This window comes from Macaca fascicularis, chromosome 8 (genome assembly GCF_037993035.2).
Source record: "Macaca fascicularis isolate 582-1 chromosome 8, T2T-MFA8v1.1".
Taxonomy (NCBI): Eukaryota; Metazoa; Chordata; class Mammalia; order Primates; family Cercopithecidae; genus Macaca; species Macaca fascicularis.
In genome coordinates this window covers 140,215,737-140,359,915 of record NC_088382.1, presented here as the reverse complement: position 1 = coordinate 140,359,915, position 144,179 = coordinate 140,215,737, and the positions used below count along the sequence as shown (strand labels likewise).

The window sequence follows — 144,179 nt, the reverse complement described above, 5'->3', positions numbered from 1 at the left end:
TGTAAGAATACTTACTGCATGATTATTTATGATAGTGGCAGTACACTGGAAACTACTTCAATATTCATCAATAGGGAATTGGTTGAAGAACTATGATGGTCATGCTATGAAATATTATGTAGCTATTAAAACTAAAGAGATATATATTTATTGAACTAGAAGAATGCACATATGTTATTAAGTGAAAAGTATTAAGTTATAATGTGTAAAATATCATCTCACTTTTCATTTTAAAAAAGCAAAACTACATATACAAATATATAAATACATACACACAGGAAGAAATGTATGTGTATATATGTAAATATATGAAAGGGTACCTTTATACACAAAAACTATTAGCATTGGTTAGTACGAAGAAAAGGGATTGGGAGAAGATAGGAAAAACTCTTAACTTTTTATATATCTTTCACACTTTGACTTGTTACAGTGGTCATGTATTATTTTTATAATGTAAAAATATAATAAAGTTTTTTAAATTAAGCACAAAGCATTCAAATCCTAGAATATCAATATATTAAATATTATCAATACCATTATCTTTAAATTGAGATCAATCATTACTTTAATCATTCACTAGTTCATCTAATAGGCATTGCATCCAGTCAATCTATATTTAGTAATGTCTGACATACCAGGCACTGTGCTACATTCTAGTATACAGCACAGAACAAAACAGACACAGACACTGCCTGCATGGAACCTATGGTCTACACAGTGGAGAAGATATTAAACAAGTAAAGCGGATATAAAATTGTGACTAGAGCAATGAAAGAAAAATAAGGAACACTGTGAAAGTGGCCAAGGAAAGCCATTCTGAAGAGAATACATGAAAGATGAGAAGACGTAAAACATGAAGATTTGGAAGATGGAAAAAATTGGGAAGTTTTACATCTTCCCAGAGATTGGGATCTTCCCCCTGAACAAGGGAAGGTGGAATGAGATGAGGTCAGAGAGAAGGACTAGATACTGCAGAGCTATCTATGCCATGGGAAGGAGATTGGATTTTGTTGTAAAGTACACAGAAAAAATCAACACAGAGGGCTACCATGATGATATTTCTGTTATAGGGCAAATGCTGTATACACACCAGTGATCAAGACATTTAAACAAGTAAATATGGTGTGGGGCCATGACAGAGATCTATAGAAGCAGAGTGAGGAATAACTACCTCTGCCTGGAAGGATCTGGAAAGGATCCCCAGAAGATATAGCACTTGATATGGATTTCAAAGAATGATTAACAGTTCGCCAGGCTGAGGCCAAGATGGGTGGAGATGGGAACCATGTAGAAAATGTAGACAGACAAAAGTGTTCATAGATGTAGATGCTTAAGAAAGAAAAACTTCAGAGGGAAATGAACCAGCATTTCCATGTAGCTCGAGAATAAGGCACATGGCCAGAGGGAGACAGGGGTGGATGAAGGACAGTGCACAGATCTGGGGGACCTTTGTAGATCATCCTACTTTTTGGAATTTATTCAACAGGACACATGATTTTTCAAAACAGAAATGTGTAATAATCACTTCTAATAACCATACTACATTCCAATTCATCACCCTAGGAACCTTCAATTGTTCCATAGAAAGTTAAGACATCATCATAATTTTTGCTCTCATATGGTAAATGCATGTTTAATGCTAAGAGAAACTGTCAGTTTTTCAGAGTATTTATACCATTTTTAACTCCACCAGCAAAGTATGAGAGTTCCATTCACCTCACTCTCTCACCAACACTTGATACCGTCAGCCTGTGTAGTTTTAGTCTTTCTTTTGGGGTGGAGACTGTTTTAGGTTGTTCTTGCATTGCTGTAAAGAAATACCTGAGGCTGGGTAATTTATAAGAAAATAGGTTTAAGCCATTCCTGTTCTACAGGCTGCACAGGAAGCATAAGCACATCTGCTTCTAGTGAAGCCTCAGGATGCTTCCAATAATGTTGGAAGGCAAGGAGGACCAGACATGTCACATGGCAGGAGCAGGTGCAAGGGAGAGAGTTGCAGGAAAGGTGCCACACACTTTTAAACAATCAGATCTCATGAGAACTCACTCACTATCACAATGACAGCACCAAGGCATGAGGGATTCACCCCTATGACCCAAACACCTCCCACTAAGCCCTACCTCCAACACTGGGAATTACATTTCAATATGAGATTTGGGGTGACAAATATTCAAACTGTGTCATAGAGGTATCTCAGTATTATCAACATTGAGCATCTTTTCATATGTTTATTGCCCATTGTGATATCTTCTTTTGTAAGTGCCTGTTCAAGACTTTTGCCCATTTTTAATTGAAATGTCATCTCTTTATTATTGATTTGTAGGAGTTCTTAATAAATTCTGGATTCATTTGTTTCACATCTAGTCTAATTCCAGGCAGAGAAATAGAAAGAAAATGAATCTTGACAGAAAATGAAGAAGGAAAAGAGAATATGTATAGATTATCTAGTATATGTCAACCAAGTTGCTAGGTAGGCTTAATTCGTCACTTAATTTTGTCCTCCCAGCAGCCCTTGTAAATTGGTTTCATTGATCCTATTGGATAAATGAGGAAACTGAATCTCAGAGGGGTTAAGAGACTGAGCCAGGGTCATTCAGCTAGGATGCAGCAGAATTTGAGCTGACTGAAATCCATATCCTGACCCCTCTGAAGTTAAAAGCATGCCTGTCCAGATGGGCCTCAGCTCCCTCAAGATCCTGGGGTTGACAAGGTTAATGTGACTTCTTTGAACCGCTCCCTAAATAAATCCATTTACTTCCCAGTCCTGGCTCTAACTGGAGGGTATTAATCTGCTAATGGTCCTTTCCGCTGAGACATATGTTCACCATCTTTTAACAGGGACCACATCTCTGTGAGTACTAGCTTTCAAGGAGCTGCAGATCAATGCCTGTTACTTCATCTGCAAATTCTCTACCGTGCAAAGGTTGCCTCGAATAGATAAGCTGGACCCTATCTTGCCATTAGCAGTAATAGGTGTCTGACAATTGCATCCATGAGGGAGTCAGTAGGTCTTGACAAAAACATGTGCCTCATAAATGCTATGTGAAAGCTAGAAAGAAAGTTTCCCTCTAGATGTAACTGGCATTGGGATTTCACAAACACAGAGACTCTTAGAGGAGAAAGGTACCTCAGAGAATCTAATCCAATCCCTTCATGTCACAGATGGAGAACTGATGACAAAGTCATTTTCTTAAGACACAAATCTGACAATGTCATTCCCATACTTAATGCCTCCTCATCAGCTACAGGATAATAATAACAACAATAACAACAACACTATTTCATCCAATGCTATCTGCCATCAATTATAAGTTGTATCATCATTTTTGTTTACCACTAAGGAAAGAAAAGATACCTGCCAATTAAACCATGACACATAGCCCAGGAAGACATATGAATTGTTCACACAAGCATCTTGTTGCTTTGAATTTTTTTCATCTATTTTAAAGAATTTAACAATCTCTGTTGCCATCAGTTGCAATGCTTTGCGTTCAACAGGCAATCCTTTTGCATGCACCCCATTAATAAAATGTTAATACAGCATCATCTCTTACAGGTGTCTCCCTTCTTAAAGCCTGTAAAAACACTTGGGTTTGCTTTGCAAGAAAATATAGAATTACTGTTATCCCACCAATGAATATTTGCTTCACTAATTTCAAATATACTTTCTACCACTCTGTTTTGATGCCTTTCTATAGATACAATAATTTTTTATTTAATACCAAATTATAGTGTATTATTTTTAAGATATTTTAAGTGGCAACTAAATTAAACATCTGTCATATCAACAATACTTACCATGTTATTGAAGTCAGAACAACATGGATAGCTACACCCAAGTTCACACGTGCATGGGCAATGTCACATCTGCTGCGTACTTGGCAGCAATCGTAAAGTATTACACACCATAAGTCACATCTAAAGGTCAGGTAGGTTATACTACAGAAGAAGAAAAATGTGCATCTTAGAATCAATGAAGTAAAATGATAAAAGCCCAGCACTAATTGAGCATTTACTATAGGCCAGTCATTTCTGAAGTATTTTTCAAGTCTAATGAATTTAAATTTTAGGGAAGGGACAAGATGGCTGACTAGACATAGCCAGGACATGCCTCTCCCACCAAGAGAAACCAAAATATTGACTAAACCATCACACTTCAAACTGATCTTTTGAAAAAAATGCTGAAAGCCAATAGAGAGGTGACGCAAACACTGAGGTTGAAGAGGGAGGAATCTGAGAGGCCTGCAGAGAGTTGCCAAGTATCAGGATCAGTTCTTGATCCAGAACAGGTCCTAAGGAAGGGGTGAGTGAAAGAACTCCAGGGCACCACAATCCTGCCATGGACTTCTGGGACCCTAGCTACAAGAGATCCCATGACCCCCACAGTCATGTGAATTGGCAGGGGGAATTGCCCAGAGAGTAGGCAGAGGTAGAGCTTGAACCTATGTGAAGCCTAGGAGCCTCTGCTTCTGGGACAGCTGAGGCAAAATGCAACCACAGATGCCCATTCCCAAATCTCTCTATCTTGCTCTGAGGGAGTCTATCCCCTGCTGACTGCCAGGCCAGGAGAGAGCAGGGCTACCCATCCTGTGGCACTGGGTCACACCTGATCTGCTTGCCCTCTTGTCCTTCAGTCGCTCCCAAGGCCCCTGCCTGGCCACTTGTGCAAGAAGGTGCCTACAGCACAGCCTCTACTGCCCCGACTGAGTGTTTTGCCATCTACCTGGAAGCAAGATGAACCCCAGAACAGCCAGGGGCCCAGGTACAAAGCTGTGGGTGTTAACCACAGTGTTAACCCCTCAGCATTCGAGCACACTGCCCAGGAGTAGTAAGATGAGATCTGTGGCCTGAGATCGAGTTCCCACTCTCAGAACACTGAGAAGAGTGAGATGTGGGTTCATGTGCTGGCATAGGAGATGGCTGTCCCTCTCTCCACAAGACCAGTCTGGGAAGGGGTATCCTGTTGGCCAGCTGCAGCTTCTACCTGAGGGAGTCCCATGGCCTGCAACACCTGGAGTAGCCCAGCAACCTGGGTGCAGACGGTTTGGGACAAAACTAGCTGATCAGGCCTGCCCCTGGGGAAGTCACCTGAGGAAGACTGTCAGGGGAACATAAGATGGGTGGTCCCACAACTGTCTTCTGGGTAAAAAGCCCCAGACCAGGGGTACCATACCAGTTGACATGGTTTGGATTTATGTCCCCACACAAATCTCATGTTGAATTGTAATCCTCAATGTTAGAAGAGAGGCCTGCTGGGATTTGACTGGATCATGGGGTAGACTTCCCCCTTGCTATTCTTGTGATAGTAGGTTCTCATGAGATCTGATTTTTTTAAGTATGTAGCACCTCTCCCTTCTCTCTCTTCCTCCTGCTCCAGCCATGTAAGTTGTGCCTGCTTCCGCTTCACCTTCTGCCATGATCATAAGTTTCCCAAGGCCTCCCCAGCCATGCTTCCTGTACAGCCTGTGGAACTGTGAGCCAGTTAACCTCTTTCCTTTATAAATTACCCAGTCTCAAGTATTTCTTTATAGCAGTGTGAAAATGGACTACTACACCAGTTATGCACCCATGGCACCATTGCTCTGCCCAGAAATCCTCTGCCCTTGACCCACTGCATCAGCAGATCATCCGCAGACATACCCTACAACCTGCTCTGACTCTGCCAAGCTCAGGGAACCAGAAGGTCCCAGAGAGCTGTGGGTCCCCTGGTGACCTAACCTTTGGCTTCGGCTGCCCCTAAGAGGAGGTGAAGTGCAGCCCAACTGGGACCTCCTTAGGGCTAAGGAAACATGGACACAGCACCAACGATTGGAGAGGATCCCCGAGGCCTAGGAATGGACTTTGTGAGGGAGTCATCTTCCCCTGCCACCACCACTACCATCTCCCTCTCCCCAGAGCACTGCTGTGTACACAGTGAAATAAAGAGGCACATGACTGAGTAAAAGCCTATCTGCTGGCTTTTATTGTCAAGTGCCATCTACTGGATCTCAGTTTGAATTACACCACCAAACAAAAACAAATTCCTTCACCATGTATCATCTGTGAAACAATGTAGAAAACCAGCCACAACTAAGGAATCCGAACAGAGCCTGGGCCCTCTGAAAACACCCAGAAATAAAGTCAATTGACTATACACAACATATACCACAGTCAAACCCTCAAAAGAAAAAAGAACATAAGAACAAAAAGTCCCCTTCAAATGACAGCAACTTCAAAAAGAAACACCAGCCTTCTCAGATAAGAAGAAATCAGTGCAAGACCTCCAGCAATTCAAAAAGTCAGAGTGTTTTCTTATCTCCAAATGGCCAGACTAAGTCTCCAGCAATATATCCTAACCAGATTGAAATATCTGAAATGACAGACCTAGAATTCAGAATCTGGATAGTAAAGAAGCTCAACAAAATTCAACAGAAAGTTGAAACCCAATCCAAGGAAGCCAGAAAAACAATCCAAGAGTTAAAAGATATCATAGTCACTTTTCAAAATAAACAAACTGAACTTCTAGAACAGGAGAATTCACTACAGGAATTTCAATATATAGGTGGTAGCCTTAACAACAGTCTAAACTAAGCTGAGGAAAGAATTTGAGAGCCCAAAGACTGGACCTTCAGATGAATCCAACTAGACAAAAAAAATAAAGATTTTTTTAAAAAAATAAGCAAAACCTTCAAGAAATATGAAACTATGTAAAGAGACTGAACCCATGACTCATTGCAGGTTTGGTTCTTGAAAGAGGAGAGAGAGTAAGCCACTTGGAAAACATATTTGAGGATACAGTCCATGATGATTCCCCCAATCTTAATAGAGAGGTCAACATGCAAAGTTAAGAAAGTTGGAGAACCCCTGTGAGATACTATACAAGATGATCATCCATCTTCAAGACATGTAATCATTAGACTTTCCAAAGTAAGTGTGAAAGGAAATCTTAAAGGCAGCTAGAGAAAAGGGTCAGATCTCTTACAAAAGAAGCCCCATCAGGCCAACAGCATACTTCTCAGCAGAAATCTTACAAGCCAGAAGAGACTGGGGGCCTATTTTCAGCATGCTTAAAGAAAAGAAACAATATCATATCCCACCTAACTCAGTTTCACAAGTGAAGAATAAATAAAATCTTTTCCAGATAAGCAAACACTAAGGGAATTCATTACCACTAGACCAGCCTTACAAGAAATATTTAGGGGAGTTCTAAACATGGAAACAAAAAAACAATACGTTCTACCACAAAAACACTCTTAAGTACATAGCCCACAGACCCTACAAAGTAACCACACAATTGAGATTACAAAGCTACCAGCTAACAACACCACGAAAGGATCAGAGCCTCACATATCAGTATTAACCCTAAATGTAAACAGTCTAAACACCCCACTCAAAAGACAAAGAGTGGCATGTTCTAGTGAAAAAAAAGAGACCCAATCATGTGCTGCCTTCAAAAGACCCATCTCCCACATAGCAACACCCATAGGCTTAACATAGAGAGATGGGAAAAGATCTATGATGCAAATGGAAAACAAAAAAGAACAGAGGTAGATATTCTTATATCAGATAAAATAGACTTTAAACCAACAACAGTTTAAAAAAAAAAGGACAAAGAAGACCATTAAATAATGATAAAGGGATCAATTTAACAAGAAAACTTAACTATCCTAAATATATACGCACTCAACATTGGAGCACTCAGATTCATAAAACAAGCACTTCTAGACCTATAAAAAGACTTAGACAACCATACAATAATAGTGAGGGACTTCATCACTCCATTAACAATGTTAGACAGATCATCAAGGCAGAAAATTAACAAAGAAATCCTGGACTTAAATTCAACACTTGACCAATTTGGACCTAATAGACATCTACAGAACACTCTTCTCAACAACTACAGAATATATATTATTCTCATCTGCACACAAAACAAACTCTAAGGAAGCCTCTACAGACCCATTTTATAGATGAGGAGCTACACCCCAGAGAAACTGACAAACTTTCCCAAGGTCACATGACTAGCAAATAGAAGTAGTCAGCAAACCCAGGCAGTATTGCTCTAGAGATCTTCTAACCCTATGCTATATTGACACTCTAAATCTAAATTTCATATTATTCTAATTCAAGGACCTATGTATTTGGGTCTTGTTTGTTCTTTGCATATCCATCTCACATAGCTCCCGTCTTTAAACTTTGTGTTTCAGTGGTGCTTTTACACTCTACACTGCCTCACCCTTTCTTGCCTTTCCTCTCTCTGGATTCCTGCCCTCTTGTTGCTTCCTCTGGTCAAACTTCCTTCATCTTTCAAGACTTAACTCTGATGTCACCTCCCCCAAGAAGCTTGCTATGCTAGCTCCTTCCAAAATATGGGTTAGGTACCTGCTCTGTGCTTCTGTGATACTTGAATTTCCCTCTATAGGAACATTAATCACATTGTGTTTTCATCATCCATTCACAGGACTGATAGTCAAAATGCACTGGTTCAGAGTTCTGGCAAGCAACTTCACCAATTAGACAGACATATACGCTGGTGGGTCAGGGCCTGTGGCTGCAAATCATTCAATGGTGTTGACAGCACCACCACATTTACTTATCTGTCTCTCCTAACTAATGAACACTCTTCACATCCTCATGACGGAGCCCTACATCTGGAACATATTAGGCACTCACTAATTGAATTCTGAAGTGAATTCAATTGAAATTTGCTCATGATCATACAGCAAACAACCACAGAACGAGTCTGTTCACTTAGTCTTGGATGTTCAGAGTACAGACTTTGGATGATCCATCCTACCCCCATTAGAGAAATCCAGCACACAGACAGGCAGAAAGGTAGGAAGAGCAATGTCTGTGAGAAATAAGAAACAAGCCATGGAGAGGAGACCAGGAGAGGCACCAGAGCCCTCTGCTCATTCAGTGAATGTCAGAGCCAAGAAAACCCTTAAGAGATTTGATCTGTCAATTCTAGAAGAGAAGAAATCAAGGCCCAGAAGAGGTGGTTCCTGGCCCAAGGCCTCTGGCCAGTAGAGGCAGAGCTGGGACAAAAACAGAAGTTTTGGTCGCCCATCCACTCCACCCACAGGGCAAGAGCACTGGCTATTGAGCCCTTCAAATTCAAAGGCAAGAATTGTAGCAAGTGGGTTCCTATAAGTAGACCAGAAATTATAAAAAGACCACTTTCCTCTTGGAAGCCTTGTTCTTCCGCCAGGAATTTACTTGCCACATTTAGGAACAAGACAGATGAATCAGAGTTAAAAATGAGTTTAAGAAGTGTATATAAGAAAAATGTTGAAGGACTTTCTGAGGATAAATTCATCAGTTAATAATCACAAAAATCCTGACAGAAATCAGCCATCCTCGTCATGAAAGACAGGTGATGAACCTAAGCCAAAAAGTGGAACATTGTGACTGGGCCTAGCATCAAATGCAATCAAAACTTTCAGGCAGCTAATGTTCACCCCAAAGCATCAATGAGCTTCATAGCACCTAGATTTGTAATCAATTTCCCACCAAAATAATGGAATGATTATGGACCTAGAAGATAATAAGTCCTGAAGGGCAGGAGGAGGAAAGGAGGGTATGAAAACAAGATGCTAACATTACTGAGCCCCTGCTTTTTTGTTTAATCCCCACAGTGGTTCTACAGCTATTATGCCCATTTCACAGATAAGGCAACTGGGACTCTCAGAGGTGAACTGTCTTGCCCAAGGTCTCAGGTCAGGTCAGCAGTAGTGTCAGTCAGGGATTGGTCAGGCAAACAGAAAACAGTCTAGATGTTTTAAGCTGCAAAAGATTAGGCATGTTAATCCTAATTAGGCATTAGGATCTTGCAGTGTTCCCCCTTCCTGCAATTTTCCCCCTTGTGAGATTGTCTCCAAGCTCAAATGTGATAATGCTTGTAAAATCATATCAAACTTTGAAGCTACTTAAGTTTTTTTAGTAGATTGTTAGATTTTCAGGTTTTCCCCCATGTATATGAGTTCAGAAATTAGTAATATCTGAACAGATACTGTACATACATCAATAAAGAATTATCCATAAACTCTTTCCAGTTAACTTGAGTATAGATCAACTTTCCTGGTAATAAGTAGTCCTACTACTATTAAATTTAAAAATCGAAGTATGTAGCTATTTACTCCTTTTAATTCTTTTGAAAAGCAATACAGAGATGCTTCTTATCATCCCATGGAAACCTTTAACTTTTCTTACTTGGAGACTGTTGGAAGGACCCAAGAAGTGCATGTTGGGGGAGTAGGGGGACAAATCTGCCCATCACTAACTTTCAGGTTTATCTCTGCAGCTAGGTTATAAGGATTGCCTCCCAAAGATGAGGATAATTCAGAAAGACATTGCAAATGCTGTACCTCCTCCAAAGCCCCAAATAGATAATGATTGTTAGGTAAATAGAGAAGCTGCTGCGAAGAATCTCACATTTACCAAAACTACACATCTGGCCCTGCTGCCAGTTGGGGGGAAAAATAAAGCTTCTACTTCCCTTCTTCCATCTATGTCTCAGGCAAGTGCATTTCATTAGAAGAGCCTTACCATATCAGGAACCATCCTGGCAGGTGAGTAAAGGAAATATAGTTCCCAGTCTTCCAACCCCTGCAGTGCAGGGGAGAGCATCAAAGGGGTGAGCCTGGTGCTAGAGCTCACAGATAATATCCAGAAAAAAAGTTCAGCTAAAAACCAAACTCAGGTCTGTCTGGTTCCAAAACTTCTACTGTCTCCACTAGCTCTTCTTCTAACTTGAGGAGGATCTCTAAGAAGACAAGTAAGAAAATTAAAGGTTTCCATGGGTTGATAAATAGCATCTCTGTATTGCTTTTCAAAAGAATTAAAAGGAGTAAATAGCTACATACTTCAATTTTTAAATTTAATAGTAGTGGGACTACTTATTACCAGGAAAGTTGATCTATACTCAAGTTAACTGAAAAGAGTTTATGGATAATTCTTTATTGATGTATGTATAGTATCTGTTCAGATATCACTAATTTCTGAACTCATACATGGGGGAAAAACTGAAAATCTAACAATCTACTAAAAAAAAATAGCTTCAAAGTTTGATATGATTTTACAAGCATTATCACATTTGAACTTCAAGACAACCTCACAAGGGGAAAACTGCATATTACTCCCGTTCCATGTCACAGGAGAAATGAAGCGTGAAGTTAAGTCTTCTAACACACTGAGTTATGCCACTTGACACCACCCTAACATCAGGGTCTCTCAACTCTCATCCCAGCCCTGCTACGACCTTGCTGTGTGACCTTGGATCAACGTGTCACCTTTCTGGAACATTAACGCTGACAGCTTTATTTACCTGATAGAATTGTGAGGAGCATTCATGTCAACACATTCATGAAACATCTATCCTGGCTATGTGCTGAATTAAATTCAATTATGCCTATGAGGAATAAACTTGGATAAAGTTAAAAGAGCTATATAAGTGCAAACAATTAGCATATCAATTTTCTTTTTTGGTATTTGTCTCTTTCTAATAAAAGCCAAAAGTATAGGAAATTTTGGCTTAGTATTCCAGCCTATTTAACTGAATAGAAACTTACAATAGAAAAGACAAAACTTGAGCAGATAGGTCTTGCCTCACCCACTTTTCCTCCCAACTTTTCCAGGGTCAGTGGTGGTTTTCATGCAATGTGGAATTTAATGAAATACTGCTATATGTGTGTGTGTGTGTGTGTATATATATATGTACACACACATATATACACATACCTATATATATACACACACATACATATATACACATATATACATATACATATATAGCCATGTATTTTGCAACTGTCAGATTGATCTCTACAACTAGATTTCAGACATCTTGAGGGCATAGACCCATGAAGGACAATTAGTTTTGTCTTGAACGCCAAAGCTCATTAATTGGATGACATCACTGCTCCAAAAGTGGTCCAAAAACCAGCAGTACTGGTGCTACCTGGAAACTTATCAGAAATGTAGAAAATAAGACCCAACTCCAGATCTGCTTACTCGGAATCTGCACTTTGACATAATGCCCAGATAAGTCATATGCCCATTAAAATGTGCAAGTGCTGACCTTGAGAATGGTGATAAGAAAGATTCTGAGGCTCTCAGCTGCAAAGAGCACTTCAATAGTTGTGTGATATTTTTTCGTGGCAAAAGGGAACAAGAAGCAATAAGTGTATTAACCTTGACAGAGACCAAATCTTATATTTCTATATTTCCCACATGCCCAAACACAATTCCGGGCAGAATTTAAGTACAGTAGATTCATGACACTCATATAATGAACTCAGTGCTTTACTTACAATCAAATTTAAAGGTATCATTAAACCATACAGACATCACAAAGGCAATGACCTCCTCCATAGCATGCTCCATAGTATAACTGTAATGGAGTTGCTGTGGAACTGACAGAGACAGAAAGTATATTAGGGGTTACCAGGAGCTGGGAAGCAAGGGGGGAATTCTTGCTTCATAATTACAGAGTTTCTATTTGGGTTAACAAAAAGGGTTTTGACATAGATGGTGGTAACAGTCGAACAACATTGTGAATATAAGTAACGCCACCAAATTGCATAGTTTAAAATGGTTTAAATGGCAAATTGTATAATATATATTTTTACCACTATAAAAAATGAATTTAAGAAAGGGAGAGCTGCTATAGGTCAGGAACACTGGGCATGAGATGGTGTGAGGCTGGGATCCTTAGGCCAGTAACCAGCAAGGCTCAAATCCTGCCTTCCACCCATTTCTGTGAGGTCCCTCAGGGGAAGGGGCACAAAACTGATAAACAAGGCAAAAGAGCATGTATTACCAGCTAACTGGTTACTCAATATTCACAAAAGGTGTGAAAATGTCATAAGTCTTCTAAGGGAAGTGAGAGGTGACAGCTTGGAGGGGAATCAGGTGCCTGGAGATTGGCAGAGGCTGGGAAAGAGTGAAAGCCCTGATCTGACAGAGAGTTCGGGGCCGTCCCAAATGGGCGATAGAACAGGACTGAGGAAGGGCAAAACATGCCTGGACTTGCCAAAAGGTTGGAGAAGTTACAAAATGGGGCAATTTCACCAAAGGGCTTTATGATCATGATATGGAATTACAATCTTTTGAGGGGACACGGTCTTACTCTGTCACCCAGGCTGCAGCACAGTGGCACAATCATGGCTCACTGCAGCTGCAACCTCCCCGGTTGATATGGTTTGGATTTGTGCTCCCACCCAAATCTCATGTCAAATTGTAATCCCCAATGTTGGAAAGGGGGCCTGGAGGGAGGTGACTGGATCATGGAGGCAGATATCCCCCTTGCTGTTCTCACAATGGCGAGTGAGTTCTCATGAGATCTGGTTGTTTCAAAGTGTGTAGCATCTCCCTCTTCTTCCTCTTCCTCCTTCCCTGGCTATGTGAAGGTGTGCCTACTTCCCCTTCACCTTCCACCATGATTGTAAGTTTCCCAAGGCCTCCCCAGCCATGCTTCCTGTGCAGCCTGCAGAACAATGAGCCAATTAAGCCTCTTTTCTTTATAAATTACCCAGTTTCAGATATATCTTTATAGCAATGTGAGAATGGACTAATATACAGGCTCAAGTAATCCTCCCATCTCAGCCTCCTGAGTAGCTGGGACTACAGGTGCATGCCACCACACACAGCTAATTTTAATTTTTTTAAGAGAGAGGGTCTCACTATGTTGCCTAGGCTGGTCTCAAACTCCTGGGTTCAAGTAATCCTCCCACCTCAGCCTCCCAAAGTGCTGGAATTACAGGAATGAGCCACCACACCTAGCCTTATAATATTTTTTTAAGAGACAGGGTCTTACTCTGCCACCCAGGCTGGAGTACAGTGGTACAAACATGGCTCACTGTACCCTTGAATTCCTGGGCTCAAGCAATCCTCCTGCCTCAGCCTCCTGAGTAGCTGTTTGACCATGATAAATCCCCACACATTAGCACTAGTATAAAGGTTATCTGTTTATTTACCCTTCAGCAGAATAGAGACCTTAGTCAAGCCATGACAGCCAGTGAGTGGCACACCTGAACCAACCTCTTGGCTCCTGAATGCTATCCCTTTCCCTCTACCGTTCTGAGCCAAGCACTATGGCCAAGGATTTCTGTCTGTCACAAATTATTCACGAGAGTCTCTGCCCTCCTTTGTCCTGGTATGTCTCATAAGAAGCAACAACTAACAGTTTGAAACCATCAATATAAGACTTTAATCGATTTAAAGAGTGGGGCCTGTACCCCAGCCAACCACTTCTCTAGTCCTTTGAAGTCCAGCAGTTGTTATGGCCAAAGACCAGAGGACCAGAGAAAAACAATTAGCAAATGCATGAATGTGGGCTCTGTTTATTCTTTTTTTGTGAGGGATAATCATGTGTTAGTTGAAGTGAGATCTCATGAATCAATTACGTGTTGGCTGAGCACAACCACTGCTAAATTCATAAGTTATAGTTGAAATATGTGTGGAAATTCAAATGTGTTATCATTTACTACAGAGACTATTATTTCATACCAAAAAAATCACCAGCTTCTTCAACAATAAATATGAATTTTATAAATAGGGTAACCAACTGTCCCAGTTTGCCCACCAGGACAGCTCTCCAGTGTGAGAGGTTCTCTGGACATGAGATTTTCAACACTAAAACTAAGAAAGTCCTGAACTTCTACCTCCAGAATTCCAAAGCAGAGAAGCAGACAGTTTGAGGGCTTTGCTGCACATCCATGATACCCTGGTCACCTCCTAACATGGGGCAGTCACACAGGCTAGGTTGGTGATTAGCACGGTTAAGGCAGAAAAACAACCTAAAGTGCCTTCCTGAGGTCGGTCAGCCCCTTCCTACCCACAGCATGGGAAGGACCCAGAAGCCTATGCCTTCCTGGTGAGGCGGGTGGAAGGTAACTGCACTGAGAACCCCAGCCAACCTCACAAAGCCATGTCAGGAAGCAAAGTGGCAGAGTCACAGGGAGCACAGGGGAAGGCAGGATAGAGGGCATGCAACATGTGAGGAGACAGAGGCAGAGACAGGGAGAAAGAGAGAAACAGAGAGACAGAGAAAGAGGAAGAGGACAGATCCCAGATTCACCAGCTGTGTCTCAAGGTCATCTGGGCAAGTAACCTGAAAACCATTCCAAACCATCCAGAGATCAGCAGAGTAAACCTTCAGCCCCAGATTCCAGGCCTCCTTTCCCACAGCCACAAAGGTACCTAAGGCCCCTTCCCAGCCAGATGCCACCTTAGGGAGGAAAGGGGATGAATGCTGAATGACTAAGCATTTGCCAAGATGAATTGCATGAAAGTAAAAAATCGTCTAAATCAGAAGAGACTGAGATATAATTTACCGGCAAATAAAATTCTTTCTGCCCCACCCCATCCTCCTGTCTTCCTCCCAACCCTCTATCTGATGTGATACGGGCTCATAATGATTCATCAATTATTGAAAATATGAACAAATTGAAAAAGAGGGGGAGTTACCTAAAGGTAGACTATTTCATTACTTATTGGATATGATTTGAAAATAAAGGCACAGAACAGGCACATTTTAAGTGAGAAAGACTTTGCTAAGACCTCATCGCATCACTCAAGAAGCTAGGTTGTGTCGCAGCGAGCAATAACCCCAAAATTTCGGCAGCTCGGGACCACAAGCATTTATTTTCTACTCTCGCCACATATGTCTTGTGGGTTGGTGGGTTGATGCTCCCTGAAATCCTTCGGGACCCAGGCTAATGGAACCACCACCATCTGGAACTTTGCCAGTTGCTATGCAAAGGCAAAACAGCTCAGAAGGTCTCAAATCTGCAATTCAGTGCTTTGGCCCGGAGTGATACTAACTACTTCTACTCACAACTCATTGGCTGGGGCTAACCCCACTGCCCCACCCAACCACAAGGGGGCCAGAAACTTAATACTACCATGTGCCAGAAAATATTTGACCAATAGCATTAATGATTGCCCAAAAAGAAAAGCAAGACTTTATTAATTCCTCATATCATGCTGTTTCAACATCACATCATTCAAAGTCAAACTGGCTGCCTGTATAAGCTGATTAACTGGCTAAAAGTTTAAACAGCAACAGACAGTAAATTAAAACATTAGCCACATTGTTAGACTAACTTCTCTGAGGCCAGATCAGAATCCATGTCACATTTGTCTCTTTAATCTGCAGCGCATAGTGTTTATTAATTAATATTCTTTAAGAAATATCAAATCCAGCCCAAACTGGTTTGTGCGAAAAGGAAATTGATTGGCTCATGTAGCTAAACAAATTTGGGTTTCAGGCTAGGCTGTATCCAGGGCTCAAACGATGTGATTGAGACAGTTTCTCTTTGTGTTTTTCAGCTCTGCTTTCTTTGCAGAGCCTCTATTCACAGGCAGGCTCTCCTCTTGGGGTCCCGAGATGTCTTCCATTAGCTCCTGGAGCTTTGTGGTTGGCGGCGGGAGAAAAGGCTGCTTCCTGATAGTTCAAAGAAAAGTCCCCTAACTGAGTCATGTGCCCATTCTTGAATGCATTACAGGAGCCAGGGGAATGGATTATTTGAGATGGTGTATATCAGTCAGGGCTCACTCCCAGAGATGAGAGTCAGGAAAAACGGATAAATTTGCTGAATACTTAGCATATGCCAAGTAGTGCCCTAATAACTCTACAGAGTCCCTTGATCCTGACATCAATCTTATGAGCCACCTTTTGTCATCATCTCCATTTCATAACAGAGGAATGAGAACGGCTGAGCAAGGTCAAGTCAGGTGCTTTTGTTTACACAGTGGTAAGTGGTGGAGCTGAGATTCTAACCTATGCGTTCTGACTGGGGAGCCCACACATGTAACTACGATTCAAACTGGCCCTGTGCCCATCACACCCAAACTCCTTCACTGGGACACATGTGGTATAGTGGGAAGCAGGGAATTGCTGCTGGAAAGACAACCAGATCGTGTCCACCATAATGTTCAAAGAAAAAAATAATTTTAAAGTTACAGACACAATGAAATCTGCACTATACTAAAATTATATACAATAATTTTTCTTATGCAAAACTGTATAATTTTCATTAACATTCTGATTACCTAAACATAGAATCAACTATTTACACTGTTTCTCTAGACACGCTGTGCAGATTTTTTTTTAGTTGGGGCATTCTTTCAGTCATTTTTTTAAAAAGCAACTGTCGCATGAATCTATGAACAGCCCTCTCCACTTCCACAAGGCCTTCCTTCATCTTCCCCTCTGGCTTCTGGCTCCTAAATCTCCAGGGTTGTGTCTACAAACCACTTGAGGTGCATTTTCTCCTCACTGGTCTCTTTAGAGAACAGGAAAACTCCTTCCAGAAGCCCCTCCCCTGATAAACATTCTCCTTGTATTTATTTGGCCAAGACAAGTCATCTATCATCCCTTAATCAGTTATTCTCAAAGGGGAATGGAATTCACATAATTGGCTAGATTAAGCAGGACTCATTTTCTAAGCTGTGCACTGAGACCTCCTCTTCTAAGCCTGCTGCCAATATCCAAATCAAATTATCTACTATTAAGTAAGGTAGAAGGGGACAATGGCTGTGGGTAAGGACGCATGTCTACCACTGCCTCACACCACAGCTGCTGCTACAGAGACCCCAAGAAAATAAGGCCGCCCCACCAAGGGCATTATCCCTTTTCTCTGATAACAGTGACTGAAGCTGCTTCCTGAGGACTTCTGCCACCACTGGACACCTCTGTTACCCTCTTTCACCACCTCTAGTCATCAGTTTTCCCTGCAGAAGCCCTCAGCCACTACACTTAAACCTCTGCACCCCTAGAGGTGCCAGAGCTTCTCCAATCAGCTAGCACAAATTGCTGGTTCATCTTATTCCTGGCTTTGTGATGATGTATTAACTTAAGATTCTATGACTAGAAACTCTAATGATCCACATTTTATAAGAGAGGAAACCAAGGCTGTGGAAAGTTAAGCGAATTATCCAGGATCATGCAGCTAAAACATGCCAACACTTGAATTCAAAGCCAAGATAACTGAACTCTGGATTCTGACTCTTAACTATCACCTGTCCTACCAGGATCATTTATAGGGATGCAGAAGACATAATCCTTTTGCATTACTCTGGATGTGAGCAACACAGCAGCTCACCTACCCTATGAGTTTAATGAAAACTATTTTTCCCTTTTTTAAACTTACACTGCATTTCTCCCCCTACCACTCCCTCAAGGCTCCTCAGACACAAGGCAATGAAGGCAGGCAAAGACCATACCCTAGAAATAGACCCTAGACACAGGGCCATATTGATTTTGAAGTGGGCCCACCCATCCATTATCTAGAGCTTTTTTAAGAGACGGAGATTCTTGTCAGTTTCTTCTTCCCATTCAGTTTCTGCTTCCATTAGACTGAGTTCTCCTCCAGGAGGCTTCTCAGCCTCTCATACAAATAGACTTGCAATGCCCCCACCACCCCCACCCCTGTCAGTCTGATCTGCCCAAATGTGTTTGAATTCCCCACAGTAGACACTGCCTAGGCTCCCTTTATTCTATTTCTTATTATTATTCTGCTTGATAATAGTAACACAAACACCTTACATTATTGGTTTTCTAAAACACTATATAAATTACATCATATCCAGATAGAAAAGAAAAAGCCGCATAAAAACATTCTGGATGTTACTTCTGTGATTTTCCTAATCTGGGCACAAGAATCTTGACCAAAACTTCCAGGGAGGGTCTATGCAGTCCATTAGTCAGAAAGGATCTGTAACCTGAAATTTTATTAGTAACCCAGATAACAATTGGATGCTAAGAGATTTATGTGTAATTAGCTAAAATCCCCTTTCTATAGTCTCCGGAAGTCCAGAGCCCTCTTCATAGTTTCTGTGTCTTTCCAGAGTTTCCTCTCCTGACTCCCTTTAGTCCGTGCCTACATCTGCATTTGCTATCACTTTTCTGGATCATGTCACTCAAATTCAACCTCTTATCCTGTTTTCATAAAATATATACTTCCAGTAGACATTTGAGAGTTCACTTAAATTATATTAAATGTTAATAATTTTTAAATAAACTTAAATAAAAAATGAATACATTTAATATTAACTTCAATAATGAATTAAATATTATTTAAATCTACTGAATATTTGTGGCTCATGTGACAAGATAGATTCAGAGTACACTGCTATATTAAGCTACTTGGGCTGCCAGAACAATATACCACAGGATGGGTGACATAAACAATAGAAATGAATTTCTCATAGTTCTACATGCTGGTGCCAACTCAAGGTACCAGCTGGTTCAGTTCCTGGTGAGGGCTCTTTCCTGGCTTGCAGACGGCCCCCTTCTTGCTATGTCCTTTTATGGTCTTTCCTCTGAACATGTGCAGGGAAAGACAGAGAGAAATCTTTCCCTCTCGCCGCCTTCTTTTTATAAAGCCACCAGTTCCATCAGATCGAGACCCCATCCATATGACCTCATTTAACCTTAATTACCTTCCTAGCACCCTATCTCCAAAGAGTCACATTGGGGTTCAGGGCTTCAACATGTGAATTTTGGGGATATAAAATTCAGTCCATAGCAATCACCTTCCACTATATCAGTCATGCTTTTCTGCCTTTTCTTGTTTTATCTGTTTTCTCTCCCCTCTCCCCCGCCACTCTAGTTGTACATGGAAGTACATATCCTGCATCCTCTGTTGTATAAAGCAGTCCTCCCAGTCTACAGCTCCAGTTCCCAAATCTCCAAATTCAAATCAATGAATATGTTCAATAAAATTAAGGGCTCCTCTAAGTGCATTTATAGAGAATATAAATGTTCCTTATGTAGACAAGAGAAGAATTTGGAGAATATGTTAAAGACGACTCATTTAGTCTGCCTCTCCATAGCTTCCATTGATTGGTTCTAATTTGATCTTCTAGAATGTATTAGTTAGCCCTGGTACAATACTGCATTTTTTTAATGCCAAAATTTCAGGGGTCTACAAGAATAAAATATTTTCCTCCCTTGCAGGTCTACAAGTCAGCTGTACCAGTTCAAGCAGCTGCTTTGGGCTGTAGTCAAGTTCAGGTCTGTTCCATGCAGCTCTCATTCTGGGGCAAGCTGCCACCTGGGCCTTGCTCTTCTCTCGGAAAATGCAAGAAGTCAAGCCAAACCGCACAGGCCTCTGCTTGCATTATGTCCACTCACACGCCACTAACCAAAGCCAGTCACCTGGCCAAGTCCATCAATGCAAAAGGGAAATGTACTCCTCTCTCAACCCCAGGGAGAGGGATGGGAAGATCATGGCTAGAGAGAGGCGTAAAGGAAGAGTTTATGGGCATAGAGCACAGTCAGCCATATGGATTAACATGGAATGAAGCAATACTTTCTGTCTATACTGTGTCCCTAGACATTTGAGAGCAAATCCAAAAATCTGTTCCACATTCAATGATTCAGATAAGTGTCCCTGCATTACAGACTCCTCCCTCATCTGAAAGGCTGGCAGTAGAGTCTCCAGAAAGGTGTGTCTGGAGTATGCCATGATGTGAGAAGGATTGGAAAGCATGGATATATGGAACCCTAGCTTCTCAGACATAGAAGTGCCTTGGATCAGTGTGTCCTTCTCACATCCTAGAACACTGGAGTAGACAGGTGGAGCTGCTCATGGCCAAAGGCATTGTGTCCAGGGAGTACTGCCACCACAGCATTTTCCTGGCTGCCCCTCAAGTTCAGAGATCAATGTCTCAGCACACTTGGAACTCATCACAGCTACTAGTAGGGAAGCTCTGCTTCAGAGACCTTCACCTTGACACTCTGAAGCTAGAGGACCCTTAATAGCATCTCTGACAGGTGGTCCTCTACCCTCAATGTATCCCCCTCTCAGGGAAGGATGCTCACCTCTCCCAAGGAAGCCCAGACAGTTTTGCACATCTCTAACTGATCTGTCCCATTCCTTCATTCACCAGACATACTATTTTATACCTAATACACCAGCCTATGTCATAGATTCTGGGATACAGAGAAGCGTCAGTCATGGCTTTTCCCTCAACAAGGACTTGTGGTAGTGAGAGAGACACAGCACACTCCAGTTGTTGTAATATGAAGAGTAAGTGCTATGTGAGTCAAAGAAGCACCCCAAAAAGCATAATCTAAGGTATTCGAATTTATTACTTAATTTATTACTTAAATTGAGCTGAAGTTTTTCTTTTTTTTCTTTTTCTTTTTTTTTTTTTTTTTTGAGATGGAGTCTCACCCTGTCACCCAGGCTGGAGTGCAATGGCCCAGTCTTGGTTCACTGTAACCTCTGCCTCCTGGGTTCAAGCGATTCTCCTGCCTCAGCCTCCCAAGTAGCTGGGATTACAGGCACAGATCACCACCCCCTGCTAATTTTTTGTATCTTTGATAGAGACAGGGTTTCACCAGGTTGGCCTCATGATCTGCCTGCCTTGACGTATTTCTTTATGTACCTTCTACCAGTTTGCCCTAGTGCCCCACCCCTTTAGGAAGCCAACCGAATTTCTCTTCTAAAGAGCATCTTACCTGATATCTGAATTTACTGATCACTTATTTGCCCCTATGTCTCCAAAGGGTAAAAGATTTGAGGTGAATCTAAATTTTCCAGACAGTTGACTGTATCTATAGAAGGTCATCAGGAGCAGTAGAAAGAGCATGGGCTTTGGGGTCAGATGCTTCCAGGTGTGATTGTCCCAAACCTTAGCCCTCTTGCAAGTCAATTTCTCAGAGCCTCCAGTTTCCAATCTGTGAAATGAGACCATAGCATCTTGTAGAGCCATAGTGGGGATTAGATGAGCTGGTGCGTGACTCACAAAGTTACTGGCACGGCACAAGCATTACAAAAATGATACGGCGCTTCCCCTCTTTGCAATTCCCAGGCAAGCATGTTTGGCTTTCAGTAACCTACTTTTGCTCAAAAGCTGGTTATCATTTCACTTCACCACCAGGTGGCAGTATCTGAGGCCACTGGGATTTCCTTCCAGCAGCTAAAGCAATAATGGAAAAACAACACAATATTAAAACACAGCTAGTAAGTGATAACTGGCTTCCAAACCACAGCTCCAACATAATAAATATTTTCTCATCAAGCAGAACCTGCCAGCAGTATTTGATTTGCTTTGTAGCTGGGTGTTACATGATAAAGTGACTGAGCAGCCTGCTAATTCCAGAGCCGCGGTCTCAGTGAGGAGGAGAGAAATGATTTATGGAGAAAGCAAAAAGCAATAGTAGGAATCATGCCAGGCATGGTGGCTTATGCCTGTAATCTCAGCACTTTGGGAGGCCGGGGCGGGAGGATTACTTAAACTCAGGAGTTTGAGATCAGCCTGGGTAATATAGTGAGACCTTGTCTCTATACCAAAAAAAAAAAAAAAAAAAAAAAAAAAAGGGTCTAAATAAAAAGGAAGAATTTTAAAAAGCAATGGTAGGAATCAAGAAGAAACTGTAATGGTTTCAAAAATTAAAATAAAAGATTCTTAATTTTAAGCCACAACCTATAATAATGAGAATCAGAAATCTAATACCTCGTGTTTGGGAACCAACCTGAATAGAGCTATGTTTTTTCATGGATAGAATCAGATATGCTGCAGATTGTATCATTTGTGTAAGTCGACAAGGGTATACCTTACCAAGTGTCTCCCGTGTGTCAGGCCCAGGATTAAAAACATGATGGTACAATATGAAAAGAATCTTAGCATAAGATTGTCCAGGACACTATGGAAGGATCCAGCGATGATCACGAAGGCTTCTCCAGAGAGATGACATTTTAGCTGAGCACAGAGGGAGGGGACCTGCCCTGGTGAGTGGATGCTGGTAGGACACAGGAAGGGGGCCCTTGGAGAGGTGCCCAGAGAGGCAGAAAGATGATCCAGGTGGAGTGAGCAGACACCCAAAGGTGTAAATGATCTCATCTAAATAACAACATCCAGCTCAGAAGACAGGAGGAAATGATGGGAAAGGGGCCAGAAAACTAAGTAAAGGCATAGTTACCAAGAGGTATGAACAATATAGGTAATAGAAATTATAAACACCAAAGACTTTCAACAAACTGGAAACCTAGTCAGATGGTGTGATGACAATGATAATGACCCAGCAGTGTATCAATAGCTTAAAAGACATTGCGTTTTATAATTCTCAAAATGACTCATCACAGGGGAATAATTACTTCCATTTTATAGATGAGAGCTGGAAGTTTATGTGTGTGTCCCAGTTGATAAACAAAGCACCTTGCAGTTAGGAGTCAAACCAGGTTGCCTGACTTCAAAGCAGGTATTTCCAAAACTGGCATATAATAGAGTGGAAAAGTTAGTATCTAGGAAGGTTAACATGGTTTTATTTTGTTTTATATAGTGGTCCTCATATTTCCTTGTACCCCATGTTCCTTTCCCTGCAGTAGGTGGAACATTCAGTGTTCCTTGGCTTAAGGAAGAAATGACCTAGAGAAATGCGGCCAGAACAGAAGATACGATTTTGGGTTTTCCATTTTTAAAGCCCAAACTCTCAAAACAAGAGAGTTAGAAGAAAGTGTAGTGAGGATGGACTATTATGCTTTGGGTTTTCTGAGACCACAAGAGGCTTGCCTTGGCCAGGTTAAAGACAGAGAAGAAATAAAGAGATGTGGATCCCATCACCAACCCAGCCAGGATTCCAGGGAGGGGGTGAGCCCCCCAAATAGGTTTAGAGAACTCAAGAGAAGGCAGAGTCTGTGGAGCCGCAAGCCTGTACCCAAGCCCAAGCTCAGAATGGCGTGGGACCAGAAGAGGTGCCTGTATGGTTGATCTAGATATGCCTTATGGCAGCCTCACAGGGCCCCCCATGCCTCAATCTGTTGTGAGAACAGCAGAATTAGACCAGAAATGGTGTTTGATTTATACTATAATGGGTCAGGGAATGGTAGAATGTTCTCCCATCCAGTGGGTCAAAGGAGGACTGACTAATGGTCAGACACGAGAGAGGACAGAGCAATGGACAAATGACTGAGGCTCTGCAGGGAATGTCAGCCTGCAGCCACGACACCACCAGGCTCCAGGTGCCCCCTCCACAAAACTCCCAGAGCTTAGATGCATCCCCAGAGAGCAGCACCCAAGTGGACTGAAACTATCTTTCCTGTACTTAAACCTAGCAGCGGCTTGAAATCAAAACTAGAGTCCCTTGTAGGAAAAAAAAAAAAAAAAAAAAAAAAAGGTTACGTTTCTGGTTGCACCTGAGGTCTTGGACCTAGATTCATTTCTGCAGTGCTATGAATCTAGGAGCCTACACATGTGAGCAGAGTGGTGGTCTCCCGGGGGGGCTTCCGCAGAAACTCCTAACAAGCACTGCGTGGTGCCACGTGAACATCTTTCTCGGTTGCTCTGTGAAGCAGATGGTTCCGCTGTGGGTGATACCCAGTGGTAACACTCCTTATTTAGTCTGCCAGGTCCCTGAGAGTGTTCATTTCTGTTTGCTCAGAAGTGGTTTACAGTGGCTTCTCTGGTTGCAACATCCAGACCTAGGGGCCTTGCAACCCCTGTGGATTGCTGCGTTCAGAGTCAGGAAGGGTGGAGGCAGCTTCTCTTAGGAGGACTCTGGGTGTTTCAGAGAGCCTTGAGCCAGGGGTCGGGAAGCCTAGGTCCCCATCTGGTCCCTGCCATAATTAGTTGCAGGGACCTTGGCCAAGTGAGTCAACCTCTCTTTGCTTCGATTTCCTGTCTTAAAATAGAAGATATCATTTCTTCGCTGCTTAGTCATGGGAGTAAAGTGAGAAAAAAATGAGGTCAGGAGTGGAAAAGTTGGAATAAGGACCAGAGAGCAGCTTCACACAGTCCCAGTACCCTTCCCCATCTTTCTTCTCACCTTCTGCCATCATAGATTGCAAGGTGCATCTTGCTTTTTGGACTATGAGCTCACCTCAGCTGTGGGAGAACATAAGAAGACATAGTCCTTACCCTAAAGAGCTCTCCAGCTTACAAATCACCTCCACAAAACCCTCCTAGGGCTTCCCATTATTCTCACAGCAAGTTCCAACTCCCCTCCAGGGTCTACACTGTGCCCCACAGGACTTGACTCTGTGCCTTTTTCTAACTGTTCTGTGGTGGGCAGGCCTATGCAAGCCTACCGTCAAGGGAGCTGAGAGGCCGAGGAGAAGCTAACAAATCCAGTTCCTCAGAGGAAATATCTACTAAGGACTTAATCTACAGAACTGAAGCCTTGGAGGGCCGCAAAATGGTGGATACTTGCACCCGTCCTCCAGAAAGTATTCTTTATATAGCAAGACTTTAGGGTAAAACGTGCAGCTGGTCACATCTTCAGATTTTCTTGCCATAACTCGTGACCACTGGGGAGCTTAGATAAGCATCTTTATGAAGGGTTATCTATGCTACTGGCATTGTTTAAAGAGCTTAATGCACAACACCTTGGTGCATGGGAGTCAACCGTCAGCGATCACAGTGGTTTCTCTTCAAGATGGCGTCACTCCTACCATGCAATAGGCAGTTTCCTGCACCAAACTCATCACCTGTGAGGCCACTTTGCCCACTGGGCTCCCCCACACCGGCATCCTTCCTGCTGTCAAATGCTCCAAGTCTGCTCCTGCTTTAAAGCCTTCGTGTTTGCTGTTCCCTCTGGCCAGGACATTCTTCCCCCAGATCTTTCCCTCACTTTCTTCGGGTCTCTGAGCAACATCATCTCCTCAGAAAGACATTCCCTGGCCAAAAATTGTACCTGCTCTATGATCTACTTTTCTTTTATCCTGCTTTTGTTATTTTGCATGCCTCTTAAATATATAACTTCAGAGCATATAATCTGTCGTCTTGTCTATTCGTAACTCAGTAAGGGCAAAAATTGTCTGTTTCATTCATCTATATATCTTCAGCACTTAGAACACTGTGTATGTATGTGCTGCCACTGCTAACATGGACTGTTCTAAGGTTTAAATAAGATGTTGTGTGTATGTCCAATGCTTAGCACTGGGCTGCTGTATTAGTTTCCTGTGGCTGCTGTAACAAATTACAAATTACCACAAACTTGGTTTTAAACAACAGAAATGTGTTTTCTTACAGTTCTAGAAGTCTGAAATCTATATCACTGGGCCAAAATGGAGGTGTCTGCAGGGCTGTGCTCCCTCCAGAGGCTCCAGGGGAGACTTCATCCCTGGCCTCTTTTGGCTTCTGGTGGCAGCCAGCATTCCTTGGCTTGTGGCCACATTTCTTCAATTTTCAAGGCCAGCGTCTTCAAACCTTGCTCTCTGCCTTTATGATCATAGTACCTTCCCCTCTGTGTGTAAAATTTCCCTCTGCCTCCCTCTTGTAAAGATATATGTGACTGCACTTAGCATTCACCCAAATTATCAAAGATAATCTCCCCATCTCAACATCTTAAACTTAATCACATCTGCCAAGATCCTTTTTGCCCCCATATAAGGTAAAACTAACTCACAGGTTCCAGGAACTAAGACATGGACATCTTTTGGGGCTAGCTAGCTAACCTAGCTGGGCAAACAGTAAGGTTTCAAAAAATTTCACCTGATCATATTACAAATTTTCCTGAGCTAGACCTATTGATTGATTGAGATTGATTGATACAAAGTCTCACTGTGTCACCCAAGCTGGAGTGCAGTGGTGGGATCTCGGCTCACTACGACCTCTGCCTCCTGGGTTCAAGTGATTCTCATGCTTCAGCCTCCTGAGTAGCTGGAATTACAGCCGCATTCCACTGGCTCATTTTTTTTTTTTATTTTTAGCAAAAACAGGTTTTCACTGTGTTGGCCAGGCTGGTCTCAAACTCCTGGCCTCAAATGATCCACCAGCCTCGGCCTCCCAAAATGCTGGGATGACAGGCATGAGCCACCACCCCTGACCCAGCTAGGCCATTTTAAAGCTCTGGAATCTAGATGAGATTTAGTATTAAAGAGCATAGGCAACAGTGCATTGTATGTATTGTTACCTCTAAAAAATTAATAAAATGATTATGTGTCTTATTAATATATCTTAAAAATCAAAGAAATATTGTGTTATTGTTGAGGAATTGTACCTATTATATCTTAGGGAGAAAGTGACCAAGATATATCCTTCTCCCACCCTACATACACCCTACACACACACACACACACACACACACACACACACACACACACACAGTCACATACCCACAGACATTAAGTTGGTTGCAAGGTCACAGAAAAAATTAGTACATGGCAGAAATGTTTAAAGAAGGGTTGAGCCTAAGGAGTTTCTGGAATTTGTCCTCATTGGTTGGCAGATCAGCTAACCAGAGCTCAAGGAACATAGGTTCTAAAGTCTAAAGATTGGAGCAGAACAATCCTCTCCTTTGGAAATTGAGATTTAAACAACAGCAAAGAGAAGAATTAAGAACTCATCAATCAATATTTATCTCTGATAGAAGGATGTGACCAAAATGGAACCTGAGCCAGCAAAGATCAGCAGGGGACAGAACTGCCCCTTGCTTGTTTTCTCAGTGAGACCTCTACCACACTCTCCACTCCAGCAAGTCACGAGTAGCTAGCTACCAGTGCCAAAAGGACCCCCATTCTACTCCCCTGCTTGGCAAACAACAGCTCATCTTTCAGTTTTCAGCTTTAACATTGATCATATCCGTATCTGATCATCCTGTCTACCTTCCACTCACCCACCCACACACACACTTACACTCCACCCTTTCCACCTCCTGTATTTGAAACTCAGGCTTTACAAATCAACCCCTCCAGGCTGCAGGATGACTTTTTAAGTATAAACATTATTTTTAATAGAAAAATCATAATTGCATTACATTTGTGGAGTACAATGTGATGTTTTGATATGGATGTACAATGTAGAATGATCAAACCTGAGAGTAAATTTCAAATGTATCACCACAAAAATATTAAGTGAAATGGATATTCAGAATGACTTTGAATTTCAGAAAACATTGCGCAAATTTCTCTGACTCATTGACTGCCGTTGTCCCTTTACCCTAGTCCTCCTTTTACTTCCTCAGTTTTGTTAAAGGATAATGGACAAATAACATTGTGTAAGTTTAAGGTATATACCACAATGATTTGATATATATTGTGAAATGACTACCACAGTCAAGTAGTTAACACATCTATCACATCCTATCGTTACTGTTGTTTTAGTTGTTGTTTCTGTTGTTTTGTTTTGTTTTGTTTGGGACAGAGTCTCCCACTGTCGCCCGGGCTGGAGTGCAGTTGCATGATCTCAGCTCACTGCCTCCACCTCCCAGGTTCAAGCGATTCTCCTGCCTCACCCTCCCAAGCAGCTGGGATTACAGCACCCACACCACACCCAGCTAATTTTTTGTATTTTTAGTAGAGATGGGGTTTCACTATGTTGGCCAGGCTGGTCTTGAACGCCTGACCTCGTGATTCACCCACCTCAGCCTCCCAAAGTGCTGGGATTACAGGCGTTAGCCACTCACCTGGCCAGTCACTGTTTTTTGTTTGTTTGTTTTTGGTTCCATTTTATGATAAGAACATTTAAGATCTGCTTACAGCTTTCTGGTGGGATTTAAATACTTTGAAGGCAAGTTGGAAAAGAGTAATGGCAACTGATAGGCTGCCAGGTGTCTCAGAAAAGTCAGACTTCCTCAGTTTCCCTCTCTGCTCTGTAACCAGCTCTGTATATCACATTCATTCACATGGCTTCCAACTTCTCCCCTATAGAAATAAAAGGCTTTAACTATAGGATCCCTAAATATCCTTCTAGTTCTAACAATTCCTCGATACTCTGAGCACATCCAACTCTTTAGCTTCTTGACTTCCAGTGTATACTCATCCCTCCATGACACTTAGGACTTATCAAATCTGAAGTCAACTGTACATTCTATATAATCAAGACCTAAATAGAAAGACAGGCAAGTCATTGAGGGGGAAGTACTGCCCTACTTTACTCAATAATCTCCGGGTGGTATTACTTGTCAAAGCATGTGACCAGAGGCCATTTCTGTAGGCTAGCAATATTTCTTTGCCTCGGGGTTCAATGGAACAAAAGAATTTTCCTTAGGTTAACTAAGTTAGGGAAGGATTTGGATTCTAGACAGTTCTTACACACACACACACACACACACACACACACACACACACACACGGATTCATTTGAAAGACTTTCCTATTGTTTTTGGAAGCCCTAAAACATTAAGCATATGCTCAATTTTTTTAATAGTCTCATGAAAATGAGTCAGTGTATAGTGTGTTTTAAACTGGGTTTTACCTTCCTATGGGCTCGTAGCTCTTGAAGTTGGTTAAAACCTACCTCCTAGGAGTTGAGTAACTTGAAAAACTGTGATATTGATTTCTAAAAACCAGAAGCCTGAGTTTCATGATCCCGAGGCTGTTCTAGTCCTGACTTACTCAGATGACCTTAGCACCCACTTCCTAAGCACAGTAGGAATTGCTTCATATCAGTTAATTAATTGCTTCATAACAGTTAATGCTCTCTCTGTGCTAGGTGCCACGCCAAAACTCAGTGGCTTCAAACAACAACAACAATTTGCTTTTGAATATGTAGTATGGAGCACGGTTCAGCAGAAATACTCATCTCTGTTCCGTTTGGTATCAGCTGGAACAGCTTGAAGGCTGGGGCTGGAATCTTCTGAAAGCTCTTTTTCTCACTTGTCTCCTGGACTGGAAAGCCTCAAACAGCTAGGGACTCCTCCCACGTCCCTTCATCTTTCTATGTGGTTTCTCTTCATGCTGTCTCTTACTTGTGGCTTCAGGACTTCCTACAGGTGATCTCAGCGCTACTGAGGTAGAAGGTGTGTGTCCCAAGACGGAGTCCCAGGCAGAAGTTGTATTGCCTTTTATGACTTAGCCTCAAAAGCCGCACAGTCAGTTCTGTCACAGTCTGTTGGTGAAGAAGTCCCATATGTCCAGTAAAGTTCAAGGGACGGAAACATGGACCTCACCTTTCAATGGAGGAGTGTCAAATTCACATCATAGGACAAGCACATGGCATGGTATATGTAGGTGCTGGCATCTTTGAAAAATACAACCTGACACACCTTAAACCTATCAGATAGATATTAATGCCCCTAATTACAGATGAAGAGAATGAGCCTAACAAATATGAAGTGGCTTATCCCTTAACCATATGATGGATAAATGTCAGGGCTGGAACTTAGGGGGAGAGGGGCCTGGAGGATAGGGAGTTGGGGAGTAGAGATGAGAAGACCCCCAGTCATCTGGGGTTGCTGCAAGAGAATGAGGCAGAAGAGGCAGTACACAGAAGCAGGGGCTCAGCTTGTGTCCCAGCATGAGAGTAAGATCTGTGAAGACAGGGACTACCTTGTTTACCTTTTTATACTAGCAGGGTGTAACACACACAGAGTGGTAACGTAGGAAAAGCATAGGTGTGGGAGTTTGTACAACGTTGAGGCTGTGTGATCTTGGTCAAGACTTAACCTCTCTGAGCTTCAATTTCCTTATCTGTTGAACAGGGAGACTAGTACTCTTATAACAAGGTTTTTTAAAGGTTTTATAAAGAATCCGAGATGCTAGTTAGTGTGTAAAGTTCTTGCTATATAGTAGAAAATGTACATGGTCATTACCATTATTATGCAGATATTTACAAAATTGAAATAAATAAGTTTTGGGAGTTGATATTTTTGTTAATATTTGGTCAGGCTCAGGTGCAAGTTATGCTGTGACCTCTAATATTTGAGTTGATAGGGAGAAGAACAGAACTGGATCTGAGAAGAAATGGCAGAAGGGAGCTAGTTTGCTAGTTCAGGATAGTTGAAGTAAATGGACATTGGAATCAGATGACTCTATTTGAGCTTGGTCAAATTGCTTACTCCTCCAAAGCATCAGTTTCCTTATCTGTAAAAATTAGATAATGGTATTGTATATAAATTGGTGTATAAGTGCAATAATCAATAACAAAACACCTAGCAAACTGCCTGCCATATAGTAAAATTTCAGTGACTATGAGTCCTTCCCCCCACCCATTTACCCCTTTACCTTAATATCTGAAGAACAGTGGTTTACTCATAATTATATTAACTCTTCACGTTCAATTCAGTTGTTGAGTTGAATTTACACCATCCATCCCCATGGACTGATTGGGGTCATACAACCATGTGTTTTAAAAAGTATTTATCGAGCACCAATTACGTTCCCATCACGGTGCTGGCTCCCAATATACATCTGACAAACCGAAACATGGTGCATTGCCCTCGAGGAGCTTACAGTGTGGAAGGGAAGACCTTGGCAGGGACTGTCAGGGAGGACTTGCTGAATTACGGGATAGAAATAAACCTTTCATTTGCTCCTTGTCATCTCTGCTAAAGTCTGCTCTTACATGTTAACCTCATCGTCTCTGTGAACATGGACTCATGCATGTGAAGGCATTTCTCGTCCAGGTCAGAGCTCCGGATGGTTATAGGCAACAAGCATTGTCTCTCTTCCCGGCCTCCCCTGGACCCCTTGGCCTTGCAGGACAGACACCTGGAGGCAGGGCCAGCTGAAAGGAGAACGGTGACATAGATTGAGACCTGCTGCCAGGCCTCCTGCCTCCTCCTGCTTTTCCCAACTTCTTTCTGGTACTCTTCTCTCTGCTACCTCCCACTTTGTGGGACAAATACTCCTGGGTTTTCACTTCCTCCCCATACCAAAAGCCTGCTCTCCATCAGACATATGTTCGCCCTTTCACACGTGGGTTCCTCTGATCAGCATAACAGTTCTGCAGGTTCTGTTTCATTATCCCCTCTTCACATTAGGCTCAGAGAGATTAGGTGTCTTAAGAGGTTAAGCAAGTGAGTGGTAAAGCTGGATTTAAAAGCAGGCTGCCTGATTCCAAGTTCACCTTGGTATTAATTCAGTTCTGTTCAACATGCATTTAACACACAACTGCCTTAAGCCAAGCACTGGCAAAATAGCAAAGAACAAGGTATGGTTGCTGTTCCCCAAAGGCACACAGACTACTGGGGATGTCAGGCATACCAGGAGAAATGTCAAATTCTTGCTTCGGTGCCTGGCACATAGAAAGCTCTCAGTGGAGGTCAGCTCTTGTTCCTATGAATATAAGTACCAATGTAAAGGGAAGGGAACAATGCCGAGGAGCACAGACAAATGACAGGCAGCCCAGTCTTGGATGCATCACATGAGTTCTGCATCCTGAGCTACTTGCACTTTAAGCCTTATTGTGTTTAGTGTAGAGCATCATTCTGGAGAGACCCCAGGAAAGACTGGAAGAGCTCCGGGAGAATGTCCAAAGGATGAGAGGACTTGAGCTCTATCACAGGAGGATTCCTGAGAGAACTAGGGATGTGTATGCTGAGGTAGAGAAGATTGAGCATCAACTAAGAATTTCGTTTGCCTGCTTATAAAAATGACCAGAAATAATACTATTTTATTTTCAAAAACATATTTTGTTTTTTAAATCTCAATGGAAAAAGCCTGAAATTGCGCATAGCTGCTCCGGACATTAGAAACTCAGGTTCCTTCTATCTTTCTGCTCTGTCAAACTTAGCACTGGCTTCTATCCTCAAGGCTGCCTCATATGGCTGCTGTAGTTACAGCTATCACTTCTCCATTCTAGTCAGAAAACGGAAAGAAACCAGGAGGGGTGAAGGGAAGGGGAAAGGATCAGCTATCAGCCCCTTTTGAGGCATTTTCTTGGAACTCTTACCCAACAGCTTTTGTTTACATCTCTTTGGCCAGAATTTAAATTGACCCAGATAGCTAGGGAGATTGGGAGATGTGTTCTTTAATTAGGAGCATCAAACTCCCGAATAAAATTTGAGAACTGTTTTTAAGGTGAAAGATAGAATAGATATTGGCTAGGCAACCAGGAGACCCTGCTGCTGGAACATAGTGTCCATCTCTACCTACTTACAAGGGCTGTCCAGAAGAAGAAGGATAAGTACGTTCCATAGAAGGACAGAATTAAGGGACAAGTTTCAGCTCAATTCAAGGAAGAGTTCACCAAACCATGGACTATGGCTGCCTCATGCAATAGAGAGAATTCTCCTTTAGAGAGGGGAGTATGGATAAGTGTATGGGAGTGCTGTGGCAAGGATTTGGAACATCAAGAATAGAATTGGGCTTGAGGAATGTTAAAATTCTCTTTCTAGTTAGGAAATGGAAGGTTTTTCCCTTGTTAAAAGAGTTTCAGGCATCCTCCAGCTAGAAGATGTATTTCGGGAGAGTAGAGACATCCTTCCAAAGAGCCTCAAGGTCCGATATACGCAATTATAGACTAGGCTCATGAGTCTGAGCAACAGGCACGCCAGGTGAATACTGTGTGTGTTTTTAAAGTTACATTTAAATTTTAATGGTATGAAATTTGTGGAAAAGTTAGGAAATTCCAACAAGGGAAAATTTTGAAAATTAAAACCATCAAAATCCCTTTGGTAGGCGTCTGACAGCTCTAACAGAAAGAGAATGATCTTTGGAGTTAAATACTCCTCAGCTCAGCTCCAACTTCCACCTCCTACCAGTTCACCATGCATGGAGAAGTTATTTAACTTCTCTGAGCCTTGTTTTCCTTGTCTGTAAAAACATAATAATTGTAACTACCTTCATGAGTCATTGTGACAATTAAGTTTTTAAATGCATTTAATAGGCATAACACATATATATTTAATACATAATACATCATCAAAAATGTCTCCTCTCTTCTTTCCCACTATCTATCCAAACCACTATGAATATTTAGGAGTATTTTGTTACATGGGTTTAATGCCATTGAAAGATAATTTTGTATTCTGTATTTTACTTAGCATATGTCATATCATTTTTGTTTTAACAGACTGCTTATAAACAATTTTCACGGCTGTGTAATGCTCTAGCTAATAGATATATCATAACTAATTGGATGTTGGGAATTAATGTATTTCTCCTATATTTATATATAGAAAGGAACATTTTGTGAATAAGATCCTTTCTTCATTTTGGATCATTCCTTTAGAATACATTTTCAGAAGAGAAATCATTCTACCAAAGAGTAAAAATAATTTAAAGCCTTTGATACATATTGCCAAATTCTTTTCCAATATTTCATTTTTATGTATGAGCTGGATTTATAATTAAGTTTTTTTGTCTGTGATTCTTTTTAAATTGTGGGCCTCCTGAGGACAAAGCTGTATTTTTTCATCTTATAACTCTAGCCCCTATGACAGTGCCTGACCATAGGGTACATTTTAATAAATATTTACTTAATGAATAAAAATGATCATGCCTATTCACATTTTCATTGGCACAAGAATGCCTGGTTCATTACCTCCTCATCATTATAACTGAATATACTGAGATGGGAGTGGGGGTGGATCCAGAGGACAAATTCCTAAAGAGATGTCTTTCATGACCTTTCTAGAAATTTCTGGGCTATCCCAGAACTTATAAAGGCCGACAGAACACAAGTTTGTGACTTCTTGTTTAATCCTAACTTGTATGCACAACTAGCAAAGGCACATATTTAAAACTAGTCTTTGGATCTTAACAAAAGCAGTGAGCTTTCTGAAAAATGTTTATGTGTCTCTATTGCTGTGTGATAAACCGTCCCAAAACTTAGTGAGTTTAAACAATTTATTTAGTTTATGATTCTACAAGTGAATAAATTTTTTTGAGACAGGGTCTCACTCTGTCCCCTCGGCTGGAGTACAATGGCGTGATCAGGGCTCACCACAGCCTTGACCTCCTGGGTACAAGTGATCCTCCCACCTCAGCCTTTTTAGTAGCTGGGACTACAGGTGTGCTCCACCACACCCAGCTAATTTTTGCATTTTTAGTAGAGACGAGGTTTCACCATGTTTGTTGCCCAGGCTGGTCTCAAGCTCCTGCACTCAAGCGATCTGCCTGCCTTGGCCTCCCAAAATGCCGGGATTATAGGCGTGAACCACCGTACCCAGCCAAGTCAACAATATTTAACATGGGTTCAGTCAGGCAATTCATCTGATCTTGATCAAGCTTACTCATGTATCTGCAGATGCAGACAGCTACCAGGTCAGCTCCTGGCTCAGCGGGCGGCTGGCTAACTGAAGATGGCTTGTCACCCTCCAGCAGGCTAGCCCAAGCTTGCTTACGTGGAATCTGGAAGGGTTCTAAAAATATGGTGGAAACATGCATGGTCTCTAGAGGCCTGAGCTCAGAATTGGCACACTATCACTTCTGTTGCATTCTGTCAGCCAAACCATGTCACAAGGCCAGCCCAAATTTAAGGGCAAAGGGGTAAGATTCCACCTTTTAGATAGAGGAGCTACGAAGCCATGTTGCATGGGGTGTGAATACAGAAAAGGAAGGAATAAAGAATTTAGCCCTTTCGCGATTGACCACAGTGCCAGTGACCACTTAGCAGAATGAATCTACTAAGTGGAATTACTTAATCTTGTCCATTTTAAACCTGAAGATGATTTATCCTCAATTATGTATGTAGTACCTCAGAGATTTAAAAGATTTAAAATGGTGTTACCTTGGCTAACGTTTTGTGTGCCAGCACATTAGGCAGATTGGCTGGCAAAGGGTTCCCTCTTCAATTTTTAGACGGAAGATGAGTCTCGAGGAAGTTTACCCGATAAGGAAGCAGACAGAGTCAATCATTCACTCCCTAACCATCTCCTGCTTTGTATCTTAATAACAAAGGAAGTTTCTTATCTCCTTACTTTCAATAATAAAAGCCGCAATGTCTTTCATTTCTAAACCACATTGCATTATTCAGAAATAAGTTGTAAGGGTTGAGGTGGGGGTAAAATTAGAACAGAAGGTGTCATGAGTCCATTTTCACCTGCCCAAGTTTTGGCAATACTGTTTCAAGTCAGGCTCTGAGGCGACACTAATAGCCTGAATCTGTGCTGAGACCTCACAGAATCCTCTAACACGCTCTACTGCATTCACCGTTACTTGTCACCTACGAGAGCTGATTTCAGGAGGCAGAAAGGAGACAGTTCTACATCCCACCTGCCAAACCCTGCTTGTGTGAAATTCCCTTAATGGAACACCAAGCCATTCCTTCCACAGTAAGAAAAATCTGTTTGAAAGTGTAAACCCTCAGGACATCAATTATTATTATAACAATTGTATAGTACATTATAGAATTAAATACAGACAGGCAGGCCCGGCATGATGGCTCACACCTGTAATCCCAGCACTTTGGGAGGCTGAGACAGGAGGATTGCTTGAGGCCAGGAGTTCAAGAGCAGCCTGGTCAACACAGTGAGACCCCATCTCTACAAAAAATTTAAAAATTAGTAGGGTGTGGTTGCACATGCCTGAGGTCCCAGCTACTCAGGAAGCTGAGGCAGGAGGATCTCTTTAGCCCAGGAGGTTGTAGCTGCAGTGTGCAGTGATCACACCAGCGCATTCCACTTTGGGCAACAGAGTGAGACGCTGTCTCAAAAAAAAATAATAATAAATAATTTAAAAAATAAATACAGACATGCATTGCTTAGCGATGGGAATATGTTCTGAGAAATGTGTCGTTAGGTGATTTCATCATTGTGTAGACATTATAGAATGTACTTATACAATCCTAGATGGTAGAGTCTACTACATACCTAGGCTATATGGTATAGACTATTGCTTATAGGCAACAAACCTGTAGAGCATGTTACTGTTCCAAATACCATAGGCAACTGTAACACAATGGTATGTGTGTATCTAAACTTATCTAATATAGAAAAGTTACACTGAAAATATAGTATTATAATCTTATGGGGCCATCATCATATATGCAGTCCCTCATTGACAGAAATGTCATTATGCAGCTTATGACTGTATGTATATAATATAAATTCACATAAATAATATGTATCTTATATAACATATAATATGTATATCTTTTCTATAACATTATATACAGTATTATACAATTACAAAACATAATTCTATAATATAATAACTTTTTTAATAGACAAAATGTGTGAAGCCCTGGACTTCAGGCAAAGAAGGACAACAATCCTTAAGAGATGGGAAACGAATGAGGAGAGGCCTACAATTGCCCCAGTTTCTGTTTTGCAAGTTTCCAAGTCATGGAGAGGGTTTTGTGTTTGATTATCAATGTCTGTCCTGGACTCAGAGAGGGTCAGTAACAGCCCTGAACCACATATTCCCCATTCCTGCATGACTGTTAAAATCTTTGGCCTTTCTGCACTCTATTCTCCTACCTTCTCCAGAGTCTAAAATTTTATCATTCTCTACCAGATAGAGAAAAATGTCACAGCAAAAACACAGAAATTCTAAGTTACTGGATTTCTCACTTTCTATTAACCTTACTTTATCTTGGACAATACATAAAATGTTTTACATACACTGTATTAATTGCACCTCATGATTGTCCAATACAGCAGTTAGCAACTCCAAATAACAGAAAACCCTATTCAAAATGACTTAAACACTAAAGGGGCTTATTTTCTCTGATATCAAAATATCTGCAATGAGGCACCTTCACAATTTGTTAATTCCATTTCTCAAAAACATCATCCAGGATCTGAGATCTTCCCATCTTTCTCTTCTGCTGGTCAACTTTGTACCTCATGGTTCAAGCTGGATGCCACATGTCCAGACACTACATGTGGACACCACAATGTCCCCCAGTGCAGCCACTGTTCTTCTGGCCTTTTCAAGATCTGTATGGCTAGGAAGTAGCAGAGCACCCTCTCTAATCCACATCTCCTGACTCTGAAGCCAGCGCTGATTTTACTGTTCTAAGCAGACTGTCTGTCAGATGATCCTTCCCTGGTTACAGTTAATGACCAAGGCGATTTGTTGACTCATTTTCAGCAGGGAATTTAAAAGAGTAATTACCAGGTTTGGCTTCTCTCAAAGAGGAAGTTTAAATTTAGCTTTTACCTGAAGTTCTTCGCTGTGACTTTGGAGCAAATCTATTCAACATCACATAGAAAACACTAATTGTATTGCATAGTTTGGATACAAACTAATTACGTTATTGCTGCTGCAAATGCTAGAACACACCTAATTACAGGGTTTGAGGAATACATACTTTGTCTATGACTATGACAGCCCAGAATGGCTGGGCAGGGTTTTGAGCTCACTGCCCCTGGCAAAGGAGATATCATCATCCTTGTTCAAGCTAGTAATTTATTCTGATGACAAAGTTGTGTTCTTGTGCCCTGTTATAATGTAAAACAAGCAAAAAAAAAAAAAAAAAGAAAAAGAAATTAAATGTCTATTAGGACCCAAGTGCTATAGCCAGCACTTGAGAGATTATATTGTTGATATATCATAGTGGTCAAGAACACAGGCCCTGGCACCTCACTGGCATTGGCTGGGTTTGAATCCTAGCTCTGCTCCTTATTAATAATTGTGTGATCTTCCTCAAATTGTTTAACTTCTCTAGGGCTCACTTTCCTCATCTGTGAAATGGGGATACTGATGACAGCATTATCTATCTGACAGAGTGTGTGAAGCACTTAAAACTATCTGTACCATATAGTAAGTGCTAAGTATTATTATTTCACCTTGTTACCTCATTTATTTGAATGTTTCTAAAAACCCTGTAGAATGGATGAAATTTGGAGACCAGAGGTGTTTTGAGGGTGATAGGAGACGATGTGTAAAATACTCAATTAATGGTTGCAAAAACCCATCCCCCATGAGGAGACAGAGGCCAAGGGAGTAAGTGACTTACCAGGTTACCCCAACTGGCACTGGCCCTGCTGCTCCACAGAAACTCTTCCCTAGACACACTTTTCTTCCTCCCATTGCCTCTGGTCCAAGCTTATCACTCTTGTCCCCTTGGTGCCTGCAAATGGTGGCCCACTACACGGAGAATCAAGTCCAGTCTCTGGGCAATTTACACAGGATCTCTCTGTGGTATCGCTCTAACCTCATCTCCCGTTCTTCCTCCCCTCGATCACTCTAGTCCAGAGCATGGGGCCTTCTTTTTCTTCTCCCCTCATGGTCAAGTTTATTCCCATCTTGGAACTTTTGCCTGAGCTCATACATAACTCCCTCCTATTATTCAGAACTTGGATACTTGTCATTCTTCCCAGATCCCTTCCCTGGTCACACACCCCCAAAGTAGCCATTGGCCACTAGCTACTGGATCACTTTAATTCCCTGTCTAACGTATTATCTGATCACTCCCTTGTCATATTTCCTCATGTGAGACTCATGAGAACAGGGACCTTCTCTGGTTATGTCCCAAGACGCCAGAATGGTCCTTGGTATATTGCAGGTATTCCACAAATATTAGTTGAATGGATGAATAGGATGTGAGTCTATCCTTTGCTTCCAACTCTAGTGCTTATTCTCCTACAAGTCATTTGCAGGGTTGCTGCTAATATGGGTAGCTCCATCATGAGAATTTGAGAAAAGTACCCCCTCTGAATAGATGAATTGTAAAAAGATGCCATTTCGGAGTAGTGTTGCAGGAAGTCAGCGACCCCAAATGGAAGGACTGACTGGAGCCACGGCAGAGGAACATAAATTGTGAAGATTTCATGGACATTTATCAGTTCTCAAATAATACTTTTATAATTTCTTATCCCTGTCTTTACCTTAATCTCTTAATCCTGTTATCTTCGTAAACTGAGGATGTACGTCACCTCAGGACCACTGTGATAATTGTGTTAAATGTACAAATTGATTATAAAACATGTGTGTTTGAACAATATGAAATCAGTGCACCCTGAAAAAGAACAGAATAACAGCTATTTTTAGGGAACAAGGGAAGACAAACATAAGGTCTGACTGCCTGTGGGGTCGTGCAAAAAAAAGCCATATTTTTGTCCTTGCAGAGAGCCTATAAATGGACGTGCAAGTAGGGAAAATATCGCTAAATTCTTTTAATAGCAAGGAATATTAATATTAATACCCTGGGAAAGGAGTGCATTCCTCAGGGGAGGTCTATAAATGGCCACTCTGGGAGTGTCTGTCTTAGGTGGTTGAGATAAGGACTGAGATACGCCCTGGTCTCCTGCAGTACCCTCAGGCTTACCAGGGTGGGTAAAAAACAAAAAAAACTCAGCCCTGGTAAATTTGTCGTCAGACTGGTTCTCTGCTCTCCAACCCTGTTTTCTGTTGTTTAAGATGTTTATCAAGACAATACACGCACCACTGAACATAGACCCTTATCAGTAGTTCTCCTTTTTGCCCTTTAAAGCATGTGATCTACTCCCTGTTCTTACCTCCCCTCCCCTTTTGAAACTCTTAATAAAAAACTTGCTGGTTTGAGGCTTAGGTGGACATCACAGTCCTACCAATATGTGATGTCACCCCCAGCTGCCCAGCTGTAAAATTCCTCTCTTTGTACTCTTTCTCTTTATTTCTCAGCCGGCCAACACTTACGGAAAATAGAAAGAACCTATGTGGAAATATTGGGGGTGGGTTCCCCCGATAGAGTAGACCAGGTAGAAAATGGCCCTCATACTCTGTGGATCATGTAGAAAAAGGTGCCCATCTCTTGGACTGATACAGCCTTGCTCAACATCACATGACCTGACCAGTGCCCACATGTAGTGTACAACCAGTGCAGGGAGGTGGGGGAGTGTGTTTGTGTGCCACATGTATGTGCATGGCATGTGTGCACACATCATTTTGAAAATGTCCCCAGTTGCTAAATGTTTAGACATTACCAAGTTTAAAGGCACAAAACATGTCAGAACGTCAGAAGCCATCATGCATTCTCTCTCTTACATATGAGGCCAGATGATAAGGAACTGATAGTGACATAGGTTTATTCTGTGCTATGGTTCAGACCACATCTAAAATATTTAGTCAGCTCGGAGCACCCCATTTGAAAAGTAATAAAATGAAACACTTCTAAGTGAAGGCCCCCTAGAAGTGAAGGACACCCTGAACCATGTCTGATGAGAGTAGTTGAAGCCTGGAGATGTTTAGCTTAGAAAAGTCCCAGGAAGACCTGACAGCCATCTGCAAAACCTTAAGTGCTAACACAAAAAGGATACACTTCACTTATTTATTCACCAACTCTCTTTTCAAATATCTGTGATGTGTTCTCCATGTTGGAGTTACAGCAGCAAACAAAATGAAACATAAAAAATCCCTGCCCTTGCAGCAACTACATCCTACATTCACTAGTTATAGGAGACACGGAGCAAACAAGCAAATACAATGCAATAGAATACAGCATCAAGTTCAGGCTCTGTGCAATTTGCAAATTTATTATCTAATAATAAAATATTGGATAGTGACAAGTGCTATGAAAAAAGCAAGTGGCTGGGGACAGGAGTCAGAGGAAGCAGGTAGTTTAGTTGAGTGATCAGAGAAGAGCCTCCAACAACAGAGAAGGGACCCAGATGAGGAGAAAGAACTGAGTTTTATTCTGGTGAAAAGCCATGTCAGGCAGATAGAACAGCAAGTGCAAAGGCCTAAGGCAAGAACGAGCTTGGCACACTCATGGAAAAAAACAAAAGGACAGTGCAGCTGAGACTTAGTGATGGTGGACCAAAGGTAGGGGGTATTGTTCCTAAGGCTGGCAGTGGTTAGATCCCATATAGCCTGGAAGATCACTGTAAAGAGTTTGGATTTTTTTCTAATTTTTTTAAGCAGAAGAGAGATATGATCCAATTTACATCTCTAAAGATGACTTTGGTTGCTGAGGGAGAATGGATTATAGAGCAGCAAGAGTTCTCTGTGTTCCATGAATAGAACTAAGATCAAGGGAGAGAACCACAGGAGACAGACTTTAGCCCAAGACAAGTGCTTTCCAAATGAAAGAGCTCATTTAAAGGTGGTGAGTGTCCTCTACTAGAGATATCCAAGAGAAGGCTAATGTTTCTTTCCGGGAGGAGGCCATGATGGTTAATTTTATGCGTCAACTTTACTGGGCCACAGGGAGCCCAGATATTTGACTAAATATTATTCTGTGGGTATCTGTTAAAGTGTTTCTGATGAGATTCATATTTCAATCAGCAGATGGAGAAAAGAAGATTACCCTTCCCAATGTGGGTCACCCAGTCAACTGAAGGCCAGACCAGAACTTACATCGTCGGCTCTCTGGAGTCTCCAGCTTGCCAGCTGCTAATCTTGGGACTTCTCCATATCAAGTGAGTCAATTCCTTGTAATAAATCTCTTCATTTATTACACACATGCACTTATATACACATATATCCTATTGGGTCTGTTTTTCTGAGAAAACAACAAATCCAGTAACACAGAGAGGAATGTTGCAATGAGATTTCTGGCATCAGAAGAGATCTTGACCTAAAACCCCTACAGAACCCTTCCAGTTCTGAAGGAGAGGATACAGCCCAAAACTCTGGACTTTATGGTGACTTTATTTCCCCATAGTTCTGAAATGTGTCCTCAAGTGTTTTTTTTTTTCTTTCTTTCTTTCTTTCCTATTTATTTCTTAAGTAAAAGAATAGCAATACATGAATATGGTAAAATATTCAACCATATAGTTTTAAATGTAAAAGCAAAGACCTCCCACCAACTCCTTTTACCCATAGGTAACTACTATTGACAATTTCTTATGTATCCTTCTAGAAAACTTACATGCTTGTGTCAACATATATACATGCATAGATCTTTTCATTTATACAAATAGGATTACACTCTACACACTGTTTCATGCCTTGCCTTTTTCACTTATTAATATGTAAGATGCTTTTTTTTTTTTGAGACAGACTCTCACTCTGTCGCCCAGGCTAGAGTGTAGTGGCACAATCTCAGCTCACTGCAAGCTCCACCTCCCAGGTTCATGCCAGTCTCATTCTCCTGCCTCAGCCTCCCAAGTAGCTGGGACTACAGGCACCCACTACCACGCCTGGTTACTTTTTTGTATTTTTAATAGAGACAGTGTTTCACCGTGTTAACCAGGATGGTCTCGATCTCCTGACCTCGTGATCTGCCCACCTCGGCGTCCCAAAGTGCTGGGATTACAGACGTGAGCTACCACACCTGGCCCTTTTTTTTTCTTCTTCTTCTTTTTTAAGCTTTCTGTCCTTGAATTGTTTCAAAACACTGGACAGAGGGCTTCCTATCTTAAGAGTGTCACACCAAGATAGGTTATTTTTCTTCAACTTATTTTAAGTTCAGGGGTATATGTGCAGGATGCACAGGTTTGTTACACAGGTAAATGTGTGCCATGGTGTTTTGCCACACATATCATCCCATCACCTAGATATTAAGCCCAGCATCCATTAGCTATTTTTCCTGATGCTCTCCCTCCCCCAACACCCCTCATTACCAACAGGCCCCAGTGTGTGTTATTCCCCCTTGTGTGTCCACATGTTCACATCATTCAGCTCCCACTTGTAAGTGAGAACATGAGGTGTTTGGTTTTCTGTTTCTGTGTTAGTTCACTGAGGATAATGGCTTTCAGCTCCAACCATGTCCCTGCAAAGGATGTGATCTCTTTCCCTTTTATGGCTGCATAGTATTCCATGATGTATATAAAACACATTTTCTTTATCCAGTCTATCATTGGAGGGCATTTGGATTGAGTCCATGTCTTTGCTGCTGTGAATAGTGCTGCAGTAAACATATACATGCATGTATATTTATAATGGAATGATTTATATTCCTTTGGGCATATACCCAGTAATGGGATTGCTGGGTATTACCGCCTCTAGATCTTTGAGGAATCATCACATTGTCTGCTACAATGGTTGAACTAATTTACATTCCCACCAACAGTGTAAAAGTATTTCTTTGTCTCCTCAACCTCGCCAGCATCTGTTGTTTTTTGACTTTTTAATAATCGTCATTCTGACTAGTGTGAGATGGTATCTCATGGTTTTGATTTGCATTTCTCTAATGATTAGTGATGTTAAGCTTTTTTTCATGTGTTCGTTGGCTACATGAATCTCTGCAGATGAGCCTGGGCAACATGGTGAAATCCCATCCCTCTCTCCCAGTAATGCATAAAATTAGCCAGGCATGCTGGCACACATCTGTGGTCCCAGCTACTTGGGAAGCTGAGGTGAGAGGATCACTTGAGCCTAGGAGGCAGAGGTTGCAGTAAGCCAGATCATGCTACTGTACTCCAACCTGAGTGACAGAGTGAGACTCCATCTCAAAGAAAAAAAAAGTTTAATGGAAGATGAGAAATGGCCTATGTGTATGGAAGCCCTATTCTGAGCCAGGTGCTGTGCCTTTGACATTGCTATATCATGCCATCTGGCCAATCAACGCCATGCTGGACATTAGATCATAAAAACACCTTTCTTTTCTCCCTGCTACTCTAACTGTCCCTCATCCTCCTTTCCCTCTCCTGTTTTTCTTTTTTGTTTTTCCTTTTTTTTTTTTTTCTTTTTCTCAGAGGCTTGCTGAGTCCAGGTATGAGGTAAAAAGGATCTTGGCCTGTGTGTGGTATTGGTACATACCTGGTATCTACCAATAGGTATTGGCCTGTGTGTGGATTTTAGAGTCAGATGTGGATTTGAATTCTGACTTGACTATGTACTAGTTGTGTGACCTTGGGCTTATATGTCACTTAACCTAACAGTAGTAGGCAGCTTTCAGGTGGCTCCCAGTGATCATTGCCTCTTGGTACTCTCACCCATGCATAATCGCCTCCCTGTAAGTGTGGACTGGACTTAGTGACTTGCTTTTCATGAATAGGATATGGCAAAATTTGATGAGACGTCATTTTTTTTTTTTTTTTTTTTCCGAGACAGAGTTTTGCTCTTGTCACCCAGGCTGGAGTCCAATGGCTCAATGTTGGCTCACTGCAACCTCTGCCTCCCAAGTTCAAGCAATTCTCCTGCCTCAGTCTCCCAAGTAGCTAGGATTACAGGCACACACCACCAGGCCCAACTAATTTTTGTATTTTGTTTAGTAGAGATGGGGTTTCACTATGTTGGCCAAGCTGGTCTCAAACTCCTGACCTCAGATGATCCTCCCGCCTTGGCCTCCCAAAGTGCTAGGATTACAGGCATGAGCCACCACGCCCAGCCAATGGGATGTCATTTCTAAGATTCAGTTAAAGACTGGAACTTCTGTCTTTTCTGTGCCCTCTCTCTTTTCCTCTCCCTTGCTTGCTCTGATGAAACCAGCTTCCATGTTGTGAGCTGTTGCATGGAGAGGTCCACATGGTAAAAAACCAAGGCCTTCAGTTCAACATTCTGGGAGGAACTGAATCTTGCTCGCAACCATGTGAGTGAGCTTGGAAGCAGTTCCCACCCTGGTGAGGGACATCTTCACTGCAGCCCATGAGACACTCTGAGCCTGAGGGCCCAGCTAAGCCAGTCTCAGGCTCTTGACCACAAAAACTGATACAATGAATGTTCATTGCATTAAATCAGCAAATGGGTGAGTGGTATTTGTTACACAGCAATAAATAACTAATACGCTAAATGTTGGTTTGTAGGAAGAAAAATTTAAAAAAGGGGCAGAGCCTTTTAACCCAGGCTAGAGGAACCCCAACTCTTGGTTCAGTCTTTAGAAGGTCCTAATCTCTACCTCCTCCTGCCACATCCCTCCCAAGTGGGCAAGGGGGGCCAAAGGGAACATACCTACTCTGTGTTCTGGGTACACAAGACTCCAGAGTTCTGTGCCCAGATGGACTTGACTTGGTTCCAGGACGGGAGGACTTTCCCTTCTGGGTAGACCCTTCAACTTGTGTACATACCCTTGAAGCCTACAAGGTAGTCCAGAGACAGCCATTTTGAGTAGAGAATGGACTAAGCCTGGATATGTATATTGGGGTACCCACCATTTGTTAGCTGGATTTTTAACTGTAAACATGGTTTGGTGCCTCCATTAGCACTCTTTTTCCCAACCCCATAAATGTTAGAGGAGGCCCTGAGTGGAGATAATAACTGAGAACCAAATGGGATCGTTTATTTGAAAGTTTCTATCATATAGCGTGACATGCAGTGAATTATCAAAAAATCATAGCTCGCTTCCTGCTTTTAGTGTCTCTGTGACCTACACAGAAAAACTAGGACTCACTGGGTTTGCCACAGGGATCAGCATTCTTCCCAAAGGGTCCCTGGCTGACAGTTCTGGGCCTTCAGGGGTGAAAGGTGTTTCTGGCCTGGAGCAAATTCACAGCTCTGCTAAGGGAAGCAACCCTTGAAAACACATTTCCTATAGTATGGGCCAGGTGGGGCCATTGTGGCCCTGCCTCCGAGGACACTCTGGAATATTGGCTACGATATTAGGCCTTCTTCCTACCGGGAAGTAAGAAGAAGTAAGAGGAAGTGAGCTTGTTGGGAGATGAAAACATGCTGACTTAACTTCAAAGTGTTAGTTAGTCAGCAAATATTTTTGAGAAGGTATAGCAGAAGGAACGAGAGTTATCTCTTTCTATCCTGTTAGTGTAAGAAAGAGCTAAGCTTGAGTACTGAACTTTGTTTCCTTACTAGCTTTTGGGCAAGTTATGTGACTTCTTTATTCCTCAGTGTCATCATCTGTAAATGGGGGTTAACAAATTTCTATCACCTAGGGCTGTGTGAGGAATAAAAGGTATGATCACGGATCATGCTTAGGATAGCTCAGACCTGTCACCTTAAAAGGGGAATTAAAAGCAGGACAGACTCTTGGGCTTGCTGTGTGGATGGCATTAGGTCGTGCATGCTTAGTCTGGCACCTGCTACACAGAAGGGGCCTGTAGTGGGTTGAATATGGGCCCCGCAAAATATATGTCCATCCGGAATGTATGAAGGTGTCACTAGGTGGAAAAGGGGTCTTTGTGGATGTAATTAAACTAAAAATCTCAAGACAAGATCATCCTCGATTCGGGATGATTAGGGACCCTAAATCCAGTGATAAGTGTCCTTAGAAAAGAAGAGAAAGGAAGATGGCAAACACAGGAGAGCACTACACGAAAACAGAAGCAAAGATTGCCGCTATGCAGGCCCAAGCCAGGAAATGCCTGGAGCCACCAGCAACTGGAATATGCAGGGATTCTCTCTTATGACCTTTGGAGGAACCAAAGCCCTGTGAACATCTGGATTTCAGACTTCTGGCCACTAGCAATATGAGAGAATACATTTATTTTAAGCCACCTTGCTTGGGATAAGTTGTTACAATGGCCCCAGGAAATTCTTACAGGGCTTAATAAATGTACACTATTACTATTATCTTTTGTGTTTTTGTGTTTTTTTTTTTTTTTTTTTTTTTTTTTTTTTTTTTTTTTTTTTCTCCACCAAGGTTGGAAAGCCGCCTGCATTCTTTGGAGGGAAAACTGAAATGCCTGGGCTGGGACCCAAAGGAAAAAGGTCCATCTGGCTTATTGCAGGTCCCCACCCCTGCCCTGCCTCTGACCCATCCCGCCAGGCAGAGTTTCATCCTCGGGCTGCCTTCATTGCCAGGGTTTCTGAGGCTGACAGCACACCCTGAGCCAAGAGATTCCAAGCCTCAGCATGAAGGGAATAATTGTCAGCGAGCTCCCAGATTGTTTTGTCACATCCACTTTGCAATATGACAAGTAGGCGTCCAAAATATGCTCCAGGAGGGGGAGCCAGAAATTTTCCAAAAGCATACGTGGCATCCCGAGTCACTGCTAAATAAGTGTCAGCCGAGTTCTTGGCTTCCCTCCTTACGCCAAGCCGTGCTGTGTCCCTCAGGACGGGGAGTGCCACGCTGGAGTGCCACCAGGAAAAGAAAAGCCCACTCTCAGTGGCATTGGAACCATCAACTTGGCTTCATTGGCTACTTTGGGATTTGTCTAGATGACCTCATAATAACAGCTATATTTCTAGAATCATAAAAATGACAACAGTAAATCGCTGTTAGGTACCCTGCGTGAGGTGCTGGACTAAGTCATTTATGTACTCTCTATTCTTTAATCTTCATGACAATTCTATGAAATGGCAATGATTATTATTATCTCTCTGTTACAGAGAAGCAAATTGAGGAAGAAGGAGTTTAAATAATGTGCCCAATATTTCATTTAAGGGGAGGGACTGAAAAAGATTCCATTTCTAAGAAGTGGTGGAGGTAAAAATCCAACTCTCATGAGCTCATCCCTAAAGCTGGAGATGTGTACTACACAGCCACTTTGTACAGTATTTTACAGTTTGTAGGAATAATAACCATGCTGCCCTCATTCCCATTGGGAACTAAGGTTCATCATATGAGAAAGGGACTGGCTATTCCAGATAGGAAGTGAATAAGACTGTTGAAATGCAGAAAACATAGGTAGCATAAATAGAATAATTAAAGTAGAGCAGATTGAGTTTTCTTCCTCTCCCACCTCTTTTCCTGGAGCTTGGCATGTATAGATGCTAACGCAAGAGAAGGTCTTTTATCATGTAACTCAGGAATAGGAAGGAGACTGACAATTTTTTTTTTTAGCACAACAGGATACAAAAGAAATGCTAGCAATAGGTTGTTATTTGCAGTTGAGAGGCTTAATTGAGGCCAGATTGTTCCAAAGGCCTCTTCGCTTCCCCTCTTTACTCTTAAGATCTTACTGTTGGTTGCCTACCCAGCATTCATTCCTCCCTTCTTCCCTCCAGATAAAACTCAGGTTTTGTTCTTTCTGTCCTGCATCAAAATTGGTGGTGGTCGACCTCATTTCCAGCTCCCAGATGGGCTTGATTGATCTAAGAGGAATTCTATTCTCTGTGGCAATGATTGGTTAAGGAATGGTGATCCCACAATTCTGGCTAATGAAACATGAGAAGTTTTCTTCTAGGATGGGTGGTGACTTAGGGGCTTTTGCGGGAAATGTCTTTCCTTCTATGAAAGAACCACAGGGGGAAAAGAAAAAGAGCCTTTCTTCCTCTAGATCTTGTCTCATCCAGATATGATGCTCAGAGCTGCAGCCACCATATTGTTACGAGCCTGAGAAAGAAGCCAGCTAACGATGACAGAGCAAAGAGACACAGAGAAACTGCTCCCGAATGCCATTGTTGAATGGCTAATTCAACCAGCCTCGGATCTGCCTGCCCCCTGGAATTCCTGCTATATGAGATAATAATTCTCTATTGTTTAAGCCAGCTTGAGTCAGGGTTTTCTTTCTGCCACTAAAAGCATCCTGACTAATGCAGGATTCAAAGTGCACTCTCCTCCCTCTCCTCCCCCATCCAGCAGCTGAACTGAACCTGAACATCGCCGAGAATAACCAACAACCCATTGCAGAGGCTGTGCACAAGAGGAAGAGGGGAGTGGGCGGGGGGGGTGGGATGGAATACAGGAGGTTTAAAGACTGAGGAGATCATAGGAATGGAGACAGAGCAAAGGTATGAGAGACAGGGATACTCTGTGCCACCTGTGGAGGGTAGAAACACAGAGTGTGCTCAGGAATTAAGGACTAAGACTCCATAACTGGGGGCAAGGTGAACACACCAGACCTGCCACTGCTGAATCCTCACCATCCTTGACTCTGAATGTGTTGGACTGTTGTGTTTGAAATTTAAGTAAAGAACTGATTGAATAGTCTCCATGGTTCCATATGGCGCTTCCCTGGCCAACAGTCAACCATCCTTTTTCAGACTGTATCACCCCTACTTCCTGAAATATGGTGAACTGCTGGGATTACAGATTGTTGATCCCAGTAGACTCTTAAAAGGCCAACTAATCTAACTCCTTCCCTTTGTGAATGGGGCTCTAAGACTTAGAAAGGGGAGGTGAATTCCCTGAGACAGTGCAAAGTACATTTGTGGCAAAGCCAAAAAAGAAATATAAGTCTCCTGTCTCCCAAGTCAGTTCCTACTATACCACCATGTCCCCCTAAGTGTACATCAAAAAATTGTCAAAGATTTTCACCACCAGAACAGTTTTAATGGTCAAGTAAGCTTGTGAAGTACTGCATGAAGTTTTAATAAATCATGTTAAAGGTTTTTCTATGAGCAGAACTTCTCATAGTTTTGGTTTTATTTTATTTGTTTGCCAAAAAAAATGCTTTGTGAATCTCTAAAACTGAAATATAGCATATATTCTTTCTCAATCTATTAGACTATGGAATCTTTCTCCCAGAGCATCTCATCAGAAGAGTGCTCTGCAAATTACATTTGAGCAAATGCACAACATTTGCCTCCATAAAAAGGGAATGAGGTCAGAACACAAAGAAGAGCAGAGTTCAGGCAGAAGTGAAAAATGGGTAGATACGTCATCAGATGGATGGATGGGTAGAAGAATGAATGGGTAAAACAGTCAAATGGATGGATGTGTGGAAAAATGAATGGATAAATAGTCACATGGATAAAGGGGTGGAAGAGTGAATGGATGAATGAGTAGATGGTTAGAGAAAGGCAATATAATTTGAATCCCTGATATAGCAGACATGTTACATGGTCAATATTTTTTCCCCATAAGCTAGGTTATGTTGTGTATTAGTCAGGTTTTTCTGTTGTTCTTGTGATAATACTGTATAACAAATGATTCCCAAATTTTAGTGGTAAATTTTGTGGTAAACGATGTATCACAAAATTGTTTATACTATACTCTCAGGAAAGTTGGGCCTGGCTGGCCCCCAGGATCTGGTTACATTCAGATCTCCTTCATTTGTCTTTGTTGAAGAACCAACACTGAAGGAATCAGTGCTACTTTGTAGGTGCTCTTCTCATGGTGATAAGAGGAAGTATCAAAGAGCTGGTAGACACTTGCCTCTTAAGACCTCAGCTTGAAACTGGCGCATAGCCACTTCCAGCCACATTCTACTGGCCAAAACAAGTCTCACTGCCAAAGCCTAAACTCAATGGAGGAAGAAAGCTATACTTTGTTCATGAGGAAGGCAAGAGCAGGGAGGTAAAGAAAAACAGTGGATGGATACTTAAAATCCACCAGAAATTGGGTCTTCTATGACTTACAAGCCAAAGAGTCCTGAAAAATTCAATTGGCTGGTTAATTTGGGTTAATTGGCTAGTTAATTTGCTTAGTAACATGCTTCTAACTTTATAGCTGGTCCCTGCTTGGTAAAGCGCCTCTAAATACTTCATAGCTAGACAAACTAGGCTGCTTTACTCGCCGGACTATTCCTCACTTCCGAAACATTCCCTCTTCTCCACTCACTCTTACTTCTTCCTTCTTTTCAAATTTGACATAAACTATTCTTTCTTATTAGCATATTTAACACAGACTTTTATAAGTGTGTTATAGACAAACAATTCAAGCTATTACATGACGGAGTGGTCTGACAGTCAGCAGCTCACTGCTGGCAGGGTTGCCATATTTGTACAATACTGATTGTTTAATTGTCTGAATGTTTCTATAGGTATTGAATTCATTATTTTTTATATTTTTAATGATTAAATAATCGTTGTACATATTTGGGGGCATGTGTAATATTTTGATACCTGTATGTAATGTGTAATGATAAATCCGGAATAACTAGGATTTCCATCACCTCAAACATTTAGCCTGTCTTTGTGTTGGGAACATTACAATTCTTTTCTTCTAGTTATTTTGAAATATACAATAAAGGATTGTTAACTATAATTTCCCTACTGTACTATTAAACACTGGAATTTACTTCTCTATCTAACTGTATTTTTGTGCCCCTTAACCATCTTACCTTCCCAGCCTCATTCGTTATTTTCTAAAAATGAACTGCATTGGGAAAAATGACAGAATTGACATCAACAGTGAGAAGCAGAGATCTCATAAACTTAAGGCATTTGTAACAGAGATGGAAGGCATTGGGCACACTTTAAATTGGGAATCTTGAGCCTCAAGAGGATCAACTGTAGATTCAATTATGAAAGAAACGAGCAAAATTAAAGAACGAGTCTGGCTTCTGAATGATGTTATTGAAGACTGTGTTGTAAGGTGAAGTATAATTGGGGATTCGATTATATTTTACAGGACCCCAGGGACAGAAAACCCTTAGTGATATATATAAGGATAGAATTTCATTTTCGGATATATTGTCTGAGGAACATGCTAAAGGAAAAGAAGTATTTTACTGCCCATATCTATGAAATAATTAACATGAACATGGTCACCTGCCAGTCAGTGAGCATGATTTGAGAGCTCACATTAATTAGCAGGGTATAGCATGGTGTATTGTTACACACAGACACCTAGTTCCCAGTTATGGGACTTTGGGAAAATTACTTAATCTCAGTTTCCCCATGTGTAGTATGGAAGATGATACTACAGACATCTCATGGTTCTTGAGAAGTTGAAATCAAATAATAATTAGCTCCATCTTCTTGCTATGGACCAGGCATGGTTCATATACTTTACATAGTTATCGCATTACTTACAACACTCTGTGAGTGGTTATCTATCCTTTACAGAGGAGGAAACTGAGGCATGAAGAAGAGAAGTAGCATGCCCAAGGTCACACAGCTGGTTAGCAATAGAGCTAGGATGCCACCTCAGGCCATCTGGCTCATAATCTACGTTCCTGTCCAGTCCGCTGTCACATCCCCAGGACAGGGTGAGCATGGGAAGTGCAACGCAGGGCAGATTCTCAGGAAATTGGCACAACCCCCTTTTCACCTCAGTGGAGATGACAGACACTGAAGCAACCACCTAGGCTCTCATGTGTGTGCCTGCATGCTTCGTATGTCTCCTTGATGATGAAGGTTGGGCAAGTGTGGGGTGGCTCTGCCTCCTTCTAGCTCTGTGACCTTTGGCAAATCATCAAGTTCTTCGTCTTCCACTTCTTCACCTGTCCATGGGGCTGATAACACTCGCCTCTAATATTTTACAGAATTCCTTTGAGGTCTGAAGAGAAAACAAAGGCTCAAGTCCCTTGAAAATGTAAGTCCTCTGCAAATGCTAGGTTTGTTTTATAACATAACGAGGCTTATCTTTTAAAGTAACATACCAGACCCAACCCTCCCAAGTGAGAGCTGGTCCTTCAGAAGCATCCTCCTCCTCTGCTACTGAGCCAGAGGCTTGTTCTAATTATGTCGTTTTTGCTCAAGGCATGTTTGGAATGTTTCCTTGGAAATTACCTTTCCAGCTAGTTTACAAGCCAAGTGAGAAAATCAGTTCTATTGCCTCACAGACAGGCCTCCGTTTCATTTCGGGGAGCCAAAAATGGTGTTTCTGATCTTGTTCTCTCATCTTATTCATAAGAAGCCATTCTGAATGAATTATGTCTATTTTAAAAAAATCAAATCCACCCTCAGAGGGGGAAGATTTGCCTCATGGAGACTATCAAAGGAACTTGATGTAGGAATCTGAAAGCAATATCATTATTTCACAGTCATATTTCACACTCATCAAACTCAAATGACAGCTGTGCCCCATTGTGCCAGCCATGTCTGTGAGCAAGTGCTGAGCCCGTCGGATATTGAGAGATCCAGCCCTACAATCATCTTCAGACTGAAAAGCATCTTAGAAGTCACATTATCTAGGCAGGGCATGGTGGCTCACGCCTATAATCCTAGCACTTGGAGGGGAGGCTGAGGAAGACTGATCACTTGAGATCAGGAGTTTGAGACCAGCCTGGCCAACATGGTGAAACTCCGTATCTACTGAAAATACAAAAAAATTAGCCAGGCATAGTGGCGTGCACCTGTAATCCCAGCTACTGCTACTTGGGAGGCTGAGACAGGAGAATTGCTTGAACCCAGGAGGCAGAGGTTGCAGTGAGCCCAGATCGAGCCAGCCACTGCACTCCAGCCTGGGTGACACAGCAAGACTCCATCACAAAATAAAATAAAATAAAATAAAATAAAAGTCATATTATCTAAATCATGCAATTCATTCTTTTGGTGCATTCATTCCTTCAAAAAGCCATTCATTAAGTACCCTCAACACACCCTCACTCTAATTAGAGAAGCGACAGGAAAACACACAGGTCTAAGAGAAGTGTGATGCTCACTCTGATGGAGGCCCGATGGAGGCCTATGATCATGGAGAGACGTCAGGCTGGCCTGATCCCAGAAGCCGTGTTTAGCCACTTTTCTGGACGAGAGGCCCTGGAGTGGGATTTAGAGGACCAGTTACAGTTAGTGAAGTCAAGAAGGGTCCAGGAATCTGGAAAGAAGGACATGTGTGTGTCCAGGCCTAAGATGTGGAAGGACATGCCGCTTTTATACAACAGCAAAACTGGGAAAGACGTGCGAGTCCTCAGAGACCCAAGAATGAGGGTTTGGTGCCCATAGTGCAGACATGGCATAACAAATGCTAAACTGCTTGACAAAATTTCAAACTCAGAGTGGAGAGAAAGGGACTATTACCAATGTTTTAAAAGCTTTCCTAGAAGAGGCTAGCAAATGCATCTGTAGTTATTTCTAATGATGTGCAAGCTAAGTAACTCATGCCCTTTTGTGTTTGCTCAGCCTCTCAGGCTTGAGTTTTTCTTACAACTCATTCATGTTGCCTTCCTGCTTCTGCTGGTACTGAATTGGCCACCTTGCTTTTAGCTGATTGACATCATTTATTATGCCCTATTGAAGAAGTTCTTTTTTTTTTTTTTTTTTTTTTTTTTGAGATGGAGTCTTGCTCTCTCACCCAGGCTGGAGTGCAGTGGCACAATCTTGGCTCACTGAGCGCTCCACCGCCCGGGTTCACGCCATTCTTCTGCCTCAGTCTCCTAAGTAGCTGAGACTACAGGTGCCCACCACCACGCCCAGGTAATTTTGCTTTTGTATTTTTAGTAGAGATGGGGTTTCACCATGTTAGCCAGGATGGTCTCGATCTCCTGACCTTGTGATCCACCCAAAGAAGTCCTTAAATTGAGGTCTACAGACTCCTTGTGGGATTCAAGAATTAAGGAAAGATCCATGAACTTAAAGGAGAACAAAAGTTACATCTTTTTTTTTTTTTTTTTTTTTTTTTTACTAATCTCTAACTTAAATTTAGATTGTTCTTCATTCTTCAGTGTAGGCAACAAACCATGGTAGTATTAGCAATGCTTCTACCTGTGGGTTCATTACCAGTAGGAACAACTACTGTTTCCATTTTTTTACAAGGGTTGTTGCAGAATCTCAAAATAGTGTTTGCATCCATTGCTACTTTGAAACTGCAATACATATTCGACCTGCCATTGGATCTTCTTATTTAACACCTCAACAAAGCACATCTATTTCTATATCAAAAGATGTGAGGTTTTTTTTACATTTTGATAATCATTTCTCAATAGAATTGGTTTCCTCTATAATGCTATATATTTCATTTTAAGCATTTAATCCATTACTCTGAGAAGGGATCTATGGCACAAAAAAAAAATCTTAATAATCCCCACTTAGACGCTTCTATGTGCTTTAAACACAAATGAACACATTTAATTATTGCTGACATAATTAATTCTAATTATCGCTGCTGGCTTTTACAGATGGAAAAAAACTGAGTCACAGAAAGATTAGTGAACTACAAAGTGCCACATAATCCGGAAGTGGTAGGGCAGGGAAGGGATCTCAACAGCCTGGTTCCTGAGGCCATGCCCTCAACCACTGGGCTGTCCTGCCTTCTAGAAGAACCTGGACAGGGCACAGGCCCAGAGCCCCAAGGGCCTCAATTTCATCCTAGAGGTAAGGGAAAGAGCAGGAGGAGAGACAATTGCATCTGTGCTGGGGAAAGATAAGAGAATGAAGTAGAGGAGCCTGGAGTGAGATGTGGTTAGAAACCCAAAAGGCAGGAAATGGCCCAAACCAGAGCAGTAGCTGTGTGCCAAAGAGTGGTAATCAATTTCACCAATCTTTAGGCTATGGAATAGAGAATAAAGTGCTCCCAACCAGATAGCCAGGTAACTGAATAAGGTTCTTTTCTCATCAACTCTGCTATCCTAAATCAAGAAAGCAAAACAATGATTCTGAGGCCAAATATAACCCATGGAGTAGGGGCTAAAAGCTAATTATTTAGAACATTTGAGTTGATTTGGATGGTCAGGGGTGAGCCATTGGATTCCCAACAATCTCCAATCCAGTTCCACACCCTTTGGTGGACCCAGTAAGCACCAGATATAGTCAGAGGTCAAAGGAGAGAAAGGACTACACAATGTGGCCTAAAGGAGGTGCCCTGGGATTCTGTGAAGCCAATCTTCATTGAGTGGGACCACTCTGAGCATTGCAGGGCACTTAACAACCCTAAGCCCTGGACGTGAAATGTCTTTAGCACTGCACCTCATCACTGTGATAGCCAAAAACTACTCTCCCACATTTTCAAATGCCCCCCACTCCCTAGGAAGCACTCCCACCCTGCTTGACAGCCTCTAGGCTACAGACAAAAGCAAGAATCAGAGGCGCCGCTGGATCACATAAGAGTGATTCCTGCAATCCTGCAGCAAAGTTCTGTTATTAATAATTCAATCCTAACCACAGAGTCTTCCCTGGACGTGCTCTCTGTAAATCCGCTGTGCCTTTATCCATGCTGTTTCCGCCTCTGACCACACCATTCTCCCGTGCTTATCAGCCGGGCAGACTCAGCATCTGGCACGTGGTCAGAACCCAATATCCATTAGCCATTATGCACACCTGCTCTGTGAAGCCAGTTCCACTTCTCTGGGGAAATAAGGCACACTTTCCATAACCACCATGCTTTACACTTACCTCCATTAAAACAGTGACCAAACGGCATTGTGATCATTTATTTCCAAATAGAATGCACATTTTCTAATAGACACTTGGGAAGGTGTGTTGAATGAATGAATAAATAATATCTTAATTTGCCCAGCAATCTGTACTGTCAACAACTCAAGCAGATCAGGTCATATTTCAATTTTGCTGAGAAGAAAACTGTAAGTCTCCCTCTTCCCCAAAAAAAACTACCATTTATTGCCTGTTTAATAAATGTTATTTATTAAATAACGTATAATAATGTCATTAAATGTACTGCCCTGACAATTCCTGATTGTATGGCATTGTGTGTTTGCAGTGTACTATCACTTTAAATGCATTGTACCAGTTAATAGGAAGTCTAAGAGTTTAGGTGGCTCTCCCAAGGTCAAGGCCACATGGCCAGTAAGGGAAGGGCTGATCTGCACACAGATGTCCTATGCCTTGTGATCTGTGGAGTTTATCTGGACACAGCAACTAAATGGGGCACAAAGCAAATCTGTACATATTAGGATTTAGAAAGAGGGGAATATTAGGGTGGGAACTCTTTAAAAAAGGATTTCAGGATGACACCTTTAAAAGCATAAGCTCCCTTGTAAGTTAAAAATCTTCCCGATTTACAATCACCAATTTTCTCACCCAGCTCTGCAGGAAGACACCAGTTGCAGGAAGTGGGGCCACCTGCATTTGCAGGAACACAGACATCCCAGTCAGTGCCAGGAAGGTGGTGAATGTCCCCAGCCTGTACGGGTTGCCATCGGGTCCCTACTGGCCCCTGCAATTCCTCCTCTGGTATGAGTGACTGTGTTCTTGGTTCTGCTTGCTAAGAGCTTACCTAGGAGAGAACCCAGCACTCAAAGAGACCACAGGGCGTGCTTGGCTCCAAAAGACACCCGCTTTGGGCTGAGGTTGGGGGCTGCATTTTGCATTTGCCCCAATGCCTGGGTGGTCTCCAGGGCTGGTGCCAAAGAGCACACATTGCAGCAATTTAGCAGAGACCACAGAAGTGGGTGAGAGCGGCGGAGGTTGAAGTGGGTTTGGAGACAGGTTCCACAATCCCACCCTGCCGACTCCCTCTTGCCACCCACAGAATAAAAAGGTGCTTCTGGTCCATGCACAGTGTATTGCAAAGGCTGTTTTCCATGCTGGGCAATCAATTGCCAGGTACTACCCTCCCTGAGCCTCTGTTTACTCACATATGAAAATAAGGGTGAGAATGTTCACCATTTAGGCTTAACATGAGGACAAGATGGTGCCTTGTTTAGGTGCTTATAGTGAATTCAGTGGTAGAGAGAGGAAACTTTTGTTATCCACAAGGCTGAGAGGGTGCACAATTCAGTTCAACAACTATTTACGTTAATAGCTGCACCATTCCAGTCCCTTCTCCAGAAGAATACAGAGATGGAAAAGATACAGCCCCAGCTGTCATATCTCTGATATGAGGCCTGGTTTTCATTTTCTTTCAACATGGCATGACAGAGAAGGCAATCAGGATGTAAAAGGAGGCAAGTGCCCTGGTGGGAGGGATGGAGGTTAAAGGGCTGACCCCCAAGAGGCCTCCACTCTAGAGGCCTGGGGCCTGGGTCGGATTAAACTTGACACCACCTTTTAGTAAGAGTACCATGTAATGAGGGCCTGCCATGTGCCAGCCCCATGCTAAGCACATCAAATACATCATCGGATTATCTTCAAAGTGATCTTTGAATGAATGATGATCTCCAACTCTGCAAAAGAAGCATCATTAACCCTCTTTTAGAGGCAGGGAGGCAGCATGTGTACTGGTTAAGGATGTGAGCTTCAGAATTGAGCAGCTGTGTGACTCCTGCAAGTGGTTTAACCTAAGCCTCAGTTTTTTCACCTGTAAAATGAAAACCATGCATAGCTCCCTCCTGGGTTTATTTAGGAAAGTTAAAAGCAATATACATTTAACTGCTTAGCACAGTATCTGGAAAATCCATTGTGGTTACTATGAAATGGGAGCCTCAAGATAATGTATACTGTGTTCAAAATACTGTGGGTGCTTAACAAATATTAGCTTTCTGACTACATTTACTGTGCTACCCCTCCTGCCCACCAGCCCCACCTGAACTCTGCATTCCTAGTGCTTAGCACAGAGTTGCACTCCACTGCACTGACTGGAGACATGAAATGGTATTATAGAGTGAGGATGTCAGGTCACAGCATTTCCTCTAGATCTGTGATCCTACTGTTTTATGCTATAACATCTTTTGAGAATATAAGCATGCCCCTCCCCCTAACTCTCTCTCTCTCATGCACAAACATACGCACACACACATCATTCACATTTAACATCTCAACAATCTGCGAGTTCCAAGAGAGAGGAGATCCATTTTAAGATGTACTCGAGTCCAGTACCCCTTGGCTACAGTGCAATTACTTGCCAATACAGTCCTTAAAAGAGAGCCGGGCCCTGACAGCTACAGTTGATGCTCTCCAGGCCACCCCAGTGGGCCCCACAGCTCTGGCTCCTTCACCTGATGGTGACCCAGTGATTCGGCCCTGCCACCTCTGGCCAGGTTTTGCTGTTTTCCCAGCCAGAGCAGCAACACTCCAGGAATCAAAATGAAAACAGGAAGAACTCTAACCTGAGCAAGAGGTTTTTTTTTTAATGGACCTATGCTTTCATATGGCAGCCACACAAAGGCACAGACAGAAATAGTTACTGCAAACTGTTTCCCTTCGAAGCTTCTCCTTCCAAGGAGACGCTTGTCATCATTGAGACTGCTTGTTTGGGAAGAGCTGACTGTCAGTGCATGGTCGGTTCAGGCAGGGAAGCGGATTCCAGGGGACCAGGGCTGTAGCTATTACCAACAGCTGTCAGAGCTGGAAATGTGGAAACATCTCTGAGCCAACCTCCATCCACTCAGACATGAAATCCGAAGGGGAGAGAACATTCCCTCTCTGGAAAGTGGGTAAGTGTTCATTTTTCTTCTTTTGCCTCTATTTATTTCCCCCTTTCAGAGATAAATTTGCTATCCTGCAGGTCTGGAACTAAGAGATGAATGCTGCTCCCAGACAATGGGATTATTTTCTCTCACAGATTGAAATAGGACCTTGTCTCAATACAGCACACTGAGTTTTGTTTTGTTTTGAGGGGACAGGGGTCACTGTGTTGCCCAGGCTGGAGTGCAGTGGCTATTCACAGGTGCGACCATAATGCACTAGCAGCCTTGAACCCTAGACTCAAGCAATCCTCATGCCTCAGACTCCTCAAGTTGAGTAGTTGGGACTACAAGTATGGGCCACCATGCCAGGCCTACCTTGAGTATAATTCAATTAAATTCAACAAGCATGTGCTGAAGGCCAACAACAGGACAGGCACCTTTGCTAGAGGTTTGGGAAGCAGAGATGTATCGTCATCCTCCCTTAGCCTGAGTTCTTTCTAAGTATCCTTACTAGAATACCTTACACAGGGTCCTGCCCTGTAGAAGGGCCCACTCACTCACTCGTAATCTTCCCACACTCCTTCTCCAGTAATTTGGGTTTTCCTAAAGATTTCATTTACCCAGTTATCTTTTCTTGGGTTCAGACAACCATCTTCAACCCTTCACTTTCCTTTAGCAATAGGTTCAGACAATTCTAACTGCTAAGTGACCCAAAATTCCATCCCTCTCCATTGGGTCCTTATTGCTAACTGCTATGGACTATTCAACTTTTTTGGTTTCTGCCAAGACTCATGCTAGACCTTCCTTATTGGACTCCTTTACCTTCAGTTTCTCTATTTCCAAATTCTCTTCACACTGTATCCAGAACCATCTATCTCTAACATAGTCTGACTATGTCTCAACCCAGGCTTCACACATTTGACTGGTACCCATTTTCTCTAACATGAAATTTTCATTCTAATTCACAGAGTGCACAAAGCCTATCTTCGCTCAGGCTGCTATTGCAAAATACTGTAGACTAAGTGGCTTAAGCAAGAGAAATGTATTTCCCACAGTTCTGGAGGCAGGGAAGTCCAAGATCAAGATTTTGGCCAACTTGGTTTCTGGAGAGGGCACCGTTCCTGGCTTGCAGAAGGCTACCTTCTTGCTGTGACTGCACATGACCTGTCCTCAGTGGTTGTGCATGGGGAGTTACAGTAAGCTCTCTCTTCCCCTTCTTTACATGGCCCTGAAGCTATGGGATTACTATCCCACCCTCATGACCTCATTTATCCTTAATTACCTTCTAAAAGCCCTATCTCCAAACACAACCACACTGGGGATTGGGGCTTCAACGTATGAATTTGGTGGTGGGGACACAACCCAGTCCATAGCAAGGTCCTTCTCAAACTGAGTTCAATTTCTCTCTACTGTTGTCTCCAATTACTCCTCCATCCCACACTCCTGCTGGGCCTTACCACAAGGAACCACTTGAAGGTGTCCCAATACTGTAGCTGACTCATGTCTCTGGCATCTGTTGTTCAGTAACCAGAGTAAGGTGGGCACCACTGTCCTGCCACAACGCCATTTTAAAGTGAATGCCTGGTTACACCTTGATCATATTACCCTAATGTCAGGATCTCTGCTCAAAGTAGCCATGTACTCCCTGCTAAGATGGGAAGTGAAGGCTTATCTATGTCCAGGGATGTTAGAAGGAGGTGCCATGGGAAATCTTGGATTAAGGGCTGAGCTTGTAGAAGAGGGCTGAGCAGAGAGGGCACAGAGGAACATTACTGCACACTGGCAATGGGATGGTCATTATCTATTGGGAGTCCGCACAGGACATAAAGGTGAGGAGCAACTCCACAATTCCCAACCTCCAACACATCCCAACTCTGGGCAAGGTACGGTTTGGCTGTTTCCCCACTCAAATCTCATCTTGAATTGCAGTTCTCGTAATTCCCATGTGTCGTGGGAGGGACCCGCTGGGAGATAATTTAATCATAGGGGCGGTTACTTTCATGCTCTTCTTGTGATAGTCAGTGAGTTTTCACAAGAGCTGATAGTTTTATAAGTTTTTCCCCTTTTGCTGGGCACTTATTGCTGCCGCCTTGTGAAGAAAGATGCATTTGCTTCCCCTTCTGCCATGATTGTAAGTTTCCTGAGGCCTCCCCAGCCCTGCAAAACTGTGAGTCAATTAAACATCTTTCCTTCATAAATTACCCAGTCTTGGGTATGTCTTTATTAGTAGGGTGAAAATTGATTAATACAGGACATCGATGCTGCTTGCTCAGGTGGAGACCTGTGGTTTCTCAATCTTGCATCCTCTGATTCTGCCCTTGTCCTTTTTGTGTGGCAGACTACAGAATGCCCTCGGAAATCTCTTCTCCCACAGTGGCAGTGTTCTAGCTGGGCACATGACTGCCCAAATAAGTCATCATTTCCTAGCCTCCCTTGCAGCTCATTGAAGCCATGTGTTTCATTCCTGGCCCATGATATGTGGCCAGAAGTAATGTGCTCTTAAAAAGAATGCATGTGGATTCTACTGGTCCTTTTCTCCTCTCCTTCTGGCTGGAGATGGTGACAGCTAGAGGGATCACCTTGGACCTGGAGGGAGAAGTTACACTTGAGGATGTAAAGCTGCCCTGCCCTCAGGGCCTCCCACCTCTGCAGTGTTATATGGGAGAGAAAGAAGCATGTCCCCATCTAACTCACTGTATTTGGTAGCCTCTGTTAGATCAGCATAGCCCATATCCTTACTAACAAACCTCACCCCATAGTGTCTTTGTATCTAAGCCCTTGCAACACAAAAATTGCTTCATTTTCTCCTCTCCCCCACCACCCACCAAGTACATTCCCCAGAAATGGCATCTATTATTTTTAAATTGATATACTTATATAATTGGGATGTTCACAAATGTTCTGGCACGTCTCTCTTGGGACCATATTAAAACTTATGTGTTTCCTCCATCTTTAACTCAGGCAGAGACACATGACTTGCTTTGGCCAATGGAACATGAACAGAAGTGGCATGTGTTCATTCTGGGGTGATGCCGTCGTGGCCGGTCCAAGTACTATAGTCTCCCTTCCCTACTGTGGTGATCATGCAGCTCACATTTGAGGTGGAACCTCCACCCACCCGAATCCCAAATAAAAAGACATGAAGCAGTACCCCTAGCCAAGGAGCCAAGGACATGTAGCACAGGCAAGAAATAATTATTTGTTATTAGAAGCCACAAATAAATGGAGGTTGTTTGTTTCTGCAGCATAACCTAACCTAGTCCTGACTGATACTGAGGTCAACCAGACTTGATGAAAACAAAGCCTTAGAGGAAGCATTGTGAAATACACAAGTGAGACACGCATGATGACAATGTAAGATACTGAGGGGTCATTCCAGAGTAATGCCTGTTTTAAGTATTTTCTTCCCCACCGCTGGACCCAAGCTTCCCCCTTTGGCTCTGCCTCTACATGAAAGAACCTGGTTCCATGGCATTTCAAGGTAGAAGAGGAGGAGTTGTGTGGCCCTGCTGGGGGTAGGGAAACAAAAATGAGGGGAAATGTTTACCACTGACATTGTTTAGAATTGCTCACACATGATAATAAAAAACAGAGCAACCTTTAATCCATTTAATTTTCTGAAATTGTCTACAGACAACACACTCATTAGGTGCACTGGTCAGTCACCGTTCATTACCTCACATAAGCACATCACTGGCTTGGCTTTATCTCTGGGTACCCAGGGATGAATTCAGGGATTGCTGGAGAGCTAGAGTCTGGGATGGAGAACAACTCACCACTTAATCCTGAAATATTACCTACTACATGGATGCTGTTTCTTCTACCACTATGGTTTCTATCACTTTCTTTGACTGGTGAAGTCCTTCATGGTTCAAGACCAAGTTCATGTTATCTCCTGTGTAAATCTTTTCTCGATACCCCCAGGCAGATTGAGTTGTTACCACTGCTGTGATTCCAGGACATCCTATGCACACCACTGTTATAAAGCAGCAGTTGTTCATTCACATGCCTTTCTCTTCTACCATGTAATGAGTTCCTCAAGGGCGAGGTGTGTGTCTGCTTTCTTTTTTGTCCCTACAGTAAGCACGACGCCTGTTATAAAGTTGGTGTTCCGTGCATATTCGTGTTGACTTTGCAAGTATTTCTCTATTTCCTACCATGTGTCAGCCTCTGGACAAGGCCCTGTGGATACAAAGACACATAGTCCACTGGGTGTGAAAGGCATATTGTGACCCATCTCTGTCCCTCATTCAGAAACATTACTCTCTTTCTTTCCTGCCTGGAAAGATGAAAGTCATCCTTCCACTTGTAAACTATATCACGCATTAGAATGCAATCTGCTTCATGGCCTAAATTATGTATTTTCCTCCAGGTTGTTAAGGCATCACAGAAGAATGTCTACTAGCCAAAAATCTATTTTGAATGTAGAGGAGGTCATTCCATCTTTGCAATAATTGTTACTTTCCAGCCACTGGGTTCCCTCAAGGCTGAACCCCACCACTGCCCCCCTCCCCCATGCTTCATCAGCATCTGCTTTTGTTTCCAACTTGTGACTGTCACAAGAAATGACCCAGACATCTCAGAGGGCTGATGAGTTTTTATTTTTACTACCAGTCTGTTGCAACATTTGGCAAACAGGGGGAGGAGTTATTATATTATGTGATTTTAATATGATAATAACACTTTGTATCTTGCACAGAATGCTTAGATGTATCAGACAAGCCTTTTGCATACATTTGCCCAACTACTTTTCACAACAACTCCATGATATGATTACTATTATTATCCCCATTTTACACAGAAGTAAACTCTGACGCATGAAGATAAAGCCATTTGCCCAGATAGTAAATGCTAGATTCAGAACCTGTATCAGATTTGTGTGCCTTCAAAGCCAGATAACTGGCATGAGCCAGCTCATACTGGCTTGAGAGCTGATTGTACACATCTGTTTCCAGCTCCACATCCATTGACATCATTCTGGTTACTTGAAATTGACCATGGCAGGAATATTTACACCACAGAAATTGGCTATCACTACAAATCAGGGCTTCTTTTCTTCTGGAGACACAGTTTTTAAACATTTAACAGCACACTGATAGATAGGTGTGGTTTTCTGACTAGGAGGAGGGAAAAATAAGAAAGAGAAGAAAAGACAGGGGAATTTCTGTTTTTCCTGAGGCTTTGATTTTATAGACCCACTTAACAGAGAAACAATCCTAGAATATGAGTCAGCTCAAAAAGAGAGCTTAAAAATAAGTCAAAAATAATCTCTCTAAATTTCATCCATTTTAACACTCTATGACTCCAAAACCTGAAGTTTTTTCATCCACATCAAGAGCCTACTATGTGCCAGGCCCTGTTCTTGGGAGCTTACACCTGGGGGCTGAAATCTTTATGCAGAAGTTTCACTCTCCCAGTTGGAATTGCGGAACTTGCAAGTGAGTCTATGATTGGGACTCCCAGGCAGCGTCTGGGAAAGGAAAACAAGCAGAAGGCGATCTGGGGTTATCTAGTTCTGCAGAACCTCCCTCCCTCACAGGTTTTCTTCTCGGGTAACCCATATACGTGGAGCTCAGGAACATCCGTGAGGTGTGGTATTGCTTCAATCAATGCCAAAATCTGGGTCAGGCCTCACTTTCTGTCGCCAGCCCCACAGACACAGCCTTTACTCCTTTCCTTCTCAGTAAGGACAGACACCCAGACAATTCCCTGGTCAGATTCATTTATTAATTTACCGAGGGCCTGTCTCGTCCAGGGGCCCTGAGATAGGCATTGAGGATACCAAGATGCATCAGGCAGAACCTGGGTTCTAGGAGTTCACAGTCCAGTGGGAGAGAAAGATAAGGAGACAATAACAATAGAATGGGCAGAAAGGATGCCTGCCCTTTGCTCCAGTACTGGGGAGACATTATCCCCATCTTCCAATGCTGTAAGCAGACTTACCCGTTGCTCCAAAAGAAGATGCTTTATCTTCCAAGGCTGTTTGCTATTAAAACAACCTTGAAAAGATAGTCCAGAATAAAAGCCATACGTGCCTCTGCTTGCAAGACGTGCAGAAACGCAAAAGACCCATGGAGACTTGTTTTCCAGCAAGCTGTTAGAAGTTACAGTCTTTGTCATATCACTGTATATTCACTTCACAGCGTTTTAGAAGAAAGGGAGTATGCATCACTTTTTCATTGTTTATGAGATTGGTATTCCGTGTATTAAGTTGCTTGTCTTATAAATTTGTTTCTGGTATTGACTGTATCCTCTACATTTTGTCTGTCAGTTTTTAAATAAACCTGCAGGGTTTATTTCAGCTTCCCTTTTCCTGTTCATTTTGAGAGTGCCTGTTTCAACATTTATTTGCCAAAGCTTTCCAGTGACTAATCCCAGTAAAGACAGCAGTGGCTCAATAGCTTTATAATTGGAATGTTGCTTTGAAAATTACAACAATCTCTTGCTAGGTATTTGGAAGTAAAATTCAAGCTATATAAATATGATTTTTCCTATTAGTAACAGTACATAGTGCACTTTTGTCTTGTGTACATAAAAGGAAATTGGGATGTTTTTCAGAGTAAATGTGTGGTTCTGGCTGCAAATTCAAAAATTCATATCATACTTGTGAGCAGGGGGACATAATGGGAAGACATTAATATTTTTGAAACACGCTAAAATTCCATAATAGCACACATCTGGATTGAAAATTGAGAATTGAAGTGAAAATGTACAATTTTTATGCATTTGGAAAATAATCCTGGATAAGAGCAAGGTTGTTTAGAACAAGAGAATTTGAACTTTGAAGCATTGATAGATGACTGCGATCTCAGATCAGCTCCAACCTCCAATTCAGTTGTCTTTTGTTTTGGCCACAGTTCAGATAAAAATCTTTTGGGTTTTTGCTGTTGTTGTTGTTGTTTTGTTTGTTTGTTTTTGAGGCAGAGTTTCACTCTTGTTGCCCAGGCTGGAGTGCAGTGGCACAATCTTGGCTCACTGCAACCTCCATTTCCTGGGTTCAAGCGATTCTCCTGCCTCAGCCTCCCAAGTAGCTGGGATTACAGGCATGCACCACCACGCCCAGCTGATTTTGTATTTTTAGTAGAGATGGGATTTCACTATGTTGGTCAGGCTAGTCTCAAATTCCTGACCTCAGGTGATCCAACCACCTCAGCTTCCCAAAGTGCTGGGATGACAGGGGTGAGCCACCATGCCTGGCCTCAGAGAAAATCTTGATGTGTATAAAAAATTAGATTGAGAATAGCAATTTTAAAAACCAGTTCTTTCATTTCAGTGTTCTTCTTTCCTTTCTGAAGTTTTAAGCCTTCTATTATAATTTCCTTTCTGTTCAGAGAACTGCCTTTACCCATTCTTTGAAAGAAGATGTGCTGGCAACAAATTCTTAGTTTTCTTTCATCTGAGAATGTCTTTATTTCCCTTTCATTCCTAAAGAATAGTCTCACCCAACAGAATTTGCAATTGACAGTTCTTTTCTTTCAATATTTCAAAAGCGTTGTGCTTCTTCCTTCTGGCCTACCTGGTTCCGGGTGAGACATACTCTGTTCTTCCAGCGGTTTTTCCAATGTAAACAATCTGTCATTTCTCTTGGGCTGTTTCCAAGATCTTTTGTTTTGTTTTAAGTTTTTGGAAGTTTAATCTTTGTTTTTTTCTTGGATTTCTCTGAGTTAATCCTACCTGCGGTACTTTTAGGTTGTTGAATCTGTAGGTTATATATTTCACCCAATTTAAGAAGCTTTCAGCTATTATTTTGTCGAATACTTTTTTTAGTTACACTGTCTCTCCTCTCTAAGACTCTGATGATACAAATTTAACTCTTTTGTTATTGTCCTAACAAGCTCTGTTCACTTTTTTTTAATCTATCGTCTTTTTCTGTTGTTGGGTATATTGATCTGTCTTCAAGTTCAGGCTCTACACTCTGTCATCTGTACTCTACTATTAAGCCCAGCCAATGAGTCTTTTATTTTAGTGACTAAATTTTATTTTGTATCTTTTATTTTAGTGACTATATTTGTATAACTTCTATTTGGCTCTTTTTTTATAACCTCTGTTTTGTTGCAATGTTCTAGTTTTTCATCTGTTTCAAGAAAATTAATAAGTACTTGTTAAAGCCTTTTGGATGACTGCTCTAAAATTCTTTTCAGATAATTCCAATAACTGATTCATCTCAATGTTGGTATATATTAGCTTTCTCATTCAACTTGTGATTTTTCCTGATTTATGCTATGATGAGTGATTTTGTCATTGCATCCTGGACATTTCGGATAGTATATTATGAGACTCCGAATCCCATTTAATCTTTTTTTTTAGTAAGCAGTCCTGCTGCTGAGGTGTAGACCAAGAGCCTTGTGGGTATATATGTGATCAGCTTCCTACTGGGCTCTGGAGCTGACTCACAGTGCCTCATTGAAGATGGGAAGGGTGGAAGTTCAGCTCCCTCCTCGGTCCCACTGGCACCTTCTAGGTGAATGGGGGACACCATCTTGCATCACCTAGCTCCCTCCAAGTTGGGGTGTAAGCTCAGCTCTCCACTGGGCCCTGCTGCCCATCAGGAAAAGAGGAATTAAAGAGCTAACTCATACCACTTTTCTGCTGCAGAGAAGTGGTAGAAGCTTAACTTCTTGCTGGTCCTTGCTGACACCAGAAGACAGCAGAAGAGGAGGGGGGAGAGGAGGGCAAGGGAGGGGAGTAGGGTAATAGAGAAACCTGTTGGCTCCACTTTCAACCATCTCATTCCACTTCATTGATGCCAGGTAGTGGTGAAGACACAGCTTCCCACTGGGTCTCACTTACATTGGAATGAGGGAAGGAGAAGTGGAATCCTGACTAGGTCCACCTTGCACTGCCTCATTTAGTATTGCTGCTCCCTGGTATAGATGGCTGGATCCTGCTGAGACTACCTCAGCAAGGGCATTAGAGCACCATTTAGAGTTTCTGCAGTTATGTCTTCATGTTCAGTTATTTTCTCTTGTGCAGTGTCTGTCTGTATTAACTCATTCAGTATTGTTTTTAAATTTCAGATACTGTATTTTTCATCTCCATAAGTCCTTTGGGCTCCTTTTTGTATTTCTCACTTCCCACTTCACTATGCTTGTTTTCCTTTAATTTACCAAGCCCATTAAACATATTTATAGTAGTTGCTTTAACATTGTTGTCTTCTAATTCCATCATCTCTGTCATTGACTAACTTCATACTGGCTGATTTTTCTCCTGGTTATGGGTTCCATTTTCTTGCTTCTTCATATACCTTTTGAATTGAATTCTGAACATTATCATTTTGTGTTGTTGAATGTTAGACTTTACTTTATTCATTTAAAGAGTGGTGAACTTTTTCTGGCAGTCTGTTAACTTATTCATGGATTAATTCAATCTTTTTGAGGCATATTTTTAAGCTCTTTCAGGACATCTAGAGTAGCTTTTATTCTAGGGCTAATTCACCCCACTTCTAAGATGTGGCTCTTCTGGGGTCCCTACTGAATGCTTTGGTATTCAACAAGGTATCTTCACACTGGCTAGAGACAAGTTAATTATGTATTTTGTGTGAGCTCTAAAAATTGTTTGTTTATAGCTTCCTGATAATAATTTTTTCCTCAAAAGTGGTTTGTGTCCCATCCTTTCAGGTTTCATCATATGCATGCATAAATTAGCATTCAGCTGAAGACTCAAGGAAACATTAATGCATATTTCTGGAATTTTTTTTTCTGCATAGGTTTCTCCTCTCCATAAATCTGTCCCACAAGTCCTAGCTGATTTGACATCCTCAAACTCCAACCTCAGTCTTCTCAACTGAGTGAGATTTTCAGCCTCTCGAGTTCCCTTTTCCTATACTGCATCCTAGAAACTGCCTCTGAGAAGCAATCTGGACCAATGATAGAGCTCACCTCATTAGTCCCATCTCTCACTGATCACATTTCCTTCACTGCCTAAATTTAATGTCTGAACACTGTTGTTTTATATATTTTGCCTTATTTTCTAGTTGTTAATAGGAGAGGACCTTTCCCATAGCAGTTAACCATGATTTGAAAGAAAACTTCAATATATAATATTGAATATATATTGTTGACTATATATTATTGAATACTGAAGTAATCAATGTGTCAAGGGATGTGCAAAACTTTCATTGGCTAGGCCTAAGTCATCTGACCACTCCCAGAGCTGGGGTAGAGTCAACTCAACCTAAACTTCACCTGAAACACATCAACTGAGAGTGAGGGAGTAGGTATTTCCCAGAGGAAAAATTTAATAAAAATTACCAGTAGACGGGTGAAGGACTATTAGGGAACAAAAACAGAAAATATCTGCGACACATATCATCTAGTCCATTTTTCTGTGTAAAACAACCCAGCAGTTATCTAGAATTTTCTTGGTTGCCTGAAGCAATGAAGAACTCACCATTTATATTGGCAACTCATTCCATCTATGGTTAGTCTTAATCCCTAGAAAATGCCCCCTATGTTGAACCAGGATCTGCTTCTTACTTCTAATTTCTTATTACTTCTAATTTTGCCATCTACAGCCACACCAAGTCCAACTCTTCTTTCCATATAATAGTGCTTCAAATAGTTGGATCTTTTAGAACAATGGATGATGGTTTGCAGGAATTCAATAAAATTAGACCTACTAATAGTACACTGCAGTAAGTCTACAGATCAATTATTTGAGAGAGTTGTTTGGTTATTTCAATGTTGGATAAATATAACTGGCTGTTTTAACTAATTTGCTATTCAAATAAGAACATATTGGTTGTGAACACAGACTTTAGATTTGGGTTTGACTTCTAGTTCTGCCATTTAGAGACTATAGAGCATTAGAAAATATACTACCCCGATCTTAGTTTTCTCCTTTTTGTAATGGGAGTAATAATAGCTTCCTATTTGTGAAGATTGAATACAATAATATTTATAAAGCATATATTTCAGGGTCTATTAAACAGTAAATATTTATGAAACAGTAGTTGCTGTAACAGCTGGTCTGAAAAATTAGTCAATTAATTAATTCAGCACAAGCCCTGTGCTAGGAACTGGAATAATGGATGAATAAGATGTCATATTGCCCTCTAAGAAGACAACCAACATTGAAATTACATGTTAATTTAATGTGAGACTAGCAATAAAAACAACATGCTAAAAAAGCACAGACAACAATATTTTTAGAGGAAGTGATCTTGGAGCTAGGCCTTGGAGAATCTAGTTTTCCAGGTGACAAAGTGGGGGTGGGAATGAAGGAACACTATAGGCAGAGGAAATGTTAAGAAGAGATTCACAGAGCTGCTATTGCCATTTTAAAACATGGTGCCAAAATTCTTTGTCACACCTTCTATCCGTGAGAAGTGGAGTTTATGTCATCCGCCCTGGAATCTGAGTTCTGTGACTGCTCAAGCATTAGAATACAGTGGAAGTAAAACTGAGTTGTTCCAAAGCCTAGTCCACTCCCTGTATCTTTGAAATGCTCACACTTGGTACCCATTTAGCATGCTGAGAAAAAGCAAGAAACCACAGGAAGAGGCCATGCATGTATAGCTGTTCCAACTGACAGCCCCAGCTGAGATCTCAGCCACCAGCCAGTTCCAAATGCCAGCTACATGAATGTACCATCTTGGAAGTGGATCCTCCAGTCTCAGTCTAGCAGCCCCAGTGGAAGCTGCCTGAAATACAGATGAACCTTCCCTGCTGAGCCCTGTCCAAATTGTAGATTCATGAGCTAAATAAATTATTATTTCTGTTTTAAGCCATTAAATTTTGCAATTATTTGTTATGAAGCAATAGTTGAGAAAGTTGGCAGACTGTTTACAGATAGACAGATGCTCTGACTTTGGAAAGAATATAAGATGCAAAGCAGAGAGTGGTAGAGGGGACCTTTGATATATTCTGTCTGGAAGAAGATGAGAATTTTCTTTAAGTCAGAAGCATGGGGACACAGAGACATGAAGACCAAAGATGAAATAGCAGTTTCAGACAGTCTCTACTACAGTATTTCCCATGTGATAGTCAGAAAAAAATATTCTATGGTCACATAAGTTTCATGGCCACACCCAGAATATATTAACATATTAAATAATATTTCCAAATATATTTTGCCACCCACATATGCTTTTGTGTCTGTGGAAGCCTAATAACATATTGTGGTAATTGTATTCAGCGGGACCCCCTTTGAAAAATTCTACTCTATCTTTTCTAGTAAGTTGAATATTTCAGAACCTATCTTGTCTTCACTACTTTGAAGAAGTCTTAACTGCCCCAAAAGGTTAATGTACGACACACAAAAAAACTCTCCCTTCTGGCCTAATTGTTGCCTTGGGACAATCTGATTTATAGACACTAGCACAGTCATGCAGAAGGACTCAAGCGGAAGAGAAGGTTTATGTTTTCCAAGAGCCAAATCAATACCCGTAACACTTTGACTTCAGAACTCCCACACCTTTCATGAAGACTTGTCAAGCACAACCTGTTTGCAGGATGGTGTATCCCAGGCTAAACAATCCCCACAAATACATGCACTTCATCTATTTTCCTTATTTGGGCCAGGTGGATTTTCCAAAATTTCTGTCTGTCAAACCTGTATGAATCTCTTATAAGTTCTGGACATGCAAAACCACATCTGCAACCTCAGCAAAAGTCAGTCTTAGAGGACAGAAGGTGGTGGGGATGAGCGAGTCACAGGTGTTTTCCATTCATTCAATGAACTGTCACTGAGCACTGTGTAGGGTACAGGTTACACAGCAGGAAACAAGACAAGTCCCTGACCTAAAGAGACTTAGAGTTCAGCAGTGAAGATAGGCAAAATCAAAGGAAGAAACAAATACGTATGTCAAATACGGACAACTAACAAGCACCCTGAAGGAAATTCACAAGATGTCAAAGTGGAGAATAAAGAAGAAATTGGAGCCTATTTTAGACATGATGGTGAGGAAAGATGAATCTGAGAACATGACAGTGGAAGGTGAAGACAGAAAAGAGTATTCCCAACAGCTTTAGCAGCATTTATAGATGTGCCAGGTTAGCCACACAAATCTTATAAGGTCTACTGAAGGCCCACTTGGTTTAATGCTCTTGGTAGAGAACTAACAACCAATTTCGGGGAGGACCAGGTTTCTAATTGTTTCATAAAGTGTTTTCATAGATTGGATTCCTCAGAAGCAGACTCTGACAGAAAAAAAAAAAATGCATGTGAAGTAATTTATTAGGAAGAATTTCCAGGAAAACAAATAGAGGGTTGGAGATGTGGGAAAGGAAGAGAAGGAACCCAAGCAAAAGCTCGGTATTAGTCTGTTTTCATGCAGCTGATAAAGACATACCCAAGACTGGGTAATTTATAAAGAAAAAGAGAAGTTCGGGCGCAGTGTCTCACCTCTGTAATCCCAGCACTTTGGGAGGCCGAGGAGGGCAGATGGCCTGAGGTCAGGAGTTCAAGACTAGCCTGGCCAACGTGGTGAAACCCCATCTCTATTTAAAATGCAAAAACTAGCTGGGCATGGTGGCAGGCTCCTGTAATCCCATCTACTCAGGAGGCTGAGGTAGAAGAATTGCTTGAACCCAGGAGATGGATGTTGCAGTGAGCCGAGATCACACCACTATACTCCAGCCTGGGTGACAGTGAGACTCCATCTAGAAAGAAAAGAAAAGAAAAGAAAAGAAAAGAAAAGAAAAGAAAAGAAAAGAAAAGAAAAGAAAAGAGCAAAGCAAAGCAAAGCAAAGAGAAAAGAAAAGAAAAGAAAAAGAAAAGAGTCTTACTGGACACACAGTTCCACATGGCTGGGGAGGCCTCACAATCATGGCAGAAGAGCAACGCAGGTCTTACATGGCAGTAGACAAGACAGAATGAGAGCCAAGCAAAAAGGGGTTTCCCCTTATAAAACCATCCAATGTCATGGGACTTATTCACAACCACAAGAACAGTATGGGGGAGCCACCCCCACAATTCAATTATCTCCCACCAGGTCTCTCCCCACAACATGTGGAAATTATGGGATCTACAATTCAAGATGAGATTTGGGTGGGGACACAACCAAACCGTATCACTCAGTATTCAGTCAAGTATCACAGAGAGGAACTTGGGCTCAATCCCACAGGGGAACTTTCAGGACAGCATAGATCACACCCAAGTAGCTCCAATCAGAGGACAAGGGCGCAAGAGTATTTACCTTCCTGTACCCTTCAGCACTGGTCAAAAGCTGCTGCCAGTGTGATATAAGCTCCCAGGCATTTCTGGGCTCTGCAGGGCACAGGTGAAGCAGTCTCCAGCAATCTGAAGGCACCTCGCTGTCAGAGACACAGGAGCTGGCTGATGCAAGTGAGATTACCCTAGCCTTCAGCGTAGTCACAGACATCTTCTGCTCTGAAAGTATTTATCTATTTGTTTCAACTGAGTGTTCCAGTGTTTATTGCAGTCATTACTCCCTGTTAAGAGGCAATCAACACCTGGGTGAACCTCCAGGTATCACATTCCTAACCTCAGTCAATACCATCTCAGCATTACAGTCATTATGAAATCACTGAGCATTCTTAGCATATTCTAAGATAAAATCATCCTCAGCAGAGTTGTAAACAGACCTAAAGCAATATGGTTTTTTAAAATAATTTTTTGATTCTATAATTTTTTTATTTATTAAATAAAGACGAAGTCTCACTATGTTGCCCAGGCTAGTCTTGAACTTCTGAGCTCAAATAATCCTCCCGCCTCAGCCTCCCAAAGTGCTAGGATTACAGGCATGAGTCATCATGCTTTGCCTAGAGCAGTATGGTTTCTATGCATCAGAAGACGTTTATTAGGGAGTCCACATTCAAAAAGAATCCAAACAAAATAGCAAGTCTATATAAAGTGTGTATTTTAAACATCTTGAAAATCATGTTACTGGGATAATTGAAAAACAATTTGCTATAGTGCATAGCACTGTGTTGTATATGATAGATACATACCCAGCAGCTGATTGGAGCAACTGGGGAGTACCAGGGAGGACGGAAATATACAATCATAGAGATGACACACTGATGCCCTCTTGGGTAACAATTCTGAGTGACAGGTCTCAGTTATCTATTTTGGTGACTTCACTATCTACCATTAAGATTTTGGGGGGAACTAAGATGCCTAAACTCCAGAAATATTATTAATCTAGAAATAAATCAGATAAATTATCTTCTAGTGAAGCTATTTCTGATGGCAAATCTCAATCCAAATGTGGTTTTCATCCCAAATAGGGAGTAAATCCATTTCTGGGACAAAGTGCTCTAGAATTTCCAGGTGTACAAACCCTTGTTTGGGGATAGAAGGGGAGGGTTTAGAAGCACAGAATAAATATGGAAGAAGACAACCTACTAGGCCTAGCACTGAGCAAGCTAGTGAGCGTTAATGGAGAGAAAATTCAGTAAGAACCCACCCCATCATAGAGCTCAGCCTGTGAGGAAGAGAGATAACTCAAAAATAACAATGTCATACAGTGCAATTTACCTGAAACAGACAAGCCTGTGGCAGGGCCATCTTTCTCTTCTACAGGGATAGGTAAAAGGAAAAAATCCTGACATCAGTTAACAGTTGGCCTAAGGAGAAGAGTTGGATCAGTATTTGGTGCAGAGGAAACAACAAAGTGAAGGCTGAGTGTCAAGAGAGTGTGATGGTATGGGTCGGGAAGGGCAATCTGAGGAACTAAAGCAGTCACCAATGGCTGGAGAAAAAAAATGCCCATGGTAGAAGGTGGTGAGAACAGGGCAGACTAGTAGGTGGGCAGAGGCCAGCAATGATGGTCCCTGGTGAAATTTGAATTATATCCTGAGGGTAAAAGATGGCCATTAGAGGACTTATTTCAGGTAAATATTTTGGGAGGAAGCCTCCTTTTTTTATTTTTTTATTTTATTTTATTTTATTGATTGATTGATTGATTGAGACAAGGTCTTACTCTGTCGCCCAGGCTGGAGTACAGTGTGTAATCTTGGCTCACTGCAACCTCTCTCTCCAGGGTTCAAGCAATTCTTGTGCCTCAGCCTCCCAAGTAGCTGGGACTACAGGCGTGCAGCATCATGCCTGGCTAATTTTTTGTATTGTAGTAGAGATAAAGTTTCACCATGTTGGCCAGCCTGGTCTCAAACTCCTGGCCTCAAGTGATCCACCCATCTCGGCCTCCCAAAGTGCCGGGATTACAGGTGTGAACCACAGAGTCCAGTCCTCCTTATCTTTATATTTAAACAAATGTAGGTACAGAGTAGAAAGGAAATTCGCTTTTTTATAAAGATAAAAATAGAAAATTCATAACTTAATGTGGCCTGTCACCATTTTGACCCTTAGGTGCATTTTCCTGAGAAAGTCTCAGAGGCACAGCCTGGACATCAATTAATCGTCCTAAAGGGGAAGAACTGTCAGCACATTAAGAAATTTGGAAATCCTGAAAGACGCCAGATGCCAAATGCTTCACTGAAGCCTTAACATTTGATCTGGTGTATTTGACAGTGGGTCTGGCTTCCCAGCAGGAAAGTCGAATCCTGGGAAATCATATTCATATTTGTGCAAACCAAGCACACGTTTAATTACTAATATCCACTAATGTGGATCCACTAGTGACCAAGGCCCCAACATGTTTGAAAAAGAAATCAATCTACTTTGCATATTGAAGATGAAAAATGAGGGCTTATTTTTTATTCAGTAAGTATTTATTAAGCTCCTACTATGGGCCGCTGGCCCTGTTCTGGGCACTTGGAATATATCAGTGAGGAAAACAGACTAAATCCCTGCCCTTATGTTGGGCTTATATTCAGGAGGTTGGTACTTTTTCTTCCCAGATGCTGAGACGAGAGCCAGAGAGGATGACAGACATCTATACAACCCCTTTCATATATTCAACTTGGGGATATTATTATCTTGGATAAAATGAGTTTTAAAGCTGTTAAACTAGGCAGACTATCTAAAATGTACAAACAAAGGGGATTTTATCCTCATCATTTTTAGCCTTGTAACTGGTTTCTAAACTTGCACTTTAGGCATTTTAAAGTTTCACAAATTCAGTCACAGTGTTTGAAAAGCAGCTAACAATTTACAATCAAAGTGAAACCTTCCTTACCCCCTAGTCCACATGAGTCTCTCTGGCCTTGGACCACAGGCAGGAGTAGACTCAAGCTTGCATCTCACCCAGGGATACAGCCTGGCTCGTGTTAACTGTTGCATGATATGGAAGTATTGGGAGATTATTTTCTAAATTAGATTTTAAGTTCCTTCAGAGAATACGCCTTTCAAAGGCTTTTCTTCTGGTTTCCAAACAGCTGCATAGAGGCCTAGCATTTTCCCCCTCTGAATTTAGAAAACACAGGTCAGTGGAAAGTACTGAAATCAACACCAATAATGATGGCAATGATGATGATGACGCTAATAGTAATAGCAATAATCTTAATAGCATGTCACTTTTTTTACAGCCTCTTACAGATTTCAATGGCTTCCATGTCTATTAATTATTTAATTCTCACTCCAATCCCATACAGTGAGCTCATGGGCATTGTAATTATTACCCAGTAGTGGGTGGTAGAGTGGTGATGGTGCAGATTCAATATAGGTTTGTGGGATCAATGCCAGTTTTTAAAACAAGATATTGAGTTTAAGATGTTATAATTGTTTTTGGTCTTTTTTTCAAAAGTATGCAGCATATGTTCACTGCTGAATTCACAGTAAGCAAAAAGAAAAAATCAAATAGCAAAACAATCTAAAAATCCCATAACCTAGCGATAATCTCCTGTTTGATGAATAGTCTTTGAGATACTTCTTCATAAGTAGAGTTATAAATATGTGCATGTGTACTTCAAAGGAATCCATGACATTTACTCTTTAGTATATTCAGTCGATATTTATTCTTTTTTCCTTGAAATAATGGGAATTTATTTTCTCACAGTTCTAGAGTCCAGACATTGGAAATGGAAGTGTTGGCAGGGCTATTCTCCCTCTGGTGGCCCCAAGAGAGTCCTTTTCCTCTTCCAGCTTCTGATAGCTGTCTTCATTCCTCAGCTTCCTTGGCTTGTGGCCACATCACTCCAATCTCTTGCTTCATCTTCATGTGGCCTTCTTCTCTTCTCCTCACCTGCCCTGACAACTCTATCTTCTGAACTTTATCTCAGATCCATTCCCTTGGCCACTGCCATGTTTTGGGCTCTTGCATCTTTCACCTGGACTGTTGCCATAGCCTCCTTATCAAACTTGCTGCCTTTAGTCTTCTCCAACTCCAGTCCATCCTCTATCATACTGCTCATCTTATAACCCTCGACTGAAAATGCTTGCTACAAAGATACTAACGATCATCTGAGCTTTCAGAGAGTCAAGATCATTTTGCTGGTGGAGGTTCTTTCCTCAATGTTGAAGGTTACTGATTGATCAAGGTGATGGTTGCTGAAGGCTGAGGTGGCTGTGGAAATTTCTTAAAATAAGACAACAATGAGGTTTGCCACATTGATTGCCTCTTCCCTTCACAAAAGATTCTCTGTAGCATGTGATGCTGTTTGATAGCATTTTACCCAGAGTAGAACGTCTTTCAAAATTGGAGTTGATCCTCTCAAAGTCTACCACTGCTTTATCAACTTAAGTTCACGTAATATTCTAGATCCTTTGTTGTCATTTCACCAATGTCCACAGCATCTTCATCAGGAGTAGATTCCATGTCAAGAAACCACTTTCTTTGCTCATCTATAAGAAAAAACTCCTCATCTGGTCAAGCTTTATCATGAGATTGCAACAATTCAGTCACATCTTCAGGCTCTACTTCTGGTTCTCTTCCTTTTTCATCACATATGCAGTTACTTCCTTCACTAAAGTCTTCAATTTCTCAAAGTTATCCATGTGGGTTGGAATCAACTTCTTCCAAACTCCTGGTCATATTGATATTTTGACTTCCTCCTATGAATCACAAATGTTCTCATATATATACACACACACACACACACACACACACACACACACACATATACACTCTAAGTTCTAGGGTACAATGTGCAGGTTTGTTACATAGGTATACATGTGCCATGTTGGTGTGCTGCACCCATTAACTCGTCATTTACATTAGGTATATCTCCTAATGCTATCCCTCCCCCAGCTCCCCACCCCATGACAGGCCCCGGTGTGTGATGTTCCCCACCCTGTGTCCAAGTGTTATCATTGCTCAATTCCCACCTATGAGTGAGAACATGTGGTGTTTGGTCTTCTGTCCTTGCGATAGTTTGCTCAGAATGATGGTTTCCAGCTACATCCATGTCCCTACAAAGGACATGAACTCATCCTTTTTACGGCTGCATAGTGTCCCATGGTATATATGTGCCACATTTTCTTAATCCAGTCTATCATTGATGGACATTTGGGTTGGTTCCAAGTCTTTGCTGTTGTGAATAGTGCCGCAATAAACATACGTGTGCATGTGTCTTTATAGCAGCATGACTTATAATCCTTTGGGTATATACCCAGTAATAGGATGGCTGAGTCAAATGGTATTTCTGGTTCTAGATCCTTGAGAAATCACCACACTGTCTTCCACAATGATTGAACTAGTTTACAATCCCACCAACAGTGTAAAAGCGTTCCTATTTCTCCACATCCTCTCCAGCACCTGTTGTTTCCTAACTTTTTAATGATTGCCATTCTAACTGGTTTGAGATGGTATCTCGTTGTGGTTTTGATTTGCATTTCTCTGATGGTCAGTGATAATGAGCATTTTTTCATGTGTCTGTTGGCTGCATTAATGTCTTCTTTTGAGAAGTGTCTGTTCATATCCTTTGCCCACTTTTTGATGGGGTTGATTTTTTCTTGTAAATTTGTTTGAGTTCTTTGTAGATTCTGGATATTAACCCTTTGTCAGATGGGTAGATTGCAAAAATTTTCTCTCGTTCTGTAGGTTGCCTGTTCACTCTGATGGTAGTTTCTTTTGCTGTGCAGAAGCTCTTTAGTTTAATTAGATACATTTGTCAATTTTGGCTTTTGTTGTCATTGCTTTTGGTGTTTTACACATGAAGTCCCTGCCCATTCCTATGTCCTGAATGGTATTGCCTAGGCTTTCTTCTAGGGTTTTTATGGTTTTAGGTCTGACATTTAAGTCTTTAATCCATGTTGAATTAATTTTTGTGTAAGGTGTAAGGAAAGGATCCCAGTTTCAGCTTTCTACATATGGCTAGTCAGTTTCCCCAGCACCATTTATTAAATAGGGAATCCTTTCTCCATTTCTTGTTTTTGTCAGGTTTGTCAAAGATCAGATGGTTGTAGATGTGTGGTATTATTTCTGAGGGCTCTGTTCTGTTCCATTGGTCTATATCTCTGTTTTGGTACAATATTTACTCTTTTCATTTGATCTACTGTTGACCTTTCTATGACAAAAAGTGTGAATCTACACAATTTTTTGACACACTAGGTTGATAAATCATAATTTATTGGACATTTATATTTTCAGCTTTTTCTATTATATATGTTACAACAAATATTGATAATTGTACAAATATACAATTATTATTTGTGCAATTATCTATTTATTTAGGATAATTTCTTGGAAGTGAAATTTCTAGGTCAAAGAGCAGAAGTGTGTGTGTGTGTGTGTGTGTGTGTGTGATCAGCTATATTGGATATATAAAAGTAGAGCACCATATTTAAGACAGAAACAGTATACAAATATATACTTCTACCATTTATGAACATGCCCATCCCCCCCATAGCCAGACCTAAAATGGACATTAATAAAAACATGCATTCATATTTCTTTGGCTTCCCTTCTTCCTTCCTTCGTGAATAATTTAGTCAAAAATCCATTTGGCAAGCCTGAGTGAGGAAGGTGGCCCCATGGGGGATGAGAATCCAAGTGAGAAAAGCAGCCAAGTGAGATGTCAGCCCAGCAGGCTTGGAGAGTAGATAGATATTGGAGGGGGTGGCTGGTGAACAAGTAAGTAAATATTTAAGGATAATGGGAGCCAGGCTTCTCATTGTCACAGAAGGGAGTTACAAACACAGAAGAAAAAGGGAATGCTAGAATGAACCATGTGGTATTGAATTAGAGGCTGATAGAACCTGGAAGCCATGATACCCAACTAATCATGAACACATCCAGCACCTAGATCTTGGTTTCTAAATAACTTTCTCCATTAAATAAAAAAACGACTTCTTAGAAAAATGAGTAATTCCAGGGCTGATTAAGGAAAGTGTAAAATGAGCCTAGACTATCTTGTTGTGCTATAAAATGTCCAAAATGCTCGAAGAATGATGGGCATCTACAGGATCCAGCTTGAAGGGACTCCCACTGGCCAAATCTAAGACAATAATGGATGATATGTCATTAGATAAACTAAGAATCCATAACCTGACATAAATAAAAATACATATATGAATAAATAAATGGGAAAAATAGATATTTCTTTCTTGCAATAGAATGCCAAGTAATAAACATAAAAGAAACCATGGAATTAGAAAATCACCATTTGGCAACTGTCATAGTAAAAATCAATTCAGGCAAGAACCATTAATGTATGCTAAATAGTAGGGAAGTTAAAATTGAACAAGGAAGAAGATAGTCCCAAAGTATCTCTTCACAAAAATCCTTATTAATTACAAGGGTAAAAAGACTAACTTTACAGTGGAGAAGACTGGCACCTTGATCAAGTGATAAAAGTGAACAACATCAGGAATGGTTCAAAGCAGCATTGTGTGCCACCTGATGAGATGCAGTAAGAGGATTCCAATGTCACTTCTGTGAAATTCCTACAAAGAAACATAACCTGAATCTAATCATCAGGATACATTAGGCACACTCAAATTGAAGGACAGTCCACAAAAAAAAATGGCCCATAGTGTGTAGAAAATGTTACTATTCAAGAAGTATCGATGAATCATGAGAAAACATTAGATATTGTAAATGCATTTTTCACTGCCAAAATCTTACAATGGGGAGAGGTAGAGCAATATGGCCAAACAGAAGCCTACAGCAATTATTCCCTCAGCAGAAACACCAAACTGAACAACTTTCCAAACAAAACCAGCACCTTTGTAAGAGCCAAAATTCAGATGAGTGACGGCACCTGTTCTTAACATCATATGAAGGAAAGAGGCCCTGAGGAGGGTAGGAAAGACAGTCTTGAATTGCTTATACTGCCCTACTCCAATGTCCTCGTAGTGTCTGTGCAGAATAGAGAGAAAATCTGTGTGTTTGAGAGGGACAATCTGTGTGATGGTGAGACTTTACATTGGAACTCAGTACTGCCCTGTCACAGCAGAAAGCAACATAGGGCAGAACTCAGCAGAGACCCATGGAGGGAGCATTTGGACTTAGACCAGCCCCTAGCCAGAGGCAACTCAATCATCCCAATGGTCACAACCTGAGTTCCAGCAAACCCTGCCACCACGGGCTACAGCGCTCTGGGGTTCTAAATAAACTTGAAAAGTGGTCTAAGCCACAAAGAATGCAATTTCTTGACAAGTCCTGGTCCTGTGTTGAGCTCAGAGTCAGTGGACTTGGGGTGCACATGACCTAGTGAGATACCATCTGGGGTGGCCAAGGGAGTGCTTGTATCACCCCTCATTCAGCCCCAGGCAGCACATCTCACAGCTCCAGGATAGACTCCTTCCCTTCGCTTGATGAAAGGAGATGGGAGAGTAAAAAGGATTTTGTCTTGCAACTTCGATACCAGCTCAGCTACAGTAAAACAGGGCACCAGGCAGAATCCTGAGGCCCCCATTCCAGGCCCTAGTTCCTGGATGATATTTCTAGACTCACCCTGGGCCTGAAAGGAACCCTCTGACATGAAGGCAAGAACTGAGTTCTGGTAGGATTCATCACCTGCTGACTCAAGAGCCCTTGGGCCCTGAATAAACACCAGCAGTAGCCAGGCAGTACCCACCACAGGCCTTGGGTGAGACTCAGAGTCATGCTGGCTTCAGGTGTGACCCAGCACATTCCCCACTGTGGTGGCTCTGGGGTTGGGTGGTGGGGGAGCAAGAAACCCCTTTTGTCTGAGGAAAGGAGAGGGAAGAGCAAAGGAGACTTTGTCTTATAGCTTGGGTACCAGCTTGGCCACAGTGCAGTGGAGCTCCAAGTGGGTTCTTGGGGTCCCCAATTCCAGGCCTTGGCTCCTGGACAGTATTTCTAGACCTGCCCTGAATAGGAAGGGAGCCCACTACCCTGAAGAGAGAGACTCAGGCCTGGCAGCATTCATCACAAGCTGACTAAAGAGCCCTTGGGCCTTGAGTGAACACTGGTAGTAGCCAGGCAGTATGTGTCATGGCCCAAGGGTGGTGGTGGCCATGAGGGGAGACCCCTTCTGCTTGATGAAGAGGGAGGTAAGAGTGGGAAGGACTTTGTCTTGTGGCTAGCATGCCAGCTCAGCCACAGTGGAAAAGAGCACCAGGTATATTTCTAAGGTTCCCAAACTCCAGGCTCTGGCTCCTGGACAGTATTTCTGGACCTGCACCAAGATTGGGGGAACTCGCTGCCCTGAATGCAAGGACACAAGACTGGTTGGATTTTCCACCTGCTTATTGTGGAACCCTTAGACCTTAAGTGAATATAGGCAGTAGTCAGGCAGTGGTCACCGCGAGTCTTGGGCAAGCAAGATCCAGTGCTCTGCTGGCTTCAGGTCTGATGCAGTGCAGTCCCAGTGGTGGTGGCCACAGGGGTACTGGTGTCATGTCAGCCAAGTGTCAGCTGGTGACACCTCCAGGCAGTTCAGCAAACCATCTGTTTGGGGCAAAGCAAGGGAAGAGAACAAGAGTCTTTGCCTGATAATACAGGGATTTCTCTTGGATGTTACCCAAAGGCCACCAAGATTGTACCTCTCTCAGTCTGCAAAAGTCACCATGTTACTGGGCTTGGGGTTCCCCCTAATGCAGATATAGCTGCAGTAACCAAAGACTTAGATTACAACACCCAAGTCACTTCAGGTAGCTGGAAGGCCTTCCCAAGAAGGATAAGGAAAAACAAGCCCAGACTGTGAAGACTATAATGAATACATAACTCTAATTCTCTAATACCTATCTCTAATTCAGCAAGAGAATATAACAATTAGAAATAGAGCACCCTGAATTATAAAGCAAGTATTATTAGCACTAAAGAGAGAACAATACAATATAGCTAGAAACTTCCACGTCCCACTTTTAGCATTGGACAGATCATCCAGATAGAAAAACAACAGAGAAACATTGAACTTAATCTGTGCTATAGGCCAGATTGATCTAATAGATACTTACAGAACATTTTATCCAATGGCTGCAGAATACAGGCTATTCTCCTTAGTGCATGGATCATTCTCAAGAATAAACAATATGCTGGGCTACAAAACAACTCAAAAAATTCAACCTATCTTCACAACTAAAAGAACTGGGGAACCAAGAACAAACCAACCCCAAAGCTAGCAGAAGACAAGAAATAACCAAAATCAGAGCTAAACTGAAGAAGATTGAGACACACACAAAAAACATCAAAAGATCAACAAATCCACAAATTGGCTTTTTGAAAAAAATTATAAAATAGACAACCAGACTAATAAACAAGAAAATACAAAAAATCCAAATAAACACAATTAGAGAAGATTCAAATAAACACAATTATGTGTGACAAAGGGGATAGTACCACTGATCCACAAAAATACAAATAACCATCAGAAACAATTATGAACACCTCTATTCATACAAACTAGGAGATCTAGAAGAAATGAATAAATTCCTGGACAACATACATCATCCCAAGACTGAGCCAGGAAGAAATTGAATCCCTGAACAGACCAATAATGATTTCTGAAATTGAATCAGTAATAAATAGCCTACCAACCAAAAAAGCCCAGGGCCAGATGAATATCCACTCAAATTGTACCACACATACAAAGAACAGCTAGTACCATTCCTACTGAACCTATTCCAAAAAATTGAGGAGGAGGGACTCCACCATAATTAGTTGTGTGAGGCCAGCATCATCCTGATACCAAACCCTGGCAGAGACACAACAAAAAAAGAAAGCTGCAGGCCAGTATTCTTGATGAACATTGATGCAAAAATTCTCAACAAAATACTGGCAAACTAAATCCAGCAGCACATTAAAAAGGATTGTTCGGCATATACAAATCCATCAACATGATACCTCATATAAACAGAATGAAGAACAAAAACTGTATTATCCTTTCAACTGACGCTGAAAAACATTTGATAAAATTCAACATCCCTTCATGATAAAAACTCTCAAAAACCTGGGTATAGAAAGAACATACCTCAATACAATAGAAGTCATATACAACAGACCCACAGCTAATATTATACTGAATGGGGAAAAACCGAAAGCCTTTCTTCTAAGATCTGGAACAAGACAAGGATGCCCACTTTCACCACTGTTATTCAATATAGTACTGGAAGTCCTAGCTAGAGCAATCAGACAAGTAAAAGAAATAAAGGGCATCCCAAATGGAAAGGAGGAAGTCAAATTATCCCTGTTTGCAGATTATATGATCTTATCTTTAGGAAAACCTACGGACTCTACCAAGAACTATTTGAACTGATAAATAAGGAGAGTGGGCTAAGACAGCAGAATAGAAGCAGCTCATATATGCTGTTCTCATAGAGAGGAAACAAAAGGGCTAGTGAACACTGACCCTGTAGGCAGATTAGCTGAGAAACCATGTCAGGATCTGTCAAGGCAGCAAGGGTACACAGAGAACAGAGAGGAGCAAAGCTCCTGCATGGTTTCCCCTCATTGAGGAGCCAGAGAACCTCTCGAATATGGGAAAGGATGAGTGAATAAGAACCCCCAGGAGAATTCATGTTCTACAGAGACCTATGCAAGACTGGGAATGGCAGAATCCCCTTGGTCCCCTGTCCCCTGAACTGTGCTTCTAGACTGAGGCAAAGAGCCACCAGATGTTTTGTGGGGCCTGAACACCTTTACAAGCCTTGGACCCTGGAGCAGACCAGCACTGGTGCCATAGCCGTGATAGAAGCCACCGTTGTGGTGCCTGGGGGCAATAAGATTGCTCCATTCTCCCTCACCAGACGGGACCGGTGGCTTCTGACCCAGTGGTCTGCTGTGGTCTGAACTCAGCTGGCCACTCCACCTACCTCTGCTACTGGTAGCCAGGCAGGCAACGCTTGCTAGAGCTTCCAGCCCAGCAGTCCTGCTTTTGTGTGAACTAAGCTGGAAGGCGCAGCCTCCTGTTGTCCCAAAAAGCACCAGGATGGCAGGGCACATGACTCCACCCACCCCCACCACTGGTATCCAGGTGGGCAATGCTTGCTAGAGCTTCTGGCCCAGTGGTTCTGCTCTGTCTGAATTCAGCCAGCAGGTGCAGTCTCCTGTTGTCCAGGGAAACACCTGAATGGCAAGGCAGGTGACCCCACCTGCCCCCCGCCACTAGTAGCCAGGCAGGCAATGCCTGCTACAGCTTCTGGTCCAGTGGTCCTGCATCCACGTGAATTTAGGTAGTGGGCACAGCCTCTTGTTGTCCTAGGGAGCACCCAGACAGCAAGACAGGCATTCCCACCTAACCCCACCACTGGTAGCCTGGCAACATGTATCTGCTAGGGTTTCTAGCCCAGCGGTCTTACTTCTGCCTGAATTTGCCAAGGAGCACAGCCTCTGTCATCCTGGAAATGCCCAAATGACAGGGCAGGCCACTCTGCCTACTCCCGCCTCTCATAGCCAGATGGGCTACACCAACTAGAGCTTCCAGCCCAGTGGTCCTGCTTCTGTCTGAACTCTGCAAGGAGGCACAATCCCATGTTTCCTTGGGAGGCACACAGATAGCATTTTAGGGCCAATCCAGCAAGAATACAGCTTGTCTGCCAACTGCAGCCCCCGCCTGAGGGAGGCCCTTGGACCAGAGCACCCAAGAAAAGCAATGCAGGCATTAGAGACAGTAATCAGAGGGGGGCTCCTCCATGACCTAGGGTCAGACTAGAACTGAAGCCAGTCAAAGTCAACCGAACCCACCTTATACCATAATCAAACCCCCAATGGCATCAAAGAAGATAAAAGCAAAAAAGCAAACAAACAAACAAAAACACCCATCCAAAAAACAGCAGCTTCAAAGATTGAAGGAACATCAGCCCACACAGATGAAAAAGAACCAGCACAAGAATTCTGGCAACTCAAAAAACCAGAGTGTCTTCTTGTTATTGGCAGCTCAAAAAGCCAGAGTGTCTTCAAACAATTGCACTAGTTCCCCAGCAATGGTTGTTAACCAGGTTGAAATGGCTGAAATGACAGAAATAGAATTCAGAATCTGAATACGTACAAAGATCATTGACATTCAGGAGACAGGTAAAACCCAATAGAAGGATTCTACAGAATGCAATGAAATGATACAGGAGATGATTGGCACAATGGCCATTTTAACAAATAACTAAATTGAGCTGATAGAGCTAAAAAACTCACTTCAAGAATCTCAGAATACAATCACAAATATTAACAGCAGAATAAACCAAGCCAATGAAAGAATCTCAGAGCTTAAAGACCTGCTGTCTGAAATGACTCAGGCAGACAAAAACAAAAAAACAATAAAGAATGAACAAAACCTCTGAGAAACAGGGGATTATGTAAAGAGACCAAATCTATGACTCATGGGCATCCCTGAAAGACAGGGGAAAAAAGTAAGCAACTTGGTAAACATATTTGAGGATATCACCCATGAAAATTTCTCCAACCTCACTAGAGAGGCCAGCATTCAAATACAGGAAATGTGGAGAGCCCCTGCAAAATACTACACAAGAAGACCATCCCCAGCAATCCCACTGCTGGGTATATACCCAAAAGAAAGAAAATCAGTATATCAAAGAGATATATGCACTCTCATACTTGTTACAGCACTGTTCACAATAGCCAAGATTTAGAAGGACCTAAGTGTTCACCAACAGATGAATGAAAAAAGGCAATGTGCTATAAATGCATAATGGAGTACTATTCAGCCATAAAAAAGAATGAGATCCTGTCATTTGCATCAACACTAAGGCACTGTCCTTTTTTTTTTTTTTAACTTTTAAGTTCAGGGGTTCATGTGCAGGTTTGTTACATAGGTAAACTCCTATCACAGGGGGCTGTTGTACAGATTATTTCATCACCCAAGTATTAAGCCTGGTACCCATTAGTTATTTTTCCTGATCTTCTGTTTTATTAGTTACTTTTCCTGATCATCTTCCCTTGGGAAGTTCTCATGGATGATATGATGGTTAATAGTAAGTGCCAACTTGATTGGATTGAAGGACGCAAAGTATTGTTTCTGGGTGTATCTGGGTGTTGTCAGGGGAGACTAACATTTGAGTCGGTTGCCAACACAGCTCGCAAAAGCAAGCAGAAGAAGGTGGAAGGAGCTTACTTGCTGAGTCTTCTAGTCCTCATCTTCCTCCTGCTGGATGCTTCTTGCCCTCGAACATCAGACTCTGGATTTTTTGACTTTTGGATTTTTGGACTTACACCAGTAGTTTTCCGGGGGCTCTCGGGCTTTCGGCCAGACTGAAGGCCGCACTGTTGGCTTCCCTTCTTTTGAGATTTTGGGATTTAGACTGGCTTCCTTGCTCCTCAGCTTGCAGATGGCTTATTGTGGGACGTCACTTTGTCATCATGTGAGTCAATACTCCTTAATAAACTCCCCTTTATATATACAGCTATCCTATTAGAGGGTTTTGTCCCTCTAGAGAACCCTAATACATCTGATGTCCTGAAATATGTTTTCCAAGTTACTGACACTCTCCCCATTTCTTTCAGGGACATCAGTGAGTCACAGATTTGGTCTCTTTACATAATCTCATATTTCTCAGAGGTTTTGTTCACTCCTTTTCATTCTTTTTCTCTATTCTTTTCTGACTGTCTTATATCAGAAAGCTAGTCTTCGAGCTCTGAGATTCTTTCCTCAGCTTGGTCTGTTCTGCCATTAATACTTGTGATTGCCTCACGAAATTCTTATAGTGTGCTTTTCAGCTCTATCTAGTCGGTTATAGTCTTTTCTATACTGGCTATTTTGTCAGTTCCTGTATTGTTTTATTGTGATTCTTCACATGGATTAGGTTTCAATGTACTCCTGCATCTCAATAATATTCATTTCATCCATATTTTGAATTCTGCTTCTGTCCTTTCAGCCATCTCAGCCCAGCTCAGAACCCTTGCTGGAGAGGTGATGTGGTTGTTTGTAGGAAAGAAGGCACTTTGGCTTTTTGAGTTGTCAGAGTTCTTACCTTGGTTCTTACTCATCTTTCTGGGCTGATGTTTCTTTGATTTTTGAAGCTGCTAACCTTTGGATAGTTCCACCCCCCACCCTCCACCTTTTTTCCTATTTGATTACCTCAAAAGGTTTGATTGTGGGGTAAGGTACATTCAGTCAACTGGCATCATTTCTGGAAGATTTTAGTGGGCTAACACTCAGCTTCTAACTCCTGGACTGTGTGCTCTAACTCTGGGGGACTTGTATCAGGCCCCAGCTTTGTTCTATTGCTCCTCAAGTTTAGGAATCCACTGCTGTAATGGGGGAATGAAGCGCTCCAGGACTTGGTCACCACACTCCAATGGATGGTATCAGCCCAAGTATTTCATAGTGCAGTGGCAACAGGATCCATCCTCCTTCACACATGCTAGCAGTAGTGGCAGTGTGGCGGGGTGCACACTCATCAGCTGTGACAGGTGCTAGCTGGTGCTGGGGTGCCTGCCTCCATGTGAACATTCACTACAAGTCACTATCCTTTAACTATCTTCACACCATGTTGTTGCAGAACAGATTACCATTATTGGCTGAATGAATTCCTTCCTCAGAGTCTTAAGGATACAAATGACATAAAGCAGTGCCTCCTGACTACTGGGTAATAAATAGGTGGGTCAAGATATTAATCCTCTCGGCTCTAATGCAACAAGGAAAGGCCCAGGGCTGCTGGAGCCCTAGAGTTACTCACTTTCTTCCGGGGCCAGCTTAGTCAGTTCATGGCAGGACTCTGTTTCATGAGGCTGGGAAGATTTTAGGAAGCCCAGACTTAAAGGACTGGCTTAAGAGAAGCCAAAGAGTCAAACATGTCAATATTTCTACATCTCAAAAGGCTGGTTCTCTTACACAGTAGACATCTGATTGTTTGTTTTGATTTGATTGTGGTGTTGGTGTTTACCTTCCCAATACCTTTCTCTGGTTTTCTGGTCATGATATCAATTTCTCTGAGGAAATGTCCCCCCCACCACCACTCCACGTGTTCTGAAGGAGCTCTCATCTACAGCATCCTCTCTTTCGGGCCACTGGGGTGGGCTTCTGCTTTGGGTCTGGCCAGTGTTTGTATTTCAGACATTTGGCAACCTTGATTGGTCCAACAGTCACATGACTAAGCAAGGTCAGATATCTTTCCTGGGATGTTTCCTGAAAACTCGGGGAAGGACGTTTTCCCTTTCAACTAAGGTTCCTAGGTTAGAATGGTGTTGGACTAGAACTGCTGGCAGCCATTTTCCCTGCCACATGGAGGAACCCACCCTGTGGAGGAGAGAACAAGGCCCTTGTGCAGGGAACAGCAGAGCTGAGAGGGAAAAGGGGGAGAGCAGTGGAAGAGATGGAGCCCTGAAGAGAGTTTTTGGCTCTGGCCTGATATTAGATCTACCCACGTCCCATTATCAGAGGGATTTCTTCTCTCCAGTTCTCATGTTTCATGTCTCCTTTGAAAAATCCCACCACGGAACCACATCCGACTTCCTTCTCCACCCTTTGCTTTCTCTTTCCCAGCTTTTGATTGGTGAGGTGGGAGGGGACTGATAACTATTATTACAAGTCTCTCTAATTGGCAGGATTAAAGTGCTAACAATGACTATTTTCACATGATCTCCCCTTCTCTGAAACTTCCTGCCCACAGAGCAGAGATGGTCTTCTTATATTCTTGCCTCTATGAGTGTATGAAATACTTTCCTGTCTGTCTTTTCTTCAAAACCAGAGACCCAATTTATCTTTGTAACCCTAGCATTTACCACAGTGGTGCTTACATATGTAGGTACTCAATAAATAATTGAGTTCAATGAACCAAAGAATGCAGGAATTGCCTTGGGTGCCTTTCAACACTGTACTCGCAGTCTCAGGAGAACAAGAATATTTTTGTGGTGAATTTGTTTGTACTATGCCCTCATGGACTCCTCTGAAGGGCAATTTGCTATATCTGGAAAAGTCTCAAGAACAAAGAAGCAAGGTTTCACAGCAGGACAGAACTCTAACCAGAGTTCCAATCCATTTAGCAAATAATGTGTTTATGTGCCTCCTCAGTGTGGATGCTGAGCTAGAAATACCCTAGGCTCCCAAGCATCTAGGATAATTCATTTTTTCTTATAAAGTGAATTTCACCTTGAAATGGATTTACTTATTCTGATTACCTAAGGCTTTTTTAGTATTCTGCCCTTCCTTTGATGTATGCATTGAAATTGTCTTCTACCAATACATGGATTGATGATTAATTCACAGTGCATTGGGAGCTTTTGGCTTATTCATGCTTGGTCAAATTTCTAGCTATTCTATTATTCTATTACATTTTCAATCAACTACTGATTTATTATTTTTAAAATAACACATATCTAGTTTCTTGATCAGCATTTCTGGAAGTCTCCTCTGCAGTTTATCTTGTCTTTAGGTGGATGCAGACAGTCTCAATGGTGTCTGGGAAGGACAGAATGTTTGTTTGCAAAGCAGAATGAGGGAACAAAGGCCCTGCATCTCATTGAGTAATGGGACGTGAGCAGCGTAGCATCCAGCTTGGCCATCACACAGTGATATATGAGTTTTAAACTCGCAAAGAACCCTTCATTTAATCTGCAAGGGGGAGACAACTCAATCAGAGGAAGAAGACCTGCATTTAGTGGAAATGTAGCCCGCCACCATGTTAGCATCAAACACCAACTATTCTACCAAGGATCAAAGCAGAGATTGCTGTGTGCTAAGGGAGAAAGATAGGAGTCTGGGAGCCCAGGGACTTGGGTTCTTTTATGCTCTGTTGTTAGTTCACAAGGTGATATGGTTTGGATATTTGTCACCTCCGAATCTCCTGTTGAAATGTGACTTCGTGTGTTGGAGGTGTGGCCTAGTAGTAGGAGGTGTTTTGGTCTTGAGGGCGGATCCCTCATGAATGGCTTGGTGCCATCCCCATGGTAATGAGTGAATTCGTGTTCTGAGTTCATGTGAGATCTAACTGTTTAAAAGTGTGTGGCACCTCCCACCACCTCTCTCTTGCTCTCACTCTCAACATGTGATACATCAGCTCCCCTTTGCCTTCTGCCATGATTGTAAGCTTCCCAAGGCCCTTTCCAGAAGCAGATGCTGGCACCACGCTTCCAGTCCAGCCTGCAGAACTGTGAGCCAATTAAACTTCTTTTTTTTATAAATTACCCAGCCTGAGGTATTCCTTTATAGCAACACAAGAACAGACCAACACACAGGGAGATACTTCAAATCTTTTCTGGTCCTCGGTTTGCTCATATGTAAAATGAGAAGAGGCTGGAAAAGAGGAACAATCATACCAAATGATCTCTAAAATCTCTTCTGTGAAAGCCCATGAACATGTGGATTAATGGCCTAATGCTTTCCAAGTCTCTGGCTTTCCTGGGACCTTAAAAATTCAGGGCAGTCCTCCTGGCTTCCCCATTTGGACTGCTCATCTTTTCCCCACAGTGGTTCTTGTACATGCCTTGTGCATCAGTCTGTTTTCACACTGCTATAAAGAAATACCCCAGACTGGGTAATTTATAAAGGAAACAGGTTGAATTAACTTACAGTTACACATACCTGGGGAGGCCTCAGGAAACTTACAATCATGGTGGAAGGGAAAGCAGGCACCGTCTTCACAAGGCAGCAGCAGAGAAAGCATGTGAAGGAGGAACTGTCAAACACATAAAACCATCAGATCTCATGAGAACTCACTCACTGTCATAAGAACAGCATGGGAGACACTGCCCCCATGATCCAATGACCTCCCTCCCTTGACACGTGGGAATTGCAGGCCCCTCCCTCAACCCGGGGTGGGGGGGGCAGGTGGAGAGATTACAATTTGAGATGAGATTTGGGTGGGGACACAGAGCCAAACCATATCATCTTGCTCTCTTCCCAAGCCTCCTATACTTTATTTTTCTTACCCCTCACTTAGAAGATGCCCTTGCATCCACTGCACGGAGGAGCCAAAAGCCATCAGGTGGAAATTCCCCAACATCCCAATCCCAGCCCTACACAACAACCTGCCTCCATCCTTTGCTTGCCACCTACCCTCCTGGCCCCAAAGAGGCTCCTCATAGGACTCCCTCTGGTGTGAGAAAAATCCTAGCATGAATCCAGCCTCCCAGCTCCACAGGTACCTTGGGATATTGATGATGATCTCTCTTGATCTCTCTCTGTCTGTCTCTCTCTTCTCTCTCTCTCTCAATCTCTCATCATCCTCATCATTATCCCCTCCTTTCCTACTTGCCCCTTCCCTTCAGCTTTAAACACACTCAACTCTCCTTTATCTCAGCACAAGCCATCTTTGAGCTTACAGCACCCTCACAGGTACAGACCCATCTTTCTCATTCCTTTCACAGTCAAGCATCTGAAACGAGTTGCCTACACTTCCTGTGCACACTTCCTCAACCTCACCTGATACCTCAACCCCCTACAACTGAACTTCTTCCCTCATCACTCCACAGACACCACTCTTGACCAATGATCTTTTTGTTGCCAAACCAAGTGACACTTTTCATTACTCATCCCATTTGTCCAGTCTGCAATTGTAGTACTGTAAAATTCTCCCTTGTCCCTGAAATCCTCCTTCCTTCACTTTGGTAACATTGGCTTGATATGGTTTTTCCTCCTTCCAGAAAGTCTCCTATAATCCTCCCTCCAACCTTGGCAAGGAGCTTGTAATAGGGTTCTCCAGAGAAACAGAAGCAAGAGACAGAGAAAGAATAGGAATTGGCTCATATTATGTGGAGGTTAACAAGTCTCAAGAGATGCAGGATGCAGGGTGAATAGGCAATTGGAGAACCAGGAGAGTCAATGGCATAGTTCCAGTTCAAGCCCAAAGTTCTGAGAACCAGGAGCACCAATGGTATAGTTCTAGTCCAAAGGCCAGCAGGTTCAAGACCCAGAAAGAGCCTGTGTTTCAACTTGACATCAAAGGCAGAAAAAACAATGTCCCAGTTCAAAGGCAGTCAGACAAGAGAAATTGTCTCTTATTCAGGGGAGAGTCAGTCAGCATTTTTGTTCTATTCAGGTCATCGACTGATAGGATGAGGCCCACTGCCATTAGGGAGGGCAATCTGCTTTACTCAGTCCACCAATTTAAACATTAATCTCATCCAAACACACCCTCACAAGAACATCCAATAACGTGTGACTAAATATCTGGTCACCCCATGACCTAGTCAAGTTGACACATAAAATTAGTCATCACAGTGCTGTCCTTTGAATTCACCTCTTTCACCATTTTTATTATTATAGATTGTTATTGTTTCCTTACCTATTTCTTTCGCTAGAATCTCAATGGCTTGAGGACAGTGAATATTTTGACTCTGCATCTCTGTCTTCCTTGCACAATGACTGGCCTATAGAAGGCTCTCAATATATGCTTTGAATAAATGAATGGAAGAGTCTAAAGGACAGGCCTTACTTTGGTTATAATCACTTAAAAATTCTCATACATAGTCTTAGTGCATCAATAAGATCATCTCAATTTAATAATAGTTAACACTAATGCAATGAATACTGTAAGCCAGGTACTGTTGCTAGTGCCTTTCATGTAGTCGTTTATATAATTTGCATAGTAATTTTGAGGTACACATTGTTATTACCCCCTCCCGCATTTACAACTGCAGAAACTAAGGCATAGAGAGGTTAGGTGAACTGCTCGAAGTGACCCCGCTAATAAATGACAGAGCTCTGCTTAGCAAAAATCATCCTGCCTTACTTACCCCAGAGTCCTTTCTACTTACTTGGGAGTGTTTCCTCCCAGGTCATCTTTATCAAAAAGTTGGAAGGTTGAGAGGCCCATAGGAAATGCTATAGTTTCATCGGGGCATTACCATGTCCCTCAGTTTCCACAGTGAAACGGTCCCTTTAATCCTTTCCCAGGAAAAGAAGTGATGGATCTATTTGGTGCATTTATGAGCAAGAAGCACCGAGCAGGATACATGAGTATTTTTGGTTCTCTCTTCCCTCCCCTCCCCACTCTAACCTGCCCTGTATTCTTCTCCCTCTGCCTTAGGGTAAACATTCAAGGCAGTTGCTACCTCAGAGGTTGGGATGGGTCAAGGCATGTATTTGGCCACCTGCTCCATCTATGGCCTGGTGGTAAGTTCAGTTCAAGGGGAAGACACTGCAGGCCATTTGAGCCTTGGGTCCACGCCCCCTCCTCGAATACAGCATTACCAGTGTTAAAGTTAATTATTTTGATTCATATATAACTCTAGTGTCCATTTATCATTTGTATGGGAAATCAGAGCAGATAGCATGTGATTGATATCCCCTTCAGACTCCATCAGAATTCAAGTGGGGTATATTGCATCTATTCTGTAATTCATATTTTATAAGCCAAGTGCTATCTATTGTTGATTCTCAACCTTTACTAACACAAAGAAGCCTTTTTAATATCAAAAATCATCACAAACACCCACATGAGAATAATCGCACTTTTGAATCTGTTAGTAATTCAAATAAATAAAGGACTATGGATTCAGAAATGTTTCTGGATGCATTTGCATACGATTATATGCAACAATGTCTATATTCAATTGAAAGATGCTTATGTGAACTTGACGCATAATAAGCACTCAATACATACTTGGTTATTTAACAGATAAATGACCATACACATGCTGCTTTTATTTATCAGGTTTAATGATGAGGTTTGTTGCACAATGGACCTGCGGCTACCTTATGCATAATATAAGATGTGCATGGTCTTAGACCCTTGAATATCAGCATATAGATGTGCATGTGTACATGTTATGGTTCTAAATGAGCCTGACTTTGTCTGTTGTTCATGGCCATTGTATCTGGAGAACCTCAGGGTACTCCAGAGAAACAGAACGAACAGGAAACGTGTGTGTGCGTGTGTGTGTGTGTGTGTGTGTAAAGAGAGGGGGCTAAAGAGAGGGAGAGATTTATTTTGAAGAATTATCTAAAGTAATTGTGGGGCTGGCAAGTCCAAAATGTGTAGGGCCAGCTGGCAGGCTGGAAACTCAGAAAGGAAACTCGATCCTGAGGCAGCATTGTTTTTTCTTCTCTGGGAAACCTGAGTTTTTGCTGTGAAGGCCTTCAACTGATTGAATGAGGCCCACTCACATTAAGGAAAGTAATCTCCTTCATTTAAAGTCAACTGATTGTAGGTATTCACCATGTCTATAAAATACCTTCCTAGCCAGGTGCAGTGGCTCAAGCCTGTAATCCTAGCACTTTGGGAGGCTGAGGTGGGTGGATCACCTGAGGTCAGGAGTTCGAGATCAGCCTGGCCAACATGGTGAAACCTCCATCTCTACTAAAAATACAAAAATTATCTGGGTGTGGTGGCAGGTGCCTGTAATCCCAGCTGCTCAGGAGGCTGAGGCAGGAGAATCATTTGAACTCAGGAGGTGGAGGTTGCAGTGAGCCAAGATCATGCCGTTGCACTCCAGCCTGGGAGACAAGAGCGAAACTCCATTTCAAAAAAAAAAAACCTTCCCAACACCTAGATTAATATTTGACTAAATAACTGGCACTATAGCCTAGCCAAGTTGACACGTAAAATTAACCTTCACAGGCCGGGAACAATGACTCACGCCTATAATCCCAGCACTTTTGGAGGCCAAGGTGGGCGGATCACGAGGTCAAGAGTTCAAGATCAGTCTGACCAACATGGTGAAACCCCATCTCTACTAAAAATACAAAAATTAGTTGGGGCCGGGCGCGGTGGCTCAAGCCTGTAATCCCAGCACTTTGGGAGGCCGAGACGGGCAGATCATGAGGTCAGGAGATCGAGACCATCCTGGCTAACATGGTGAAACCCCGTCTCTACTAAAAAATACAAAAAAAAACTAGCCGGGCGAGGTGGCGGGTGCCTGTAGTCCCAGCTACTCGGGAGGCTGAGGCAGGAGAATGGCATAAACCCAGGTGGTGAAGCTTGCAGTGAGCTGAGATCTGGCCACTGCACTCCAGCCTGGGTGACAGAGCGAGACTCCCTCTCAAAAAAAAAAAAAAAAAAAAAATTAGTTGAGTGTGGTAGCGCATGCCTATAATCACAGCTACTCAGCAGGCTGAGGCAGGAGAATCGCTTGAACCTGGGAGTCGGAGGTTGCAGTGAGCCAAGATGGGGCCACTGCACTCCAGCCTGGGCAATAGAGCGAGATTCCATCTCAAAAAAAAAAAAAAAATTTAACCTTCACAGACATTTTTCCTCATTACTTTATACATAACACACAGGCTTAATATATAGTGTTTATGTCCATTTGTGTCAACACATAAAGATAGGAAATTTATTTAAACTCTGTGTCTGCGTTTCTTCCTTTACTCTTAGTGTTTCCTAGTTGGGGACCATGAAGAGAGTTAGAAGCTACACTTGAGCTACTTGTAATATTTCGAAAAGGCTGGCAAGCATATCCTACATTTTCTGATTAAAAGAGTCGTTTTCTCTTTTTTCTGAAGTTATATCTCCACTTAGCAAGCTAGTTATTTCACATAAAAACAAAAAAAGTATAATTTAATAAATGTGCTGTATTAAAAGATTATTTGAAACATGCAGTTCACTGTGGGAAAATATTTACAGGTGTCTTTGGTGGGAAAAAAAATTTGGCATTAATCCAACACATTATGAATTCATAAAAGTTTCTGCTTTGGGCGGTACAGTGTCAAAGCCTTGGATGAAACTCAAAATTCAAACTCACGAAGCAGTTCCATGCCCAGCATCTGCTAGTTCTGTCTGCAAGAAATAATCCATAGTTTTCTCAGACAACATGTGAACAGCAATTCTCCCATACTGCAAGCATCCAAGTACAGTGGGGCTCACTACCTCCTTACTTTTGACTTGTTCTACCTCCCAACTTCCTAGTCTGTGGATTCCCCACTTCACAGACCCAGCATCCACCCTAACTTCACTCCCCAATCCCAACCCCCATGGACCAACTTCTCCAAGCCACTCAATACCACATGTCAATGCCACTATGGTGTCTTTAAGGCAAAATGGCCGTCTATCTTCTCCATCAGACCTTCCCCACCCTATGCCTGACTCCAGGAAAGCTGTTCTCAGCTGCCTCTCCTGGATCTGCCTTACTCACAAGCTGGGCGCCAGGCACAACTTGCAACATATAATTACATAAATTCATCTCTGCTGCTCCTTGTTCAGGAGCAGGGAGCTGTCTGAGTAAGAGGCATCTGTACTCCACAGCAACACCTGCTATTAGAGGGTCTGTCTCATGGCTCCAGACTTGGCTCGTGGTTGACATTCCTTCCTCATAGTTCTATCTTACAGATAGAACTGTGAGAGAATGAACTGGTATTGTTCTCAGCCACTGTGTTTATGATAGCTCATCACAGCAGCAATAGGATACAATATATAATAATAATAGCGATCAAGCCAGACACTTATCTAAGTGTTTTTATATTCTTAATTCTCACTTAGTTCTCACTTAGTTCTTACTTAATTTGTATTCTTACTTAATTCTTACTTAATTTGTATTCTTACTTAATTCTCACTTAATTCTTACTTAATTTGTATTCTTACTTAATTCTCACAATAATGGTGAGAATTTGTCCATCCCTACCAGCAGCCACATTGGCTTCTCACACTTATGTATATATGATGTTTAAGCAAACGTGTATAAAACAGTAACTGATTTTGAGCACTTATTTTCTGCCATAGAGTAAGACATGAACTCTATATGCTTTATCATTGTTATAATAACTCGATAAGGCAGTTATCATCATTTTCTTCCACTTTGTAGATGAGACACTGATGCTCAGAGAGCAGAGAGCGCCTACACACGTGCTGTGAGGCTTGTGTCCAGATGATCTTCTTTGCACTCTTATGGAGTTTACCTTTAGACTAAACTCGCCTAAGCCCTGTGCAGTTAGAGCTGCAGGTGATGGACAAGGTCACAGGGTCTGATGGCACATTGCCTAGGTTTGGATGCAACCCTCACCCAATGACCAGTTGAATGACTTCCCTGGTGTCTCTAGTCTCCATTGCCACATCTGTGAAATGGGGATAACAAGAAAACTTGCCTTCTGGAGTAGTTGGGAAACACGGTGGGTGCCAGGTTGCTGGCACTGCATCACATTTGCCTGATTACACTGCCCTTTCAACAGAGCCCCAGGCCAATAAAACTAACCAAAGGGATCACCTGTTTTACATGTAGACATTTGGCACTAGGTGGAAGAAATGTTGGTTATTGGGATGAGAGAAGACAGAAGTCAGGACATTTGTTCTGCTTATTGGGCATGACAGAGTCTGGCATAAGGAGGTGTGCTAAGAACAGTGAAAATCTGGTCTACCGAAGAAACACAGGGTGGGCAAACAGTTGGCAAGAGGGAAGGAATACATAAGGGAGAAATTATGCATGATAAACCAACAGAGCAATGGATGGCAGTGCCAATCAGGTATCAGATACCTGATTGTCTGATATAAGCCCTGACTCCAGCACATCTGAATGGTATGTGTTTGACAAATTGTATAATGTCCTCTTGATTCAGTTTGCCCATCTATAAAATGAAAGTAAGGACATTGCTGACCACCAACCATTATTGTGAGAATTAAGTAGGAATACAAAAGCACTTAGATAAGTGTCTGGCTTGATGCTATTATTATTATATATTGTATCCTATTGCTGCTGTGATGAATTATCATAAACACAGTGGCTGAAAACAATACCAATTCATTCTCTCACAGTTCTAGAAGTCAGAAGTCTGAAACCAGTCTCACTGGGCTAAAGGTAAAGTATTGCCAGGGCTGGTTTCTTCTGTAAGCTCTGAGGGGAAGGAATTGGTTTCCTTGCCTTTTCCCAGCTTCTAGTGGCCGCCTGTGTATCTTGACTTGTGGCTCCTTCCTCTGCCTTCAAAATGCACCACTCCAAACTCTGCTTCCATCATTACATCACCTTCTCCTCTTCTGCTAATCTCCCACTGCACCCCTCTCTTAAGGAGACCATCATTCTATTCAGGGTCCATTCAGGTAATCAAAGATGATCTGCCCATTTCAAGATCTTTTTTTTTTTTTTTTTTTTTTTTTTTTTTTTTTTGAGATGGAGTCTCACTCTGTCACCCAGGCTGGAGTGCAGTGGCACAATCTCCGCTCACTGCAAACTCCGCCTCCCAGGTTCACACCATTCTCCTGCCTCAGCCTCCCAAGTAGCTGGGACTATAGGTGCTCGCCACTATGCCCGGCTAATTTTTTGTATTCTTTAGTAGAGACGGGGTTTCACTGTGTTAGCCAGGATGGTCTCGATCTCCTGACCTCGTAATCCGCCTGCCTTGGCCTCCCAACGTGCTGGGATTACAGGCGTGAGCCACCGCACCCGGCCCATTTCAAGATCTTTAACCCAATTATATCTGCAAAGGCTCTTTGCTATCTATATAAGTAACATTCACAGCTGATAGGGTTAAAATATGAACATTTTGGGGGAGGGGTTGACCATACAGATTAATAATTCTAGTGGATGGATAACACAGATGGGGAATCTGAGGTGCATGATAGAGGAGAGATTGGTATGTACTGAGAGTACTATTAATAGTTACATTCATGATCCTGGGTCTTGCGGAAGATTAAGCAAGATACTATCTGCCTGACACAGACTCAGTTCTCAAAAACCATCAACTGTGAGTGTTATCATGGTGGTTCCTCAGTCTTCAAAATCCCACTGTGAGTAGTGTGGTAGTTGTCTTCCCAACATTATTTCATCTCTCATCTCTCTCTCACTGCATAGCCCATGATTTGAGTAGCACTGACCCCAGCTGCTTGCAGGGCTGAAAATGATCTGAATGCCAGCACTGATCCTGTCGGCTAAGATGGTCCAATCCAAGCTGAGAAAGCTGCTACATGTAGGTATCTTGATACATAAAGGAAGCCAGGCTAAAGATGAAGCCAACAGAGAAGACAGGATGGGAATAAAATTATGCAGAGGAGTGGAGCCAGACCTCTGATCAAACTATATTTGAAGTCTTACCTCTAGACTTTTTAGTTATCTAATGCAATGTTTCTTTTATCATGAGGCCATTTGGAATTGGATTTTCCCTTCCTTGTCACTTGAATTATCATGGAGAAGAGTAGATGTTGCCAACCTCAGTTCATAGCTGAGAAAATTGAGGCTCGGAGGGATGGGTGACTTGTCAAGCTCAGATAACTAGTACAGGACATCATGAGGCTTCACCCCAGGCCTGAGTGACTCCATAGCCAGTATAGTCTCCCCCACCAAGTACTGTGCAGTGGCAGCTTCCTAATCATCTTCCTCTCCAGTTCTGACAGTACACTGGGGATGTCTGAGGGATACCAACAGGAGGTCAGATGGTCCCACCTGTGGAGGGAGCCACACAGAGGCTGAAACCATGTAGCACCAAATGAAGATCACATCTGCAACACCTCAACCCAGCACCATAGACACAGGAGGAATGAAGGACCCCAGAGGCTGTGTCACCTGGTATGTATCTGACATCATCCTTCCCACATTGACTCTCCTTCAATGATAATTACTTGAGAAATATTGCCCCTTGGCTCCTCATGAAAGCAATCACAGCTGCATTTTAATTATCTCCAAACAAGATGTTGTAATAAAAGCTCAAGGAAAGTGGGAAGTAAATGGGCTATTTTTGAGTGATCTAGCAAGTGCCATGAATTGCTCTAAGCAACTGCTTATGCTGCATCATTAAATCACCATAACTCTGTGAGTAGTATAATAATGCTCACGGGCTCATGGGGAAACTGAGGCACTATAGGTTTAGGTCACTCTCCCAGCTGGTAAAGGGACAAGGCAGAGTTTGAGTCCCATGCCTGGATCACTGAACACTGCATGCTATTTCCATGACCTCACATGGACTCCTCTAAAAATACTGCTATGATCATTGTTTCTGGGACACTGCCTAATGCAATGACCTCAACGCCATCGGGCAGGACACCACAGCCCAGGAGATAATGAGAGAGAGGGAAAGGGCCAAAGACACAATGGAGGGGAATGAGCAAACAGTCTATGGAATGCTCGGTGAATTCACAAGGTGATCAAAAAAGCCTGCAAGAGGAAAGGTACCTTGGGAACATCTTGGGGACCAGATGCCTTGAGTGAACACCTCAAGGACAGCCATGATCTCAGATTCAGTCATTACCATGTTCCCAAAAGAGATCCAGAGGACACACATAAAAGGATCAATGACTCGTGCTTGAAAAGGCATGGATAAGTTTTTGTCCGGCCCCACAGAGGCAGCCAGGCTTAGGTGTCAAGGCAGGAGCTATTGCTAGGAAAAGGATGGAAAAGGCACCTGGGCTTTGAGTCCTGTCTTTGCCTCAGCAATGAGCTAGCAGCCTGTATTTGAAAACTGTTCTTTAAATCAGCTACAGAGTCACCTTCTACCCACTGGCCCGAGTGAGTTATGATTTATGATACAGGAACTGAATGGAATGCTTGGTCATCTCATTGTTTGCCTGCCTCCTGGGATAGAGAATGGCCTGGCATGTTTTCAAATGTAATTTTCAAAGGTGATATTAATTTTGAATCCAACCAGAGGGAGCTGTTGCTAGGAAAAAAAACAATCTCAACAATTCCCCCAGGAGATAGGAAGGAATAGAAGGTAGAAACCAAGTTGCAGCTAGAAAATACCTGAGGTTTACACATAAATACATAGACAACTGTTGGAATCTTAGAAAAGGGTTTTTGTTTGTTTGTTTGCTTTTGAGACAGGGTATTGCTCTGTCACCAGGCTGGAGTGCAATGATGATCATAGATCACTGCAGCCTCAAATTCCTGAGTTCAAGGGATCCTCCGGCCTCGGCGTTCAGAGTAGCTGGGACTACAAATGTGCACCACCATGCCTGGCTAATTTATTATTTTTTGTAAAGACAAGGCCTCACTATTTTGCCCAGGCTGGTCTGAAACTCCTGGGCTCAAGTGATCGTTGCACCTTGGCCTCCCAAAGTGGGCGTGAGCCACCACACCCAGCCCAAGGAATGACTTTTCTTTAGTTTGGTTTAATACTGTGATTTTCTGAGAAATAAACAATCAGGGTCAAATGCTGATGTCTCCAGTTATATTGTTCTACCTTTTGTCCTCATCATTTTTACCCATCAGTGAGGCCCTGAGTTGGTCTAGCAGGACTGAGCCTTTAAGAGGCCAAGGATTTCCATTATTAAAAAGTCGAACAACAATAGATGTTGGCCTGGATGTGGTGAAAAAGGAATGCATATACACTGCTGGTAGGAACATAAATTAGTACAACATCTATGAAAAACAGTATGGAGATTTTTCAAAGAACTAAAAGCAGATCTCCCATTCAATCTAGCAGTCTCACTACTGGGTATCTACCCAAAAGAAAAGAAGTGTTTATATCAAAAGGACACCTGCACACATATGTTTACTGCAGCACAATTCACAATTGCAGAGATATGAAACCAACCTAAGTGCCCATCAACCTATGAGTGGATAAAGAAAATGTGGTATATATACACTATGGAATATAACTCAGCCATAGAAAAGAGCAAAATAATATCTTTTGCAGCAACTTAGATGGAGCTATAGGCCATTATTCTAAGTGAAGTAACTCAGAAATGGAAGACCAAACAACATATGTTCTCACTTATACGTGGGAGCTAAGCTATGGGTATGCAAAGGCATACAGAGTGGTAAAATGGACATTGGAGACTCAGAAGCGGGGAGAGGAAGAGGAGGGTAAGGGATAAAAAAAAAACACATATTGGGTACAATGTATACTACTTGGGTGGTGGGTGCACTAAAATCTCAGAATTCACCACTGTACAATTCATCCATATAAACAAAAACCACTTGTATCCCAGAAGCTTTGAAATTTAAAAAAAAAAAAAAAAAAAAAAAGAGGTGAAGGATCTAAGACGTAGAAAAAAATTGGCCACTGAAACATCTACAGAAGGTTTATAAGGGGTGGAAACTCTTGCTTCCTGGCAGTTCTGATTATATAATGTGTGGCATTCATTTATCCTTTCATTCATTTTGCAAAAATTTCCTGAGAACCTACTTCGGGTCAGGCATTGTACTGGGGCTGGAATGAACCTTGTAGTATATTGTTTTCATGGATAAGTGATATGGTGGTGTTGGTGATGGTGGTGGCGGTAATATAGCAATGGTGATATGATGGAGGCAGAGGTGATAGTGAAGGTGACAGAACAAACAACTCGGATGTGTGTGCCTACAGTAGTGGTAGCAGAGGGTGGGGTAGTGATGGGAATAGTGGTGTTGTTACTGTTGACACTGACTGTGCTGGGCCATTGTTGGTTATGGTGGTAATGGAGCAGCAGTGGTGGGGTCGCAGTGGGGGAACATGAGTGATGGTGATGTGCTGATGGTGACGTTTGACTTGGCTACATTTCTGTCATTTTGTCTGACCCTGTACTAACCACTTTATCTGACTAAATCAGTGTTTAAATCATGTCTTAAATGCTTAATGTGTACAAGAGATTTTCAACCCTATTGTCCGACAATAGCACTGTGAGGAAGACAGAATTGTCCTCATTGTACAGATGAGGAAACTGAGGCACAGAAGGAACAGAGGAATTTCCTAAGATCTCATAGTGAGTGGCAGAGACAACATAGCAATCAGATTTCTCTGATTCTGGGTACAGAATCACTTGTCTCCTCCAGGTGCTTTTTGATCCGCAGACCTCAGGAAGTCACTGAGGAAAATAGAAGGGGATGTCTCCATTGCCTGGAGCCTGGGCAGATGGACCAAGGAAGGAATGAGCAGGACTCATGGTATTCATGTGCCAAAATGTGCCTTTAATGAAATGACCTCAGGACCCTTCATAGTTCCCTGGACTGTCTAAGCCCATCCCCCAGGCCCCATGGCCCAATTTAGTCTTGGGACAAGCTGGCTGAGCATAGGCACAGGGACAAGCTAAGTTCTACCAGGAAAAGCAAGTCTATGCAGAAGAAAGAGTACAGACTCACAGCACACAGTCTTGGGTTCAAATCCCATCCCTTGTATTTCTTAGCTGTGGCTGCTAGGCAGGTTATTGACCCCTTGGGAAAGAGCAGTGGTGTTAGAATTAAAGGTGATAACAAATGCAGAACACCTGGCTCATGGGTGCTGCAATGGTCACAGAAACCAGAGGCAATGAGGCAAATCCTCCAAGTGGAGACCCAGCTCAGATGCTGCTACTCATGGGAAACTGGTTTGGGAGAAGTGGGTGGGTATATTAGTCCATTTTCATGCTGCTGACAAAGACATATCCAAGACTGGGCAATTTACAAAAGAAAGAGGTTTATTGGACTTACAGTTCCACATGGCTGGGGAGGCTTCACAATCATGGCAGAAGGCAAGGAGGAGCAAGTCACATCTTACACGGATGGCAGCAGGCAAAGAGAGAGCTTGTGCAGGGGAACTCCCATTTTTAAAACCATCGCATCTCATGAGACCCATTCACTATCATGAGAACAGCACAGGAAAGACCCACACCCATGATTCAATCATCTCCCACCAGGTGCCTCCCACAACACGTGGGAATTATGGGAGCTACAAGATGAGATTTGGGTGGGGACACAGAAGCAAACCATATCAGCGGGGCCTGGAACCTCCCTGGTTTGTGGTCTCTTTGAGTTCTCTGAGTTAAATGTCTTGTCTCTAAATCAAGCCTCAAACCATTCATTCTTGACTCATTGTGGCAGAACAGGAGTTGGCTTTGTGACAGTGGGTACTGTTAGTCACTGCAAAACCTGTGTTTTGGGGGTCCTTGATAGGTAAAAGTGTCTCATAGCCCAGGCCAAATACATGGACTGGTTTGCCCCTGGTAGTCCCTGTGGGGCTCTACCTGGCCCCACACCACAGGAAGATGCTTTTTCTCTGAGTCAGAATGGGAAGTCCAATCTCCCAGGAGCAGCCAGGAACAGCATTGACTTCTTTTAAGAGCCTCATCAATAGCCATGGCCAGAAAGGGTCTCAGGAGAACCAAGGACCAATGTCAGGCAGCATGGAATGAGGTTTGGATTTACAGCCCAGCTCTGTCATTTCCTAGTAGTGTGACCTTGGCATGTCACTTCTCTCTAAATTTCAGATTCATCATCCAAAAAAATGGCAACAGTGATGCCCATTTCCTAGGGTGGGTTCAAAGATAAATGAGCAAATGACACACAAAAGCTTTTAGGTCCTTTAGCAAGTAATTTAAATTCCTTTCAATTATTTTGAGGTAGATAACAGAAATTGATCCAGTAATCTTTATATTGGTTTTGCATTGATATTCTTCTTAGCTATTATTCCACCAGTTCTTTGGATAGTATGAAAATACAAATAACTGGCACCAAAATGATGCTAGGCTGGCTCAATAAATATGGATTTTGTGATAATTCTGTGCCTCACACTGGCCTTAGGTACTAGGAATAATTTTCCAATTTTAATGTGCATAAGAATTTTCTAGACACAATGTAGATTCCAAGGCCACACCTACTTGTGATTCAAATTCAGTAGGTCTGGGGTAATGTCCAAATAGCTTGATTTTTAAAAGCATTGTGGGATACTTAACATGACATCTACCCTCTTAAAGTTTTAAATGTACAGTACATTTTTGTTGACTATAGGTAGATAGAGAAAACGTGCTATATACCAGACATGGTGGCTCATGCCTGTAATCCCAACACTTTGGGAGGCTGAGGCGGGTGGATCGCTTGAACCCAGGAGTTCATGACGAGCCTGGGAAACATGGCGAAACTCCCTCTCTACTAAAAAACACAAAAATTATCCGGGCGTGGTGGCACATGCCTGTAATCCCAGCTACTCAAAGCTGAGGCGAGGGAATCACTTGAACCCAGGAGGTGGAGGTTGCAGTGAGCCAAGATCATGCCACTGCACTCCAGCCTGGGTGACAGAGCAAGACTCAATCTCAAAAAGAAAAAAAATATTCAACAATATGGATGAACCTTGAAAACAGTATGCTAAGTGAAATAATCCAGTCACAGAAGGACAAATACTGCATGATTCCCCTTATGCAAGGTACCTGAAATAGTCAAATTCATAGAATCAGAGTAAATAGTGGTTGCCAGGGGTTGGGAGAGGGGAACATGGGGAGTTGTTAATCAACGGGCGTAAAGTTTTAGTGGAGTAAGAAAAAAAAAAAATCTGTGTTTTTAACAAGTACCTTCGGCTCAGTGTTTTTCAACTTTCTCCACAATATTTTTTAAAAGATTATATTGTGACCCAGTGTACACAACTAAAACAGAAGTTTTATAAAACAATAACTACCCAATAATTTCCCTTACAACCTCCAAGCCACGCAGATGTGCCTATTCTGGGCTCTTGTTTTTTAATCTGATTCATGTTTTTTTAATGCTAGTTGTGACTCACTATGCTAATTTTGTGACCAAAACTACAGTTTAGAAAACACTGATTCTGGTACAAGAGGTCTGAGACGTGCTTTGAGAAACAATGAATTCCGGATTTCGAAACATTAAAAAATAATAAGAATAAAACACAGACCCTGCCTTCAAGGGCCTCCAGGGGCTCCCTGCCTCAAGATGGAGACTCACGGGAACCATGTGTGGGGAGGGTCCGTCTTGGCTGGCAAGGGAGGGCTGCCTTAACAAAGTACCACAGACTGAGTGGCTTACACAACAGACATTATTTTCTCAGAGTACTAGAGGCCAAAAGTTCAAGACTAGGTGTCAGCAGTGTTGGTTCCTTCTGGGGAATATACAGGAAGAATCTGTTCCAGGCCTCTCTCCTTGGTTTGTAGATGGCATCTTCTCTGTCTCTTCACATCATCTTGCCTCTACAATGTTTGTATCTAAACTCCTCTTCTCATAAGGACACCAATCTGTGTCCAAACTTGCTCTTCTCTTAAGGACCCCAGTCAGGCTGGACTAAGGACCACTGTAATGATCTCATTTATGTTAATTTCCCCTTACAGGTCCTATCTCCAAATACAGTCACATTCTGGGACCACAGATTATGAACATAGGAACTTTTTGACACTGGAGACTGTGGAGGGAACTCAGCCCAGGGTCTGATTGGTGTCAGGTTCTGTACATGAACACTATGATGGAGGTAATTACCTGCAGCTCTGGGAGCACCCAGAGAACAAAATCATTAACCCATCAGGCCAGAAGGAGATTAGGAAGTCTCCACAGAGAAGGTAAGATGGGAAATGGGATTTAAATGAAAAGATTTCATCAGGTACAGAAGATTTTAAAATAGAAATTTTAAGTAGACGAATCCGTGCATGCCAGAGCTTAGAAGTGTGAAACAGTGAGCCACATCAAAGAGAACTAGGTGAAATGAGAGAGCAGAGCAGAGAGATGGTTGGAAATGAAGGCAGAAGGACCACTGGAGACCAAATTACAAGAGGACTCCAATGTCAGTCAAAGCTATTAGTAGACTTGATCCTTTGAGTTGGTTTCATGAACACCTTTTTTCAGAAAATCATTGAGGCCTAGAATGAGAACCACTAGCTACAACTCCTGTTACAGATGAGAAAAATTGTGGCTTAGAAAATACAAGTGAGTTAGCGGCAGAGAACCTCACCAGCACCTGAGGGAGTCATTCCTGTATGCTCTCTACAACATCACACATGGTCCCTGGGACTGTGAAAGTACAAAGATTTATATACCCTGGAGATTAGAACAGCAGAAAAAAAATCCCTTTTCCACCATCCTTCCAATCATAATAACATTATACTGGGTCACAAGTGAGGCCAGGAAAAATAGTTACCTTCAGTGATTTATGATCCAAGAACGGAGACCACCTACCATGCTCGGGCCTGAAGCAGATTCCACTTCAGTTTTGAAAATAACACTCTGAGTACAGCCGGCCTGCTAGCCATATGCCTGCCTGGGCCCCCTGCCTCCGTATCAGGACCCAGGAGCCCCAACAGCCCTGTATTCATTTGGTCTTGCTGCTTATGAGGAACAAGATGTGCAAACTGATTGGGGAGCAGCGCATGATTTATTTTTATCTCTGTCTCTGGAAGAAGATTAATCCCAGAGCATCATGCCAGGATGGAGGGCAGGTAGCTGAGATCTTTCCTGGGAAACTAAGGGCAGCTACCAACCCTGGAGACGATTCTATAATAGGTAGGCTAGGGAACCAACCAAGACCATCCCTCAGGTGGGAACTTCACTTACAGATGGTGTTAATCCAATGAGTCTGGGTCTTCTAGAGAGTCACACTCAGAACTTTAGAGGGCATCTTGGTCAATCTTTTTTAAGCTGCAGTGAATCTGAGGCAAAGAGAGGAGAGTAGTTTGCCCAAAGTTATAGAAAGTTGGCAGAACCAAGCTGCTCAGCTCTCAAGTTCAGTGCTTTTTCCGTGGTAGCCTGTCAATTCCTTCAAGCAAGAATGAATATCAAGGGTTGGGAACCCATCCCCTTGTTACTTGAAGGGCAATGCAAGGTCCCATCTCCCCTGTACACCATCCACCCCTATTCTTCAACTGAGCCATCCTCTCTTTTGCCTGGGATGCAGATTTTAGCTAAATTTCAGGTTTGGACAATGGGTAAATGCTGGTACTGTGTTTCCTCAATATAAATAAGGTGGCTAAATTAACATGTCACAAACTTAGACCATGGGAAGCCCAGTGAGTTGGAGGCTGGGGAGCCAGTGGGAACTAGAGGAGATAGAGTGGTGGTAGTAAGTAATAGCAGAGGACTGCAGGTTAGGTAAGGCTGGGGATGGTTCTTCAGAGCGGCCTTAGGGAAAGGAAGGGACTGGAAAGTGGGAGAAGAGCTGGTGCAGGTGGCATTGTCAGCCTTCAAAGTTGGTAAAGTCAGCCCCTACCTGAAGAACTTGGGGAGGACATTAGGTGAGCGGAGATCTGGGGATCATGAGAGGCAGCTAGCTGGGTGGGGCAAAGGGGCCTGAGGTGGTAAGCACTCAACCTCACTGTGCCTCCATTTACTCAACTATTAAAGTAGAATTCTAACAATTCTTCTGTCTTCCACCAGGCAGCTGTGGGCGGGAAGCTGGAAACTATGAGCCACAGAATTTGTTTTCCCCCAGATTTGATTCCCCAGGCTATAAGGAAACATTGCACAGGAGCGGCAGGGCAGGAAGCTTGCTTTATGAAGATTTACCCGGCAGCAGGTGTGAAATTGGCAGAAGAGACAGGAGGATGATGCTGAGAAGTGAAGGGCTCGAGGCATAAAACAGTTAACAAACGGTTGAAGCTGTCTTGGGGAGAGGTAATTAATTCCGCTCAGCTGTTAGTTGGTGTTCTGACTGTACACATTTAGAATGATGGCCTTTGACAGGCCCAGTGTTGTTTTTCAGTATAAATGGAAAAATAGTCATTTCATAGAAAAATCAATACAGAATCTTTTTGCCTAATTGATCCCTAAGCTCCCCACTTTTGCCTCTGCCCCCAGCACTGCTCCCCTTGAATCACATCCCCTCTGCATCCTCTCCTCACCCCCTGCTTCACTGCCCAGGCTTCACCCTCTTAGGGCAAATACCATGAACATGTAGTTATTAGTTGACTTTGCGTGGCTGAAGGCCAGTAAACAATTACATCCTTCTGAGCTCACCTATCTCCCATGGCACCGACTGGAGACATCCAGGCACAGACAACCATCTCCAGAGTACATCAGCCCCTCAGGGACCTGCTCAGGTTGGCTGAATCTCTGCCTCAGCTGACAAATTTTGTGCTGAACTATGAGAACTACTTGGGAACCAAGAGCTGCGGGCAGAAGGGCTAGCTCTAAACAGCAGGAAATTTCCCACGGCAGAGGGGTCCTGCCATAGCAACCCCATGCCTTCTGACCTGGAGACGCCTCACTGCCTGTCCACATGGCACCATCAGTCTCTAGCTCCCACCACCACCCCAAATCCTCACCCTCAGGGCTCGGGGCCAGGTGCACAGGCCTGAGAGCTGGCAGAAAGGGAGTTGTCTGCAGCCAGAAAAGGATTTTCTTTACCAGCCCACCCAAACATTGTTTGGCTGCCACTGCCTGAGTTTTTCAGAAATGAAAAAGAGAGATAGGGAAGTGGGAGCCCTGGTGGGCTCTGGAACCCTTCTGTTTTCTCAAGGGCACGGCAATAGGTCCAAAACGTCCTCTGGGTTTGAAAATGAAATGCCGGCACAGAGCAAATTCCTGACGAATGTGACCCAGATGTTTCTGAGCGATTTATTTTTGCTAATGGAAAATGGCTGAGCTAATAACCCTCAGAAACATTTCTGTAGGGAGAGTTGAAGCCTATTTTGCCTCTGCGCTTCTTGTTTTTTGCTTGTGGTTTTCTTTTGAGGAAGAAATTGGATGTAGGAAAAAGCCCAAATAACAACTCTGTCTGTGACAGCTGATGCCAAAATCCCACGCATAGATTTTGTGACCTGATTTCTACCAATTATTGACCATTCAGTGAGGCCCAAGTTCTTCTCATCAATTACCTCATGTAATCCCTATGACAAGGAAGAGACCAAGGCTCAGAGCGATGACATGTCCTACCCAGCCAGAGCCACACAGCCTGTGACAGCATGGCTGAGAATCAAACCCCAAGTTTTGACTCTAGAACAAAACTCTGTCCACCACCATACTCTTATAAGGAAATGACAAGCAAAATACAGGGGTTAAAAGAGACTCTGAGAGGCCAGATGCAGTGTCTCACACATGTATTCCCAGTACTTTGGGAGGCCAAGGTGGGTGGATTACTTGAGGCCAGGACTTCGAGACCAGCCTGACCAATATGACAAAATCCCACCTCTACTAAAAAAAAAAAAAAACAAAATTAGCCAGGCATGATGGTGCATGCCTGTAATTCCAGCTACTCAGGAGGCTGAGGCAGGGGCAGGAGAATCACTTGAACCCTGGAGGCAGAGGTTGCAGTGAGCCAAGATCACACCACCGCACGCCAGTCTAGGAGACAGAGCAAGACTCTGTCTCACAAAAAATAAAAAGAGAGAGCGAGAGAGAGAGCGAGACTGTGAGAGGTCTTCTAATTGATCCATGGGCTTTTTGTCAACACCTCAATTTTACAACCTAAACTTGGTCAGAGAGTCTAGTGAGTTTCCTTTTCTTTAAGGGAAAGGCATTTCTTTCTGGGCAGCATGAAAAGGACCGTCTTTGATGTCGCCACTCCCCAACGTCTTTTGGACAACAAATGACTGTGCTATCTAACGCTATATTCATAGTGAAGTGAAATGGCTTTGAAGCAGCAGAACCAGGTCCAAATCTAAGCTTCACCACTAACAAGCTAGGTGACTTTAAGCAAGTCAGTTATTAAGGTTCTCTGTGTTTAGTTTCCTAATTACCAGCCAGGAAGCTCTCTCTAGCTCTTCTCTGTCGCTGTAGCTACAGCCTACGGAAGGACTGTTGTGAGGATATCTTCAGCACAGCCCTTAACACAGAGCCGGCTTTCTGTAAATGGTGGTGATTATTAACTATTCCATAACTACGGAAATGAGTGAGCAAGTGAGCAGTGAATGTGCTTCTCCTCCTCTGTGAGACTAAGAGAAACTCCATGATTGTCAAGTTTAGCCATGAGGAAAGGCACATAACCCTTCTCCTTGGTGCATCTGCCCTACTGGAAAGTGGCTACTTTGTGCTTACAGGAATTTGCAAATGACATTACAGGAGCAGGATAATGGGCTGAGAGGAAACAAGCTTGCCATGACCTTCACCTCCTCTTGCTTCCACATATTGGGATCCCAGGACTATAAGGGATTCAACAGGACCACCTTGTTCATAACCTACTTCCAAGCAAGATGAGACTTAAACCATTTCTAGTGATCAATTATTGCATATCTGCCATGTGTCAGGCCCTGTGCTGGCATAGATAGGTAAGTAGGTAGATAGATAAAATAGAATAGGTAGATAGCTGGTATGTAGGTAGGTAGGTAGGTAGGTAGGTAGGTAGGTAGGTAGGTAGGTAGATAGATAGATAGATAGATAGATAGATAGATAGATAGATAGACAGACAGACAGACAGACAGACAGACAGACAGACAGATAATCTCAGATCATCTTATCCTTCCATAGAGGCAGGACAAGAGGATAGTGAAAAGAGCATAAACTATGGACACAGGTAAGATGGTTTGAAATCCTGGCTCAGACCTTTCTCTCCGTTTTATTTTGGGCAAGTTGTTCTTCTCAGAATCTCTATAGAAGGGGGAAATTACATCTACTCAAATGAATTGTTTTTAATCAGATAAAATTCCTGCAGCACACAGGACAGTCTCTGGCACAGGGGAGAGTCACAGGGGAGCTGACTCTCATTTGTATTTACTCTGCAGAGTCATTGCCATCATAGTGTACAAATGAGAATGTTGAACTCCAGGACAGAAGGGGACTTGCCCAAAATCACAGAGTTAAGGGGCAGACATGGAAAACTGGTTCTCATGCATCCAAATATATTTCTATTCAAAGCTGCAAAAAATATTCACTGAGCACTTCATTAGACTCCCATGCAATGGGAGAAGGGCTGGGCATTTCTAGGAAATCCAGGATCCCAAGAAGCTCACATCCTAATGGGAGAAACATTTTCTTGGCCAATATTCATTGCATTAGTCCATTCTCATGTTGCTATAAGGACATACCCGAGACTGGGTAATTTGTAAAGAAAAAGAGGTTTAATGGAATCACAGTTCCACGTGGCTGGGGAGATTTCACAATCATGGCAGAAGGTGAAGAAGGAGCAAAGGCATGTCTTACATGGCAGCAGGCAAGAGAACATGCGCAGGGCAACTGCCCTTTATAAAATCATCAGATCTCCTGAGACTTACTCACTATCACAAGAATAGCACAGGGGAAAAATCCACACCCATGATTCAATTACCTCCCACCAGGTCCCTCCCACAACACACAGGGATTATTGGAGCTACATTCAAGATGAGATTTGGATGGAGAAATACCCAAACCATATCATCTATTTTGTCACCCATTCTGTATCTTTGGCAGCATGGAAGATGGTGGAAATGCAAAGGTATACCTAACAGGTATAACCTGCGGCTGCATCCCATACAGCATATTGTTTTGAGGGCAGACATATGTGTATAAAATGAAATATGTTAAGTGCTCCTGTGGGAGAATCCTACAGCACGGGGACTCACCAAGGAAGCGGCACTTGAGTAATGTTGAAGCACCGGGAATGGAGAGGTTAGGACTTAGTTGGAGCAGGGTTGGTCAGGGAGGGAGCAGGAGGTCCCAGGAGTGGTCTGGAGAGGAGAGACTGTGTAGTTCTTGAAGAAATGGAGAAGATCAATGCAGCTGTAATTGAGTATGAGAGGGAACAGCAGGCTTAGGTAAGGCTGGAGGAGGGCTGGGGCATGGAGAGACTTGAAACATACGTTAAGAAACCTGGAGGCTTTAATGAGGCCAGTGCAAAACCTTCAAAGTATTTTAAGCAAAGAAGCAGTAAGATTTGCACCTTAGAAAGATTACTCTGGTTACAGTCTGGAGAAAGGACTAGGGATGAGGGAGATACAGAAATAAACAATTACCATTAAGGCAGGGGATTAACAATTACCAGGAGGCAAGGGAATATTAAAAATATTGAACAATCAGTATCAAATGGACATCAACCAAATAGAATGTAAGGCTGCTGGAGAAAGTCCTGAGGGCCTCCTGCTGCACCCGGCATCATCCCTACCAGTACCAGCAAAGGGACCAAGTGGCAGGGAGGGGGCATTCATGGGAGGGGCATTGATGGTGAGGGCAGTGGCTCTTTTCCAGTTAGCATGAACTTATTTGAATATCTTAGCCACTGATAAGGCCACCCTGATGCACTGGATTGTCAATGTCAGCCGGGGTAGGGGTAAAAGCGAAGTTTTTGGGGAGCCTGGAAAAGACCCAGCAGGTTCCATGCATCTCACCTGTGAGCCAGGAACCAAGGAAAGGCCTTTTCTGTGCTCATAGTGTGAATACCCTGAATCCTGGAACTCCTGGTGAAACAACTCTGACTTTGGAGAAGGATCTGTCACATGGAAGAATCAGGACACGGCTGCTTTAAAAGGGATGCAGTCTCGCTGCAAACTGACTCCTGGTCACAGTCGCAGCAGGGGAGCATGTCCAAAGCTACCTGCTGTGGTCGAGCAGACTTTGTCTTGGATTCATCCCTAACAACTCCCACTCTTGAGATGCTTGACATCCTTCCTGTGTCCCGACCCTCATCAGGTCCTCAGTGAACAATTTTTCTAATTCTTCTTGATTCTTCTGTTTTGGTTTTGCCTTCTCTGCAGACACCACACCTGCCCAGCTTCTTTTTAATCTCATCTGTGTCTTGCAGTTTCTTCCACTGAACCATCCAGCTGAGTGCACACCCCTCATTCCCTGCTGGTGCCCCGACTTTTCTGTGGGAGAAGCAGTGCTTCAGAGAGAACTCAGGTTCAAGTGTGGTGTTTGCTGCTTTGCAAACTAAGATACTCAAAACAGTGGAGCAATTCATTCATTCATTCACGTCTTCCTGCCAGGGCAGGGTAAATGCTTGTGGGGTTCACCACTATTTCCACAACTTTAATATTCTTCCTGGAATCTACAAGGCACTCAGTAATGATTCACTGAGCACCTACCACTACATGCATGGTCTGTGCCAGGACTGCTGAGGATACAAGGATGACATGGCTCTGCCTTTAGTGAACTTGAATCAATTAATAATTCATTCATTCATTCATTGATTCATTCATTCAGTCATTCCATCATCAGGCATTTAGAGTTAGCTGACTGAATGCCCACTTTGTGTTAGGCACTATGGATAAGGAGCCGTTACTAAACTCAAACAGATCATGCTTAAAGAGAGAGAGGAATACAGGAACCGCTACAGGGCCAGAGGTATCTCTAACTGAAAGATTGTGTCACCCATGAAAAATGAAGACGGGAAATAAAACCAAAGTTTCTAAAGCTGTTTTAGCATTAGGTATTGACTTTGGCAAGAGGATGGAGAGTGTGTGGTCCTACTTGAATGTTGAGGCCCTAAACCCTATGCAAGAGTCTTCCAAATCCATCTCATTTCAAAGGTTGAAGTCTAATGGGTAAAAGAAGAAAAAATGTACTTGGACTGTGAACCAGACCTCAAGTGAGACTCGTGCTCTGTAAACAGCTTGCTTAGACCCTCGGCAGTTCACAGGCAAAAGTTGCACAGGTTCGTTGCATCTGCTCTCTCCTTTGACAAGATACAAAACTCAGAACAAGAGAAGCTGTTCCTTCAACACAGTCATGGCCGCACAGATGCCAGTAAGAAGCATCAGATCTCAGTAACCGTTTATGAGATTTAAGCTTCTGCAGTTGCTCTTAGAAGGGCAGGTATGCCAGGTCCTAATTTGTGTGCCCGAGGATGAGGCTAAGATGGGAACACTGAGAGTGTAGAAGCACAGGCTCTGAGGCCAGGAAGACTGGATTCAGACGCTGACTCCTCTACTTCGGGAAAGTTATTTATCTCTCTGGGTGTCAGTTTCCTTCATTTATGAGAAAGAGATGATAATACCTCCCCTGTAAGATTGCATATAAGGAGAAATTAAATGTGAATTGCTTAAAATAGTGCCAGCCACATAGCCAGCACTCTGTAAATATCAGCTTTAACATCCCCATCCCCACCTCCATTTCCTGCTGAATACAGCTGATGGCAATAGTATTTTGGCACACCCTGTAATTAAAAGTAATACATGTTCAATGCAGGACATTTGGAAAATAGAGAAAAGCACAAAACAATTCATATTCACACCAGCAAAAGAAAACCATCATTAATATTTTAGTTTTGTCATCTCTTTTTTTCAATGCACCTCATATAAAGTACAAAAATTTTATCATGTTTATGTATGGCTCTATAGACTGCTCTTGTTTTTAACTCAGCAACTACTGCAGGCTGAATTCTCCAGAGGTAAACATTGAGACCATTTTGGAGGTGTGCAAGACGTTTATCTGAGATCAACACCTAAGGAAGAGAGGGGGAGGAAGACAGGTAAGGCAGAGGGAGAAGTCAAACTTTAATGCAGGTGTTAAGTTACTTATATATCATACACATGCATAAAAACATACATACACACATATACATGCATGCACCCATATATATGCATACATATGCATTGATCTATCTATTGTATAGAGAACGAGGAGAGGAAGGGAGAGAGAGAAAAGTTGATTAAGGCAGGAAACACTAAATCTCTGGTTCAGAGAAGAGACCTTTTTCACTCATACCCCAGTCCCCACAGGACAATGCAATAAGGGCCAGGTGTTACCCTATGCATGCATTCTGCAGGGGTGCAACATAGATTGCAACCCAAAACCTCATGGAATTCAGAGCTTATATATGGTGGCTAGTACTTCTGCCCATCCTCCCCTCTGAAGAGAGATTTTGAGTCTGGAATATAAATATATGTTTCTGCAGGGAAAGGAAGGCATATCTAGACTTATTTCCCTAGAATGTGAGCAAGTATCTCCAAGAAAGATAAGCCTCTAAATCTCTTTGGAGCCATACACAATCTCTAAGTTGCAAGACATGTTAGTAATTCAGTCATCTTTTAACCAAGTTTGCTTGTGTTCTTTGCTCAGAAATCCCAGGAACTATAGGATATTTTTTAAAATCGTGGAGAATTGTTTCCCTATGGAGTACTTGACATAAGCCAGGCCAAGCTGGTGGAGAGCTCTGGAGCATAAATGGTATACCAGAATGTTCTGCATTGGGCAGAAATGGTGGGGCTTTTATGCCCCTACCTCAGAAAATCACTGGATATGTACAAGTCAAGAAGGATGTGTCCATGGCTTGTCTCTCTCTGCAGTTGAGACAAACCCTGATGGAACTAACATGCATGGTAGCAAGTCCTTCCTTGAAGGGGGATCTGAGCAGTACATCTCCATGTGTACCACAGCAACATACTATGAATATTTTCTCACATCAGTGATTTCTAAGATTTGCATGTGATATGGTTTGGCTGTGTCCCCACCCAAATCTCATCTTGCATTGTATCTCCCACAATTCCCACATGTCATGGGAGGGGGGATCCAGTGGGAGGTAATTGTATCATAGGGGTGGGTCTTTTTCATGTTATCCTTGGGATAGCAGATAAGTCTCATGAGATCTGATGTTTCTATAAAGAGGAGTTCCCCTGCATGAGCTCTCTCTGCCTCTTGCCATCCATGTAAGCCGTAACTTGCTCCTACCTGCCTTCTGCCATGATTGTGATAAAGGTATGTCTTTATCAGCAGCATGAAAATGGACTAATATACCATGATATTTCATTGTTCTAATTATCTTAATTAGTGAATTCCCCATTATTGAGCATTAGGTTGTTACTAACATTTTGCTGTTCTAAATAATCCTGTCACAAATTCCTTACTGTATTATATCTTCGTATCCTTCTCTAGTTTCTCCTTAGGACAAATTCCTAAAAGTGAAATTTTAGGTCAAGGTGTTTTGATATTTTTAAGGCTACTGATATGCATTACAGAACTGGCCACCATTAAGGTTATGCAAGTTGATACTGTCCTACAGTGGCTGAGCATGTCTGCTTCTCCTGCATTCTGCTAACCTTGATTCTCATTACTCTTTTAAGTCACTGTTAATCGGATAGGGGAAAAAATGTATTCCACTTTTGTTTTTATTTGCATGTTTATAATACTGTGGATAAACCTTTTTCACATGCTGTTTGACCATTTCCGAAGATTTCTCATCTTCGGAACTGTTTGTTTACATTCATTCCTCATTTTTTCTAGTGGAGCATTTTTCTTTTCCTTATTGATTTGAAAGACCTCTTAAACATATCAACCCACTCTTGCCATTATTTTTCTCAGTTTATAGTTTGCCTTTTCATCTTGTTTATAGTGTTTTTGACATCCATGTTTTATAGTTTATTGGAGCCAAATCAATCAATCTTTTCCATTTTTGACTCACTCCTTGTCATTATGTTTACAAAGCTTGGTTCATTTTATAATCCAGATGCAGGATCTTAGATTTTTTCCTCTATTAAATTTGACTGAATTCATTTCAATTCATTGTTACAACCAGCCTAGACCTTTTAGAGTCTTGATGATGTCAGCCAGCATTTCAACTCTTCCTCCCAGTTTTGAGTCAAAAGCAAATGTGATCTGCTCTCTTTCTGTGACTTCATCCTAGTCATCCATCACCCCTCATCCATTTCTCTAATGATGTTCATTCAACTTGTCTGAAATGGAGCCAAATGGAGCCTTTTGTATCACTAACACAGCAGACAACTGGCCCTAGGGACTGACATTAAGAAGGAAAGTCATTGCCAGTGGGATGCCTGGCCTGTTTGGATCAGCATTTTCACAGAGCCTGTCACCCTTAAAACCTTCACATTAGAGTCATAATAGTTTATTTACATTTTCTTCTCCCTTAGGTGTATCTATCTTTTTCCCTTTTGGAATTATGAGGGAAAAAATACATAGAAAAAATGATGTGTTTGATGAGGCATGGAATGGCGGTGCAAACTGCCCAGAGTCACTTTGATGTTCAGTTCATTTCCTTGGAATGTTGGGCAAGACATTAAAGATTATTTGGTCCCTACCTTCCTCTCTCACTCATCTGATGAAAAGATCCTTTTTACAATGTGTGGGTTGATTATAGATGTCATGATGGAGACCATCCAGGAACCAGACAGTTTACTGCTTTAAAGGAAGAAAAACACTTAGAATTCAAGATATTAAGCCAAGATCACACAGTCTGAAAGTGCTGGAAACTAGATTTGAACTCACATCTATCTGCATCCTACTCCCATACCAAGTTGCCTCTGCAGCTGGGGGCAAGTCATCCCACATTCTTTGATGAGCATCAGGGATGGGAACTTACTCCTGAAGATGATTCCTGGAGGACTCCATGAATTCTGGATGTTGGCCTAAATTTCCCCTTCTGTCTCCTCCCCCTTAAAAACCTACAAACATGGTCTTCCCACCCTTCCTCAAGATAAGTCTTTTTAAGATTCTATTTACCCTTTCTCCTCTCCCTCTGATCTGTTGACAGTTCCACATAGGACAGAGCTAGAAGGCCTTTCCTCCTGCCCACTCCCATCCGATCTTGCTCTGAGTTATGTCTGTCATCCACATTGCGCACCACTGAATGCCATGCTTCGGGTGGGCTCTGATTGCAGCTGGACTCACATCCCCCAGTAACAGGCCAGGTTCTTTCCTTCTATTCCAGGAAATTACGGGAAGGGGAACAGCCTCCTTTCCTCCCCTCCTACTCCCAACTTTCTGTTACTCCATTCTCAGATGGAAGCAATTGGGCGCAGATGTTTGTTTTTTATGTATATTCACGTAAGTCTGGCCTTTGAACCCTGGGGGATACCAGGAGTGGTCACACAATCTCCTTTTCATGGCAAGGTTTTTTCTTACCTGCTTGTGAAGCAAAGATTCTGTCCTGGCTTGACTGTTCTTTCCTTACCTCCCAGTATTACCCTGGAATTCCTGACTGCCTTCATCGAACATTTATGTTTGGAGATGCTGTCCTCACTTCCTGATGCTCACAGAATGAGGGAGAAACAGGCAAGCAGATGAGAAAGCTTAGAGTTTCTGATCAGGGCTTTACGGTGGGGAACCATCCAGCATAGAACCAGTGAGGGCCTCTTCAAAAGTGGCTGGTCACATGGCTGATCTCACTTCTATTGTTGCATCTTGGAAGGAATCCGGAACAGGGAGCAGGGAAGGTGGTACCCAAATGCAAGGAAGTGGAAGTAGAGAAGAGCACGTCACAGTCATTCCACGATCTGCCTCATTTCCTAGTTACTGTGTGCTATGTCTTCTCTTCCCACATGCTCATTTCTCTCATTTCTAACATGGGGATGATAATATGACTTTCTTCATGGGTTTCTTGTGAGGATTAAATGATACAATGAATGTAAAGTGCTTAGGACAATAAGTGTTCCACAAATGGTGACTAGTGGTATATTCACTCTAGCCCTAGATCTATTTATTTCAGTTAACAAAGCACCAGGCTATGTTTGAGAAAAACATCCTTGCTTTTTCACCTCTTGCATTGGAGCTTTCTCATGCACCATGTCATCTGAGCCTCACTACAACCCTGGAGGAGGAAGCACAGCAGACCTTCCTGACCCTCACACAATGAGGATACAGTGAAGATTTGGATGAATGAAAGGGTGATACCAGAATCTGTCCATAACTCTCAATCACCACTTTGTTTTTAATGAAGATTATTGACCGGCAACAAGGCTTGACTGAGTTGAGTCTTGCCTCCTGTCTGACAGGTCCTACCTCTATTTTATCCTTCTTTCGTCTCCCTCAATCCCCATAGGAGGACTCAGCAATGGCTCCCTGTTTGAGGTTGAGGCTTATCCCACTGCCCGAGTTGATCATGAAAATGGCAAGAAACTTCTCAGTCCTGAATGTTGCTTCAGAGTTTTGATCTTCACCATCAATTCTGGATTCAGCCCAGAACTCACTTCTGGACTCTCATCTTGCATTAAGAACTGTAAAGCATCTGCATCTTACCCTACCTGAAATCTAATAAGTTATTCTACCACAATTCCTGGATACTGGCAGAAGATGCAAGACTCCTGGGTCAGAGGCGGATGATTTATTACTCAGAAATAGCAGTAGCCATATCATCATCATTGGTGGTTCCCTGACTCCCAAATCCAACATAGCAATGTGTAGAGAGCCAGGTAACTCCTGCACATACAGCGGGTTGCATTACAGGAAAGGAATCCCCAGTTTAGGAAACCCTTATCTTTTAAAGGGATTATAAGCAAACATTCCAAATTTTGCCCCAGAGAGAGACATTGCCGGTCAACAAACAAATACACCCTCTGCCCCAGAAAAAAACACTCTCTCTATGTTAAAGTGCTATTATACACACATCCTTGGAAAGATAGTTGGAAACAAAAGCTCTCAGTGCCTCTGCCCATGAGATGTGCAGAAACTTGAAAGACTTATGGAGAACTGAGTCCCAATACCTTGTCCCCCCCACCTCTGGAATCTGCCTGTCTACTCTGGCCATAGATTCTGGGACAATATCAATAGCCATGGCCTTATTGGGATGACAGTAACACTATGAAGTCATAGTCAGGAGATTTTTAGAATGTACTCTGGTTTGAATACTTGTCCCCTCCATACCTCACGTTGAAATTTGATCCCTAGAATTGAAGGGGGCCTTTTGGGAGATGTTTCAGTTATAAAAGTAGATCCCTCATGAATAGATTAATGCTTCCCTTGGAGGTGAGGGAGTTCTTACTCTATTAGTTCTCACTAGAGCTGTTTGTTAAAAAGAGCCTGACACCTACCCCCACACCCGACTCCGCCACTTTTCTCTTGCTTCCTCTCTCGCCATGTGATCTTTGTACACAACAGCTCCCTTCGCCTTCCCACATGAGTGGAAGCAGCCTGTGGCCCTCACCAAATGCTGAGCAGAGGCTGGCACCATGCTCCTTGTACAACCTGCAGACCATGAGCCTAATAAACCTCTTTTCTTTATCAATTACCTGGTCTTAGGTATTCCTTTACAGCAATACAAAACAGACTAAGACAGAGGGCTAACGTGCCTTGTGCTGCATGTTGGCAATGGTTACAGGCAATGTGTGCCTGGCTTCTTGACGAAAGATCAAGTATGACCCAGGGTTTTGAAGCCAGAATAGGTATGAGTATGAAGTCTGATTAGAGGAGACATTAGCATGAATTGTATAAAGATGACCAAACCCATTTATCTAATGATAGAAGTTCATGAGTCCAACACTGAAGGTTAGTTAACTTCAAGGTGTGAGCAGTTAACCAATGTGGATTCTTTTGATGTTTGTGTCCTTTACTTGAAGAGTATGAACACAGGTAGACAAACACAGCTGGCTCAGCACATCAAGTGAGCTCACCCTTCCCCTCATGGTTCATCTAAACATTCCCTCATCCTTTCACCCGATGGATAAAGATTTATTATAGTGCTTCCTATAGGCCAGGTTCTTAACCTGATGAGCAGCATGGTGCAGACTGTACAGCACTGTCACCTGACTGCACTGAAGCGACCTGGCAAAAAGTTCCCATTGCTCTTCAAGGGCTTTGCAAATATACATCCTTTTCTCTAGCAATTCCACATCCAGAGTTGTATCCTAAAGAAAGAATCAGAGACAAACAAAATGGTCTTTCTGAGGAATAACACAAAGTGCTAAAAGCAATCTCCAGCTCAATATATTTTGTTTTTTGGTGGTGGTGGTTTTGTTTTGATTTTGTTTTTGAGACAGAGTCTCACTCTATCGCCCAGGCTGCAGTGCAGTGGAGCAATCTTGACTCACTGCAACCTCCGCCTCCGGGATTCAAGCAATTCTCCTGCCTCAGCCTCCTGAGTAGCTGGGATTACAGGCTCGTGCCACCAAGCCCGGCTAATTTTTGTATTTATGGTAGAGACGAGATTTCACCATGTTGGTCAGGCTGGTCTCGAACTCCTGACCTCATGATCCACCCACCTCAGCCTCCCAAAGTGCTGGGATTACAGGTGTGAGCTACCGTGCCCGGCCAATATATTTTGTTTCAATGCTCAGCTCAGCTTTACTTATAAATGAGTAGAATAAACTAAATCTTTAAATAAATCTCCAACAGTAAAGAATTCTTTAAGTAAATTATAAAATGCTCCTAAAATGAATTTTAATGGAGGTATTAAAACCTGCATATTGTACCTAGGTTCTACCCATGTTTAGGATGTAGAAGGCAATAAAAGACAACATTCAATGCAATGGTCACTGTGTAACAATAAGAAAGCACTATGTCTTAGGCAGTTTTCTGTTACTATAACAGAATGCCTGCGATTGGGTGATTTATTTTTTTTAATGTGTTTCTTACAGTTCCTGATACTAGGAAGTCCAAGACTTAGGGGCTATATGTGGTGAGGGCCTTCTTGCTGGTGGGAACTCTCTGCAAGCATCACACGGCAAGGGGGTTCATGAGAAAATCAAACTGGCAAACTGGCCTTTATAACAGAGCCGCTCTCAGGATAACTAACCTGCTCCTGTGATAACCGATTAATGCACTAACCCATTAATCCATGAATGGATTAAACTATTCATGAAGGCAGAGCCCTCATGATCCAATCACCTCTTAAAGGCCCCACCTCTTAATATCATTAACTTGGGGATTAAGTTTCAACACGAGTTTCAGAGGGAACAGACATTTCAAACTATAGTGCACTGATAAGCTAAAAAAAAATCACAAATAGTCCAGGCACAGTGGCTCACGCCTGTAATCCCAGCACTTTGGGAGGCTGAGGTGGGTGGATTACTTGAGGTCAAGGGTTCAAGACCAGCCTGGCCAATATGGTGAAACTCCATCTCTACTAAACATACAAAAATTAGCCAGGCATGGTGGCATGCACCTGTAATCCCAGAACTGAGAGAGACCAAGGCAGGCAGATCACTTGAGGTCAGGAGTTCAAGACCAGCCTGACCAACATGGTAAACCCCATCTTTACTAAAAATACAAAAATTATCCAGGCATGGTGGCATGTACCTGTAATCCCAGCTATTGTGGAGGCTGGGGCAGGAGAATTGCTTGAACCCAGGAGGCGGAGGTTGCAGTGAGCTGAGATTGTGCCACTGCACTCCAGCCTGGGTGACAGAGCTAAACTCCATCTCAAAAAAGAAAAAAAGAAAAGAATCACAAATATATAGGAATAAATTTACAAACAATATGAAGACCTTTTCACTGAAAACTACAAAATATTGCTAAGAGAAATAGTTTTAAAAAGAAAAACATACCATGTGAACATACTCAAAAAATTTTGTTAAGCTATAAATTCTCCACAAGACGATCTATAGAGTCAGCGAAATTTCAATCAAAATTTCAAAAGCCTTTTTGTAAATGTTAATAAGCTGATTCTAAAATATATATGGAAATGGCAAGAACCTAATATAGCCAAGATAATCTTAAGAAGAACAAAGTTGGAAGACTTGCATTATTATGTTTCAAGACTTACTATAAAGCTATAGTAATTAGGATAAGGGTTAATTTTCAGTAGACAAATAAATCAATAGAAATGAATAGACAGTCCAGGAATAGACCAACATAGATCTAATCATTTGTTTTTGACAAAGATACCAGTGAAAATCAAGGGGGAAAGGAAGCCTTTTCAATAAATGGTATTAGAACAACTGAACATATACACGAAAAAAAATAAATAAAACAAAACAAAAACCTTGATCTCAGTCTCACACCATAAAGAAACATTACATCAAAATGAATCACAGACCTAGATGTAAAAGCTAAACTATGAAGTTTTTTGGAGAAAACATTGTAAAAAATCTTAAACTTGAAATAGGCAAAGATTTCTTAGGCTGTAAAAGTAAATAACGATAAATAAAAACATGATAAATGAGATTTTATCACAATTAAAAATTCTATTTACTCAAAGACATTGTTAAGAAAGTAAAGAGGCAAGACACAGATTAGAAGAAAATGCTCATAATACGTACATCTAGCAAAGGAGTTGTATCTAGGATATGTAAAAACTGCTGCAAATAATAAAATACAAATATCCCAATTTTTAAAATGTGCAAAGGACTTCAACAGACACTTGATAAAGGAAGATATTTGAACAGCCAGAAAGCATATGAAAATATGATTAATTTCAATGGTTGAGAAATAAAAATCTAAAACCATACCCCAAAAATGCCCCCAAAATGGCTAAAATTATAAAGACTGACCATGTTGGTGAGAATGTGAAAGACTATGGAAACGCTAATATCTATGGGAATATAAATTGGTACAACCACTTTGGAAAAAATGTTTCTCAGTGTCTAATAAAGTTAAACATTCACCCTCCCAGCAAATGCTATGACCTAGCAATTCTATTCCTGAATATATATGCAAGAGTGTATGTGCGTACACGTGTCCACAAAACTCTTTGCATGAGAATGTTCATAGTCCCTTTATTCATAGTTGCCCAACTAGAAACAACTCAAATATCTGTCAATAGGAGAATTGGCAATCAATTTGTGGAATATTCATATTAGTTTTTTTTTTTTTTTTTTGATGAGCTCTGGATACATTCAATAACAGGATGAATCTCAAAAACATTATGTTGAGTGAAGCAAGGGAGACACAAGAGTATACACTACATGTTTCCATTTAAGTGAAGTGGAGGAATAAGCAAAATTCATGTATAATGATAGAAGCTGAAACAATACTTAAGGTGGGGGCAGCAATCAGGGAGTGGATTAAGCAGAACAGGGCATCAGGAAAGAGAAAATTCTCTGGGGTGATACAAATCTTTAATCTTGATATGGGTTGTGGCCATGTGTGTGTTTGTGTGTGTGTAAAATATCTGTCATAAATCATTTAACTGTATGCTAAAAATTTGTGCATTTTACTGTACAAGAATCATACCTCAATAAAGTACTGAAGAAAACATATTGTAGATAAGGATATGGGGGAAATTTTTTGACATATTATTAAATACCAAAAAATGCAGCTATATATAATAGTCCACAACGTGATTTCAATCTTGTTAAACACCCAAAGAAAGACATATCTATTATCAGTGTCTACATAACAGGATGAAAGCTTCTTTTATCATCTTCCAGGTATTTTTCTTCCCTTCCCCATCACCTGAGGGTTCTCTAGTAACTCATCGAGGAAACTGAATATTTTCTTAGCACAATAATATTTCAAAGTACTGGTCTGAGAAGGGGTTTCTCTAAAAGGTTATGTATACATATGTGTGTGTATAATATATAATATGCATTACATATAAGTGTGTATAATATATAATAATAACAATGTATATTGTTTATATGTATTAGTTCATTCTCACATTGCTATAAAGGGATACCTGAGACTTGGTAATTTATAAAGAAAGAGGTTTAGTTGGCTCATGGTTCCACAGGCTGTACAGGAATCATGGCAGCATCTGCTTCTGGGAGGCCTCAGGAACCTTACAATCATGGCAGAGATGAGTCTTACATAGCAAGAGCAGGAGCAAGAGAGAGAGCAGGGAGTGGTGCCACACGCTTTTAAGTGACCACATCTCATGGGAACTCATGATCGTGAGGACAGTATCAAAGGGATGGTGCTAAACCATTCATGAGAAACTGCCTCCACGATCCAGTCACCTCCCAACAGGCCCCAACACCTACACGGAAATTACGATTCAACATGGGATTTGGTGGGGACACAGATCCAAATCATTTTCTCTAGATAGATAGATACTTGTTGCAAAAGTAATTGCAGTTTTTGCAATTATATTTTACTATACGATAATTAGAATGGATGATATAGATATAGATACAGATATATAATAAAGAGAATGCTTCTCTTGCAGATGCTCCACCCTCAGAAATCTGAAAGATGAAAAAACCTCCTTACACAAGGAGGGGATGAAGGGAGAAGACAGAGTTGAAAAGACAAAGAAGAGAAAATAGGAGAACGGAGGATAGAAGGGGAAGAGGCAGAGACCACCACAATAAAAGGGGGAATTGCTGGTCCCTAGTCCCTCTGCCAAGCCAGACTCTGCATGGACTAAATAATGATTCACAGAGGGAAAATAATGAATGCCTCATCTTTTGGATTCTGTGTTTGTTTCTGATCAGTTACTGGTCAAACTCTTTTAGTCGGTAATGAGCTGTCCCTGAAGGCCTTTCCAGCAAATTTAAGTTTAACTGAAGAATTAAAAATATATGGGGAAATTTCTGGAAATCCATTGATTAGTATGTTCCCAGTTTTGTTGTACTCCTACACTCAGGAAGCACCTGCACCAGTGTGTGCCCTCCAGGGAAGTTGCCAAACCCCAGGGTCTGCCATCAGTAACCCCAGGTTGATCCAACAACTCATTCTTTACTAGCTTCCCTTTGCTAAACCCCAGGGTCTGCCATCAATAGTTCTTGGACTCTTGGCCCATCTTTAAAAGGTAACATCTCCTACCAATGACAGATGGTGCCCTGACAAGGCTGTGGACCACCCCAAAAACTAAAGCGCCAAAAATTGGGATTACAGGCCTGGTGTGGTGGCTCACTCCTGTAATCCCAGCACTTTGGGAGGCCGATGCAGGTGGATCACAAGGTCAGGAGATAGAGACCATCCTGGCTAACATGGTGAAACCCCGTCTCCACTAAAAATACAAAAAAAATTAGCCAGGCTTGGTGGCGGGCTCCTGCAGTCCCAGCTGCTAGGGAGGCTGAGACAGAAGAATGGCATGAACCTGGGAAGCGGAGCTTGCAGTGAGCCAAGATTGTGCCACTGCACTCCAGCCTGGGTGACAGAGCAAGACTCCGTCTCAAAAAAAAAAAAAACATTGGGATTACAAACTCCTTCATCTGGAGCCACATTGACAGATCAGCCATTTCACTGACTGAAAAGCAGAAGAGCAGAGACTGATTTGCAAAGGATTATTTTCCTTTAACTGATGTACCCTCTATTCTCCCCAGGCCTCTAAGTTCCCGTTGTTTAAGAGTTCCATTTATTTCCAACTTCAAATCCCATTTCTGCCAAGATGCTGCTCTCTAATGCTGACTGGTATTGACTTTCTCCCTCTCTGGCTGCCTATGGTAATTATGAATGCATGAGTCAGAATATTCTATCTGAACTAGCACTGCTTCTCTACCAGCTCCCTCGTCACCCTGGGCAGCAGTTGTAACACCAACATAGTTTATGGAGTCACTACATACTTACATTCATTAACTCACTAATCTTCAAAACGGGCCTGAATACCAGGTAGTACTACCCCATTTTGCATACGATTAAGCTGAGGTTCAAAAATGTCAGTGCCTTGCTCAAGGTTGCCCCACTACAGAGCTGAGATTTGACGCCAGTGCTCTTCCATACTACCCATCCATTGATCACTGTGCTTACTGCATTATCCTGAAAGTATTAGGTTCCATGCTTGTCTCCCACTGGGATCTCAGCATTTGAAGGGCAAGGACTGAATCTTACTCACTTTTGTATCTACAAGTCCCTAAGATAATATGGGGCATTCACAAGCTATAAAAAAATCTGACCTGGATTCAGTGATTACCTAGATGCAGTATTTCCCAATTGTCATCCAGAAGGTGTGCTGAACATATAGCTTCTCATACCCTTGGACATTCTGACTCCCGATTCTCAAATTCACCCCAGTATTTGCAATTCAACAACAGCCCAAGGAGATCATGATCAGTGGTTCTCATAGTGTAATATGCAGAAAAATTGCCTGGCAAGCTTGTTAAAATGCAGTTTCTGATTGAGTAAAGTTAGGATGAGGCCTGAGGCTGCATTTTGAATAGGCCTAGCTGGAATACCAAACACAGAAATTATAAAAATGAGCAAAAGGCTGCTTAGGAAAGGCTCACTTACTGGTTCTGGTATGAAACAGTGACACTGACACTGTAGTCTAATGCCCAGAGAGATCCAGTTGTGTGCAGATTAGGGGAAGGATCTCCCAGACAGAGGAAACAACTAGGACAAAGACCCTAAACAGAGGAATGAGCTTGGTGTGTTTAGCAGGTGAGAAGGGAGATGTATGAGACAAGGTTGAAAAAGAAGGCAGGGATTTGTAGCCTGGAGTATAAGGGATTTGAACACAATCGGATTTGCATTTTTTAAAGAATAGGTTTAGAAGAATTAGATTTTAGAATAATTAGATTCTTTTAAAAATTAGATTTAAAAGAAAAGAAAAACTATTGCAGGAGAACAAATGAAGGGAACTAGTATTGGATCACAGTGGAGTAGACGGAAGATGATTAATTTGAACTAAGGCTGGGTGAGATATCCATGTGAAGATGTCTGGACTAGATAGGTCTGGGCTAGACACGAGGTAACCAGCAACTGGACATATTCTCATTCATTCTCTATTCCAATAAATATAAAGTTCCTTCTCTGTTCCATGCACAGGACTCAGAGCTGGTAATGCAGAGGTAAACAAGACAGTCATGGTCCTTGCTCTGATGGAGTTTCCATGGGAAACAAATGATTAAGCAGTCCAAATTAGGACCAACTGAATGTTAACTTATTATACAAATAAGGAGTTCATTTTGTTTGTGGTAAACGCTACGATGTATACAGCCTACAGGCATGAACAAGGGATCTGATCTGCCCCGGAATATCAGGGAAGTGACACTTTTTGAGCAACTGTCCTTTGAACCCAGCTAGTAGGAATTAACCAGATGAAAAGATGGGGCAGATGTTTTCAAACAGAAGGCCCAGTATGGACAGAGGCCCAGAAATGGGATTCAGCATGCCTTGTTTGAGCCCCAAAGGAAGATCAGCCCAACTTAAAGGCAGAGAAAGAGGGGGAAAGTAGAGGTGGTGGTTAAAATCTTGAGAATGGATAACATTTTCCAAGGAAGCATGTCAGTTGTGAAGAGCAAGAAGTCAAGATAGAGTTAAGAGATCCCTGATGTTTCAAGATTGCCATGCAGTTGCCACCGAAGCCACAGATAAGCCCCCAAAGCCAGAGATGTAGAAAATCAAGATTACAGACACTTTAGAAAACCAACAGCTTCTTAGGTGCTGAATTTGCAAGCCTAAGTCTACAACTGATGGAAATGTTACTGTGGGATTTAGGAGTAAATTGTGGAATTAGTGCAATTCAACATTTCTGGAAACAGGAGACAAATTTCTGGTGTTAATGTCATACTCTTTCCTCTTGGCTATATTGCATGCCCCATAAAAACACTCTTTATGGTGTGTTTAAATCACTGGTTTTCATGCTGCATAAAATCAGCTCATGATGGGCCGTCTGAGAGTCATGGCTATACTCTCTCAGCAGGGATGTCCGGCGATAGACGCTCTCAGATGAACTCTGATGCACTCAATCCATTAGATTCAAGAGGCTGCAGATGTCATTAAACTTCTCAACCTATTCACTTTCTCCTGACTGACATATGACAAGCTGAAAATCTGATTATTTACTATTTAGATGGGGACAGCATTCAGGGAGGTCCAAGAATTGAGCACCAGTGTTGCTCCGGTCACCTGTATTTATCTTTCCTGAGCAGGAGATTGTTGGCTGCAGCTTTGAGCTTTGGTTAATATCTGATGTCCATGAACAAGAGGAAGAACCCCATATCCCTAGAGTAGTGGTTCTCAAAACATGATGTGAGGACCCCCAGGGGTCCCAAGACCTTTACAGGATGTCTACAATGTTATTTGCCTTTCTAGCCGTGTTCACATTTGCACTGGAGGTGCAAAATTAGCAATGGGTAAAACTGCTGAAAGTTTAGCAGGAATACAAGCAGGGAACCTCAAATTGCACAAATAATTGTTGTATTCTTCACTGCCGAAAAAAATCACAGTAAATTAATAATGATGATGGTGATGAATTTTTAAACATTTTAAATGTCTAACATTTAAATGTTAAAAGAGGTTCCATTTTAGACTGTCTTTGATGAAGCTATAAAAACTCTTAATTTTATTTCATCTTGACCCTTGAGTACACATCCATGAGATAATATGGGAAATATGTATGAAGCACTTCTGCTGCCTTGAGGTATACAATTCTGTCTCAAGGAAAAGTAATACTCATGCCATCATCTGAGTTGCAAGCTGAGCGAGCTGCATTTTTCAGGGAACACCAGTTTCATTTGAATGAACACCAAGAGACAAATTATGATATTCAGACTTGGATATTTGGCAGACATTTTATTGAAAATGAAGTGGGCCAGTCATTTAAAGAAAAAAAACACAATATTTTTCCCATGATAAAATTCAATTTTTCAAGGAAATATTAGAATTTCAGAGAGCTTCTCAGTGTTTAATGACTCATGATCAGATTGGTAGTGGTTGTGGTGATGAATGTGATTTTTAACATTGTGTAATAAAAAATGCCAACGATTAGGAGATCTATATAACTCAGTGAGCCAATATTTTCTAAGTGACCAATGCATTCTGTTCAAAACCAAACATGGGTACAAGATCAATTCAAAGTACAAGACAGAGTAATAGATTACGTAATGGAGCAGAATACAAAAGGCTTTTAACTGCAAAGTAGCCTATTTTCCATGTGCTTTTGAGCCCTGTTAAGGATGTGGCTTTAAACTGTTAAATCCAGGCAATGCTAAATTGACTATCCCAAATTTTATCCTGCCCTCAGGGCCAAGATGGCAATTTTAGAGGGGTTAAATTTGGATCTTTGTGGCTTGTTCACAAACTCAAGAGTCATGCTCTATGATGTGATCCCAAATTGAATTCAGACTGCTTAATTATATATGAAAAATAAATCTCCCCTAAGAGGCCATTTCTTTGGCCAAAGAAACTCTGCAACAAGATTCCACTGAAACAATCACACCAATGGTCACCTGGTACTCACCAGGATGGCTGTGCCAAACATTTATGGTTAGCATCTGCTCCAATTGATAAAAATCTGTATTGGTCAGGGCTCTCTAGAAGGGCAGAACTAATAGAATAGATATGGATATTTATATATATAGAGAGAGAGAGAGAGAGAGATATATATATATATATAAAGGGGAGTTTATTAAGGAATATTAAATTACACGATCACAAGGTCCCACAATAGGCTGTCTGCAAGCTGAGGAGCAAGGAAGCCAGTCTGGGTCCCAAAGCTGAAGAATTTGGAGTCCAGTGTTTGAGGGCAGGAAGCATCCAGCACGGGAGAAAAATGTAGGCTAGGAGGCTAAGCCAGTCAAATCTTTTCGTGTTCTTCTGCCTGCTTTTTATTCTGGCTGCAGTGGCAGCTGATTAGATTGTGCCCACCTAGATTAAGGGTGGGTCTGCCTTTCCCAACCCACTGACTCAAATGTTCATCTCCTTTCACGACACCCTCATAGACACATCCAGGAACTTTGCATCCTTCAATCCAATCAAGTTGACACTCAGTATTAACCATCACAGAATCTGAGTCGTTTTATTCATTCATTCAACAACTATTTACTGAGCTCCTACTATGTGCCAGGCAAGGACAGATTTGCTATGAAGCTCATCAAGTGTAACCCTCAGGGCCTCTCTCCTGCACAGCCCTTGCCCGAGGATTCATATAGTCGTGGTACACAAAGTATACCAAATAAGTTATTTTACCCACAGCTAGTTGAGATCATTGTCTCTTACCTTTCAAGCCTTCCCTCATTCTCACTGTCCTTCATGTTGATTGATGTGGGAGTAGTTGTGGCATTTTAGAGATTCAGCTAAAGTTGAGGGGTGGATTAATTTAGTGTGGGTTTAGTGTGACAGGTTTATGTGCACCCTGTCACTTCCATGTATGTTACATTATTGTTACCTGTGCCAGAAAGAAATTACTTTCAGAAATACAGTTACTGCCCACTATACCAATGCACCTAGAGTTATGATACAATTAATGTCCAGGGCCAGAAATTGTTTATTAAAATATGGACATTTTCTATGGTGCCTGGCATAAAAGTATGGAGGAAAAAACACGGTGCAAAAGAAAGTCAGGGGAAAACCTCTCCTCATTTTACAGCTCACAAATGGAAGAAATCCGATAGAGATCTTCCTAACTTTGACATTACCAGTAACACACGGGGAAGTTGAAAGAAACTTTCCTGAAATATTATCGATAAAAAAGCAAATTTCAACCAACCATGCAAGAAAAAAAGATTGAATTGTCTTTATATTTTCTGTAGAAAATATTGCAAAATTATTGTCTATTTATACTATTAGTTACTGAGGAATGTGTTGAAGTTTCTCACTCTGGTAGCAAATTTGTGTATTTTCTCTGTAGCTTGGTTAAATTTAACTTTATTTATATTTGAAGCTATGTTATTTAGCATACACAAATTTAGAGTTGTTTTATCTTACTGGAAAATTGAACCTATTTGTATTACAAAACGTCCTTTTTTATGTTATGCTTGCTCTGTAGTCTTGTTTTAGATGTGACTCTTTTTAAAGATCAGATACCCGGGGTTTGTTTTTCAAAATCCATTCCGACAATCTTTTTTTTTGTAAGGGACATTTATTCTATTGACATTTAATTAATGTGATTACTGATATATTTGGATTTTAACTAACCATCTAACTAAATACTTTCTACTCGTTCTACCTTGTTTTTATCTTTCTTGACTTCATCAACATTGGTTCAAAAAATTGATTTCTACTCCATATCTGCATGAGAGTTACATATAAAGATATTTCAGGGGTTATTCTAGAGATTACAATATGCATCCTTGCTTTATCTAAATCTAATAAGCACTTCCAGGTCAATGCAAAGTTCTTAGAACGTTTTAACATCTTTCCAACTTACATGCCATTTTTGTTGTGCACAATACATGATTGTTGACTACAGCTACCATGTTGTATAGCAGATCTCTAGAGCTTATTCATCTTGCTTGACTGAAACTTTAGACCTGTTGATTAGTAACTCCCCATTTCCCACAGCCCTCCCCTAAGGTTAACTGTATTTTAAATGCATATGTTTGTGCAATTTCAATAACATAGAGAAGGGGTCATTTTCCTTCTGTCTGAAGAACACTCTATTTTTTTTTTTTAGTGTGCATGCTAAATCCTCTCACTTTTGTTTTTCTGGAAATGACTTTATCTTTATTATTGCTAGACGTTTTCAATGGGTACAGTAGTTTTAGTTGACAGATAATTTTCACCTTTTCAGCACCTTAAAGCTATCATTCCTTAGTCTCTAGGTTCTGCTGTTTCTGTGTTTCTGTTGACAAGTCAGCTTTCAGTCTTATTTTTGCTCCTTTGTGGGTAACAAGGTCTTTTTGTCTAGTTGCTTTTAAGACTTCATGTTTGATTTGATCTTTAGCAGTATTGCTATAAGATGTCCAGGTGTATTTTTCTTTGTATTTATCTTATTTAGGCTTAGCAGGACTTCTTGACTCATAGTTTGATGTCTTTCATAAATTTTGAAATTTTGCAGTTACGTCTTCAAATATCACACCCCATTCTCTGCTTTGATGTGGGCTCCAATTTATTACAAATTAGGCCTTCACACAGGCTCGTTTGGGGGGCTTTTACCTTCTGATTTTTTTCACCCTTTGCTTCCCCTTGTTTCATTCAGAATATTTTCTTCTGTCTTCCAGTTTACTGTTTCTCTCTTTAGAAGTCTAATGTGCTACTGAACTCCATTTACTGAGTTCTTAATTTGCTGAATAAAGTTTCATTCAACAAATAAAACAGGCTGGGCATGGTGGATCACACCTGTAATCCCAGCACTTTGGGAGGGCAAGGTGAGAGGATCACTAAAGCCCAGGAGTTCAAGGCCAGTCTGGGCAACATGGTGAGACCCCATCCCCAGAAAAAAATTTTTTAGATAAAAAAAATTAAGGAATTAAACAGCTTCAGAATTTTCATTTGGTTTCCGTATGGTTTCCGGCTTTCTACTGATAATCCTTTTTTTTTTTTTTTTTTTTTTTTGAGACAGAGTTGCGCTCTGTCGCCCAGGCTGGAGTGCAGTGGCGTGATCACGGCTCACTGCAAGCTCCGCCTCCCGGGTTCATGCCATTCTCTTGCCTTAGCCTCCCAAGTAGCTGGGACTACAGGCACCCACCACCCCACCTGGCTAATTTTTTGTATTTTTAGTAGAGACAGGGTTTCACCGTGTTAGCCAGGATGGTCTCGATCTCCTGACCTTGTGATCCGCCCGCCTCAGCCTCCCAAAGTGCTGGGATTACAGGCATGAGCCACCGCGCCCAGCCTCTGCTGATACTCTTAATTATGTCTTTTATCCTCTTGAGCATAAGTGTGGCTATTTAAACATCAACTGTGTACCTGTTACCTCTAATTTTTTATATTCATTTATGTTATCTTGTCTCTTTGCATGTCTATTTGTTTTTAATTGTGTCTCACACATAGTTCTTATAAAAATGTATGTGAAACAAATTTGAAACCTAAAGTGACTCTGTCCTCCATCAGAGATAATTCATGTTTGCTATTGCCAATCAACTTGAAGCACTGGTACTCCAGGATCACCTCAATCCCATTTCAGGGACTGAAATGTTTCAAAGCTGAGTGTGGGTCCCTGAGACAGCCTATTTCTGGTTCATCCTTACTCCTAGGCTACATGCACACAGGGTCCTACTCAAAGTTAAGGATATTCACTGTGCTCCCCACCCTGTGATCCTTGAGAGTCAAAAGGGCAATAGCCATTACGCTTCTCGATCTTTCTCTCCAGAACTGACAAACTTTCCCAGAGGAAAAAGTAGCCCCAGATACTGAGATCATGTACTGGGGCCTCTGACCCTTCCTGGGTACTGGCATGGTGAATTTATTACTATCTTATTAGTTCTCTAGTGCCTCAACAAGATTTTATTAAATATTTTGTCCAGCTTTCCTAGTTGTTTAGCAGAAGGGTTGGTTATTCGTACCTAGTATGCCATTATGTCAAAATTACTTTTTCTAAAAAGTAAATTTTCTGGGCCTGGCATGGTGGCTCACACCTGTAATCCCAGCACTTTGGGAGGCTGAGGTAGGTGGATCATGAGGTCAGGAGATCAAGACCATCCTGGCCAACATGGTGAAACCCTGTCTCTACTAAAATACAAAAAATTAGCCAGGCGTGGTAGTGCGCACCTATAGTCCCAGCCACTTGGGAGGCTGAGGCAGGGGATCTCTTGAACCTGGGAGGAGGAGGTTGCAGCGAGCCGATATCACGCCACTACACTCCAGCCTGACAACAGAGCAAGACTCCATCTCAAGAAGAAAAAAAAAAGTACATTTTCTGTCATTAAAAGGGTTTTTCCAACAGGAGGGCAAATAGATACATTTATTTCATGTACTTTTTAAATTTTGTGATCTATAATTATCTTTGTATCATCAACACTCAAGACGATTTCTAGTCCATAGGGGAACACCAATGAATGTGGACTGCATGACTAATACTGTTTGAAAGGTGCATGCCTGACACAAAAATGTTAAATCCTTTTCTTGCTTTATAAAAGTCATTTTATGTCATAATTGCTTGTTTAATAGTCATAATCTCACGAACATGGCCCTGCCACATAAAAGCATTAGGTGAAATAGGGAATTTCCAAGAGAATATTCCTATTCCCTTCAAATTTCCTAGATAGGCAAATTTATAAAGCTGCTGGGTAGCTGTTCAATAATTAGAGAAGGGGTTTTGTTTGTTTGCTTGTTTGTTTTTTGCCTCTTTTCTCCCTTTTGTGGCAATGCCTCAATAAGAAAGGCTAGGTATTACCTGCAGGTAATTCCCAGACTTGAGTTTATGAAAGTCATAATCATAGTCATCATTATTTGGAAGGGAAAATTTCTCACAAAAAAAATAACACTAAACTGACTAAAGCAGCAACTAGAAATCATTCCTTAAGCAAGAAAGTTACCTTCCCAAACTAGAGGGTTGATTAATGCCACTAATGCATAATGGGTTTATGCAGACTTTGGCATGAAGAGTTGGAGAGTGGAAGAGGAGAGCCTCCAACCCTCATCTGCTCACTCTAAGTTCAGTGAATTGAACAGTATAGTCTATTGCATTTATGCTACTTTTCTGAACAGTCCATCACCAAGTGCCTTGTGCTTTTGTTGAACTGTTTCCTGCATATATATTTATTTCCCCAGCTAGGTGGTAAGCTCCCCAGCAAAGGCACAAGACTTGCACCACTTTTGTGTCCCTTCCTAACACCTAGCACTGTGTTGGATCTATCAATCAATCCATCCATCCATCTAACATCCATTTATCCAGTAGCCATCCCACCATCAATTAATTCAATTTTATACTCTGTTAATTATTTCAATGACATCTACTAGCTGTCAGGAACTGGAGATGGAATGTTGATAAGGTATGTCCTCACCTTTGAGGAGCTCTTAGTTAAGAGTAGCAGGTTTCAAGTACATTTGAGCAAGTACCTTCAATATATGTGTTTTTATTTATATTATTTACCAGTAAATAAGTTATAAGTAATTTTCACTCCTCATTAATGACACAAAACCCTCAATCTCACCAAAATAAAATTATTAATAAAAACAACATATTTTTTGTTAGAGCAATATGGTTAAATATCCTTCCTTATTTTTAAGATATTGGTTTCAGGCCAGGCTCAGTGGCTCATGCCTGTAATCCCAGAACTTTTGGAGACCAATCTCAAGGATCGCTTGAGATTGAGACCAGCTGGGCAACACAGCGAGACTCTATCACTACAAAAATATAGAAATAAGTAAATCATTTCTTAAAATAAAAAATAAAATGTTGGTTTTGCTTTGTAGCATGACTACCCATATCTTTGTGAGATAAATGTTACCCTCAGCCTCCATTCTACTGTCCTTCTGTGTTGGGGGATTGTATCTCAGACTCCCTTGTAATTAGAGCTCTGGATACAAACTAGTTCCGCCAATTAGATGTACTCCATTGCTATCCGAGAAGGAAATCATCCTGCTCTCTTTTGGTTATTTCTTCTGACAAGCAAGAATGTGGAGATGTGAGGTTTCTCTGACGTAGCATCTTAACATCCATTCTCCCACATTCTGCATCTTCAGGGACAATGGCAGCAGTGGCTATAGGGTGGCAGCAACAGTGGGCTCTTGATTCCAGCTTAGCTCCAATGGTGGCCTTAAAAGGAATAACTCCTCTTATGTTGTCTATATAGTTCTACAGTTATTCCTAGAAGTTCAGTCTAGAACCTTTTCTCTCAGCCTACTTAATAATTTTGTTAGCACCATTTATCTATCTTTAGTCCCTTTCTAATTAGAATGACTACGGAAGTTTTGTTTGTTTCTGCACCAAACCCTGATTGACGTACTTCTGACAAATCCTTTTTTTTCTTATGCTTGCCAAAGGTAGTTCTGTTGCTTGCAATCAAATAATCCATTCTATAAGTGCCTGAAGTAACATCTGCAGAAGCTAAGCTACTCCAGAGGTCAGGAGTTTGAGACCAACCTGGCCAACATGGTGAAACCCCTTCTCTACTAAAAGTACAAAAAAAAATAGCCAGGCGTGGTGGCCTGGGCTTGTAATCCCAGCTACTCAGGAGGTTGAAGCAGGAGAATCACCTGAACCTGGGAGGCAGAGACTGCAGTAAGCCAAGATTGCGCCAGTGCACTCCAGCCTGGGTGACACAGCGAGACTCCATCAAAAAAAAAAAAAAAAAAAAAAAAACTTGTTTAGATTCAGGAGACCTAAGTTTGGCCACTGAGAAGCATATGGCTTGGGTGTATCATTCATATTTCTGAGCCTCAGTTTCCTCATCCACAAAGCAAGGAAAATAACACCCATCTCACAGGATGATTGTAAGGATTAAATACGTGAAAAAGTAAAAATGTGTTCACTACCTAATAGGCATTAATAAGTGTTGGTTGGAACTGCACTGGTTTAGTGAACACACTAGCAGTTATCTAGAAAGTTTAAGTTTTTTAACTAAGAAAACTCATGAAAAAAAAAAAAGCAGACTTTTAAGGTCCCTTGAGGTTTACAGAAAATATGCTTAGTTGTTCTGGGTTTTTTTGGGGGGTTTTTTTTTGGGTTTTTTTTGTTTTGTTTTGTTTTGTTTTTTTGAGGCAGGGTCTCACTCTGTGGCTCAGGCTGGAGTGCAGCGGCACAATCACAGCTCACTGCATCCTCAATCTCCTGGGCTCAAGTGATCCTCCCATCTTGGGCTCCCAAAGTGCTGAGATTTTTTTTGAGACAGCGTTTCACTCTTGTCACCGAGGCTGGAGTACAATGGCACAATCTCGACTCACTACAACCTCCACCTCCCAGGTTCAAGAGATTCTCCCACCTCAGCCTTCCGAGTAGCTGGAATTACAGGTGCCCACCACCACGCTTAGCTAATTTTTGTATTTTTAGTAGAGACATGGTTTCATCACGTTAGCCAGGCTGTTCTCGAACTCCTGACCTCTGGTGATCTGCCCGCCTCGGCCTCCCAAAGTGCTGGGATTACAGGCATAAGCCACTGCTCCCAGCCCATGTTTTTCTTCTTATTGGTGGCAGAATGAAAAGTTGAACAGCATCTGGATCTTTGAAGATGTTCATGAGCCACTGAATTAACTAACCTTGCACAACATTTTTTAACCAACATTTTGCTTGGTGTTCTGTTACTTGAAGCTGATGCCAGCTGATAACACTGGTAAACAGACACTAAGATGGTGGTTGATTAAGGTGCATCCTCAGGATGGACACCTGTCATAAAGTGACACAAATAGGACTGGGCAGAAGGAATTAAAGTGCAAGGTAGTTGCAAAAGAGGTCTCAGCCAACCCATGGGGAATGCTGGGGCCAGGATCGACCAGTCAGAGCCGACCCAAATGGAAGCTAGAGGCTGGCCCTCTAGTCTCCTCCTTTATGACTCTTGCATCCACCAGTCTTTTGCTATGAGTTGCTCCCAGGGAGAAGGCATGGCATGGAGCTAAGCAGCAATTCCTGGGCAGGAACTCAGCTGTCAACTCTCAGCAGACGACATTAGCATCAACCGGAGGAATGACTGCATTGGTCCTTAAGGGAAATGAGGCAGCCCCCTCAGAGCATCCACCCCACCCAGAACCTCTAATTCAAGTTGCTGTGCACACAGACAGACTCTCATGAAAGAGGTATATGATGAGACCTACCTACTATAACCAAAAATCCTAAATATGTTGAATCAGGTAATGGCACTGTCGTTTCTGTTCTTAGAATCTGTGAACTAGAAGGCACTTCAGGCTCATAGTATAGTGAATTCATTTACCCAACATCACAGAGCCATTCTGTGGGTCTGATAGTGCCGAATCCAGAAGTTCGCTGTTTTGACTCATAATTCATTACATGACTCCAGCTCTGCATTTATTTAGCAGACATGTCTGGCTAGCAGAATATTATGCAAATGTTATATGATCTGTATGGCTACATTTATGAAGTTTAAATCATTCTGAAAAAGTACTCTCAAGAGTCTTACTTAATTGTAAAGCTTTTTGCATACACATTCCATTAGCATAATTGATTAAACGTAAGTGTCTGTATAAAATTAAATATAGTCTTCTGTTGTCCAAGTACAATTAAGCCCCTGATGACAGATAGATCAGAAATTTATGCGACTTAACATGTATTCAATTCCAAGGAATATAACTGGTTCTAATAAGGGCTTTATCTGGGTAATAAGTTCATGTCCATGCACACTATAATTTCATAGTTTTGTATCTTCTGCACATGCATTCTCATTTAATCTTCCCAGAAACTGTGACACGGGCAGGGAGCAAATTATTAGTTTCAATTTAGAGATGAAAACACGTATCAAGAGAAGTGAAGTGACTGGCTGAAAGATACACATCTTGTAAATGGTGGGGTCAGGGTAAAATGTACGTCATCTGTCTCATAACTCAGTGTGGCAAACACACCCCAAGCTGACCCCCAGTGAGTCACGACCTTGTTTACTCTCCTCCCCTTAGCACCTGTGACTTGATTGACTATGCCAGTGATGATGAAATGTCACTACCTTGATTAGTGCGAAGATGTTTCAACATCACCCTTGTGGTTACATTTTGTTACACAGGACTCTGTACTGGAGAGAGGGGCACCCCTACTGGCCTTGAAAAATCAATCTGCCATGTCTGAACAGCTTTTCTGGAGGGAGGTCCACATGGCAGGGAACTGTGGGCAGCCTCCAACACTGGAGATTCTTTGCCTAGCCAACAACCAGCAAGACATTGGGGCCTTCGCCCAAATTCAGTCAGCAACCTGAATGAGCTTGGAATCGAACTCTTCCCCATTCAGGCCTCTGGATGAGAATGCAGCCAAGCAGACACCTTGAGTGCAGCTTTGCAAGACCTGGAGCAGAGAGCCCCTGAGTTCCTATATATACGTGAGACTTGCTCAGATTCCTTACCAACAGAAACTGATATACTAAACTGATACAGGCAGTTTCGATCTGCCTAGTTTGTGGTAATTTGATACATAACAATAGAAAACTATTACACCTAGTATTGCTTCCGAGACATCTCTGTCAAAATCACATGTCGCTCTACCTCATCTTACTCTCTGGACTCTATAGCCAACCTCCTGGATTAAATCTACTTCCAGCATTGAGGAGCTTTGTGAACTTAGCCAGGTTTTTTTAGCCTTTTTGTGCCTCAATTTCTTCAGTAAAATTGCAATAACCATAGTGCTTGCTTCATGGTGTTGAGGACTGAATGAGACCATCTGTGGAAAAGATCTTTTCAAGGACATGACACAGAGGGAGTCATCAGTAAATGTTGTCTATTAATATTAGTCTTTTTTTTTTTTTTTTTTTTTGAGACATGCTCTGACTCTATCGCCCAGGCTGGAGTGCAGTGGCACAATCTCCACTCACTACAACCTCTGCCTCCAAGGCTCAAGCGATCCTCCCATCTCAGCCCCCTAAATAACTGGGACCACAGAAGCATACCACCACACCCAGCTAACTTTTGTTTTTGTTTTTGTTTTTTGTAGAGATGGGATTTTGCCATGTTGCCCAGGCTGGTCTCAAACTCCTCAGCTCAAGCAATCCACCAAACTTGGCCTCCCAAAATGCTAGGGTTAGAGGTGTAAGCCACTGCACCCAGCCCTGGTATTAGTTTTTATATTGACATGAGTATTTGTAGCTGTTCCCCAATTACTTGTTTTCTGACTTTTCTATAGGAATAGAAGTTTTAGCTGAACATAAAAATACCCATCTAAAAACTACATTTTTCCAATCTCCCTGGCATTTAGATGTAACCACATGACCAAGTCATGGCCAATAGAAAGTTGCGTGTGCAACCTTCAGGTTATAATAATTGTTGACTCCCTGAAATAGCCATGAAAATAACCTAGTAATAAAGAAAAGTTGAGCTGATTGCTTGCCACAGTAAGAGAGAATACCATCTTAACAAAATCCTTATAGAATCATGAAGTAGAAAAGGTTGTTAACAAATGTATGAGATTCAAAAGTTTGGTTTCAGATAGGTCTTTCAGTTAGGGGAGAAGGAATTAATTGATTGGGATTGGGCAAAGTTTGCAAAATAATAGGTAGGTTTGGTAGACACCATGACAGTGAAACACTCGTGGAAACCAAGCAACCTTCAAGTCCTTTGATGAGCCTTCTTGAGCACTCCTTTGTACTAAGAAGGGGTGTTTACTCTACTTAGGACTATAGGAACAGTCTTTCTGATGAATGACTTTTGGGGAAGTTCTTGAAACCAACTATAAAGTTATTTGTAATTCCTTCTTACTATGCCACAGTTTTCTGGAATGATAAAGCCATGTAAATTCAGACTGCCAATAGTAAGATTACATTAAGGTAGACAGTTTGCTATGCTCTCACTTGTTAAAAAAATAAAATAAAATAAAAAAATTTAAAAATAACTACCAGTCCTGGGCCACCTAGCTGGACCTTTATCTCAGAGAGAAATGTGGTTACACACCATTTAAAAATGCAAATTCAGAATTTTATAAAAAATAGGTTTCTCATTTATTTAAGAGAGGGATTAAGAACCAGATGAAGTCAAGGACTAGTTCACCTAAATTCTTAACGTATCCATTTTATAGGTTCCCATTTATATATGAGCAGGGACCAGCACTACCATCACGTTCCCAGAAATTGTTTTGGGATCTTTTAGGTGAAAGTGGTCATTGTATTGACACATTGACATTTTCAAGAAACTGATAACATACATGTAAGGCATGAATTATCTGTAGATTTTGCCAATGAGAGGGGAAAGGTAAAAAGGCAGACTGGGCACAGTGGCTCATGCCTGTAATCCCAGCACTTTGGGAGGCCAAGGCGGATGGATTACCTGAGGTCAGCAGTTCAAGACCAGCCTGGCCAACGTGGTGAAACACTGTCTCTATTAAAAATACAAAATTTAGCCAGGTGTAGTGGTGGACGCCTGTAATCTCAACTACTCAGGAGGCAGCGGCAAGAGAATTGCTTGAACCTGGGAGCAGAGGTTGCAGTGAGCCAAGATCATGCCACTGCACTCCAGCCTGGGTAACAGAGCGAGACTCCATCTCGAAAAAAAAGAAAGAGTAACAAAACAAAATACACATCTAGAAGAAGATGTAAGTAGACATGTAAACTGAAAGAAAGCCACAGGATTCCTTCACAGAACAAAGAGAAGTGTGCCACTGAAGGAGTCAAATACCAAGACTGTTGCTTGCTGCAATTTTCATTTTTAGAATATTTGCCACAGAGTTCTCTTGATTCTGGGGGCTTCAGTGCTCCCCAACTTTGGATGTTTACATCCACACATAAGTAAAGATTGTTGTGAATTCCACAGCTGATATGAGCCCAGTAGTTTTCCAGTTCATAACAGCAGTCCAGAGAAGTCATTGCTCCCGTAGCCTGCAGCAGTTTTTCCAGACTTCGTTATAGAATTTACTGTTAGCCGCAGATGCCACAGGGTCCAGAGATGCCCCCTCTTACTGTATACTTTAAAGCTGCCTTAGAATGGTGACAACTTAGGTTTTTGGGTGATTAAGCTTAAACATCATAATTGGCTAAGGAGTCAGACTCACATTGTTTTGGTGATGGTTTTAGTATAGTTGTGTCTTGTTGTCCACTGGTCTCTGACTTTGTAGTACAGAGCCAACTTGTAGCAGAGAGCAGGTCTTTATTCATAATTCCTTCCTGTGGACTCGATCTCCCAGCTAGAGTGACGGGGTTGGCATGGAGTCCAGTGCTGTCCTGGCAGTTCACACTTCAGATGAGAAGGAATGTATCTTGGACAAAGAAAGTAATATATCCTCAGGGACTGGAGCCATCACAGGCTGTCTCCTGATAGTGTCGTCTGGTCTATGGCTCCACAGTCCTTTGAACTGCAGCCCTCACATACGTCATGACAATTGGAAGAACCTCAGGCCACTTGAGGCCTTATTTGTTGCAGTTGGCTTCTATAACAGAGATGTGGGATGGAGCAGACTGCCTAGATTCTTATTTCTGAATATTAGTATCGTTTGTATAAACGATACATAACTTCAAGAGGAAAGCAGTCAGCCCACTTTCTTAGGGGTAATTAATTACCTATTTTTTCATCTGTTAACAAAATCTGAAGTTCCTACCTTAGGTGATAAGCTCCTCAATGTGTAAATGATTTTCTCCTTCTAATCCTAGGTTTTTTAAATTGATTATATGCTATGAAAGGTATTTTTTGAAGCTTTGAGATCTGATGGAGTTCTGCATTCTTTATATTCTTAGGACTATACAATTCTTACAAGATACTTATATCCAATTGAATTTTGGATATTTTATGTGGCTTAGTCCAACGTGCAATCACAATATATAGAGTCTTTCTTATACTCCCCTTGTGTGAAAAAAAATGCTTTCAAATACATTTATTTACCAGACACATCATAATCAA

The 144,179-nt window shown here is 42.0% G+C and overlaps 1 long non-coding RNA gene across 3 annotated transcripts; it reads left to right on the top strand.

Annotated features, from left to right (window-relative positions):
* Positions 1–58,909: 58,909 nt before the first annotated feature.
* Positions 58,910–129,378, top strand: LOC123575269 (uncharacterized). Of its 3 annotated transcripts, none has more exons than XR_010577490.1 (4): positions 58,910–59,122; positions 99,909–100,023; positions 100,439–100,619; positions 126,328–129,378. It is a non-coding gene; the product is annotated as an uncharacterized lncRNA (long non-coding RNA). The 3 variants fall into 3 exon arrangements; XR_006700519.2 differs by lacking the exon at positions 126,328–129,378 and adding an exon at positions 107,054–107,520; XR_012416953.1 differs by lacking the exon at positions 99,909–100,023.
* Positions 129,379–144,179: the final 14,801 nt, after the last annotated feature.